This window comes from Lepus europaeus, chromosome 7 (assembly GCF_033115175.1).
Source record: "Lepus europaeus isolate LE1 chromosome 7, mLepTim1.pri, whole genome shotgun sequence".
Classification (NCBI taxonomy): domain Eukaryota; kingdom Metazoa; phylum Chordata; class Mammalia; order Lagomorpha; family Leporidae; genus Lepus; species Lepus europaeus.
Genome location: NC_084833.1, coordinates 6,730,428 through 6,868,514, shown reverse-complemented (window position 1 = coordinate 6,868,514; position 138,087 = coordinate 6,730,428). Strand labels below are relative to the sequence as shown.

The following is a 138,087-nucleotide window of genomic DNA, read 5'->3' as shown; positions in this document are numbered from 1 at the left end:
CTGATTGGCAAAGAAAGAGAGGGAGAGCAAGAGAGAGGGAGACAGACAGACAGACAGACAGACAGCTGTTGGCTGCCTTACTTCTCAGATGCCCACAACAGCTGGGACTGGGCCAGGCCAAACCCACAAGCCCGGAACGGGAAGGAGTCCAGTCTCGGGTGTGGGTGGCAGGGACCCGAGTCCTGAGCCGTCCCGGCTGCCATCCCGGATGTACGTGAGCGGGCAGCGGGCGCTGGAACCCAGGTCCTCGGATACGGGGCACCAGGGTCTTCACCGATGTGCCGGGCGCTCGCTCCACAACCCGTGTTTGTGACCACCAGGCTGCACTGTCCTGGGAGAGCAAGGCCAACAGCAGGGGCTCCCAGAAGCTTCCAGAAGGAGGAGCTGCCTGCGGGGGGGGGGCCCTCTCCAGGCCTCTCCGTGTCCCCCCACAGGTTGGGGCGGAAGCCCATGCTCACCTGGGGCTGCCTGCAGGTGGCTGCGAGCGGCACGGCCACCATCTTTGCTCCGAACTTCCCGGTCTATTGCGGCCTCCGGTTCCTGAGCGCTTTCGGGCTGGCTGGCCTCATCCTGGTCTTGATGACACTGAGTGAGTGCCAGGTGGGCCCCTGCCTGGGCTGGGGTGGGGGTGGCGGCAGGGGCGGGGCCCTCACTTGGCCCCTCCCTGCCTTGCAGCCGTGGAGTGGACCACGACCAGCAGGCGGGCCGTCACCATGACGATCCTGGGATGCACCTTCAGCACCGGCCAGATGGCCCTGGGCGGCCTGGCCGTCGCCCTGCGGGACTGGCGCACCCTCCAGCTGGCCCTGTCCGTGCCGCTGTTTGCTGCCGCTCTGATGTCCTGGTCTGTGCTACCCGGGGCGTCTTCCCATGGGACGGCTAGGGTGGGAGGCCGTCCCCTCACTCCCGTCGCCCTGGCTGGCCCCAGGGCCCCGAGATGATGCAGAGCGAGCCTGTTAGCCGAGCCCCACAGCTCCCAGCCAGCCCGACTGGCTGTCACTGGCCAGCCCTACAGCGTGTGATTTTTTTTTTTTTTTATTTGAAAGGCAGAGTTACAGAGAGAGAGAGAGAGAGAGAGAGAGAGAGAGGTCTTCCATCCTCTGGTTCACTCCCCAAACAGCTGCAATGGCCACAGCTGTACCCATCCAAAGCCAGGAGCCAGGAGCTTCATCCGGGTCTCCCATGCAGGTGAAGGGGCCCAAGCACTTGGGCCATTCCCCCACTGCTTTCCCAGGCACATTAGCAGGGAGCTGGATGCGAAGTGGAGCAGCCGAGATTTGAACAGGTACCCCATATGGGATGCTGGCTCTGTGGGCAGTGGCTTTATCCGCTACGCCACAGCACCAGCCCCTCGAATGGTGATTTTAAAGCAAATATCTAACTAGACACTGGAAAGTCAGACCGTATCTGAAAACAAGCGAGAATGAAGAAAATCAATATTTTATCTTCTCTTAAAAAACTGGAAGTTCCAGGGCTCCAGTCGAGTGGCAGCTGCTTCCCCGGCCCCTGGGCTGAGGCTGTGGCCCTGGGCTCTCCCGCACACCCCAGCGGCCCCCCGACCCGTTGCCCTGCTGCACAGCCCCGCGCGTCGGCGTGCGTGAGCGCCGAGCTTGGGTGTGAAAGCATCAGCAGCTGCAAACCCCCGAGGTCCGGAGACGCCTCCTTGAGCGGGGACCGGGGAGAGCGGGCCGAGGAGTCAGCACAGACCGTGGCCCCCTAAGTTCTCTTGTGTCCTGAGCCGGAGCCCAGCGGACCTGGGCTGGGACAGCTCCAGGCAGGAGCGTGGCGAATCGACAGGCACACGTCTTCTGCTGTGTCCTGGGCCCCTGCCCTAGGCCGGGAGACCCGACAGCCCCCAAACAAGAAGCCCCTGACCACGAGGAGGTCACAGCACATAACCAGCACGGAGGAAGGCCGAGCCGGGATGACCCTTCCTGGGCCCCCCAGTCACCATGATCGGGCTCAGAAAGGCCAGCGCCCCTGCCCGAGGTTGCCCTGGCCCAGCTGTGATGTCTTAAAGGGGCTTAACAAAAAACCCCAAACTCAGAACCGGGTGGCCTTTCTGTCACAGAACGACCCCAGCCCCACTGGAGTAGCAGGCGGCTCTTGGGACACCCATGGCCGGGCAGCCCGTGCCCTGCAGGCAGGTGTCCAGCAGCCCGAGAGGCTAGAGAGGGGGGCATGGGAAGAAGTTGGCTTGCAGCTGGATTGCGAGTCTGCCAGCCTGGCTGGAGCTGCACAGAGGGATGGCGCACATGGAGGGTCCCCTGCCCACCACCTCCCCGCCACGGACTGCGGGGAGTGCCCCGTGTGCACCACGATGGCACAGACCCAGCCCAGCCCCTGCTCTTTCCCAGGTGGCTGCCCGAGTCTGCCCGGTGGCTGATCATTACGGGCAAACCAGACCGAGCACTTCGCGAGCTCACCAAGGTGGCGAGAATCAATGGGCACAAGGAAGCCAAAAAGACACTGACCATGGAGGTGAGACACTGCCCTCTGTGCCTCGGAGTGTGACTTGACCCAGGAAGGCCAGCCCAGAGGTACTGTCAGGGAGAACACTGCCAGCCACCCCACGGCCAACCCCGTCACCACCATCACCACCACCATCATCACCACCACCACCACCATCACCACCACCACCACCATCACCACCACCATCATCACCACCATCACCACCACCATCATCACCATCACCATCACCACCACCATCACCTCCATCACCATCATCACCACCACCATCAGCATCACCACCACCATCACCAGCACCACCACCACCAGCACCACCACCATCATCACCAGCATCACCACCACCATCATCACCATCACCACCACCACCATCACCATCACCACCACCATCACCACCATCACCACCATCACCATCACCACCACCACCACCATCATCACCACCACCACCATCACCAGCACCACCACCACCAGCACCACCACCATCATCACCAGCATCACCACCACCATCATCACCATCACCACCACCACCATCACCACCACCATCACCACCATCACCACCATCACCATCACCACCACCATCACCACCACCACCACCATCATCACCACCACCACCATCACCACCACCACCTCCATCATCACCATCACCTCCATCACCATCATCACCATCACCTCCATTACCACCATCACCATCACCTCCATCACCATCACCACCATCACCATCACCTCCATCACCACCAGCACCAGCACCACCATCACCACCACCACCATCACCATCACCATGATCACTTCCATCACCATCTCCACCAGCACCATCACCACCACCATCACCTCCATCACCACGATCACCTCCATCACCAGCACCACCACCACCATCACCACCACCCCACCACCATCACCACCACCACCTCCATCACCACCATCATCACCATCACCTCCATTACCACCATCATCATCACCTCCATTACCACCATCACCACCATCACCATCACCTCCATCACCACCAGCACCAGCACCACCACCACCACCATCACCTCCATCACCACGATCACCTCCATCACCACCACCACCACCACCATCACCACCACCCCACCACCATCACCACCACCACCTCCATCACCACCATCATCACCATCACCTCCATTACCACCATCATCATCACCTCCATTACCACCATCACCACCACCTCCATCACCACCAGCACCAGCACCAGCACCACCAGCACCAGCACCACCACCACCACCATCATCACCACCACCACCACCATCACCACCATCACCACCACCACCATCACCTCCACCATCACCACCACCACCACCATCACCACCAGCACCATCACCATCACCACCATCACCTCCATCACCACCACCACCATCACCTCCACCACCATCACCTCCACCATCACCACCACCACCACCATCACCTCCATCACTATCACCTCCACCACCACCACCACCACCACCACCATCACCTCCACCACGATCACCTCCATCACCATCACCACCACCACCACCACCATCACCTCCATCACCACCACCACCACCAGCACCACCACCATCACCACCATCACCACCATCACCTCCATCACCATCACCTCCATCACCACCACCACCACCAGCACCACCAGCACCACCAGCACCATCACCTCCATCACCACCACTACCACCAGCATCACCAGCATCACCACCATCACCTCCATCACCACCAGCACCACCAGCACCACCAGCACCACTACCACCACCACCATCACCTCCACCATCACCACTACCACCAGCACCACCATCACCTCCATCACCACCACCACCAGCACCACCAGCACCACCAGCACCACCAGCACTGTGTCTCCCCAGGTAAGCAGACTCAGCCCACACTGCACACTCACCTCCTGGGACTGCTCGGTGCCCTGGGGCAAACAGGCCGCACTTACTTAAAGGCGGGCATTGGAGGAAGCAAGTGTCAGCAGAGGACTTGCTGCCGGGACCGGGGACACAGCCTGCGGAAGCCTCTGCACTGCCCCGCCCCCAGCCAGAGGCCTGGCCGGCACCCCCACCACTCCCCCCGCCCTGCCGGGCCATTCACCCGCCCGCTCCCTGTGCTCCTGTTCTCCCCGGAGGTGCTGCTGTCCAACATGGAGGAGATGGCCTCTGCGAAGGCCCACAGGTCTGTGCTGGACCTGTTCCGAGTGCCTGAGCTCCGCTGCAGGACCTGGACCCTGATGGCAGTGAAGTAGGCTGGCTGGGGCCTGGGTGGGGTGGGGGAGGGGGCACAGGGCTGGGGACCGGGGTGGGGGTGGGGATAAGGGACAGAGGGCCAGGGATGTGGACAGAGGAGGGATAGGGGGCCAGTCTGGGGACAGGGGCAGGGACTAGGGGACAGACCGGGGAAGGGGGTGGGGGTGGGGGACAGGGATGTGGACAGAGGAGGGACAGGGGGCCAGTCTGGGGACAGGGGCAGGGACTAGGGGACAGACTGGGGAAGGGGGTGGGGGGTGGGGGACAGGGATGGGGACAGAGGAGGGACAGGGAGACAGGCTGGGGACGGGAGTAGGGACGGGAGACCGGAGCTGCCGTTCCCGTTGGGTTTTGTTGCCATCCGTGGTTAACCCACTTGTTTCCATGGAAGGTTCTAGAACGTCCTTTGAGCCCGAGCCAAGTTGTTCCCCCACATGGCCCGTGAGAACTTCAGAACTTCAGGGTGGGGGGCCCGGACACAGACTGACAAGTAGAGACAGAGCTCTCCCACCTGCTGGCTTGTTCCTTCATGTCTACACAGCCAGGGCTGGGCCGGCTCAAAGCCAGGCGCTGGGAGCTCCACCCACCTCCCCCGGTAGTGCCAGGACCCCAAGTCCTCGGGCCCTCACCGGCGGCCTCCCAGGGCACCCCCGGCAGGGAGCTGCAGCTGTGGGCAGGGCTGGAACTGGAAGCCCAGCTCTGCCTGCTCCCTGGGGACCTCGAGGTAGGCCCGCCAGCCCAGACAAGCTCAGGGGACAGGCGATGCCACGGGGCAGGTGTTGGGGGCCCAGCTGCCCTGGGGACGGAGCCTGGCACCCGCTCTGTTCCCTAGCTTCACCCTGACCGTCTCCTACTACGGGCTGGTCCTGGACCTGCAGAGCCTGGGGAGCGACATCTTCCTGCTGCAGATCCTCTTCGGCGCCGTGGACTTCCTGGGCCGGGCTGCCACCGCCTTCTTCCTGAGGCTCCTGGGCCGCCGGGCGACCCTGGCCGCCTCCCACGCTCTGGCCGGCTCCTCCATCCTGGCCAACGCGCTGCTGCCGCGAGGTGAGGCCAAGGCCGGGAGGGCAGCCGGGCACACGTGTGTGGGCGTGCACAGGGCGCGCCTGGGCCTGCGTGTGGGTGTGCATGTGCGTGCAAACATGTGTGTGCGTTTTGACACAGGGGCACACATGTGTGCACGCAGGGAGGTGCGTGCGCGTCTCTTCTCGCCTGTCCCGCTGTCGGGCTCAGGAAGGCCCGGGATGCGCGTCCTGGGGCGGCGGAGGACAGGGGAGGGAGACGCCCGCAGGCGGAGCCCGGCGCGGGGCAAATCCCTGCCTTGGGGGTCTGTGGCCGCCCCGCGAGGGCGCAGGAAGGCGGAGCTGCCCAGGGAGCGGTCCAGGGGGAGTCCAGGCCCCCAGCGCCCCCGCGGTGGTCCTGCCGCAGCCTGGCTTCTCCGGGCCCTGTCCCTGCCGGCCTGGGTTCCTGCCCGGGGCCCGGCCCCTCACGCCCGCTTCCTCCGCCCAGACTGGCCGACGCTGCGCGTGGCGCTCGCCGTGCTGGGCAAGGGCTGCTTCGGGACGGACTTGACCTGCCTCTCCCTGTACAAGAACGAGCTGTTCCCCACCTCGCTGCGGTAGGCGGGGCCGCGCGGGCAGGGCGGGGCGCTGGGGGGTCGAGGGGTCGGGGGTCTGGAGCCAGGGGGACCTCTCCAGAGCAGCACAGGAGGCCCCCCGCCCCCGCCCCCTCGGGAACACCAGGACTGGGGCGACACCTCCTATGTGGCCAGGACCTCCCCTCCGGGCCCCGGGGAGCCGCCTGTCTCCGCACACCCCAAGGCTGCAGCAAACACGCAAGGCCACAGACGGGGAGATGTCGACCCGCAATTAGCCACGGAGGGTGGGGGGAGTTGAGGCTCAAGGGTAGGCGCTGACTGACCGGAGGGCCGGGCTGGGCCAATCCAAAGCCAGGAGCCAGGGCTTCTTCCGGGTCTCCTATGCAGGTGCAGGGGCCCAAGGACTCGGGCCATCTTCTACTGCTCTCCCAGGCCATAGCAGAGAGCTGGATCAGAAGCGGAGCAGCCGGGACTCAAACCGGCGCCCATATGGGATGCCGGCACTGCAGGCGGTGGCTTTACCCGCTACGCCACAGCGCCGGCAAATGTATATTGATTCATTTATATCCCATCAAAATCTAGACTGCTAGACTCTGGTGTCCTAATGACAGAGAGAAAGGGGTGGACCCTAGGCCCTGAAGGGCTATGTGGACAAATCTAGGTGGGCTGCATGGAGGAGGTGGCATTAAGGGAGGCCTTGAACAGGCAGCTCCCTCCCCCATCCCCGGGCACCCCAGTCGCAGCCCGACTGCCCCACGTGCTGACCCAGTGGCGGCCGTGACGGGGCCTGCACCCCCCTCGCCTGCAGGATGACCGCAGATGGCCTCCAGCAGTCGGTAAGCCGGCTCGGGGCCATGCTGGGCCCCCTGGTCAGGATGGCCCGCCAGGCCCTGCCGCTGCTGCCGCCGCTCTCCTACGGCCTGGCCCCCGTCGTCTCCAGCCTAGGAGTCCTGCTCTTCCTCCCCGAGACCCAGGGACTTCCGCTCCCCGACACCATCCAGGACCTGGAGGGCCAGTGAGTGACGGAGGCCACGTGGGGGGGGGAGGGGACGTGGGGGGGGAGGGGGAGGGGGGAAGCGTGGAGGGGGGAGAGGAAAGGGTGGAAGTGGAGGGGGAGGGGTGGGGTGCAGTGGGCACTGAAGCTCCACCCCCAGGCTCCCCGCTGACCCCAGCTCTGCCCCACACCCCCGAGTGCGGCCGCTCGGTCACAGGTCATTGCTGTCTCTTTGCACGTTCCAGGAGATCGGCCAAGGCCAGGGGCAGCAGGCGCGAGGTGGCCGTGATGGAAAGCACCTGGCTTTAGAATGGCCGCCTGCCGGAGCAGCTGGGTGGAAGCGGCGGAGACTCCCGGACCCCGCATGGCAGGGTGGGCGTGGCTCTGCTGCTCGCCCGACCTGTTCTCCCCCACCTTGCCCGGGTCCCGCAGGAGCCTGGGGCAGTGGGACACACCTGCCCGCGTGACCCTTCCCAGCCGGCCTCCCAGCTTCGCACCCCAACTCAGCCTGGGGCTCCAGGTTCACCCCACCCCCACGGAGCCCTCACCTCTAAGTGGGAGAGGCTGTGGGGTCTCCGATCTCTGCACAGGTCACGGTTCAATAAATGCAGCCTGCCCCAGGGTCACCAGGTACAGGTGTCCAGGTCGTGCCCACCCCAAAGGTGACTCCCAGCCCAGCGCACCCTGGCTGCCACCTCCCATCCAGTTCCGTGGGCCTCCTGCCCTGGCTGTGGGTGGCCGCACTCCTGGCCCCTAACACGGGCGAGACGAGGCTGTTGGCTGTTCAGTTGTCACCTGTATTCACTGCGCGAGGAGGACCACACTGGTACCCAAGCAGGGCCACTGGGGGCCGCACCCAGGGACAGAGTGGACACGGGGTGGGGGGGAGGCAGAGTTCCTGGCATCCGGAGGGCGGGGTGGCTCCCGAGGGAGCGCATGATTGACAGGTTTGCAGACGGCTGCAGACTGAAGCAAACAGGGCAGGGACAACAGAAACGGCACTCGGTCCCCTCTGAGCCCTCCCACCTGGCACACACCCACTCAGTGTCACCTCCTCGGAGCTCCAAGTCCACCTCCTTCTTTGCTTTGGGGGCCCGGCCGGTCCTTGCCACCATCGTACCTGGTCCCGGGCGTCCGGGCTGAACTCCACCCAGCAGCCCTAGTTCTCACCCGGAAGCACAATTCACAGCACAGTCCCGCCCTGCCTACACCCTCGGGATAGGGTCACGGACCCCCCCCCCCCCCGGGGGAGGCCCTGGGGAGCCCCCAGCCTTATCGCACAGTGATTTTTAAGATTTATTTATTTATTTGAAAGGCAGAGTTACAGAGAGGCAGGGGCAGAGAGAGAGGGAGAGAGAGAGAGGCAGAGAGAGAGAGGCAGAGACAGAGACAGAGACAGAGGAGGGCTTCCATCTGCTGGTTCACCCCCCAGATGGCCACAACGGCCAGAGCTGTGCAGGACAGGAACCAGCACCCGTATGGGATGCTGGCACTGCAGGCGGTGGCTTTACCCGCTACGCCACAGCACCGACACCAGACCACAATAGATGTTGAAGGATTCAGATCACACAGTGAATGTTCTCGGACCATCATGGAATTGGATTAGAAGTCGGAAACAGAGAGACTCATAGAAAACTTCTCTGGAGTAGACACCACATGTCTGCATGAGTCAAAAAAAAAAAAAAGAAAGAAAGAAATCATCGTGGGGTCAACGCTGTGGTGTCGTGGGTAAAGCCACCGCCTGCAGTGCCGGCATCCCATATGGGCACTGGGTTGAGTCCTGGCTGCCTAATTTCCAATCCAACTCTCTGCTACAGCCTGGGAAAGCAGTGGACGATGGCCCAAGTCCATGGGCCCCTGCACCTGTGTGGGAGACCCAGAAGAAGCTCCTGGCTCCTGGCTTCGGATCGGCCCAGCTCCAGCTGTTGTGGCCACTCAGGGAGTGAACCAGTGGATGGAAGACCTGTCTCTCTCTCTCTGTCTCTCTGCCTCTGCTTCTCTGTGACTCTGCCTTTCAAATAAATAAATAAATAAATCTTTAAAAATCACAAAGGAAAGCAGAAAATATTTGAATTAAATGAAAATGAAAACATGGTGTATCAACACTAAAGCAGTGACTAGAGGACATTTTATAGCCTTAGATTCTTTTTTAAAGTTTTATTTATTTCAAAGGCAGAATTACACAGAGAGAGGATGAGACAGAGAGAGAGAGAGAGAGAGAGGTCCTTCATCCAGTGGTTCATTCTCCAGTGGCCCCAGTGGCCAGGACTGAGCCAGGCTGAAGCCAGGAGCCAGGAACTCCATCTGGGTCTCCCACATGGTGCAGGGGTCCAAGCACTTGGGCCATCTTCCTCTGCTTTCCCAGGCGCGTTAGCAGGAAGCTGGATTGGAAGTGGAGCAGCAGGGGCTCGAACTGGCGCTCATGGGATGCCGGTGCTGCAGGAGGCAGCTCTACCCCCTGTACCACAAGGCTGGCCTGTGCCTTAGATCCTTCTATCAGAACAGAAGAACATCTCCAAGGACCTCATCTTCCATGGAAAGAAACTAAAGAAAGGAAAGAATTAACAGGAGAAATAGAAAAACAATAAAGAAAATCAACTCGAGGCCAGCGCCATGGCTCAACAGGCTAATCCTCCACCTAGCGGCGCCGGCACACCGGGTTCTAGTCCCAGTTGGGGCGCCGGATTCTGTCCCGGTTGCCCCTCTTCCAGGCCAGCTCTCTGCTGTGGCCCGGGAGTGCAGTGGAGGATGGCCCAAGTGCTTGGGCCCTGCACCTCATGGAAGACCAGGAGAAGCACCTGGCTCCTGCCTTCGGATCAGCGCGGTGCACCAGCCATGGCGGCCATTGGAGGGTGAACCAACGGCAAAGGAAGACCTTTCTCTCTGTCTCTCTCTCTCATTGTCCACTCTGCCTGTCAACAATAAGAAAAGAAGAGAAAAGAAAATCAACTCGACCTAAAGCTGATGGAGAAGATGGAGATTTCTAGAGAAGATAACCCATCAGCAGTGCAAGGAGACAGGAGGCACCACTACAGACCCCACAGACGCGCAGTTGGGGCTGAGGGCAGGGGCCAGTGGGATTTTACCGATACATCGGACACAAGTGTCCTGGGTGACTCAAACGGCCAAGCTCATGGAAGAGAGTGGGTGGGACCCTAAATGTCTGCACAGATTCTAGAAACGGAACATATGGCTCCCAACCCCCCCACAGGGAAAACTCCGGGCTCACACGGCTGCACCAGTGAATCCCGCCAAATGTTTGAGCAGGAAATGAAAACAATTCTACACAAAACTGTCCAGAACATTGAAAAAGAGGCACCACTCCCCTCACGCATCCCACAAAGCCAGCCTCCTCCCAAAACCAGAGCCAGAAAAAAATTACAAGCAAGGAACACAAAAGCCAGCATGGACATAGAGAAATCCTGCTGAATACCACAATCTACTTAGTAAAGGGCAATGCATTGTGACAGGTGGACTTCGTCCCCAGCGGTTTAACATCTGAAAGTCAAGGTTGCCAAGCTCGGTTATTAACCAGACAGAAAAGGGACGAAGGTCTGTTCATCCTACTACATGCAGAAAGACAAAGTCGGAGCACAGGGAGCTTCCTCTGCCCAGGCGGGGTCTCCTGTCACCCTACTTGACGGTGGGAGATTGGACGCTTTCCCCCCGGGGATGGGAGCGAGGCTGGACGTCCGCTCTCTCCACCTCCAGTCATCCCGGGTTCTCACTGGAGCAAGAAGGCACCGCAGGGTGTTTACGAAGGTGACAGAAGCGTCTGGGTAGAATCCCCTAGGGGACACACTGGGCCAACGCCTGAACATCTCGTCTGTGTACAAATGACTACCCCCAAATTGGGCATTTTTATACAATCTCATTTACCAGCAGTGTGGGAGAGGGGGAGGGGACACCTAGGAGCAGCTCACACCAAGTCAACCCAACGCACACCAGATCAACCCGACTCACTCCAATCCAAAAATTAACTTTCTGTCCTAGATCTAAGAGCTGATATGATAAAATTTTTAGAAGAAAATTCTAGGAACCTCGGGTTTGGCGAAGATTTTTTACAAAGGACACCAAATAGGGAGCATGACAAAAACCTGTTCGAGGGGACTTCAAAAAATCCAGAGTTTTGCTGTCGGAAAGACACTGTTACAAAAACGGAAGAGCAGGCTGCAGCTTGGGGTGCCTGGGTGGGCCCGGCTCTGCCTCCACTTCCCATCCAGCTGCCCGCAATGCTCCTGGGAGGAGGGCTCGAGGGCGGGGTCCCTGCCACTCACACGGGAGACCCAGGTGGAGCCGCCGCCTGCACCACCTGCCGGCTTGAGCCTGGACCAGGCCCGGCTGTGGCGGCCATCGGGGGAGTGAACCAGTGGATGGAGGATCTCTGTCACTCTGCCTCTCTCTGCCTGTCACTCTGCCTTTCAAATAAATAAATTAAATCTTGAAAAGAAACGGGAGCGGACTCCAAGCAGAGCTCCGTGCACAGATGTTCACGGCAGCTCCGTCTGCAGCCGCCCAGGCCCGGGAGCGACCCAAATGTGGGTCACCAGATGACTGCACGAACCCGCTTTGGGACAGAATTTGTGGAAAATTCTAGAGCCCGCACAGGGGTCCGTAGGGACAGAAAGCAGGGCGAGGTCTGCCAGGGGAGACGAGGGAGGTGATGACTCTGCCCCCACTCCTGGTTACCAGGATGGCTTCATGGGGGACACGTGCGCCCCAAACCCAGGAAGCTGCTCGCTTAGGGACATTCAGGAAAACCTAGGAGTGAGAAATCGCAGGGGCGGGGCTTGGCCTCGTGGCTAGGTTAGTGCTGGTTAGCAGCCCGGGGTGCCTGGGTTCAACGCCCAGCTCTCCCCCTGACCCCAGCCCCTGCTAATGCAGGCCCTGGGAGAGAGAGGTGAGGGTTCCGCTGGTTGGGTCCCTGCCACCTGCGTGGAGGACCTGGGTGGAGTTCCGGGCTCTGGCCTTTGGGCTGGCCCTGCCCCGGCCACCGCAGTCATCGGGGAAGGGACCTGCAGGGAGTCGCGCGCTCCAGGTCACTCTGGCTCTCTCTGCCGCTCAGACACACCAATACAGTTAGGAGCACAGGTGAGGAGTGCCGTCAACAAGGCCCCGTGAAGCCCAGCCTGGCTGCTGACCTGGAGCCTCGCGGGGCGTCCCCTCCTGTCCCCTCCCCTCTGAGGTCACCACTGTCCCGGATTCTCCTGAGTGCCTCACAGAGACTTCCAGGAGGGGACTTGGCCACCTCCACGGGAAACGAACACAATGGAAAACCCCACCTGGATCTCAAACAAAAAACTTGCACCAAAAAAAAGAGAGATTTATTTATTTATTTGAAAGAGTTACATAGAGAGGGAAGGAGAGGCAGAGAGAGAGAGGGAGGGGGGGTGGTCTTCCATCCAGTGGTTCACTCCCCAGCTGGCTGCAACGGCTGGAGCTGAACCAAACAGAAGCCAGGAGCCAGGAGCTTCTTCCAGGCCTCCCACAGGTGCAGGGACTGAAGGACTTGGGTCATCCTCCACTGCCTTCCCAGGCCATAGCAGAGAGCTGGATCGGAAGCGGAGCAGCCTGGCCTTGAATGGGCGCCCATGTGGGATGCCGGCACTGCAGGTGGCAGCTTAACCCACTACGCCACAGCGCCAGCCCCTGAGCATATTTTTTTTTTTTTTGACAGGCAGAGTGGACAGTGAAAGAGAGAAAGGTCTTCCTTTGCCGTTGGTTCACCCTCCAATGGCCGCCGCAGCTGGCGCACTGCGGCCAGCGCACCAACTGATCCGAAGACAGGAGCCAGGCGCTTCTCCTGGTCTCCCATGGGATACAAGGCCCAAGCATTTGTGCCATCCTCCACTGCACTCCCGGGCCACAGCAGAGAGCTGGCCTGGAAGAGGGGCAACCAGGACAGAATCCAGCGCCCTGACCGGGACTAGAACCCAGTGTGCCGGTGCCGCAGGCGGAGGATTAGCCTATTGAGCCGCGGCGCCGGCCCTGAGCATATATTTTAGTACTACTTTTCCAAGAGCTGTTCGCAATGCCCCCGGATGTCCCTGGACAGTAAGCTGCGTGGGTGGGGTCCCTGGGTCTCCTACGACCCCCTTCCTTCACCTCCGTCTGAGCGGCCGTGGCTCTGCGGGAGGCGGATGAGGGCCCACAGGTCAAGTGCTGCCTCCAGATGTAGCTCCTGGGGTGCAGGGACTGGAGGGGCCGGGCGCGTGGGGGAGGCTCCGAGGGAGGGGGGTGGGGAGAGGAGGGGGCGAGCAAAGAGTGGGGAGGGGGCAGACGAGGAAGCAGTGGGCTGCCCTGCGCTGGACCACTTGGGTCTGGCCGGGGACTTAGAGCGGGGCTGGCAGCTGGGCTGCGTGTGCCTTCCTGCCAGCCACGGTCAGCTGCTGGGGGGAGGGGGCAGGCATGGTGCACGTGCCGGCTTCTGTCAAAGCCCTCGGGAAACCTGGCAGACACCCCCCTCCCCCACATGCCTGGCGGTGCCTGCCCAGGCACCCGGATCTGATGGCTGACGAGGGCCCGGGGGCCGGTCTTCTACTGGAAACCCCCAGCCCCCCAGCTACGCGTGAGGGAGACGTCACACAACCCCAGAGCGAGGCCCTTTCTACCCAACACTGCCCACTGCTCCAGGTTGCGGGCTTGGCGCTGTGGTGCGGCAGGGGTTAACTGCCACTTGCAGAGCCGGCGCCCCCTCTCGGAGTGTGGCTTGAGCCCTGGCTGCTCCTCTCCCAATCCAGCTCCCAGCTCCCTGTTGATGCATTTGCGAAGGCATGGGTGATGGCAAGCACGCGGGCCCCTGCACCCGCGTGGGAGCCCCAGATGGAGCTCCTGGCTTCTGGCTTCAGCCTGGCCCAGCCCTGGCTGTTGCGGCCATTTGCAGAGTGACCAGCAGGTGGAAGATCTCTGTCTCTCTCTCTCTGTCTTTCCCTGACACTCTGTTTTTAAATCAATTAGGTAATTAAAATCTTTTTTTAAAAAGCCTGTCCAGTTTGTGATGAGGACAGATGGAGAGACTTCCACGGGCTCAAGGAGGCTTAGTGCAGAATTGCAGCGCCGTGCCCTAGGTTGAATCCGGGAAGCAAAAGACCACCGGGAAGATGCACGAAGTTTGAGTAAAGTCTGGTGTTCGCTAGTAGCAGTCTCCTGCAGGGGGCAGTGCAGGGCTCGGCCTCCTGGGGGCAGTGTAGGGCTCGATCTGCAGGGGTAGTACAAGGTTCAACCTCCAGGGGGCAGTGCAGAGTGCAATCCGGGACATTGCCAGTGGTGCTCCCTTAAAACCCAGCCTCTGGGCCGCCCCAAGCGTGTCAGACACGCGCCTCTTGCAGTCGTGCCGCGGGAGGACACCCTGGCCAGGGCACCTGGGGACGGGCCCGGCACAGCAGGTCACACCCACGCCAGCAGTGACCTGGTGGCCCCTGCACAGCAGAGGCGGGAAACCCAGGCCAAGTCCCGCCTCCCCCTGCACCTCTGGGTTCGTTCCTTGTGAGGCCCCCCACCCCTGGGTGTCCACACCCGGCCTCTGGATCCGCGGAGCCTGCTGCCCGGCCTGCGCAGTGCGGCCCTCGGCTCCCCGCCGCCCAGCACCACCAGCAGGCGGGAATGGTCCCCCGGGGTCCCCAGGGCTCTGCTGGGGCCTGGCTCAGTAGGGTGCAGGCGTTTGCCTTAGTGGCTCAGACGCTGTGCGGGGCGGGGCCCCCACCCCACATGGCAGTGCTCGGGATTGGTGCCACTTTGTGCTCAGCACACCCCCCACCCTGGAGGCAGCAGGTGGTAGGGTTTCTGCCCCCCCCCCACCTCCTCCCCTTGGTCCGGGTGAGGGGCGTGGCCGGCCCCAGGGGGGTGGCTGCTCTGGCCACCAGCCACTGTCAGCATCTGCAGGTCTTTTTTTTTTTTTTTTTTTTTTTGACAGGCAGAGTGGACAGTGAGAGAGAGATAGACAGAGAGAAAGGTCTTCCTTTGCCGTTGGTTCACCCTCCAATGGCCGCCATGGCTGGCGCACCGCGCTGATCCGAAGCCAGGAGCCAGGTGCTTCTCCTTGTCTCCCATGTGGGTGCAGGGCCCAAGCACTTGGGCCATCCTCCACTGCCTTCCCGGGCCACAGCAGAGAGCTGGCCTGGAAGAGGGGCAACCGGGACAGAATCCAGTGCCCCGACCGGGACTAGAACCCGGTGTGCCGGCACCACAGGCGGAGGATTAGCCTAGTGAGCCGCGGCACCGACCAGCATCTGTAGGTCTTAACCGCTGAGAACCGAATTCCTCTGGGGGCGGGGCGGGAGCAGCCCCAGCTGTGCCACAGAGGGTGACAGGCACCAGGGACACCAGGCCATGACAGCAAAAGCGGGGGCTGCCCGGGGAAGGCCCGGGGCCGTGGGCACAGTCGGGGACCGGCACGCATCAGGCAGGGTATGGCCTCTGCTTCCAGGCCTGGCTGCTGCACAGCCCAGGGCCGTGCGCCCGAGGGAGGACTGGGGCAGGTGGTGCACGAGCGCGCGTGTGTGCCCACACAGGTGCACCTGCGCATGCGCCGTGTGCATCTGTGTGCGTGGAGGCCAGTGACTGACAGCCATGCTTCCAGGATATGACCCGCCCCGGACAGAGTCCCTGCTGGGCGGCGAGGGGGTGGGTGGAGGCATCGGGAGAGCTGAGGCCACACCCACCCTCGCCTTCACCTCCAGACCTTCCTGGGTGTTGCCCGAATTGGGGGTGAGGGGGTGAGCGGCTCCCCTGGCACCTGCAACGCAGGGGCTCTTTCTAGAAAACCAAGGGTCTCTGCTGGAGCCGCCGGCGCATGGAAGCCACATGGGCAGATGGGGCCCATTTCCACCTCCATGGGTGCCGGCCTCACTGTGCAGCCTGTGGTTGGGTCCTGCATGGTCGGACCCCACGTCTAGCCCCGCTCCCCCAGAGCCTGGCTCAGGTTAAACTTCTGGGGGCTGCGGAGACAGCGCCATGGCTCACTTGGTTAATCCTCCGCCTGTGGCGCTGGCATCCCATGTGGGCACTGGTTCTAGTCCCGGCTGCTCCTCTTCCAATCCAGCTCGCTGCTGTGGTCTGGGAAAGCAGTAGAAGATGGTCCAAGTCCTTGGGCCCCTGCACCAGTGTGGGAGACCTGGAAGAAGCTCCTGGCTCCTGGCTTCAGACTGGCCCAGCTCCGGCCATTGAGGTCATCTGGGGAGTGAACCAGCGGATGGAAAACCTCTCTCTCTGTCTCTCCCTTATCACTTCTATCACACAGAGAGGGCGAGGGACTTCCCCAAGGCCACACAGCATAGGCGGAACAGGAATTGAAACCCAGGCAGCCTAACACCAGAGTCTGTGTGTATAACCACCAGGCCACACTGTCCTCTTGTCCTGGGAGCATGCGTGGGATTGTGGGATTGCAGTCTCAGTCCATGCACCTCCTCCAGGCACAGAAGCAGAGCAGAAGGCCGGCGCTCACAAGCCCGCCGTGTGTGTGCCAGGGAGATGGGAGAGATGGCCGAGAGCCATGTCCGGCCCTCTGGTCCCAGCCCTCACTCAGGCCCGCCCCTCTTAACCCGGGCTGCAGCTCCCAAGTCAGCTGGAGACCTGGGTCCCTAAGGAACCGGCTTGCAACATGGCCCAGTGACAACCCTGGGAGCGGCACTGGGCCAGACCCCAGGAAGGGGGTGTGGAGGCTGTGGGGCGGCCTTCACCCCCCGCCCTGACACCCCCGCTGGCCGCGGCCGGCTGCAGGCCAGACCCCGCCAGCATCCAGTACGGGCAAAGCTCAACCTGCTCGCGCCACTCCCCTCCTGAGAAGCCGGCCGGCCGCTGGTCCCCGTTCCTCCGTTGAATTTTAACATGAAATATCTTTTTGACACAGCCAGGAGAGCGAAGTCCCTTCCGAGCGGCCAGGCCAGGCTCCAGGAGCCGCAGGGCACAGGGGCGGGAGGGGAGCAGGGCCGGCCGGCCGCTCTCCTTGACCCACTTAGCGGGGCCCAGCAGCCCCTTGGGCCGGGGCTCACGGGAGGGGGCGCGGGGTCTGTGCTCAGCGTGGGCCTCTGGTCAGGGCAGCGCCCACGAGGGGGCCCATCAAACCCACAGGCGCATGCACCCCGCCCCAACCCTGGTCTCCATCTGAGCTGGCGCCCAGCCGACGGCCCCTCCCCCATCTGCCCGGCCACCGCCTGCCCCCAGGGCCCAGCTGAGTGCCCGGAATGACGACGGGGCAGGAAGAGGGTCCTGGTGACTCAGCGACCCTGGAGGCCGAGAGGGGCCTCGCGCCGGACAGCGGCAGCAGCGGGGACGAGGGCCGTGGAAAGGCTGTCCCCGGCTGGGGACACCTCTCTCTGGGCCTCTGGGTGACACAGACGTGCAACTAGCGTGGGGCCTGGGTCAAAAGGGGGGCCAGTAGCAGGGGGAGAGAGGGACACGTCCCGGGCAGGCACCAGGACGATGATTGATCTGGGGGTCCTTGGGGAGGTGCTGGGTCCAGAGGAACCCCCCTTGCCTGGGGCTGGGTTAGAGAGGACACGGGGGACCTCACTGCAGAGGACAGGGGGGCAGGATGTGAGGTACAGGCGCCCACAGGCGGCTCCCAGGGGCTCCCAGGCACCCGAGCCCCCAGACAAAGCTCGGCCGGGGTCCCGACTCGGCCTCAGAGCAACTGGTGGCCTGGGGTCAGCTTGCTGAGCCTGCTCCACGTGTGTAAGAGTGGGTGCAAGGGTGTGAGGGTGTGAGGGTGTACAGGTGGGTGTGAGGGTGTGAGGGTGTACAGGTGGGTGTGAGGGTGTCAGGGTGTACGGGTGGGTGTCAGGGTGTACGGGTGTGAGGCTGGGTCTCTAATGAGGAGGCCTGCTGGAAGGGTGCCGTGAGTGAGACAAGAAAAGGACTCTGGGGCCAGGTGCTGTGGCACAGAGGGTTAACGCCCTGGCCTGAAGCACCGGCATCCCATATGGGCGCTGGTTCGAGACCCAGCTGCTCCACTTCTGATCCAGCTATGGCCTGGGAAAGAAGATGGCCTAAATCCTTGGGCCCCTGTACCCGTGTGGGAGACCTGGAGGATCCTGGCTTTGGATCGGCGCAGCTCTGGCCATTGCGGCCAACTGGGGAGTGAACCATCGGACGGAAGACCTCTCTCTCTCTACCTCTCCTCTCTCTGTGTAACTCTGACTTTCAAATAAATGAATAAATCTTTAAAAAAAAAAAAAGAAAGAAAAGGACTCTGGTGGCCAACACACAGGGAAGACTCAGTGACCATCACCATCACCACCACCAAAATTACCATCATCACCACCACCACCACCACCTCTATCACTACCACCACCATCACCATCATTATCACCATCACCATTACCACCACCATCACCACCATCACCTCCATCACCATCACCATAATTATCACCATCACCATTACCACCACCTGCACCACCACCATCACCACCATCACCTCCATCACCTCCACCATCACCTCCACCATCACCACCACCATCACCACTACCACCACCTCCACCATCACCACCATCACCACCACCTCCACCACCACCATCACCTCCACCATCACTACCACCACCATCATCACCACCACCATCACCACCTCTATCACTACCACCACCATCATCACCATCATTATAACCACCACCACCATCACCACCATCACCACCACCTCCACCTCCACTATCACCACCACCTCCACCACCACCACCACCACCACCATCACCTCCACCATCACCACCTCCACCACCACCACCTTCACCATCACCACCATCACCATCACCACCACCTCTATCACCACCACCACCATCATAACCACCACCACCATCACCACCATCACCACCACCTCCACCTCCACCATCACCACCTCTATCACTACCACCACCATCACCACCACCATCATCACCATCACCACCTCCACCACCTCCCCACCTCCACACCTCCACCCCCCTCATCAGCACCCAGCCCTTCTCAGCTGCCCTGGGGGGCTCCGCGTTGTAGCCAGCCCAGCTCAGAGCAGGGACAGGTGGCAGTGACAGGAGCAGAGTCCACGCGGCCTTCAGAAAGCGGGTCCAGGCTTCGGGGAGGGTGAGGCAGCAGCACCCAGGCGAGCGGACAGCAGGGGCTCCGGGGAGGCAGCCGGAGCATGGGCGCCGCATGGGCGCCACACGGGCTGCGGCTCCCGCTGTGCTCGCCCGGAGGCTAGAGAGAGTGAGGACCCCCAAGGACCAGGCCGTCTTGTCCTCAAGGCGGGGGGCACTGCGCCCGCCCACAGCAAGGCTGGGCTCACTCCGAAGCTAAGGCCTGCCTCTGCCGGGGTCTGCGGGCCATGGCCTGTGCCCGGGACCTGGGGTTACGGAACCCGCAGCTACCTGCATGGGCGCCTGCAGAGGGCCGGGACCTGCCGCGGGCGCTCAGGGACCGGAGCGGAGGATGTGAGCGAGGGGTGGGTTTGGCCTGGGGGGATGGGCACAGGGCATTCAGGCAGGGGGGAGGGGCCCGGAGGGGGATGGGCAGAGGGCGTGTTCAAGAAGAGCTTGGCACCAGGCAAGCAGGCAGCAAAGGGGTAAGAGCGTTCCGGGGCGCTTGGGCTTCTCCTTGGAGTGCTGGGCAGCCAGCCCAGGCTCCAGCAAAGAGTGACCATCTGGAGGCTGGCAGAGTCCCCAAAAAGGCCCAACCCAGGCCTTCCTGCTGGGAGAACGGTTCCATCACAAAGAACCCAGCCCCCAGGGAGAGAGCTCAGGGGTGCAGAGCCCCGGCGGGCACCGAGCAAACCCTCCAGGCTCTAGGAGCTGCCTCCTCCAGCCGCCTGCCTGGATTCACAGCCTGGCTAGGGCACGGCTGTGCTGAGTCACCGGCAGTCAGCTCCCGCCTGCCCTTTTTCCTGGCTGGCCCGAGACCAGAGGCAGCTGCTGGCACCGCAGGGCATCACGGAACCGCAGAAAACCTGCTGCAGCTTCCGGCCAGAAAGACGCCCGCGGTGCATCCCAGGTCAAAAAAAAAAAAAAAAAAATCCACGCTGACCAACAGTGGCCACGCCCGCTGCCCACAACCTGCCGTCGCTGCAGAACGGGGTCTGGGTTCCAGCAGGCTGGCTGGGGCGGGCTGGTCTCCCTTCACCGGTTCCTCTCCTCCCATCCGTGACCTTCCTTCCTCCCAAAACCTCGTCTTCCACCCTCTGCTCACCCCACAGTCTTGGCCAGACTGACAACTGCCCGCCTCCCAGCTCCCCCTCGCCTGTAAAACCCTGCTCTGCCCACTTCCTGTCCCCCCTCCGAGACACCCCCCCCCGCGCAGTGGTCAGGACACACCTAGGCCTCCCCACTGGTCTCACTCACAACACCTGATCAGAGACCCCAGGGGCCACCCCTGGCCCCGCTTCCACTGCACCGGGGTCCTGTCCCCCTCCTAGAGCTGCGGCCAGGAGCTGCCTTCCCACCACGCCGGGACTAAGTTCTCAGCAGTGAGAGCGAACAGGCTCACAGCGCGGCACTTCCGCCCGAGGCAGGTGGACTCGCCACCCTCCCCCCTGGTTTTGCCTTCATGCACAGGGCACCGCGGCCTGGGCGGGTGCAGAGCCACAGGAGGGAAGAGGCCACGGTCCCAGATGCCTCTTGAGGGAGGGCTGTCAGCTGATGGTGATGGCGGGTGACAGCCATGTAGGATTTTGCACAAAAACCAAACGTGGAGGCCGGCATTGCGGCACAGGGGGTAAAGCCCCGCCTTCATGCCGGCATCCCGGCTGCTCCACTTCCGATCCAGCTCCCTGCTAATTCAGCTGGGAAAGCGTCGGAAGATGGCCCAAGACCTGGGGCCCTGCACCACGTGGGGACCTGGAAGAAGCTCCTGGCTCCTGGCTTTGGCCTGGCCCAGCTCGGTCATTCCAGCCATTTGGGGAGTGAACCAGCGGATAGAAGACCTCTCTCTCCCTCCCTCTCTCTCTCTTCTCTCTCTGGAATAAATAAATAAACGAATCTTTTAAGAAAGGAAATGACCATTAGTTGTGCTCGAGGTGCTAGCCCTCAGGGTCTGTGTATTCCGGCAGCCAGCTCCACACTGTCTATTCCAAGCCAAGCCCAGCGCCTGTCCAAGTCCCCACCACTCCCAGCCGCGCCCCAGCCCGCGGAGGAGCCGGCGCTGCCCGCACCCTAGCCGTGCCCGGACCCACGGGAGGCTTTCCCCTCCAGCTGTGGGGGCTTCAGGCCACCCTGGTTCTGTGCACCCCCTCCGCTTTGGCCTCCACGGCCGAGCCCCGGCTCTGGCCCTGCAAGGTCACTCCCAGGCGAGTGTGTCCCCTGCGTGCCCTGGTCATTCGCTCGTGGTCGCTCCTGGTGCCACCACCTGGACCCCTGACAGCCACGTCCCTCGGGAGCCAAAGGACTCCTGCTCCCCGCTGGCCTCTCCAGGCCCCGCCCCAGTGGATGGCTTGGGCTCCTCCCCTTGCCCCGCCCCCAGCCCAAGCGGCTCTCAGTGGAAGGAGCTCCCCCGACCCTGCCTGCCGCTCACGCGGGGTCCCCACCACTGCCTGCTCTTCTGCCCGCTCCCCACCCGGCCGCCACGGCGATCATTTGGCCTAGTGGTTAGGTCACCAGCTGGGACACCCACAGCCCACCTGGCCGTGCCTGGGTTCAGGCCCACCTTCGCTTCCTGCTGACGCGCACCCTGGGAGGCGGCAGTGTGGCTCGAGTAGTTGGGTTCCTGCCGCCCACGGGGGACACCTGGGCGTTCCCAGCTTCTGGCCGCACCCGGCATTTGGAGAGAGAGAGCTCAGCAGATGGGAGCTCTCTGTATCTCTCTTTGCCTCTCAAATAAATAAAGAAAAATTTAATTGCATCAAATAGGATGTGCTTCTCTCCCAACCCTAAAAGACTCTACAGGTTCTGGCCCGCAGAGGCTCTGCTGTCCCCGTCTCTCTGCCCCAGCCACGCCGGTCTCCTTACCAGCCCCTGAGCACACGTGAAGATTCCTACCCCAGGACCTTGGCTCATGCTCTTCCAGTGTCACCTCCACGAAGAAGCCGTCCCTGGCTGCCCCATAGCCCCCTGCCCCCGTTTGCTGCCTTGTTTTTCCTCATGGCGATCACGACTCCTGTAGCATCCGTACGTGTCTGCTTCCCACTTGCACATCTTCAGGCCATGACGCAAGGGCGTGGGATAAGGGCAGCGGAAGGTGCGTTGCCAACAAGCAGTAAGATCTTCCCCACAGAGGCTCGCCCTGCTGACGGAGCCTACTGGGTGTCCTCTAGGAGGAAGACGGAGATGAGCCATCCTCGAAACAGACACAGAAATTCGGAAACGAGAACAGGCCGTTACAGAAGAACCAAGTCCTGGTTTGCAAGTTATAAATTCTGAAATTAAAATGTCCTTGACTGGGGCCGGCGCTGTGGTGTAGCGGGTAAAGCCACGGCCTGCAGTGCCGGCATCCCATATGGGTGCCAGTTTGAGTCCCGGCTGCTCCTCTTCTGATCCAGCTCTCTGCTGTGGCCTGGGAAAGCAGTGGAGGATGGCCCAAGTGCTTGGGCCCCTGCACCCACGTGGGAGACCAGGAGAAGCTCCTGGCTCCTGGGCTTCAGATCAGCCCAGCTTTGGCTGTTGTGGCCATCTGGGGAGTGAACCAGCGGATGTAAGACTTTCTCCCTCTCTCTCTCTCTCTCTCTCTAACTCTGCCTCTCAAATACATAACTAAATATTTTTAAACAAAGACAGAGAGGAGATGGTCTGAAACGCAAGGATAGCAGAAATAAAATCTATGGCTGCCAAACCAAGAGACTAGAAAGACAGGACAAGGAAACTCAATAAATTCAGAAGGAAGCAAAGATTTAAAGGGACCACACGGTGGGCATGCGTGAGTCCACACACGGTGTGAGCGACCACAATAAATGTTAACAGGCCGGCGCCGTGGCTCAACAGGCTAATCCTCCGCCTTGCGGCGCCGGCACACCGGGTTCTAGTCCCGGTCGGGGCACCGATCCTGTCCCGGTTGCCCCTCTTCCAGGCCAGCTCTCTGCTGTGGCCAGGGAGTGCAGTGGAGGATGGCCCAAGTGTTTGGGCTCTGCACCCCATGGGAGACCAGGATAAGCACCTGGCTCCTGCCATCGGAACAGCGCGGTGCGCCGGCCGCAGCGCGCTACCGCGGCGGCCATTGGAGGGTGAACCAACGGCAAAAGGAAGATCTTTCTCTCTGTCTCTCTCTCACTGTCCACTCTGCCTGTCAATAAAATAAAAAAAAAATAAAAAAAAATAAATAAAAAAAAATAAAATAAATGTTAACAGGTTAAAATCGCTGGTCAAAACATCGCAGAAGGAAACACTACACATGTTCGGCAATTCAGGCCGATGGAGCCGAACATCCCCCTCCCCAAAGCACCCTGAATGAATTTATACCCGGAAGGAGACGGCGTGGCCACAGCCGGTGAGTCTGGGCCTCTAGAGTTTTGCTGTGGGGCTCGGGGGAGAGGTATGCCAGTTAATTTTATAGCCAGAGAAAGAACAGTTGTTTAAAAACCAACCACGCACTTCAGCAAGTCCTCACGGAGCCCCCGGCTGTGGTCTAAGTCGGCGTCAGAGTCCAAAGAGACTTGAGAAGGGAAATCAAACCAGCCAGACCGGACACCAGAGATGGGGTCCGCGGATGACGGGCAAGGGGGTCCCCCGGAGGAGGCACCTGCAGCGCGGGCCGGGTGTGTCCAGATGGAGGATGCTGGGTGCCTGGCTTCTAAGTAGGGTCGGGAAAAAATTACCTACCTATTTGAAAAGCAGTGACAGAGGTGGAGGGAGGGGAGAGAGAGAGGGAAAGAGAGGCTGGGGCGACGCAGGCCATGTGCACACACATGTCTATGCACACATGCATGGCACACGCACGTGCACACCGCACACGTGTACACACACACACACGTGCACGTCTGTCCTGAAGCACGAGGCTTTGCTCCCGCCAGAGCCTACAGGAGCCAGGCCGGCCCCCAGGCCCCGGCCCCGGCCCTCGGCCCGCACAGGGCGGGGGACTTCCTGAGCCATTGCGTCTCCACCCCCAGGGGCCCAGTTAAACTTTGACTGGGAAATGTTACTGAACACTGTGCGGTGTCGCCTGGTCACACTTTAATTCCAGCCGGGGGTGACTCGGGTCTCCAGGCTGCCCCGTGGGCAGATGTCAGGGGCCTCGGATCCCATCTGGAGCCGCCCCGAGTGAGGGATGCCTGCAGAGCGCCGGCCCGGAGCGAGCGAGGCCAGCGGCACCTGACATGCTCCCCGCTGCGGGACCACGGGGGCCGCAGTCCTGGCCAGCGCAGGGGCAGCAAGCAGGCGGCCTCGGCCCCTCAGCCCTGGGCCGACCTCTGTGAAGCGGGCCCTCCCCTGCCCCGGCGCGCCCCAGGCGGCCTCCATGGCATTTGCTGAGCTCCTGGACCGCGTGGGCAGCCTGGGCAGGTTCCAGGCACTGCAGATGATGGCTCTGGTGGTCCCCATCACGTGGCTCACGGCCCAGAACATGCTGGAGAACTTCTCGGGCGCTGTCCCCGGCCACCGCTGCTGGGTGCCCCTCCTGGACAACAGCACGGCCCAGGCCGGCGTCACCGGGGCCCCGCGGCCAGAGGCCCTCCTGGCCGTGGTCATCCCGCCGGGCCCCGACCGGCAGCCACACCAGTGCCGCCGCTTCCGCCAACCTCAGTGGCAGCTCCTGGACCCCAACGCCACGGCCGCCAACTGGAGCGAGGCAGCCACGGAGCCGTGCGTGGACGGCTGGGTCTATGACCGCAGCACCTTTGCCTCCACCATCGTGGCCGAGGTGAGGCCCCCCGCCAAGTCCTGGATCTGGGAGGTCGAAGCCATAGGTCACAGTGCTCTGGGCAGTCCTGGGAGGGCCCTGCTCCCCAGGGCCCCCTCTGCTTTGGGGCCAGCTCTCAGCCTCTCGCCAGCCACACGGCCCTCTCCTGTGATGGCTTCCAGGCTCCTGAGAGCGCTGGCGGCTCCTGACCCCGCAGCTGCCTGTGCGGGCTCCAGCCAGTCCCACCCGGCTTGGTGCTCCGCGACCCCACCCCGGGGCTCCCCCTGGCTGAAGCCCACCTGCCTCCCTGGAAGGGGGAGGGAAGCCACCTTTGGGGGAGGGCGCCGCTGGGATGGATTGGTTAGTGTGGGGGGCTGCTGGGCCCCCGAGAGGAGCTGACCCTTGGCCCATTGGGCAATAGGGGCCCTGAGGGGCCTAGGCCAGGGGACAGAGGATTCTCCTCCCAAGGCCGAGCCACACCCGGGGCTGCCCTCACTGTGTGCAGGGCCCTGCCCATGGCGCTGGAGGTGGCCAGGCCCCTGCCCACACCTGGTGGCTGCACCTCGGCCCCTCCCGCCGGGCTCTCACAGCTCCCTGAGCTCGGCTGCCCGCGCCTCTCCCGACAGTGGGACCTGGTGTGCGACTTCCGGGACCTGAGGCCCATGGCCCAGTCCATCTACCTCGCTGGGATCCTGGTGGGAGCTGCCGTGTGCGGCCACACCTCAGACAGGTGCGTGCCCCACCCCGCCCCGAGCAGGGAGGTCCCAGGCACTCCTAGGCGATGGCCCTGCTGGGCGGGGCCGGGGTGGGAACGGTGGGTGGGGCCATGTCCCGGACCCCTTTTCCGTTTTTTATTTTTCTTGATGTATTTTTATCTATTTGAAAGGCAGGGAGACAGGCAGACACCCGCCCTCCCTGGCCCATTCCCTAGATGCCTGCAAGGGCTGCGGCTGGGCCGGGCTACAGCCAGGAGCTGGGGATTCAATCCAGGTCTCCCACGTGGGTGGCAGGGACCCAAGTCCCTGAGCCATCACCCGCTGCCTCCCAGGGTGCACGTCGGCAGGGAGCCGGGCCGGCCGCGGAGCCAGGACAGGCGCCCAGGCGCCCAGGCGCCCAGCTAAGGGTGCGGCTTCCCGGCGGCTGCGCCCACCGCCCCCTGGAGCGCGCAGCCCCCGCAGCCCCTTCTGCAGCCTGCCCGCCCTCGCCCCGCCTGGGGGTCGCCCCGGACACCCGCCCGGCTCAGGGCCACGGTGGCCCCGGGCCTCCCGCGGGTGCCTGTGCGTGTGTGCCGCAGGTTCGGGCGCCGGCTGGTGCTGACGTGGAGCTACCTTCAGATGGCCGTGTCGGGCTCGGCCGCTGCCTTCGCGCCCAGCTTCCCCCTGTACTGCCTGTTCCGGTTCCTGGCCGCCTTCTCCGTGGCTGGCGTCATGATGAACACAGGCACCCTCCGTGGGTCCCCGCGCCCGCGCCCCGCCCCCGAGCCCCGCCCCCAGCCCCCCGCGCCCCAAGCCCCGCCCCCGTTCCCAGAGCCCCGCCTCCATGTTCCTTGCCCTGCCCCTGCCCCGTGCCCAGAGTCCCGCGCCCCGCCCCCAAGCCCCGTTCCCGCCCCATACTCCGCCCCCGCCCACCGCCCCGTGCCCAGAGCCCCGCGCCCCAAGCCCCGCCCCCATGTTCCTTGCCCCGCCCCCATGCCGCGAGGCCCCGTGCTCAGCCCTCTGTCCCCCCACCCCCCGCAGTGATGGAGTGGACGTCGACCAAGGCCCGGCCCCTCTTGATGACCCTCAACTCCCTGGGCTTCAGCATCGGCCAGGTGCTGACGGGCGCCGTGGCCTACGGCGTGCGCCACTGGTCGCTGCTGCAGCTGGCCGTGTCCGTGCCCTTCTTCTGCTGCTTCGCGTACTCCTGGTGGGTGCTGCGCCCCGCCCCCCGCAAAGGCGGAGACCCCCCACGCAGGGTGGCCGGGGAGACGCTGCCTTCCCTGGGGGCGCTGGGGGCCAGAGCGCCCAGCCTACCCCGACGGCTCAGGGGTCCAGCACGCTCGCTCTGCTCCGCCCGCGGGCCTCCTCTCCTGTGCTGGCCCCGTGCTGGCCCGGCCACTGTTCCCTTTGTGGTCTCTGTAATAGCTTCTCCTCCCTTCCCCACCCCGGCTGCCAGCCCAGGAACGTGAGAGCCCAGGGCCACCCCACCACATCTCCAGGGAGGACAAGGGCAGAGGGGCCGCCAGCTGTGGAAGGGGCGGCGGGATGACCCCCCCACGCCCACTGGCCTCGGCTGCCCCAAGCCGGACGGGCCCCCTGGTGGACGGGACAGGGGCGCTGAGGCGGGTGCAGGCCAGGTCCCTCCCACAGCCCCCTCACTGCAGGTGGCTGCCGGAGTCGGCCAGATGGCTCCTCACCACGGGCAGGCTGGACCGCGGCCTGCGGGAGCTGCAGAGGGTGGCCGCCATCAACGGGAAGACGGCAGCGGGGGGCGCACTGACCATGGAGGTGAGGCAGGGCCGGGCGCCCCCAGACCCTGTCCCCTCCACCGGAGGGTCTCGGGGAGGAGGGCCTGCCCCGTGCTTCCGGGCCAACAACGCCCCCGCCCCGCAGGTCTTGCTGTCAGCCACGCGGGAGGAGCTGAGTGGGGGCCCCGCGCCGGCCCGGCTGGGCACCCTGCTCCACACGCCGGGACTTCGCCTGAGGACCTGCATCTCCATGCTGTGCTGGTGACGCCCCGCCCCTGCCCCGCCCACCACCCCCCCCTGCCCAGGCTGAGAGTGCCCCAGCAAGAGGCCCACCTCCCCTGGATCTGTCAGGGTTCGGGGACGGGGACAGGGGACAGGGGACAGGGGATGGGGGGCAGGGAACGGGGAATCCCCCCAGGCCGGCAGAAGGAATCCCGGGCTTCGTGCTGGGTGGGTGGGCAGCCTGCAGGAGGGGGCAAGGGCAGGGCTAGCGGGCCTGGGAGCCACCGTCCGCCGGGCCCTCCCCGCCCCCCCCCCAGCCCTCTGGGGGAAGAGCGCCCCTCCCTCCCCGCTGACACCCCGTCCGCCCTCCCAGGTTTGCCTTTGGCTTCACCTTCTATGGGCTGGCGCTGGACCTGCAGGCCCTGGGCAGCAACGTCTTCCTGCTGCAGGTGCTCATCGGCGTGGTGGACGTGCCGGCCAAGGCCGGGGTCCTGCTGCTGCTGAGCCGCCTGGGCCGCCGGCCCTCGCAGGCCGCGTCCCTCGTGCTGCCCGGCCTCTGTGTCCTGGCCAACACGCTGGTGCCCCATGGTGAGCGGGCGCCAGGGCCAGGCCTCCGGGCAGCGCTCCGGGCTGGGGTGGGGCAGGATCAGGGGCCCCGACAGAGCAGGGGCTCCGGGGAGCGGTGGGGAGCAGAGCACTGGGCCGTGGGCGGCGGGGGCGGGGGACGCCCCGGGGCTGGCTCTAGGGGTCCCTAGCCACAGACCCGACACCCGCCCGGCTGACCCGTCTTCCCACAGAGATGGGGGCCGTGCGCTCAGTGCTGGCCGTGGTGGGGCTGGGGTCCTTGGGGGCCGCCTTCACCTGCATCAGCATCTATGGTGGCGAGCTCTTCCCCACGGTGCTCAGGTGAGGCAGGGCCCGGGCAGGGGGAACCCTGGCCTGGGGGCAGGCCACCTCCCTTCCACGTGGGCTCTGGGCTAGGTGGGGGTTGGGGGTCAAGGCTGTGGGTGGCGCAGTGACCCTCACAGGTGCATTTGCCCCGTCAGGATGACGGCCGTGGGCTTGGGCCAGATGGCAGCCCGCGGGGGAGCCATCCTGGGGCCCCTGGTGCGGCTCCTGGGCACCCACGGGTCCTCGCTGCCCCTGCTGGTGTACGGGACGGTGCCTGTGCTGAGCGGCCTGACGGCGCTGCTGCTGCCCGAGACGCGGGGCCTGCCGCTGCCCGACACCGTGCAGGACCTGCAGGGCCGGTGAGTGCAGCTCCGACCACTGCGCCTGCCGGGGACTCCCAGGACAGGGCGGCCCGGCCATGCACCCCGTGTCGGGAGAGTGGAGGTCCAGCTCACCCCAGGTCCACCTGCAGATGGCCCAGGGGGTTGTGAGCGGGGAGCCCCCAGACTGTGATGGCCATTGCTGGGGGTCCCGGGCCTCTACCACCAAAATCCCCAGACGGGGAGCCGGGGTCGTACCCCCAGGTCCTTAGGACAGGCACAGGCCAAAGGTCGCTCTGCACCCCAAGACACACCCATCCCTGTCTTCCCCAACAGAGTGGGGGCGAAGGCCACGGCCAGCACCGCGGGCTCGGCGGGGACCTCTGTCCTGAAATGCACGCGGCTCTAGCCCCCCGGCGCCATGGACTGCAGGAGGAGGCTGCTCCGCTCCCCTAGAGAAGTGGCCTCACCTTCCAGGGGCCCAGGACCACCCTCGGGCGTCTCCGGCGTCTCGGGTGTCTCGGGCGTCTTGTTCCCCTCCCGGGACTGCCCCTCTCTCATCATCCGCACCCCGGAAGGGGCAGTGGCCGGCTGCCATGCCTGGCCCGAACTCACCCCGGCCCCTGGCCCCTCCTGGCTGCAGGGAGGAGAGGGGCAAGCCCCTCCCCCTCACTGCCCCACCCACCACCTGTGCCAGCTTGGAGCTGATGCTTACAGGACAGGGCGACTCCTCAGCCCCCCGCCCCCCCCAGGCCCCCCCAGGCTCCCGGTGGCCTGGTCCGCCCCCTCGGGCCCCTCCCACCTTGTATGTGGCAAACTCCCCCCCCCTTCCAGGCCGGGCCAGCCCTGACCCCTCCCACCCTCCAGCCTGGGTGTCCCAAGGGTCAGGCTCCCAGGCAGAGCCTGGGGGGTTTGCTGGGACAACTGAGTAAAGACCAAGTACCAGTGACCGCCTTCCCCTCCTGGACTCCAGGGATGGGCTCCCGGCGGACGGAGCGGGGTGTGCGGGGTCTCCCGGCTGAACAGAGCGGGGTGTGTGGGGGCTCCCGGCGGATGGAGCGGGTGTGCGGGGGGCTCCTGGCCTGAGGGTCCAGGGATGGGCTCCTAGCAGGCGGAGCAGGGTGTGCGGGGTCTCCCGGTGGGCAGAGTGGGGTGTGCGGGGGCTCCCGGCCTGAGGGTGTGGGATGGCTGCTGCTAGTTCCCAGCCTCTGCGGGGCCCAGACACCACACTGGGTGCCCCAAAGCGTCATCTCATTCCGTCTTTCCCTGAGCCTGGGAGGCAGGTGTTGGCCCATTTTATAGATGGGATAAGTGAGGTTTAAATAAACTGCCCGCGGCACAGCGCTGGGAGGGAGCAGAGCCAGGGTACAAGCTCTGGCCACGACACCCCCAGCCTGCCCTCCAGCCTCACAGTCGGGGCCCACGGTGACACTCCCCCAGGGCAGTGACGAGATTCCCTGTCCCTCCGAATCAGCCAGGAACACGCAGGGCTCTCTGGCCCCGCCCGTGGGGAGCCACGGAGCTGCAGCAGGCGCTGGGCGGTACCCAGCAGGGCGCTCACAGCCAGGCCCCCCTGTGTCTGCCAGGGTCTGTACTGCTGCTCCCAGGGGCCTGGTAGAGGTGTGCATCCCGGTGCACGCACACACCAGTGACACGGCTGTGCGTGTCTGCACACGCACACAACATGCATGTGTACATGTGACATACATGTGCGTGCACACACCAGTGACATGCACACAGCTGTGCATGTCTGTACACACAACATACATGTGTACATGTGACGTGCATGTGCGTGCACACACCAGTAACATGCACACAGCTGTGCAGGCATGCACACACAACATACATGCACGTGTGCCTACAACATACATGTGCGTGCACCCACATCAGTGGCATGCACACACCTGTGTGGGCGTGCGCACATGCAACATGCATGTACTGCACACACGCACACACAGGAAGGTCAATGGGAAGACCCAGAACAGCTGTTGCCCCCTGGAGACAGGGAGCTTCCCTGGCCCGATTTCCTCAGCTGCAGCCGCTGGGCCTCTGCCTGGCCCTGTCCCGCGGCCATCTGCCCGCCGCCCAGCCGAGCCCCAGCCGTGCTCCGCCCCGTGCTCACATCCTCGGGGCCGAGGGGGTCAGCGCTGTCCCCTGCCCCCCCCCCCAGGCCCTGCCTGAGTCTTTGCAGGCCCCAGGGCCCATCAGCTGGCCGCGCACATCACCATCCAGGCACAGGCCAGGACCTGGGCGCTGGGGGCGGGGTCTTCACGGGGACACACCCTCTCAACGCCCACCACAGTGCGCCCAGAGCCGAGGGGCCCAGGGTGGGAGGAAGGGCCATGGCCACCCTGGCAGTCTCACCCACGTGGAGGTGGAGGCGTCAGGCTGGGGGGGCAGAGGAAGAGCGGGAAAAGACTCTGTCCCTCCCACTGCTGCCAGCCAGGCCGGCCGGCAGCTCACCCAGGACGACCTGCCGGGAGGGCCGGTGCCCCCCGCCCGGAGCCCCACGAGACCAGGCTGGGTCTTTAAGGTCACAGGGCATCAGTCACTTTTTAAATTATTTTTCTCTCCAATGGTGAAAATTGCGGTTTTTTTTTTTTTTAAGATTTATTTTATTTATTTGAAAGACAGAGTTACAGAGAGAGGTATAGACAAAGAGAGAGGTCTTCCATCTGCTGGTTCACTCCCCAGATGGCCGCAATGGCTGGAGCTACACCGATCCGAAGCCAGGAGCCAGGAGCTTCTTCAAAGTCTCCCACGCAGGTGCAGGGGCCCAAGCACTGGGACCATCTTCTGCTGCTTTCCCAGGCCACAGCAGAGAGCTGGGTCAGAAGTGGAGCAGCCGGGTCTCAAACCAGCGTCCATATGGGATGCCGGCGCTTCAGGCTGGGGCTTTAACCCGCTGTGCCACAGCACCGCCCCGGTTTTTTGTTTTGTTTTTAAGATTTATTTATTGGAGAGGCAGAGTTACAGACAGAAAGGTCTTCTATCTGCTGGTTCACTCCCCAAATGGCCATAATGGCTGGAACTGAGCCAATCCGAAGCCAGGAGCCAGGAGCCTCGTCTGGATCTCCCACGTGAGTGCGGGGACCCAAGCACTTGGGCCATCTTCTACTGCTATCCCAGGCCACAGCAGAGAGAGTGGGATTGGAAGAGGAGCAGGGGATCGCGCCGTGGCTCACTTGGTTAATCCTCCACCTGTGGCACCAGCATCCCATATGGGTGCCAGGTTCTAGTCCCAGTTGCTCCTCTTCCAGTCCAGCTCTCTGCTGTGGCCCGGGAAGGCAGTGGAGGATGGCCCAAGTGCTTGGGCCCTGCACCCGCATGGGAGACCAGGAGAAGCACCTGGCTCCTGGCTTTGGATCGGCACAGCTCCGGCCGTAGCGGCCATTTGGGGGGTGAACCAACGGAAGAAAGACCTTTCTGGCCGGTGCCAGGGCTCACTAGGCTAATCCTCTGCCTTGTGGCGCCGGCACACCGGGTCCTGGTCCCGGTCGGGGCGCCGGATTCTGTCCCGGTTGCCCCTCTTCCAGGCCAGCTCTCTGCTGTGGCCCAGGAAGGCAGTGGAGGATGGCCCAAGTCCTTGGGCCCCTGCACCCGCATGGGAGACCAGGAGAAGCACCTGGCACCTGCCTTTGGATCAGTGCAGCATGCCAGCCGCGGCGGCCATTGGAGGGTGAACCAATGGAAGGAAGACCTTTCTCTCTGTCTCTCTCTCTCACTGTCTAACTCTGCCTGTCAAAAAAAAAAATTTTTTTTTTTTAATTAAAAAAAAGAAGAAGAAGAAGAAGAGGAGCAGCTGGGACTTGAACCAGTGCCAGCACTGCAGGCAGTGGCTTTATCCGCTCCGCCACAGCGCTTCCCAAAGCCCCTGTCCTTGGTTCCCTGAGGGGGAACCTCCTAACCGCCCCGTGAAGACCACCCGTCAAGGAGCCAGGGTACCTGGGACTTCAGCCACCCCCAGACACTGTCTGGGGCTCTCCTGAGGTCACTGCCAGGCCAGCCAGGCCCTAAGAAGCCCAGCTCCGGCACACACACCAAGTTCAACACCAAAGGCACAGGCCGAGGCAGGCATTTGGGCTAGCGGTTAAGCCGCCACTTGGGACACCCACATCCCTGTTAGCGTGCCTGGGTTCGAATCCCGATTCCACGCTCCAGCTTCCTGCTAATGCACACCTTGGGAGGCAGAGGTAGCAGCCCAGACAGCTGGGCCCGGCCCCCACGTGAGACCTGGCCGGAGACCCCGGCTCCTGGCTTCAGCCTGGCTCAGCGCCTGCTGCTGTGGCGTCTGGGGTGTAACTGGATTGGGAGATCTCTCTTCTCTCCTCTCTCAGCTTTTCAAATAAAATTAGTTACAAAAAATTTCAGGGGCCAGTGTCGGCGCCGTGGCACAGCAGGTTAAAGCCCCAGCCTGCAGTGCCCAGCATCCCATATGGGCACCGGTTCAAGTCCTGGCTGCTCCACTTCTGACCCAGCTCCCTGCTAATGCTCCTGGGAAAGCAGCAGAAGATGGCCCAAGTCCTTGGGGCCCTGCACCCACGTGGGAGACCTGTAGGAAGCTCCCAGCTCCTGGCTTCGGATCAGCTCAGCTCCGGCAGCTGTGGCCATTTGTGGAATGAACCAGAGGACGGAAGACACCTCTCTCTGCGTGCCTCTACCTCTCTAACTCTATCTTTCAAATAAATAAAATAAACCATTAAAAAAAGTCAGGGGTCGATGTTGTGGCACAGCAGGCTAGGCCACCTGTGTTACGCTGGTGTCCCCTGTGGGCACTGGTTCAAGTCCCGGCTGCTCCACTTCCCATCCAGCTCCCTGCTGGTGCACCTGGGAATGCAGTGGAGGACGGCCCAAGTGCTTCGGCCCCTGCACCCACATGGGAGACCCGGATGGAATTCCTGGAGCTGGCTTCCGCTTGGCCCAGCCCCAGCTGTAGTGGCTGTTTGGGGGTGAACCAGCAGGTTGGTTTGTTTTTTCTGGTTAGTGGTGATGGGGGAAGAGGGGGAAGGGAACCCCCACCCCCACCGTCCCTCAGGCAGAGAGAGCGAGAGGAGCCCAGGCTGAGGCCGCCGTGAGCACGGACAGGCCGGGCTGCCCCATCTCAGGGCCCTTCCTGGACCCCCACAGGTCGGAGCTGACCTCCCCATGGCGCAGGGACAAGTAGGGCTGAGCCCGGGGTGAGGTGAGGTCAAGTCCATGGGAGCCCACACTGGATGGGACTCTGTGGGGAGGACCCTCGAGACATCCTAGGGAGCGCCGTGGGGAGGGGTGGGGGGAGACAAAAGCTTCCTCCAGGATGGAGGGAAGCAGGGGAGGGGGGCGGCGGCTCAGGTTAGTGCCTGCGCTGCCACCAGGAGACCGTCCCCTGATGGAGCAGGGGCTCCGGTGCCAGCTCGGCGTCCCAGCCTAAACCCGCACCAGGCTCGGCTGGAGCCACCTGGCCCGGAAGGAGCAGGGCAGCCAAGGGTGGGGCCAGCCGGGGTGGGGGTGGGGGGCAGCAGGCAGGCACAGAAGTTCAGGACCAGGGAAGAGGCCCCCGGTGACAGAAGTGCGACTGAGCGTCTCTAGCGAGTGACGCCCCCCAACTGCCATTCCCGGTCCAGGCCCACCCTCCATCCCGCCCTCCCGAGGACGTGCACCAGGGTCCCCGACGGCCGCTTCTCCTGAGCCTCTTCCTCGCTGCGGCGAAAGCCTTAGCAAATCCAAACCATCTCTTAACCCTGGGGGCCAAGGGCCTGGCAGGGCCCCCACAAAGCAGTCAACCCTGGGGTGCTTCCGCCTGCAGTCCCAGCCCTGCTCAACCAGGGTGGACTTGGAGGGCGGGGTCCTGGGCCCTGAGACGGCGCTGGACAAAGCCGGAGGCCGTCTGGACTCAGCCGTGGGCTAGCCGCTCAGGTTCTAGAGCCCAGGTCCAATCCACCTGGTGTCAGGGCCCGGTACCCGCAGGCCCGGGGAGGGGGCGGGGTGCTCTTCAGCCACCAAGGAGCAGACAAGGCCCCTGGGGTCACCAGCGAGCCACCAGCCAGGCTGCCCCTGCAGCCCAAAGCCGTGCTCATCCCAAAAGTCTGGGCGCCAGGGGGTCTCGCCAGCCCCCGTGAGCCTCCGTCTGGGCCCCCACCTGAGCCCAAAGCCAAGGAGGACCAGTGTCCCACGGCATCCGCCCGAACAAACCGCACGGGACTGTTAGAATTTGGAAAGTTTTTGTTTTCTTTTTCCCACACATTTCCGGGGTTGGGGTGTTTGCCAAGACTCAGACACATTTGTTAACAAAGAGAAAAAAAAATGTGGGGGAGCAGGGAGCCCGAGGGCGAGGGCTGAGCCCAGCAGTTCGAAGCCCCCGCCTCGCTCCCGCCCCTCCTAGTGCCCGCGCCCAGCAGGTGCCCGGCCGCTGCCCCTGGCTCTAGAGTATCTGCAATAAATATCTGTATTTGCCTCTCCCTCCCCCCGCCCCCACCCTGCCCCTCCAGCGGCTCCCCACCAATGCTGGGGCACACGGGGCTCGAGGGGGGCCCCAGGCCAGCGCCTCCCCCGGCGCCCTGGAGCGACCCCACTGCCTGCCCAAGGTGCCGCCCTCCCGCCCTTCTCCCATCGACTCTGGAAACCCAAAGGGAGCAAAGGGAGAAACCAGATACACCCCCCCCCCCAAAAAAAAAAAACAAAAAACAAAAAACTAGGTTAGGCGGTGGGGACCGAGGGAGGAAGAAGAGAAATGGAGAAACTGAACGGGAGGAGCGGACGCGATACAAAACCCCAGGCCTTCCCGCCCAACCCCACCCAAATAAAATTTCACCCCTTAAAAAAATAAATCAGCCCAGGGCCGCGAGCAGGGCCGCGGTGCACAGCGGGAGGGGGCCGGCGCGGGAGGGGGTTTCCTTTCCCTTTTTTTTTTCTTTTTTTCTTTTTTGCGTTTCCTCTCCAGGAGAGAGGCCTGAGGCAGCCAGGGCGAGGGTCCGCAGGCCGGGCCGGGGAGGCCGCACCCCGGGCCCGGGCGGCAGGTGCGCTCAGACGTAGTACTCCTTGTCTTTGTTCTTCTTGGTCTTGCTGGGCGTCTTGGGCGCGGCCGGCGCCTTCTCCTTGACCACGGCGCCGTTGCTCTGCGCCGAGTTGCTGATGTAGTTCCTGCTCTGGTCCACCTGGTAGGAGCCCTCGTCGCGGTTGCGGTACTTGTACATGGCGTAGAGCAGGATGAGGATGCACAGCGCCGCGGCCGCCACGATGCCCACCACCATGCCCGTGGTGCTGCTGGACTCCCGGATCACCTCCACGGCGCCCGGCGGGCCGCGCTCCCCGGGCCCCGTGGGGCTGGCTGTGGGCAGACGGGGGAGGCCAGGGGCTGAGGTCGCGCCGGGCCGCGGGGGAGGGGGCCGGCGCGGCTCGAAGGCGGTGGGGGCCCCGGGCCCCGGGGGCGGGTTCTCCAGCAGGGGCTGCAGCGGGTCTCGGTGGTTCATCTTGCCGGCCGGCAGGTTGGGGGCCGGCGCGGAGGGCGCCAGCAGCACCCCGGGGGCGCCCGTGGCCCCGTCTGTCCTGAGGTTGGGCCGGGGGGCGGGTTTGCGGGGGGACAGCAGGGTGGTGCGGTCCGTGACCAGGGGGAAGGTGGTGTAAAAGTCCTCGTCGTCCGTGGGGGGGAGGCTGGAGTCAAAGACCTCCCCGGAGGCGAAGCCCGAGGCCTCGATGGGCTCCTCGCAGTCGCTGTCGTCCCGCTCGGCCTGGCAGGGGCCCCCGGCGGGCGGGCGGCGCGCCGCGGGCGGGGGCAGGGTGTCCTGCGTGGCGCCCACGCCCGGGAGGAACGGGTAGAAGGTGGGGGGCGGGGGCACGAAGGGGGAGCGGGTGGCCACGGGAGGGGGGTCTAGGGAGTCCTCCGTGATAATGGGCAAAATTAACTCCCCTCCTAGAAGAGAGAGAGAAGAGAGAGGAGGGGGCGTCAGCGCGGGCCGCGGCGCGGGCGCCGGCCCCCACCTCCGCAGCCCGCGCCCCCCGCCCGCCCCGAGCCCAGCGCCGTCCGCGGCGGGGCGGCGGCTCGGGTGCCCTGGGCGCCCACGCCCGCGCTCGGCGGCTCCCTGGCTTCTGCTTTACTGATTTTTTCTTTTTTCTCATTTTTTTTTTTTTTTGGTTCGTTTGTCTTAAGAAAACCAAAAGGAACAAAAAGGAAAGGAAATTGAAAAGAAACAGAAAAAAAAAAAACTCTACGGCTTAAAGGCTTAAAAACAGATACAACAGCAGCATTTAAACAACCTAACAACAACAACTTTTAGGGCTTTTTTTTTCTAGATTTTTCTCTTTTTTTGCTTTTTTTTTTTTTTTGCTTTTGCTTTTTTTTTTAAAAAAGAAGATAGCATACCACGGAGTCAGGCAACTTACATCAACAAATAGGCCGTGTGATTTTAGCATGAAGAAAAAAATTACAAACAGAGCTGTGTAAGCGGGTTCTCCCGGGAAAAAATAAGAAAAAACAACTTTTCCGTACACCGTTTCCTGTCTGTTTGGCATCTCCCTCCCTCGCTCTTCTCTCTGGACATCCGCTCCTGCTGGACGCTCTCTCCTCCCTCTCCCCCTGGTCAGACACAGAGCTGGCCTCGCGCTGCAGGCTGGGCCGAGGTCTCTTACCACCACTGGGTGTCAGCGGGTCGGGCAGGGAGGGGCCGGGGACAGGCAGCCGGGCCGGAACTGCTAGGGGAGCACCCGGGCTGCGGAGGGGCTGCCCGTGGAGGGTCTTGGAGGCCAACGGGCTGTTGCCCCCCAGAGGGCCGATGTTGAGGGTGCGAGGGAAGGGGTCAGCACGCTGGAACAAGGCCTGCTGCAAGGGATTCTGGGAGGCCAGTGTAGAGGCAGGGAGGTGGGGAGGGGGGGTGAGGGAGGGAGGTGGGCAGGGCCACTTGGTTCCTGAGCTCAGCCTAACTCCCCAACTTCCTCTTCCTTCACCCTCCACCGCTGACCCCCACTGACTCCCACCTCCCCCTCCCCAGAACCCCCATGGGCCGCGAGGACCTGGCCAGGGCTTGACCCCTCTGGCCCTCTTATTGTTGTTAAAACAATAATAAAACAACGGAAAGAAGAAAGCAAAAAAAGAAAAGAAAATACATACACAGCCACCTGGGAGGGTAAAGTTGCTCAAACAGGGCCCAGGGGAACCGGTGGGGAGGGCCTTGTGGGGGAGGGTAGGTCTCCCCCTCTCTAGGGCTGATAACTGGGGTCCCTGGACAGAAACTACAATTCCCATCAGCCCTCAAAGGGTGAGAACTACAACTCCCAGGTAGCCTTTGGAGGGGCCTGGATCGAAACTCCCATCAGCCTCCTGGGCTTCCTCCCTAGCCAAAGTGCTGGCCCGGGTGAAAGGGAGCTGGCATTGGGCCCCAGGTGGCTGGTGGGAGAGCTCACTGGTCTTCAGGGGACCTCTGGGTCTGGTGGGGACTGGAGGTGTGCTCTTTGGCCCCCGCTTCCCGCACAGCCTAAGCCCCGCCCACACCTGAGAGCCTCTCCCTGGTCTCTACAGCGTGTGGACTTCACAGACCACGCCCACAAGCACCACCACCAGCCCCTCTGCCCATATTCAACCTCGGCCTCCAGTGCCGCCTGCCCCAGCACAGCCCCCTGCTGCGCCTCCACACCCCGGTGCCTCTGCTCCCCCCACCCACAGCCCTGGGCCCTCAGCCGTCAGACCCCCCCCACCCACAGCCCTGGGCCCTCAGCCGGCAGACCCCTCCGCTGGTCCTCAGATCCGTGTCCCTCCCGTGCGGCAGCGCCGTCCTCGCCAGGCCAGTGGGCCCTTGCCGCTTTGCTGAACCTCCCCCCACCCCGGCCCCGGGCAGGGGCTCACCGGCCTCCCCCAGGCTAGGCCACAAGTGACCACGGAGCGGAGCCCAGAGAAGCGTATTTTGTGAGGCTGGGACTGGCCCACCCTGCCTCCTCGGGGACGGAGACGCTGACACTGCCCCAGCTCGCCAGGTGTCCCTGGGAGGCCAGGGAAGGGTCGGGTCTCACGCGGAGCTGGGGACAGTCTGGCTCATCCCCCAGGCCTCCAGGGCCGCCTGCCTCACGGCGTGGACGCTAACCCAGAAGGCCACAGCCCTGCTTTGCCACTGAACTCTGTGTGACTCAGGTTCCTTCCAACCCCCGGGCCTCAGACTGCTCGTCTACCAAGCAGGTGTATTGGGCTCCCGGCCCAAGGCGAGGCCAAGCCCGGCTCCCGTGGGCCATCCGTCCTCGCAGGCGGGCCCGGCAAAGGATGTTTCCGCCCTCTGGTCCCTGGGGAAGGGGCCAGCAGCTGTCAGCCCTCAGAGAGGGGCTGGCTGTCCCTCAAATGGCGTCACCCTGGGCCCCGACACGCAGGGCTCCACCTGCTTGTCCCCTGGGAAGTCCCCACCACTGGCCCTCTCCCTGGCCTTGACCTATTATACACCTTTCCCTGCTGCTAGTCCACTCATGCTCTCGAGTCCAGCCAAACACCTCCTCTTCCAAGCAGGCCTCCGGGCACCACACCCCTATCCTGTCCTGGACTCACTGCCAGGAAAGGCCCAATGACCCAAGCCCCATCTGTCCATCTCCGAAGCACCCGGGGTGGGCCCAGGCCCCTGATCGACCCAGCCCCCTGCTCGGCCCAGCCCCCTGCTCGCTGTCAAACTTTGCCAAGGGAAGGCTAGAATCTGGGCAGGGGTGGGAACCCCTCAAGAGGCAGAGCAACTGAATGCTGAACCCGACCCCCCAGCATCCTAGGAGCCACCCCCGCCATCCCATCTTCCGCATTAGGCTGGGTCACGTTTGCTCCTGAAACCTGCAGGGTCAAGGCTTCCGCCAGCTGCCCGGGGCAGGCCAGCAGCCGAGTGCCAAGCCCCGGCCTGGGAGCCGACCGGAGGCCCTTGCTGGGGGCGCAGCCTGCTCTGGAGGGGCTGAGCAGCTCCGTGCCACCTGCTCACACCCAGCTGGGCAAGCGCATGTGCGCGCTCCGGGCCTCCAGCCACAGACAAGCCCTGCCCAGCCCGAGCCTCCACAACCATCTGCCCCCAACTCGCCGGTCCTTGGTACACACGGGCTCCCGGGTTCCCCTCGTGCCGCTGCCCCTGGCACCTGAGCTCTCCCAGGCCCCCATATCTGGGTTGTTCTTACAGCCCCAGCTCCCCCTGGGCTCTCTGGACCTCTGGCTGCCCAAAGCTTTGGCAGCACGTCTCTGAGGGCCCCTGCCCTCCCCCACATCCCCTACACCGCCTTTACTCTAGCTCGGTGACCCTTCTGGCGGCTCCTGGCGCCCACACCACTTCTTCCCCGGGTCCTGGACCCACTCCCTCTCTCCACCAGCTAACAGGCTATGGAGAACCCACAACAACCCACAGGCACCCTTCCTTCCCCCATGCTCACTCAACACGGCCTGGGCTCTAGGCAGTCACGTAACAGGCAACGTAGGGTGCGGGGCTTCCCTGGGTCATACCCTGGGAGTCTACACCAAGGGTGCGAACCGGGATGGTGCCCTTAGGAGTCATCGGAGTCTGGTAAGACCCCAGGCAGCCTCCGACCTCTCCCCCACGCCGGGCAGCTGCAGCACTGGGAAAATACTCGCAGGTGCACGCTCATCACGGGGCCACCCGCCCCTCACTCCTCTGCTTCTTGAGAGAGGGGCCTGCCATGCATGCCAGTCCCAGTTGCCAGAAAATTCCATTCTGACCGAGGCGCCAGCCCCTCCAGGCACCCCTCCCCGTCAGCTTTCCTTTGGGGATACTGAGGAGATGAGCCCATTCTGCCTTCGGGGCCCAGAAGTCCCCTGATTGGAAATTACCCATGAACCCCATTCCCACCCAAGCAAGATATGCTGCCCCCACGGTGTCGTCTAGGACATGGCTGACATGCTGTGGAGACTCCGTCTACCAGCCCTGGCGGCCCGTCCAGGCTGGCAGGGACAGACGGCGACAGGCCTACTGGACATGTGGCAGAGAAAGGCAACCCCTCGTCATGGAGACAGCCAGCAGGTGCAGCACCTCCGTACACACTGCATAGAGCTGTTCTCTCCTGGTGGACACGGCCCTGGGTGGGCAGAGGGCTGGCTGGAGCCCAGCCCTGACTCACCTGTTGAGCGGAAGACAACCTGTACCACCGTGGACGATGCCCCACCCACCCCGAAACACCAGCACAGGACAGTGGCCAGGCTGGACACAAGGAGGGACACCGGATGAGCACACAGGCGCGCCCACGCACGCCCTGAGGGTCTGTGTCTGTGCACCCGGGCACAGGTCCCTAAAGCACATGTGTGCGTGTGTATGTGTGTGTGCGCGAGACCTGACAGAGCTGAGCATGTGTGCCTTACGTCCGAACACACAGGTGCGTGTGGGCGGACCTCTGGCCTTGTGGGCACTGCAGCCCATGAGCCTGGGTCTGAGCGCCGCGTGCACTTGTGAACGTGTTCGTGGGCTGGAGAACTCGCGAGTGCGTGCACTGCACCCGTGTGGCTGTGCAGGGCTCGATGCGTTGAGTTTTTTTGTTTTTGTTTTTGTTTTTGTTTTGTTTTGTTTTTGACAGGCAGAGTTAGACAGTGAGAGAGAGAGAGACTGAGAGAAAGGTCTTCCTTCCGTTGGTTCACCCCCCAAATGGCCGCCACAGTGCTGCGCCGACCCAACCCGAAGCCAGGGGCCAGGTGCTTCTCCTGGTCTCCCATGGGGTGCAGGGCCCAAGCACTTGGGCCATCCTCCACTGCCTTCCCGGGCCACAGCAGAGAGCTGGCCTGGAAGAGGGGCAACCGGGACAGAACGGGCGCCCCAACCGGGACTAGAACCCGGTGTGCCGGCGCCGCAGGTGGAGGATTAGCCTAGTGAGCCGCGGCGCCGGCCGGTGTGTTGAGTTTTGACACCGCTGTGAAGCTGCAGCTGAGCGGGCGTTTCACCTGCTCACGGTGCTCGTGGTAGAGCCCTTGGGGAGCGGTGACAGTCGGATGAGAGGAGCCCTGAATCCTGGTGGCCTCGCAAGCGGAGGGAGAGACACAGCTACGCGCGTGCTCCTGTCTCCTTCCATGAGGTGCAGGGTGCCACCTTGGGACCTGGCCAGAGAGCAAGCCTCCCACTGTCGAGTGACACAGCCGGGGGGACGCCCGCGAGAGCCTGTGCTTTCCTGTTTGCAATTTCACCCTTCAAAACTGTGGGCCAGGTAAACCTTTTTTTTTTTTCTGTATAAAGCAGCCTGCCTCAGTTATTTTGTTGTAGCAATGAAAAACAGACTAATGCAATGCCCTTCTCTCCTCCTGGGCGGCTAGAGTACCTGTCCCAGCATCCCTTGCAGCTAGTGTGGCGGTGGACTGAGCGAGGGCACAGCTCCAGCAGCTCCCCGCGTGCCGCCCTCCATGCCGTTCTTCCTTGGAAACCATGACTGTAGATGGAGGAGCCCCAGTGGAAGCAGCGGGGTCCTACAGCACCCACTGGGGTACAGCACCCGGGCCGGAAGCACCTCGTGAGAAACTTCTCTTGGCTCAACCACTGAGAATCGGGGCTTGTCTGTTACAAAGCGAATGTCACCTTAACTGATAGAGACCCTGGCCCCTGAAATGGGTGTCGTGACAACCAAACCCGTGCACTCCCGTGACGATCCAAGGAGCCCAGCAAGACGGAGGCCCACGTGTCACAGTGAGGAGATGGCACGCACCGCGCGTGGTGACCTACAGGGCAGCAGTGACCATGCCGGCTTCTACTTCCTGCTCTGGCGACACGTTTAAAGAAAGGGGCAGGCAAGAAATGTCTGGCTTACGAGCAAAACTCCAGGGAGCAGACACAGACTAGACGTGTGGCTCCTGCAAAGGTCAGAAAAGCCACCACTTCCAAACCCCAAACCGTGAGAGAGAGAGACGGCTCCAAGAGGCTTTGAGGGACAGTGGTCGGCAAAGTTCTCGCCTGCACACGGACTCAGCCACGCGCAACGCTCAGCTGTAGCGTGTGGCCTGCCGTCCACTGTTTCCAATGTCCTCAAGCCAGTCACCACCGTGTGAAGAGAAAGGGTATTGGCAGTGGGCTCGAGACGTGTGCGGAAGAACTCGCTGTGGCTCCTGTGGCTGCTTGAGCCCTGGGCTATCTCTGGACCCTCAGGAGTAGGGTGACAATGCCACGGTGCCCCCCAAGGCGGCCGTATCCCCCAGTGCCCTCTCCACAGGTGGCCATGGAGGACAAGGGTTGGGAATGACCTCCCAGAGGGCAGCAGCGGGGTTTTGGGAACAAGCCTGCCTGAATTCGGGGAGAACGCAGTGCCTGTCTGCCTGCGTGCACAGGAGCCGTGTGCATCTGCGAATCTTCTCAGCTCTAGAAATGAGGAGCTGTGCGCATCACCCACCCTGCCCTGTTTCTAGCGGGAGGCGTCACCGCAGGGGTTGTCACCACCCTGCCACCACAGCCTGGCTGCAGTGGAGTGGCCGCCACCCCCTGGGAGACGAAGGTTCTAGCTGGGTTGTCTCTTGGGGTGGCGTGAGTGAGCCTGGGGTTGGGAGGAGGAGTGAAACAGATCCTTAGTGACCAGAAAGCCAGACTGGCACTAACTGGTCCCCAAGTCTGTCTGCTTCCTCCTCAGGGCACTGACAGGCACAGCAGCGGCCCTCCTGGTGGAGGAGCACCTGCCTCCCAGCCCATAGCAGCCTCGCCCTCGTGACCACGCTCAGCCTGCCCCCACCACCACTGGGGCAGGCGCACATGGTGCAAGGGGACCAGGCCCTGAGTCACCGCCTGCAGGAGAGCCGCCTGTCCACCAGGAGCGCCCGTTCCTGCCGCCCAAGAGCGAGAAGCGCGCGGCTGTGCGTCACAGCACAGATGGCGCGGGGTTTGTACAGCAGCGAGCGGTACCACGAGAGCGGCTGCGGGTCGGAGCTCATCTGTGCTTCCGCGCCCTGTGCGGCCCAGCCGGCGAGCTGGGCCTCGCTTCCGGTGAGGCACACACAGGGCCAGGGCCCGTGGCTGCTTCTCTGGGCCTGTGCACACGTGAGCTTTGTGAACCTGAGCATCTGTGCGTGGGGAGGGCTGGGAAGAGCTGTGTGCACCGTACATGTGTGTGCGCCCTGGGGGTCTGAGGACATCACCTATCACCTGTCGCTGAGAGCACGGATGTGGACCAAAGCAGGCTTGTGCGTGTGTGCGCACGGGTACTGCGTGTACCTCTGTGGCCTGAACACATGTACTTGCACTTCTACAGGCAGAGGCCTTTGTACGTGTGCAGGCTTCTGTACGCATGAAGCAACACGTATGTGTGCACAATGAGTGTGCGCCGGGGTGCCCACCGCCTGGGGGGCTCACCACACATCTGAGCACGAGTATGCATGGAAGTACGAGCCCCCGAGGGTCTCCTTTCACGGGAACAGAGCGGATGGTTCAGGCCTGCGTGCAGTGTGCGGACCCTGGGGGCCGGGAACACGGCCTGCACCTGAGTGCTCCCAATTCACCTGTGAGCCTCGTGCACAGGGCACCGCCCCTCGGCAGCTGTATGGGTGCACCTGCTGAGAGGGCGTGCGCAGCACAGTAACACACATACACCTCTGTGCACCTGGGCATGGACGTACACGTGTGTGCACAGCTGGATGGATCCGGGCAGCATGTGCACAGGCCTCATCTGAACCTGCACACGGGTCTCTATGGTTCTGAGCTATATGTGGGTAGCTGGAAGTCTGAACATGTGTGTAACACTCTGTGGACTGCATACATGAACACGGGGCTGGGCACAGGCGTGTGGTCGGGAGTCTGCAGACATGTCACAAAGCATGGGCCTCAGCATGCTTAGATCGATCGGACCATATGACATGTACATACAGGTCTGAGGACACGTGTGTGCTTCTGGACATGTGGCGTGTGTGAGGGTGCCTCGGGGGTCTGAGTGTGATATATACATAGCTCTGAGCAAAGCAAAAGCCTTGGCAGGTTTAAGATACATGGCAGGGCCAGCGCTGTGGTGCAGCGGGTTAACGCCCTGGCCTGAAGCGCTGGCATCCCATATGGGTGCCGGTTCGAGACCTGGGTGCTCCACTTCTGATCCAGCTCTCTGCTGTGGCCTGGGATAGCAGTGGAAGATGGCCCAAGTCTTTAGGCCCCTGCACCGACGTGGGAGACCCAGAAGAAGCTCCTGGCTCCTGGCTTCGGATCGGCACAGCTCTGGTTGTTGCAGCCAATTGGGGAGTGAACCAGCAGATGGAAGACCTCTCTCTCTCTCTCTCTCTCTCTCTCTGTGTAACTCTGACTTTCAAATAATAATAAAGAAATCTTTTAAAAAAAGACACACGGCACCTCAGTGTGCACCTTTGTTCGCTGAGCACATGTGCAAGTGTGAGCCCCCGGGGACTCGGCCGTGAGCACCAGCGAGTCTGGGTACCTCTGTGGGTGTTTCTGGAGCTCTGGGAACACACACGCAGGACTGCACGGCTCGGGACACCCGCGCCTGCCTTTGTGAGCGGAGCTCTGTACTTCCGTGGTCTCAACAAGCAGGGGTCGTGTATGGACTGCCAGGGACCTGGGCACACAGGAGACTCTGACCGGGTGTGAGTGGCGTGGGGGAGCAGAGGTGTGCATGAGGAAGCTTGCTGGTCAGTGCATGGGCGTGCATCTCTGTGTGTCTAACCTGTGGTGTGAGCTCTTCCTATGGATCTCCTGGGGTGCAAAGGCCGGCCCAGAATGCAGTGCGGGTCAGGCAGCTGGGACAACAGGGCGCCCCACAGCACATGTGTGTCCCCTGGAAGGTACTCCCACACAGAGGATGTAAGCAAGACCCTTCTTTGGCTGGGTTGCCAGCCTCAGGTGAAACAACCACACTGGATGATCCACGGGGGAGGCGAGGAGCTTGGGGCTTTTGGGGTGCCCAGGTGAGGTGAAAGGGTAGAAAGGTGCACAGAGCATCCCAGGCCCCCCACCTAGACCGGAAGTGAGGAGCCGGAAGCTGGAAGGGCTGCAGACACACTGAGATAGGCGCTGGGCAGCCGCTGTCGCCAGCCAAGCTGCCCCCACCTCTAATGCTGACCTTGGAGCCAAGGGGGAGCCTGGCTCTCCACGAGAGAGAAGCCTCCTTGCCCTGGGTCTCAGAGGGAGGCGCTGGGGGGCACAGCACGGTCTACACCAGCCTGGGGGGCCCTGGAGTCGCCCTGGTCCTTGCTGGCCTCCCTCAGGGTGAGATACAACTTCCGGTACGGCAGAGTGGCCTGGGTGTGGAAGTGCACACACGCGTGCCCGGGCCCGGGGAGCCCACAGGTGCTGACCGCCTGCGCCCGGGGCTCCCGTGGGCACTCCGCCCCTCCTCTAGATCTCGCTCTCCAAGCAGGGTGTCGGGCTGGCCCCAAGCCCTACCCTGGCAGCTCCTGTCTTTCCCTGCCCCCACCTCATGTTGGCACTCCTCTCCCAGGGGGAAGACCCAGACGTCGGTGAACTCACAGAGCTCCGACTAGGGGGCAGCTGCTTCTTACCCTCCCACCCCAACACATGCTGCCAGCACACATACTCAGTGTCCCACCCAGGGCCCTGAGCAGACCCTGAGCCATGGCTGGGAGGCTGAAACCTCAGGAGACAGAGTGTGGCTGGGGCCCAGTGTGCACTGCATCTCCCTGTGTGGTGACCATCCCGCCCGAGACAGCCCTCTTAGGACCCAGGGAGAACAGAGACGCCCTCTGCCACCAAGAGCTGCCATTGCAGACTGCATGGGCAGGGGCACAGGCGGCAGGACCTGGCAGTGCCCCCTCCTCACGACCCTCACCATCCCTTGTCCCGTGTCCCCACCCAGGGCTCTCGTGAGCCATTCGTCACAGCCACTTTGTGCAGGCCTGTGCGCTGGGCGTCCATGCTGCCAGAGGCCCAGAGCCTCTCGGAGCAACGGTGAGGTTGGGTGTGCATCATGAGAGGAGTAGCTCCTGGCAGAGGAGCAGAGCGCACAGGCCCGGCTCCGGGAGGGGGCACTTCCCAGCCCAGCAGCTGGCGGCTCCCCCCCCCGCCCTTGGGCACAGGGAGACACAGAGGGCAACTGGGCTGCCCTTGGGCTTTGAATCTGAACCTCTGCCTGCCCCAGGGCTCCACGGCTGCACACAGGCCCTGTTCCCTTCTCGCTCCACCCACACTCCTTCCACTTGGTTTGACTGTCTCTTCTGGCGCTGAGGCCCCCCGGGTTAGATTCACAGGAGGAGGGCACACTGCCCACCTCCTCACCCCCTCCCCGGCCTTGGCCCAGTCCCCAGCCCGATGACACCAGCAGCCCAGGTGTGACCACCGCGCAGTCACGGAGGAGGCTCTGGGAAGCCGAGAGAGAGCTGGGCAGCCTCTCTGCTCCCACAGGCTCCTCTGGAAGCCACCAAGGCCCCTGCTCCCCATGGAGAAATCTGGCCACACCCACTCGCTGCCTCCCAGCCAGCCCCACCCTCCCTCAGCTCCTCTCCGCTCTGCCAACTTGCCCAAAGAGCAGCCCAGCACCCGGTATCCACTGCTCCACTCCAGCCCCCACCATTGCAGCCAGCCCCACAGCCACGCCTCCAGGGAGCCCCCATGACCCTCCCACCAGTCCTGCTCTCCTCCTGCAGAGGCTCCCCCACCGGAATCTAAGTCAGGCCCCAGGCGGCCCAGGAGACTTCCAGTCTGGCCCGGGAGGCACCTACAACCCTGCACATCGCTGGGCACAGAGCTGCTGTGCGCTTACTGCGCGCTTGGGCCAGCAGGCCGGCAAGTGTCCACCCTGGGAACCCTTCAGACCAGAGCACCAGACCCCTCCCTGGGACATGAGGAGGGCTCAGGATCCAGGATCCACTGTGACTGAGAGCACCCAGCCTCGGGCACTGATGGGAGTTGTAGTTCTGGACCCAAGAGCTGATGGGAGTTGTAGTTCCCCATCCTCAACCCAAGGACTCATGGGAGCTGCAGCTACTCAACTTTCTAAGGAAAAGTCTCCCCCTTTCTCTCCCAGCACCCCGTAGTTGTCAACCCCAGGACCCCAGGCTAAGGACCTCTCTACCTCTGAGGGGTGGGGCACCAAAAGGCACCTCGCCAGAGGGCACTGGCAGGACCTCTGGGTGGGGAAGTTTGGGTGGGAGAGGGGACTGTCAGGGAAAGCTAAGGCCTGGCATAGGCCCTGGGGCTTGGGCCAGGTGACAGGGGGAGTCGCCCCCCTCCCAGCAGCGTCGCAGTGGGTCCAGTGGGTCCCGGGGCGGGGGAGGGGGGAAAGGCACTCACCAGTGCTGGGCTCGCACTCCTCCAGGTCCTCGTCATCACTCGGACACTCGGCCGAGGCCACCAGGAGGTCGTCTGTGTTCTGGAGAGCGTGAGGAGGGGGTGGGGAAAGACAGGGTTCCAGGTGGGTCAGCAGACCCACGGCCACCTGCGTTAGGGCTAGGGTTGGGGTTAGGCACGGGTACCCGCCCTGGGCTGAGGCCGGCAGCCCTGCTCCGAGCCCAGCCCCCCGTCACGTGCTGGGTGACCTTGGAGCTCCATCTCCCTGCACACAAAGGGACACTTGGCAGCGTCCGCCCTGCAGGCCCCGCAGCTCCTGAGGACCAGTGAGAAAGCACATTCGTGCTTCGTGTGTCTGGGAGGCAAGGGGATCTGCACGCCGGGCCTTGGACCCTGGCTGCAGGATTCCACCAAGGAGACCCAGAATGCCTTGGGCCAGCAGGGGTGGAGGGTGGAGGGGTCTCCTGGCTCCCCCTTCACCACCTCATCATCTCTCACCTCTCTCCCAACCCCCTTCCCAGAGCCCCGAGAGACAGAGACCGGGCTGCACACAATAATTAGGGCTGCTGTTGCCATGACAACGGGAGTCGACTTTGTCAGCGTTTTCTCTCCTGATTGCTAAGAAAGAGAATTCCCAAGGTGAGTGAGTGTGAGGGGCAGGGGGTGCGCAGGGGGTGTTAGGGCAGAGACCCAAGAAGGGAACGTCCAGTCCAGGGGAAGGGGCTGAGGGACTGTGGGGCGGGGAGGACAGGGCCAGTCCGGAGGTCAAGGATGGGCAGATGAGGCCTCGCCCCTGCCTTTCTTCACACCTGCTCGTCAGACGCCGCCCCAGGGCAGGGAGGGGCCCGGAGGACCGGCCTGCCCCTCTGGTGAACACGTGGCTGCTTCTCCCCAGCCGTGACCCCAGGGCGCCCCTTCCACCTGGACAAACTGCCCATCTCCCTCCTCTGAGGCTGGGGGCCCCCACAACCTAGAGGGCACTGGGCATGGGGGGCCCAGGCCTTGCTCTGGGGGCTCCCCGCACCCCAGGGCCAGATCCCCAGGCACTCCAACCCCGTCTTCTTGGGAGTGAAGACAGAGAGGAGGAGGTACGGGCTCATCTCTCTCACATGGGTGAGCCTCGGCGGCCCAGCTCCAGGCTCTCTGCACAGGGTGGAGGGGCCGCCCCTTGGCTAAAGGGAGAAGCTGAAGGTGGGGACACATCTTGTGGCCACCCAGATCTCTCCCTCACGCTGGGCGGGCTGCAGTCCCATTAGGCCTATAGGCCTGACGACCACAGGCAGTGAGGAAGGGCATGGGGATGAAGGCAGTGTGGGCGCAGGGCGGCGAAGCAAGGCCAGGGGTGGCAGGTGTGGGCCCCCCTGAGCCAGCGGTTAAGGTAGGCATTGGCGGTATCACCCACCAGCGCCTGGCCTGGGCTACCCCAGACCACACAAGGGCCCTGGCTCTCCTGGCCTCCCCCACCCCGGCGGAGACTCACTCCCTGGGCGTGGCCTGACCCAGGGAGCTCCTGAGCACTGGGGGTGGGGGTGGGGGTAAAGCACAGGAAATTGTCTGCACCGACACCCCCTCCTCGGACCCGCGGGCACAGAGGAGGGCCCTGCGCCCCCAGAGCAGTGCAAGCTCGAGCTCACAGGGAGGACCGTGAAGGCCGTGAAGGCCAGGGCCTTCCCCACGCAGGGACTCCAGCAAACACGGAACGCTGCCCCTGGCCACCCGCCGGTGACCGCATCGATCAGCTTCAACCTCAGACAACACCCTCTAGATGCCCACACGACACAGGGCGCGGCTAAGATCAGGGACGGGGGCACAGGGGGCCCCTTCTGCCCTCACCCTTACTTAGGCGGGGTGGTCTGCCCTGGTCCAGCTGGGGCGCCAAACTCCCCTCCACCCTAGCAATGATCCCACACTAGCCCTGGTTACCAGAGCAAAGGGTGACCCCACCCACCTCACTGAAACCATCGCCGTGACAACAAGGTTGGGGCCAGCAGCCTCCAGGGTCCCGTCAGACCTTGGACCCGCTTGGACCCACCCCTGGGCGCCACGGCCCCCACCCCTACCGCTTGTCCACTGGCCTGAGGGGCCTCACCTGGGTGGTGCTGTCCCTCAGCGTGGGGGAGCGGCCCCGGCGCGTGGTGGTGGTGGCCATGGTGGTGGTGGTCTCCATGATGGTGGTGGCCATGTCGGCCAGCAGGGTGGTGGCCGTGGTCTCCGCACTGAGCAGCACGGACGGCCCCTCCCCCACCAGGCGCAGGTGACCCTCGGTCCGCACATTGGGGTCGCTCTCGGCGGCCAGCGCCAGCACCTTGAGCCCATTGTAGTAGAGGCCAGACACCTGGCCCTGGAAGGGGCGGCCCTGGTCCCGGCCCCCGATCTTGATGGCGGCCTGGCTGTTGAAGATGGTCAGCTGGCGGCCTGAGGGGAAGGGGCGGGGCGACAGACAGGGAGGGCAGGTGGGGAGGGGCAACCAGGAAGGGATGGGGAGAATGGAGGGAAGCCGAGGGGGGAAACAGATGGAAGAGGAGACCAGCAAGTATTGGGGGAGGGGCAAGGCAAGGGAGGGGCAGACAACCAGAGGGAAAGTCCTTGTCAGCCACGGCCCCTAGCCCAGCCAGGTGGGGCCCCCGGCAGGCAGGGGTCCCCAAGGCAACACGGGCTGGGAAAGGGAGCCCAGGCACCCCCTTTCCCCCCCAGATTGCACATGCCTTCTTCACTTTGCCCCTCCCCCTCCAGGGCCAGCATCACCCCTCCTTCCTCTTCATGTCACCCCCGTCTTCGCCCTCTGCCTCCCCAAACATCCCACTCCAGTGAGCATGGAGCCACGGAGAGCAGCAGACAGAGGAGACAAAGAGGCAGACAGAGGGGGCTGCTGCTCCGGCCAAGGTGGGGCCGGCAGGTGAGCGCAGGCAAGCAGGCGAGAGGAGGGTGAACAGGATGTGGCCCCCAACGGGGTGGGGGGGCTCCAGGCCCTCTGAACCCTGGCCCTCCTCCCCTGCCAAGGCCCAGCCACCGCCTGGAGCCCGCCCCTGGAGAGCAGAGCCCGCCAGAAATGGAAAATGTTAAAGGGACCTCGCTTCGCTCGCTGACAGCCATAAAAATCCGCTCCAGCTCCAGTCTCGCTTGGCACTCGGCATTCCCACCTGCGTGGGGCTTGGCGGTTCCGTTCGTTTTCAGTGGATCTGGGGGTCGGTTTAACCCTCTGAGTTTGTTGTTTTGGTTTGGATTTTAGCAAAGAGATTTATTATGTTTAAGTTTAGATTTAGCTTTGGTTTTGGTGTTGCGTTTTTTGTTGTTGTTGGGGGAGGGGAGGGCAGAGGGATGACTACGTTGCCCCCTCCTCCCCCGGACCTTCAGCTGCTGGTGCTGGGGGTTTAAGACCTGGCTTAGCCCTTGTTAGCCTCTGGTTAGTGCCTCGTTAAAGCTCTGGTTTAGCGTTAGGTCCTGTGAGCCCTGCCCCACACCTGGGCTGAGGACAGTCCCCCTTGGGAAACCCTGTTCGGGGACTCAGCTTCTCAGGGTGGCCCGGCCTCGGGGACACCCGGCCTCCGGCCGACGAGGGCCACTGCTGTGTCTCCTCAGCCCCCTGGCCCAGCCTGCACTACCCTAACACACACACACGCACCTCCAAGAGAGGGAGACAGGACTCGGCACCTCCCAGCTCATGTCACCGTAAACCTCTTTACGGCGAAGCGTCTTGTGGGACCGTTTGACAGGACGTGCTTTGCAACGGGAAAATGGATCCCTTCCATAAACACTTAGCGAGCACCTACTGACGGTGAGGTACAGCTGTCCCTCGTCACCCACGGGGGGATCCCAGGACCCCCCACAGGTCACAACAGCTGCAGGTGCACCCTTATGTAGGGTGGCAAAAAAAAATCTTGTCTCGGTTCAGTACAGATGCAAATTTCTTGCAAGTGTTTTTGATTTGAGGTCAGTTGGATCTGCGGGTGCGTGTGGAACCTGCAGACAGAGGAAGCAGCTGGATCCCCTCCAAGAACTCCCAGACCTTGTTCTCCAACACCTCCCTGCTCCCTCCTTCCTCTCATCCTGGAGACGTGCCTGTGACGTGGGCTGAGCGAGGGTGACTATCCCTGCCTCCCCACCAAGGCCACAGAGAAAGTGGGTCCTCCTTCCACACTCCCAGAAGCCTCCTCTGTCGGCTAGAGAACGCAGACCTGCCACTGGGGAAGGAGAGTCTGAGGTCCCCCCCATCTGGACCCCGAGTCCCACCCCCCCCACCAGGGCCTGCCCAGCTCTCCCGACCCCTGGGGTCACAAGGTGTCCCGTCCTCAGCCCAGGCTGCTCCCTTGGCCTCTCTGATTCCGGGAGAGGGAGGTGGGTATCGGAGAGGAAGCCACATGAGGTGTCACAAACGTGGTCCCCCGTGGCCCCTGCCCCTGCCTCCACCTGCCATGAACTCCTCAAAGGGTTAAAGTTCACCCCGCTGGAGAGGGCAGCCCAGTGTGGCTGGGGCTGTAGGTTTTAGCGATGTCTGTTACAGTCCCTTTAACTTTGTGTGCTGCTTTGGATTTATCACACCTGGTTATCAACATGTTTAGGCCCCCCCTCGTGTGTGGGGGGGCTGACGTTACATCAGGGGTTTTATTGGGGGTAGGCCCCAGTGGACATTTAAAATCACAGTTATCAGCTGGTTAGGTGGAGGTTTAACAGTTCTACTTCCCCCCTAGAGTTTAGCCTTAGAGGTACAGAGCTCGCCCCCCTCCAAAGGGGATGGGATGACTTTGCCCTTGGCCCCCAAACTCCCTTGTTGGCAAGAAGCCTTCTCCCTCTCACCCAGCAGCACCGCACCCACCGCCTGCGGGCCCCAAGGGGCGCCCCCTCTGTCTTCCTGAGCAGGCCCAGACATCCCTCCCGGACGACCACCTCCTGTCCTGAACCCCTCAGCCTCTTCTCAGCCTGCCCTTCTAAGGGGCCTCTGGACCACTGCGGGCCCGTCCCAGAGATCGGGGTCCCAGAGGCACGCTTTCCTCGGGGGTCTTTCCTGTAGGGTCTCAGGCCCCCACTCCGCCCCTCCTCCCCAGGTGGCCGCAGTGAGGCCTTGCCAACCCCCTGCAGGTCTCGGCATCAGCTCTCCCTGCTCCCCAGGGCCTCCTGCCCCTAAGTGTCCCATGGCCCTTTAAGGAAACTTCCATGGGACCCTCAGGCAGAGAGCGCTTCCCCTAGCCTGCTTGTGGTGGTCGCCCTTCTCCCATTCTAGGTTCAGAAAAAGACCCCAAAACCCCGCCCTGGCCCCAGGTCACCACCCTGAAATTCCCAGTCCGTTGGCTCCTGGGGGGAAGGGGCGCCCTGGCCAGACAATCGGACAATGGTCCCTGCCAGGGGTGGGTGCCGGCGAAGGCACCGAGAGGGAAAGAGAGCTCTGCACCTTTAAGATAGTGTTTTTAAAGTTAATTAATTAATTAATTCTGGTTAATTACCTTTGTCGAGCAGCCACTCATCTACTACTCGACCAAGCCGGTAGGGGATTCTCTGTCTAGCAATCGCCAGGCGTTCGTTATCAAAGTTTCCTTGGAAAAGTTTAGAAAGACAGTAGGTTTCTCAGGCGGTGAAGTTCAAAGTGGTTAGAAAAGTAATTATGCATTTCTCAGGAGATCAGAATAAGCAGCGACATCCAACGGAAAGGGGGGGGACGTGAGACAGAAAAGCTGGGTCCCTCTGCCCGGGGTGGGGGGCCCTCCCTGGGCTCCGCCGCGGGAGCCTGCCCCACCCTGGGGCCGGAGCAACCCAAAGAAAAGGAGGGAAAAAGGAGGAAGGAAAGGACACAAAGAAAAGGCAGCTGGAGGATGGAGGTCAAAGGTTAAACAGGTTTATCACTGGTAGAGGCCCCGCGTCCTCCCCCATCCCGAAACGGGGCACTGGGGCGGGGCGGGGCATTTAGCAGGTTTAAGTTGGGGGCAGCAGGCATCGCGGCCCAGCTGGCTACTGCGTTTAGAGGGTGGTTTAGACGTGGGAGGGGCAGGTTAAGCGGGGGTTTATGCGGCATTTAGGAGGGGGTCGCCCGGCACGCGCATTTAACAGTGAGATTTAAACCACGTTCCCAAGCCATCACAACCCCCTTGGTCTCAGTGGTCGACTCCCAGCTGCCCCCTCCTCCCCCACCTCACTCCATTCCTGCCCCCCCACCCCATCCTAACCCTCATTCGGCTCCTGAACCCAACCCTGCTGTCCCTGCAAGGCGGGACCTCAGCAGTGTGGCGCCTGGTGATGGAGCCCCGCCCACCAGCCCTCTCACCTCCGCCCTGAGCGGCCAGCCCTCCTCTGCTGCCTGCCAGGGGTCCTGCAGTTCTGCAGCCTCAGCAACCCTCCCTCCCTCTCCTGCCCCGCCAGCCCCTGCCCCTTCTCCAACCTCCTCTGCACCTGCGCACGGGGATATGTGGCTGCCCACCTCTGCCTCTCTCAGCCCCCAGGCTCCAGCCCCTGGAGACAGGGAGGACGTGCGCGCGTGTGTGTGTGTGTGTGCACCTCTGTGGAAACGGGCTTGTCGGTACCTGGGCCTACCTGTGTGCTCCCCCCACCCCTCCCCGTGGGCTGTGGGCAAACCCGAAGAGCAGCAGTGGAAGGGAAAGCGATTTCCTTTGGGAATCTGGCTGCTCCTCCTATACAAACCACTACCATGCTGTTCAGTGCGCCTGTGGGGCCGGGGGCTTCCCCTCCCACCTCCACCCCGCCGCTCACCTGTGCAGAGGTCTGGACCTGGGCCTGCCTGTGTGCACCTCCCATGAACACGCACGCATGTCCGTGTGTGCACAGGTGGTGCCTACAAGGCTGAGACTCTGCCTCCCCAAAGATTCAGGACCCTCCTGTTTAAGTGGAAAATGGGTCATTCAAATGCGCATGTCCTGAGAGGAAGAGGAGGGTGGAAGAGGGAGGGAGGCCCAGCAGGTGAAACCACGCACAGAAGCCCAGCGGCCTCCTCTGCTTCCCGTGGGTAACTCCCTGGACTCCCCCCCACCATCCCCCACCTTTCAGGGGGTGAAAACGGACAGAGAGGCTCCGAGATGACTCATCGGAGGGCACACGCCTTGTCGCTAGGAGATTCAGGATTCAAAACCCAGGTCCTGTGGACTTGGAGCCCAGGGGCTGGGTCTCTGCACCCCGTAAGGGTCAGACCGGCAGCAGTCTCTGGGCCCCCGCACACGGCTGACCTGGCCACTGGTGTTGCCCAGGGTCGGCCCCCACTGTGCACACAGGCAGCCCCCAGGCCTCCCTGGCAGGCAAGGGGCAGCCAGAAGCCTTTCCCCACCCGTGGCCACGGGCTCCTGAGCTAAGAACAGGTGTGACCCCTCCACCTCCGGCCTGCTTGGGCTCCATGGGGTGAAGCTCCAGATCCAGGCCCTGGCTTGACATGTGGGGGGTCCTTCGTGTGCCCCCCAGTCTCAGCCCTGCCCAGCACAGGCCCACGTCACCACTGCTACAAGGATAGCCCTGGTACGTGCTCTGATGCCCACAGAGCCATCACACCCACACAGCCCGGGCTGTCAGTGTCAGCTCATAGTGGCGGGGGAGGGGGGCTTTGTGTGGGAGGGGTGCTGTGTCTGCCTGGGGCTCCACTATAGGCTGGCATCTCTCTGGAGGGCTGTTTTCCTCACGCGTCTGATGTCTGGGGTCGGCCTGTGTGTGTATCTGCCTAGGGGGTTGTATGGGCCTCTTTATCTCCAGGGGCTACCCCAAAACTCTAGGGTGCAAGCCTGCACGACTGGGCGCCATGAGCCTCCCTGGCCTCTTTATTCTGCCCTAGGTAAGCCCAGGAGGGTCTGTGCACTGTCCGGCCCGCACGCAGCGTGGTCAGCATGGGGCCGCTTCTCTCCCTGTGCCCCACTGTCTCCAGCGTCGCCCAGCAGCTATCCCAGCACCCCGTGTCTGCGGCTCCCCCCTTCCTCTCCCTGGCGAGGCTCCGTCCCCCCCTTCTCTCATTGGCAGCATCTCCACGAATCTCCGTGCCTCCGTCTCTGCACAGGCCTTGGGGGCCCCTCCTCCGGTGCCCTCTCACTCTGGGGCTGTCTCTGCCTCCTGTCTCCCCCTGTCCTCGTCCCAGCCCCTTCCCTGTGCTCCTCGGCCACCACAGCTGTCACTCTGCTGAGCTGGATGTGTTTGCGTTCCCGGGGCTGTGCAGCCCCGCTGTGTCCTGGAGGCCTGGAGCGGGGCCTGGTGCCCCGAGGGCGAGGCCGGTCTCCTCACTCCCCGCTCTCCCTGCCCCTCACCGCCTCCCCACTCCCCGAGACACTGGGCTTCCTCTTTCCCTGGGTGTCCCCGGCTGCTTCTCTCCCCGTATCGAGCTCCCCGATCTGCACACCGGCCCTTGACTGCTCTTTGAAGACCTTGGTTCTGTCCTTGGGAACAGCACCTGCCTCCTTGCCAAAATGCTACTTCTGAGTTTTCTCTCCTGTTGAAAATCCCTCCCCATTTCCGCCCGTCCTTCGCTTCTGAGCTCATCTCGTTCTCAGTCGCTTCACTCCCCTGCCTCTCCCCTCCCTCTTCTCTTCGCACCCCAAACTACTCACTGGCCTTGCCACCAGCCTCGCACCTCCTCCAGGCCCGCCCCGCCAGTACCTTGGTTCTGAGCCACGCCTCCGCTCTGGCCCCGCCCCCAGAAGCCTCGCCTTCCCCGTGGCCCCGCCCCACAGCAGGTAGCCTGTCCACTTAGCCCGCCCCCACTGCAGACGGCGCGCTCGGGTCCAAGTCCACCCGCCCGGTCCAAGAGCCTGCGCCGCCTACCTACCTGCCGGGTACCGCTCGTTGACCGGCCAGCTGTCCACCTGCAGGGTGGCATTGCCGCCACTTCGAGTGAAGCGCACCACGTGGTATTTCCCGTCGCTCACGATGGCGTTGGGCTCGTCAATGGTAATGTCGTCCGTGCCCACGTTAAAGATCACCCCCACGGTGCCCTGGTCCTGGGGATGGGGGTACAGGTCAGCCATGGGGAGGCAACAGCCATTCAGTCATTCCTGGAATGACGCCTGTGTCCCACAGCGTCACCTCGGCTTTCCAGGTCTCATCCGCACACGGTGGATGGGCTCGCCCCGCCCCCATGTGCAGGCCAGAGAGTGGGGGCTCAGAGGCTGGGCGCAGCCACCGCGGGTGCAGAGCTGGGCCCAGGGCCCCCTCTACCAACCACTGTCACTGGCCTGTTGGTTTGTCTGGAATATCCACACATGTTTATGGGGCACCTGTGCTGAGCAAGGACCACTGAGCCCAGACAGAGGTCATGGGGACCAGGCAGAGGGGCACAGAGCCCCCTCAGGGAGGACCCACAGGGGAGTCCCCAGAAGCCAGCCTCCCCCCAGGCCCGAGCCTCCAGCCTTCCCTCCCCTGCATGGCCGGCACTGGGCACCCTCACGGGCTGTGCACATGGGGGTGGCCCCTCTGCAGCCATGGTCCTGGACTGTTGTGTGTTTGGGGTTGACGGCACGGGAAGAGATGAGGAACAAGACTTAAGGAGAGGGGTGCATGGGGTGTCCCAGTGTGGGATGGGGCTGAGGGCTGGGGAGGGGCAAGAAGAGGACAGACGGAGCAAGGTCTGCAAGGAGAGGGAAGAGCCGTGGTGAGCGCCAGGACTCGAGCCCGGGGGGGCTCTGCAGAAGCTGCCCAGGGTCCAGGCCAGGCAGAGTTTTGCCCGCGATGCTGGAGTGAGAGGCAGAACTTGGCCAAACCCCCAAAATACCCCAGGGCCTGAGGGGGCTGCCTGCTCGTGCGCTCGGTGCCCGCTCACAGCCCCCGAGGAAGCTCACAGGGCCCCTTCATCGAGGAGGGAACTGGACTGCACACTCCCTGGGCCCCAGCCCATCACAGAAACACTGCTCTCCTGGCGCCTTCCAGAAGGACTGCCCCAGCCCAGCCTGGTCAGGAGGAACCACTGGCTGCCACCTCCTGCATGGAACAGAGCCAAGAGGCTTGGTGGCACTGGAGGTGGGGGCAGGGGTGGCTCACCTGCCGGCCAAGGCTTAGGGGTTGCCGGGGGGGGGGGGGGGCAGGCTGAGCAGCTGGGAGGCACGCTGGGAGGCCACGCCCTATCGCTCTGTACTTGTGAGGCTCAGCTGTCCGCCTCCTAGCGCCTGGGACAGCCACACACACACCTCTGCAGGCACACATCCATGCAAGTGCGCACACACACACACAGCCTTTCACGCATGTGCAGTGCACAGGGAAACTGAGGCCAGGCTTGGCTGGAGGAGGATTAGCAAGCCCCACCTACCCACCACCCACAGACTGACAACATCCCCAGGGAGACGGCTCGTCACTGCTCCCCACACACGCGAGAGAACAGCCGAGCCTTCTCGTTACTATTGTTAGTAATAATATCACCCAGAATAGCATCAGTCCCTTGGGTGCCTCTGAAGGTTTCTTCCCCGCGAGACTCTGCCCGGGGCAGGGATCGCGGTCAAGGGGGCCGTGCGGTCTGGAAGGCGGGCCAGCAGAGGGCTGGCTGTGCTGGCCGTGGGGGCCGTGGGAGCTGGGAGGCAGGACCCCTAGTTTCCTAGGTGGCAGCCAAGCTCGGAGTGGTGCACTCCGGGGGAGAGGCAGCTCCCCAGAGCCGCTCCCGATGTGAAGTCAGTTGTCACTTCTGTTAAAGTCATTAATTCCTAATTCCCCAATTACCTCATTAGGCGGCGGTGGGGAGAACGCGGCCGCTCCTACAGCAAATAATTATGGGAGTCAAAATTAATTTGGCAAAGTGGAGCGACGCTTTATTAGAAACGTCAAATTGCTTTTCTCTTATTTTGCTGCCGCCTCCCCGCTCTCTGAGAGCTGCTAATGACGCTGTGGTGAGAGCTGGTGTGTCACCAGGGGAAGGGGGACTTGGGGACTGCCCCTAAAAGGATCCAGCCCGTCTGCTGCCCTCAGAGCTGGCCTCTCCCATGCCTCCCCACCCTAGGGCCAGGCTTTGCCCCCTCCCCGCCACCCCCACCCAACAGCACCCAACAGGTACTTCTACCTGCACAGCCCTGAACCAGGCGAGGCCTGTGAACAACTGAGGGCAGGGTAAAGGGACCCCCTGACCGCCTGCCCTTTCTCCCCATGTCACAGCCCAGAGGCCAGCCACTGTGGGGGTGGCCATTCACAGAGGACCATGACACTCACACGGCGGGCTTCCCACAGGCAGGCCAGCAGCCCGGGAGGCCAGGCCCTAAGTGCTTCCTTCGGACCTGGCCACAGGCCAGGCCTCTTCTGGGCCCACCCCCCTCCCTCCCACACACACACAAGAGAACTGAGGCTCGAGAGCTGCAGGTGCACAGAGACAGCCAGGAAGTGGCAGAGCTGGGACTCCAACCCAAAGCCACGCATGGCCTCACAGGCAGTGTAAGGAGAGAGAGACAGAGGCCCTCACTGGCAGACAAGGACGCGGGGACGCACAGTCACACGGACAGGTGACAAACCATAGCAAGCAGCGCTCCGCGGGGACATGCAAATGTACAGCCACCCACTCAGAGAGCACAAGCCGCTCTCCATCAGCCACGGCCCGGCTGCACAAGCACCTTGCACCCAGCCCTACACGGTCACCCAAATCCAGGCGTCTCCCAGGCCGCCAGGCACAGCTGTAGACACTGTCTGTTTCAGTCACGCACGGGCTCAGACCTTGCAGGCCTTGCTCGGCATCTCTCCTGCTACCATCTTGCCTCTGTGCCCCTTCTGCATGGCCTCTAGTGGCCCATGCCCGTCAGCAGCTGCTCTGCCCACAGGACACCTCCCTTCCTTCTGGCCCGGGCACCTGGGATGCTGACAAGTGGTTGTGGGGGGAGGGGCCGGCAGCCACGTTCCCAAGCAGACAGGGAAGGGTTGGCTCCCAGCTCTACAGCCCTCTGCCTTGGCTTCCTCTCCTGTCCCAACCCTGCCCTTCACCAAGCCCAGGGCCCCCAACACAGGTCTTTCCAGCACCCAGAGCCTGACCAGCCTGCCCCACTCTCACAGTCAGGGGGCCTGGACAGGGCCAGCACGTGGATGCAGCCAGGGACACGAGGCAGCTGTAAGGCCCATCGATGTGGACATGGAGACTGAGGTCGGAGAACCTGAGACGTGGGGAGAGGGCAGGCAAAAGGCCAAGAGCAGGAATGAAACAGATCAAGGCCAGAGGTCACAGGGGAGAGTGTGGGGCAGGACTGGGGGTGGGGCGCAGGCCAGGAACCAACAGGGATGGCCTGGAGACGAGAACGAGGCAGGATGAACAACTGCGGTAAAGAGCTGTGGACGCGGGGCTGGCGCTGTGGCGTAGCAGGTAAAGCCGCCGCCTGTGGTGCCGGCATCCCTTATGGGGGCCTGTTTGAGTCCCGGCTGCTCCTCTTCCCATCCAGCTCTCTGCTATGGCCTGGGGAAGCAGTGGAAGATGGCCCAGGTCCTTGCACCCATATGGGAAGACCCGGAATAAGCTCCTGGCTCCTGGCTTTGGATCAGCATGGCTCTGGCCATTGTGGCCAATTGAGGAGTGAACCAGCGGATAGAAGACCTCTCTCTCTCTCTCTCTCTCCTTCTCTCTGTGTGTAATTCTGACTTTCAAATAAATTAATTAATCTTTTTAAAAAAAGAGCTGTGCACATGAGGGAGATGCAGAGGGGGGCACTGGGAAGAACAGGGGTGCAGGAGGGGAGCAGGCGGTGGGGGGCTAAGTCAACGGAGGGTGTGTGTGTGCCTGGGCAGAGCCAGGTGGCACCTGAGGCAGGAAAACGATGTGGGGTGGGCTGAGGGGATGCGTGTCAGAGAGGCCACAGGGGAGGCCGGGTAAGGAGTCTGCCGGGGGGGTGGGGTGGGCAGCATTCACAACAGAGGTCAGGGCAGGACAGCGGCAGGGGCAGGATCTGGGGACAAGGCGAAGACGCGGGGGTGGGGGCAGGAAGGCAGGGGAAGGGGCCAGGAAGAGGGGCTGCCCTAGGTGGCCTCTGCGTGAGCAGGCAGCAGCCTGGGACAACCGCAAATGTGGGGCCGTCTCCGAAGGCCACAGGAGAACAGCCTGGAAGGCCCCCAGGGGGCCCCTGACCGTGTTTGGGGTCTGCAGACACAGGTGTCTCGGAGAGCAAGAAGCGGGTGCTGTTTGCACCAGCTGGGTGGCTCTGGGAGCTTGGTGAGTAACCGGGAGGGTCGGCTCTCAGAGGCAGAACTTGCAGGCAGCTCCAGGGATGGGGAACAGAGGTTGTGAGGACCCCCATTGAGGAGGGGCCCCCCTTGCAGTGAGAGACGCAGCAGTTCTGGGGTGGGGAAGGCCGGGGCCCCGGGTCCTTACAATGTGCAGCTGCAGGTAGTCCCCTAGGCCGGAGGCGCTGTCCACCCGCACCAGCACGGCGCTTCGCTGGTGGGTGCTGAAGCCCACGGCCAGGCGGTCCATCCTCGTGCTGGGTCTGTCATTGGGGGGCCACGTGTAGGTGATGAGTGCTCCCCCCTTCCCAAAGATGTACGTGGTCCCAGCTGCAGAGAGAAGGAAAGGAGAGGGAAACGGCGTCAGGAGGGCCAGCCCGGTGGGACCGCTGGGCTGTGACACCGGGCGGCAGCTGTGGGGCCTCCTGCTGTGATGCGCACAGCAGCCCCCAGCCCTGCAGCCCCAGGGAAGAGTTGGCAGGCGGGCACCTGGGCGAGAGCTGCGCACGCGCACAGACAGATGTAGCTGCCTCACCTAGAATCCTAGCTTTAATTACAGCCACACTGAGGGTAACAGAGAGTGACAGAGACAGAGAGAGCGCACGCCCAGAGAGAGGCTGCGAAGAGGCAGGGAAGAGGAGTGCCAGGGAAGGAGGGGGCCTGGTCCTGACCAGCGCGATTTCCCCAGGCTGCCCGAGGTGGCAGATTCAAGGCGTGTGCTTCCTTGGTGCCAGAGCTGAGCAAGCACGAAAGCAAAAAAAAAAAAAAAAAACAGCCCCGGGCGATGGCGGGAAGATGAGCAGGGCTGTGGGCAGCTCTGAGTCATGGCCCATCACTGGTACCTCGCCAGCATCACCCCCACCCCAGCCCCTTCCCAAGCCCCTGGGAACGCTCCCAGTTTTCCCAAGACTCCCTGCCTCTACCCCCAGCAGGGGGCTGTGTGGCTCCCAAGGCAGAGGGGTCCCGAACCCTGTCTGAAAAGGAAGAGCAGGCAGAGGGGTGAGGAGGCAGAGACATACGGATGGAGAAAGCCAGAGAGGGGAGTAGGTGAGAGAGCTGGGAGAGTGGGAGCCCTCCCCCACCCCACCCTCTCTCCCCTTCTCCCTCTCCTCCTCGCCATGCGCCATCCGGCTGCCGGGGGCGGGTGTGAGGTCCCTAACGATCTCAGCCCCAAAATAAACCCCATTAGTCGCCATGTTCCCTCCTGCGGCTGACTGAGCTCCCTGGGGGTGGGGGTGGGGGTGGGGGCTGGTCACCCAGTTTCCAGGAAGGGAGCCTTGTCTGTCTGGGAGCCTGGAGGACCAGGACGCTGGGGCCTGCAGACAGGGGAAGGGAGAGCAACCTTGCACTCTTTAGAACATAAATGGAACAGAAGAGATTCAAAAAATAATTAAATAATTAGCCACTGACAACTCCGCTCCAAGCACTCTGGAGGGAGAGGGGTCTAAGGAAAGACCTAGCTGGAGATGGGGGTGAGTGGGGAGGGAGGCAGATGGGGTCGAGAGCAAAAGCCTGGAGTAGATTGGAAAGGAAGTCTGGGCCTGGGGCTGGGAGAGCAGTGGGAGTCCTGGGATGGGGTCCGGGAGCCTGGGGGCAGGGCCTCCAAGGAGCAAGGCTGTTCAGCCAATATGGCAGCCTCTCAGTAAACAAGAAGCTGGGTCCCCTCATGCCTCAAGGCCTCTCATCTCCAGAGCTGCCTTGTGGTTGGGGCATCAGGGGCAAAGGGGCTCCATCCTAGGTCACCCCTGGGCCCCCGAAGGCGTCGAGGGCCTCTCAGTTTCTTGGCGGGAAGCACCATCTGCAGGCCCATGGAGGAGCTGGGGAGACAGAGAATGCTGGGACCTGGGTCTGGAGAGCCAGTGAGGCCAGCAGGAGCCATGCATCCCCTCAGAGGTCACCAGAACATGTCTCCACGCCCTCCCCCCCAGACGAGGCCAGGTGACACATGAGCCCCTGGGGCAGGGCAGGCAGGAGAGAGCCATCTGGTATCTGGTTAACTGACATCTCACCTCTGCCCGTGCCCAGGAAGGGACCCCCAGCTCCTTCCAGACCCAAATGTCCCTTCTTCCTGGGGGTCTTGGAGGCACAGCGGTGAGGGGGGTGCCCTCAGAATGGGCCCCAAGTTTAGGATGGAGAGGTGGCTGGAGGCGGGGTACACAGCGAACCCCACGCCTACCCCAGGCAGGACACCTGTCTAGAAAGGGCAGGGCCTGTAGTCTCCACTCCCAACGCCGCAGCACTCCAGAAAACCGGCTGTTTCCATGGCAACCGTAATACCCAGGGTCCTTTCTCCTCTCTGTACTCACAAGCTGCACGTCTGAATCTGAATCGGGGTGGGGTGGGGGGAGCTGAGACGCTGACCCTCCTCCACTCACCCTCCCACGCCCGGGCTGCAGCCTCTTCACCCGGGGCCGCAGGGCCTCCCCAGCACAGGAGGCCTCCACTGGGCTCCCACGTCCCCTCAGACCAAGGAAGGGAAGAAGCTGCCTCCACCCGGAGCCGGATCCGAGCCCCCAGGTCCGGGGGGAGGAGGCCCTTCCCCCGGGCTTTCCCACCCCGACCCCCGCCAGCTCAGCACCATGGACAGAGCCCGCCTGCGCCCGGAGCGCTGGCGGAGCAGGCGGGCCTCGCCCCCACTGGGCTGCGAGGCGGGCGGGATCAGGGCGCGCGCCCACCGCCCAAGCCCCAGGACGCCAGCCACGTCCCCAGTGACGCACAGCCGACCCCACACCCACACGCCGGCGACGCCGCTGCCGGCTGCACACAAAGACCCAGCGTGGAGAGGCGGACCCCCGACAGGCGACGCCGCAGCCGCAGCCGGAAACATGGCGGTAAGCGCACAAAGACAGGCCGCGGCAGGCGCCGCCAGGGCAGCGCTGGCCCCGCGCGGGACGGGGCGCACGCGTCCCCGCCCCCGAGGCCCACGCAGCCTGCCTCGCCCACCCCCGCCCCAGCCTCCCCAGGGACTGATTGCCCAGCCGAGGTCTGGCACCGCAGCCAGTTTATTAAGGCCCGAGGGTGTTTATGACGGGGGCGGGGGGGGGGGGAGACTTCTCGGTAGAGGTGAAGGATGAACGGTTTGTTGGGTGGGGTGGCACTGATCACCCTGGGGAGACGTTTCTCTCCCCAGCACCTCGGCTCCTGCCCTGGGTGCCCAGGGAAGGGCTGGGCAGAGGAGGCGGGGCTTCCCCCAGGCCCCTCCCACATACCCCTACCCCCAACCCCAGCTCCCGGGGCGCATCCCCCGTCTCCCCCTGGCAGGAAAGGCAGGGGCCAGCCTCTGAGCGACCCGGAGCCTGGGATGCGGTCCCCCATCTAGAGCTGACAGACTCCAGAAAAGGAGGTGTAGACCAACTCCCTTTACCTCCCCAGGACAACGCTGGTGAGCTGGAGGCCTGCACCCCCAAAGCCCAAGACCAGGGAGCCTCTGGCCAGCCTCAAGATGCCACAGGCCCAGGGTTGGCACCTCCTGCCCACACCCAGCTTCTCAGTGCCTTCCAGCCTCAGAAATTCACTGACCCAGTAAAACACTCTAGGGGATCAAGAACCTTCCACACAGTCCCCACACACCTGTATTCAGAACAAACAACCATGAACCATGGTTGGCTAACCCAGACTCAAACAACAAAATCAACCAAGGCAGGAAAAAAAAAAAGGCAGCGACACTGGGGCTTTAGCCACATGTAGAGACCCCCTGGCTGTGTCCCCATGGCACCAGAAACCTTGCAGAAGACCTGGAACGGCGAGAAAAAACGTCGTGTTGGTGCTCCTGGGCAAGCCAGATATTTCCACAAGGATCTCCACCACCGCAGGGGGACAGTGCCACAGACCCACGCCCCTGCACTCGGCTCTCTCTTGGTCCAGAACCCAAGAACATAGCCCTCCATTTTTAAAACCATTCTTGACCATCAACCAAGCAGTCCAGAATCCAAGTTCTCAGGCTCATAACACCAGGATCAAAATAAATGCCGTCTTCCTTGCCGGCTGGTGTGATGAATCCGAAACTCCTGGGAGCTACTGACTTAGAACTCAACCGGGGTTGAACCCTCCTTTCCTGGCTCCTGAGTGCCAGAAATGAAGACTGGGGACTGTGAGATCCTCAAGGACTTTGATACCAGAACTGGGGGATCAAGGACCATCAGACTGTCACCCTCCATCCATTTCTGGGACCCAGAGGTGCTTTCCTCCCTTTCATGCCCAGAAGTGTCGGTGGGATCTGGGGAGTGGGTAGGGACGTTCTGTGACAGGAAGGGCTGGGGAGGGGTGGAGGGGAACTGAGAGGAGTGAAGGGGGGAGGGGAGCAGAGAGAGCCAAGGAGACCTCAAAAGGAGGAAGTGGAGAAGCAGGTGCAGGAGAAGGGGGGCTCAGGGAGGAAGCCTGGCCTGTCCCTCCAGCCAAGCACAGGTCCCAAGAGGAGCCGGTCCTCTGGCCAGCCCCACAGTCAAGGTGGGCAGAGCTGATGGGTCAGCCGTGACAGGCGGCCTCCGCCCCACGCTGCCTTTCCTTGGCCCTTTCTCCTTCCCCCCTTCTCTGGCTCCCGCCCCACCTTGGGCCACCTGCCAGCGCTGTTCTGCCTGAGACACTGGGCAGCCCTGGCCCTTTCTCCTTCGCCCAGCACAGGAGTGGCCGTCTTGGAGGCAGTCTCAGCACCCACCTCCCACAGGTTCCCGTGCCCTCCCCGCTCAGCGCGGTGACTCTCTGTGCCCCTGTGGCATCAGAGGCCAGGACAAAACCCCTCTGGAAGATCCGGATCCGTGAGACGCTGAAACGGCCAGAAAAGCCTTGGTCTGGGTTCTTTCCCTTTGCCCGACTCTCACGTCTTCACTGGGCCTTCCTGGGGTGCCCCAGCTCCTGGCCCTCCTTCCAGCTCGCTCAGGATCCCTGGGGCCAGATCCTCTCTGCTTTGCCATCCTATTCCGCCTCCTCTCCCACCCCTCCAAACCTCACCTCGCTATCCAGGAGGACCATGCCTATCTGTGTGCCTTGGGAAGCAAGCCAGGGCCTCCTGGGAGGCGGAGGGGCAAGGAAAGGGGGCAGGAAGGCACAGTGGGCCAGGCAGCACCTGCAAGGGTCAGCACATCCATGTCAGGAGTGCGGTGGGACTGTGGGGAAGAGAACAGACGTGGGGAGCGCTGCAGGGGAGGGGGGCGGTGGGGTAGAGAGTAGATGAGGGAACCTGTGTTAGGGGGAAGAAAGAGGAAGGGAATGAGGGAAGAGTTTGAGGGACTGCTCCTGGGGGACCGGATGGAAAGGAGGTAGAGGCATGGAAAAAAGGAGACACAGAGCGAGGAGGAAAGGGAAGTAGACCACAAAGGAGCTGGGAGATTGGAGGTGATAGGAGCACAGAGTTGGGAAGCCAGGATGACGGAGGCAGAGTGGTGATGGGGAGGCGGGGAGGGGCAGAAATGCAGGGGGAGAGGGGCACGGGCAGGAAATGGTGGGGATGTGAGGTAGACGGTGATGGAAGAACAAAAGCAGAGTAAAAAAAAAAAAATGAGAGGCAATGGACAGGTAGAAACAGAAAGTGCAGAGGGTAGCGGGCCAGGAAGGGACAGACGGACAGGAACCGGAGGCCACATGGCCACAGCGTGAGACCTGAGGCCAGTGCTGTGGTGAGATGGGAGCAGGGAGGTGCCTGCGTGCCCCGATGGGAGGGGAGGATTCAGAGACACAGAAGGTGAGGGTGCAGGACCTGGATGCGGTGGGTGGAGGTGCAGAGATGGGTGCTGATGGAGGCTGGGACAGGGCCAAAGACAAAATGGAGGAGGTGCGAGGCCGGGGGGGTAAGGAGGTGCATCCCACAGGAGGCGAGAGGGGCACAGAGGTGGAAGTGATGGGGCAGCCTGGGAAAGTGAAGGCGCAGGGAAGGGAGGGTAGGCTAAAGTGGGAGGCAGCAGATCCTCTGGGATGGGAGGTGCGCGGAGCCCTGAGATGAGAGGTGAGAAGCGCCAACGTGGAATGCAATACAACGTGAGGCGGGACAGACACGGGAGGGAAGGGGAGGGCAGGGCAAGGAAGGGGGGTGCCCAGGGCGGGGAGGCAGCACGTGGAGAGTCTTGGGGTCTGAGCGATAAAGTAGAGAGGGGACAGAGTGCTGGAGTGAGAAGCGACAGAAGTCAGAAATGGAAGGCCAGGGGTCCGTGGCAGAAGGTTCTGAGGGCCCAGACACGGGGCTGGTGAGGGCCCTGGGAACGCACAGGGGAAGCCCCGCGGGTACAGGGGTGCAGGTGGCTGAGATGAGCAGGTGTGGGGGGAGAAGTGGAGAGGAGGGGACAGAGGGCAGGAGAACACGGGACAGGGGTGTGAGCCGACTGCTTGGCGGGGCCAGAGGCCAGGGATGGAACAAGAGGGGAAGGTTTGAGGGCAGGGGGAGACAGACAGCAGGCGGCGAGAGAGGGAGAGAGGGGACTTGTGGCGGTAGCGAGGACAGATGGGACAGCGGTGGGAGGGGCTGCAGGGGGTGACAGACCAGCCGAGGGAAGGTGAGGGTGAGGCAAGTCAGACAGATGGGGACAGCTAAGGGGCAGCGAGGGGCTTGGCCGCGAGGGTCAAAGATGGGAGGAGGGAGGACACACAGGCAGGCGGTGGGGCTGCGGGAACAGGAGGCGGTGGGCACAAGGTGAGACAGGGAAGCAAAGTGAAGACATGGTGGGGGGGAGGGGAAGGTAGAGTTATGGAGGCCAGGGTGGGGCTGAGACGGTGGGGACCCGAGACAGACACGAGGTGAGGGGGCTCCTGCCCGCCAAGCGGAGGGGCCGGGCGGGGCGCGCCCAGCCGGGTGCGGCCCGCGGGGGCCGGGGTCCCGCACATCGGAGGCCCGCGGCCCAGCCGTCGCGGCGCCACTTACCGTGCCCGCCGCGGGTGAGGAAGGGCATGCGGTTGATGGCGATGGGCACGGTGCCGTGTTTGCTGTGGAAGTGGTGGACGTGGTGGGTTGTGCTGAGGCTGGAGGAGACCCGCGCCCCCTCGGCCGCCCCCAGCAGCAGCAGCAGCAGCAGTAGCAGCGGCGGCGGCGGCAGCAGCGGCGGCGGCGGCCCGGCCAGGGCGGGGGGGCGGCGCGGGCACCCCCCCGGCCCGCTCCCCCCGGGGGGCATTTCGGCCCGGGGGCGGCCGCCTCACAGCCCCATGGCCGGGGGCGGGGACGCGGGGCCGTGTAGCCCCGCGAAGCCCCCCTCCGGCTCCTAGCTCCGGGAGGGGGGGTAAGGGTGACGAGAAGGAAAAACCGGAGCCCAAGCCTCGGTCCGGAGCCCACGAAATCAACTGGATCCCGCCGGGAAATCCGGGGTCCGCGGAGCGGCAACGCCAAGGTGCAGGACGCCGGGGTCCATCGCGAGGAGCTAGGGGTCTCCCCGCATCCCGGCGGGGTCGGAGCGGCGCGCAGGGCCGTCAGAAACCCGGGGGAGCGCCCGGGGGAGGGGGCATGGTGCCGGGTGGAGAGGGAGGGGGCAGCGGGGGAATCCTGCGGAAAAACGGAGCCGGGCGGGGAGGGGGTGCGGGCTGGAGGAGGGGAGAGGGACCGAGCCCGGCTCCCCGGAGAGCGGGAGACCGACGGAGACCAGGGCCGGCCGCGCCGCGCTGCCGCTGCCGCCCGTCCGAGGCCCGGGGAAAGGAGGGAGCGGCCGGGGGAGGGGGCGGGGGAAGGGGGAAGGGTAGCAAATCCGGGTGAGGGGGGACGAAGGGAGAGGAGGGGAGAGGAGAGGAGGGGAGCGGGGATGAGCCGAGGGAAGGCGCGAGCCTGCGAGATTCCGGCGGAGAGATGGAGGCAGCCGAGTGTTGCTGCAGAGGCTGGGAGGGCTGGAAGGGAGAGGGAGGGAGGCAGAGAGCCCGGGAGGGAGGGAAGGAGGGGAGAGGAGAGGCGAGGGAGGGGGAACGCGGGAGGAGGAGGGGGCAGGGCGGAGGGACCCGAGCGCCTCCCGAGCTGCGGGCGGCGCTGGGCAGCTCCGCCGCGCGGCACCTGGCCGGCCCGCTCAGCGCTCGCCTCGCCTCTGCGCGCGCCCGCCCCTCCCCCGCGCTCGGGCGCGCGCTCTCCTCCAGCTCCCCCCGCCCCCCCCAAGGGGCCCTGCTGAATAATTGAACGGGACTGAGGCTAGCAAGGGAGGCCGCTCTCTTCCTCCTCTTCCCCTCCCCTCCCCCACCTAGACGAACCCCAATACTGCTCGCCGGTCCTGCGTGCAGAGATGAGGCCACCGCCAGCTCCGCACGCACCCCTCGGAACGCACGTGCGCGCTGGGATGTGGCCGAGACCGTGTAGGGAGACGCCCATGTGCCTACACGGCACCGCTGTGGGAGGCACACAGCTCAAACACATATGTGCACGCATGTGCTCATAGACATTGGCACACCAAATCACATGCTCACAGAGGCACACGTGTGGTTGCACACAAACACGCTTGATCACAGGTGATGAAGGGCCAAGGCCAACACACACAGATATCCCTGTCTCCCCAAGTTCACCCTTAAAACAGGGTCACCCACAAACAATGCACCAGAGCCCCCAGAGACACTCCACACACACACGCTCGCACACGCACGCACACGCACACACATGCACACGCACACGCACACACAGTCTCCACTTCATTGGTGCTCCCTACCCTCTGCCCCCACCCAGTCTTTCCTCCCCACTCTCACTGCCCCACCCTGTCCCTGTGTCTCCCTCCACAGGGTTCTCCACAACCCCTGTCCACCGAGTGTCCCACTTAGGACAAAACCCTTCCTGGGCCACTTATGCACAGCTGAGGACACCACGTCTCCTTCAAGTTGCCCCCCAGTTGGGACATGCCCCCCAAACTTTTGGGGGCCTCTAGGAAGCACTTGTCGTGGCCCCCAAAGCAAGCGCAAGGGGCCTCCCTTCCCCCTGCCCCACAGTCAACCTCCTCAGGAGAGGTGTGGCAGGGAGGGAGCTCAGAAGACGGTGTAGCAGGGTAGGAGAGGTGGGGAGGGCAGGAAGCCAAAGGGACAGTCAGGTGAGAAAGGGGAGGGGTGGGAGGGCGGGGGAGGAGCCCCGGTGCCGGCCCAGACAAATGCCGTCAGGACCTGGGACAGCTCCCTCCACAGCTGGGGCCACCTCTGGTGCTGGACGCCAGGGCCAGACGCCCCAGCCCTTCAAACGTGAAGCAAGGGGGGCCTAGGTGACCCCCAAGAGGAGGCCTGGGGCCTCGTGAAGGAGAGACGCGAGGCTGGGGCTCCCCGAGCCGTGCCCTCCCGCCCGCTCCCTCCCGTTCCTGCGCCCCGGGCCCTGGCATATAGACTGGCAGAGCTCTGAGCAGGCAGAAAATGTATGGTCCCAGAGGGAGAGGGGAGGAGCTGCCAGCGAGAGGCAAGGAAGGGAAGCCGCCTGGAGGCCAATCAATAGCAGTGAGTGGGGACTGGATTGAGGGGGGTGGGGGGAGATGCTGGGGGGGTGGCTAGAGGGTGAAAAGGAAGGGAGAGACAGAAGTGTGGAGAGATCAATAGAGGCTGCGAGACGGCGATGGGGCCGCGGTGGTGCAGAGCTGACCGCCCGGACAGGCAGCAGGCAGTCTCTGGAAGGCAGGAGGGCAGCAGGAAGTGCCCATCCTGGGGCCCCACCCCTTCCCCCATCACTTCACAGCCTCCACCGTCCTCCGAGGCAGAGACAGCCCCCGCCACAGGCTTAGAGGAACATGGAGGCCAGTGATGGAGACACGGAGACCCTATGCCAGGGAAGGCCACTCCGAGGCCCAGGTGACCGCCCTCAGAGAGCCCCAAACACCCAGACAAGCCAGGCAGGGGCGCGGTCCCAGGAGAGGAGCAGGAGCAGCTCACCCAGGCCCGCGGGGCTCCCAGGTTGCACCTACCTTGTCTTTAGCTCCACCGCTTGGCTCAGGCTCTGCCTGAGGACCAGCACTTGGGGATGGTGACACTTGGCAAGGCCAGCCCTGCTCCCCAGCCCCCATTCTCCCTGCCTGGAGCCCAGAGGGGCTGCTTCAGCCCTGCTGAAGAGTGACGCAGCTCCCCAGACACCCCCTCCCCACCTCCTGTGCCCCTTCCCCGAAGGCCCCAGCGTGTGGCAGGTGAGTAGTGACGAGGGGCGGCTGTGCGCCTCGATTCCCTCCATGGTGGCCACCACCCCGCCCCGGAACTCAGTGAGGAGCAGGGAGTAACAGGGTCCTTCTAGCCGCACCCTCTAGGGCTCGGAGCAAGTCCCGCCTCTGCCTGGGGCCAGTTTCCTCATTGTCTGCACGCCACTGTCTTCTCCAGCATCAAGGCTTTGTAAAGGGTCAGCGGCCAAGCTTGCCAGTCAGTGTCCTCACCGGATGAGCATAAAGCTGAGCGGCCCACGGCCCCAGCTGCCGTGGGAGGCTCGGAAGGCACACTGGGCAGCAGACCCCACAAGGAAAACCCGGGGTCAGGGCGCTGGTGCCCAACAGCCAGCCATGCCTGAAAATAGCAAGGAAGGGCTGGGGGGCCCAGGCTGGGCGTGTTCTCAAAGGGAAGCAGCACCCACCAAGAGCTCTGGTTCCCGCCCGGCTGACACAGGGCCAGCAAGGCGGGAAGGAGACAAGAGCCTGGCCCAGGCTCTGATCCCAGAGCTCTGCTAAGAGCTACCTCCAGAAGTCCACGGCTGTAGTGTGTGTGCGCGCGTGCGCGTGTGTGTGCACGTGTGTGCGTGTGCGTGTGTGCGTGTGTGTGTCTTTCCCAGGCAGCTGACCTCTGCTCAGCGCCATTATCGCCGGGAAATGCCAAAGCCCACCCTGCCCGCAAGCAGAAGGCCGCCTCTCCCCGCGCCTGCCCCAGCTGCTGGCCCCCAAGCACCAGGGAGCAGAAACTGCTGCAGAGCTGCCCTCTCTGGGGAGGGCCTCCAACAAGACGCAAGCTGGCAGGCATGCGCCCCGACAGGGAGGGCAGACCAAGCGAGGACGCCCAGGAGTGCCCTTGCGGCTCAAGGGGACAACCTGCAGCTGGGATTCTTCAGGGAGAAACAGGGAACAGCAGGCCCACGTCCAGAGAACCCAGGTGTCGGCAGCCTGGCCCCCTGGGGATCCCGGAGCCTGTCCCTGCCGTGTGGGCCTGCTGTGGCTCCCACCGAAGGCTTCTCTGGGCACCAGAGTGAGGGGGATGCAGGTGAATAAGAGCCCCCTCCATGTGCCAGAGGACATGCTGGGGCCGGCGCTGTGGCGTAGCGGGTAAAGCCGTCGCCTGCAGTGCCGGCATCCCATATGGGCACCGGTTCAAGTCCCGGCTGCTCCACTTCCGATCCAGCTCTCTGCTGTGGCCTGGGAAAGCAGTAGAAGATGGCCCAAGTGTTTGGGCCCCTGCACCCACATGGAAGACCTGGAAGAAATTCCTGTCTCCCAGCTTCGGATTGGCACAGCTCTGACCATTGCGGCCAATAGGGGAGTGAATCAGCAGATAGATGACCTCTCTCTCTCTCTCTCTCTCTCTCTCTCTCTCTCTCTGCCTCTCCTTCTCTCTGTGTATAATTCTGACTTCCAAATAAACAAATCTTAAAAAAAAAAAAGTGCATGCATGACGCGTGGGCCACTGCCAAGATCACACAGGACAGCAGCCAGTTCACTGCCCCGAGGCTGGCACTGCTGGCTGCGGGTGAAGGGAGCCGGGTCCCACCTGCTCAGAACACGGGGAGGCCATCGGCGGACTCTGAGAGGGGGTGGCAGCCAGCCGCACCCCTGGGGGCTCTCGTGGCAAGGGAGGGGAAGGAAGTGACAAGCACAGCTCCCGGGCCCTCGGAGACACACCCCCAACTCCAGTCCTATGGCTGGGAGTGGGCCTGGACCCCGCCCCTCCCCGGCCGCCCAGCCCCCGCCCTGCACTCACGGTCGTTGCAGACGGGGCCTCCATAGGAAGTCATGGTGCAGTCGCAGGTGAAGCCGTCCCACTGCTGCAGGCAGACGCCCTGGTTGGCACAGGAGTCTTCGGTGCAGGTGGTGCTGGGGCCTGGGAGGAACAGGAGGAAGAAACACCCCGGGCTCAGCCAAGCCCTCTCCCTCCCCGGGAGGTGCGGAAGCTCCGGGCGGGCAGGCAGAGAGGTCTTGCTCTCAGCAGTGGCCGGCAGGAAGGGCTAAGTGCTGGGGGGGAGGGGTGCAGCAGGAATGGAGGGCGCAAGCCAGGGTGGGGAGCCACCGAGAGGCGAGTGACGCTTCACCCGCCCGTGCCCCTGCTGCCGGGTCGTGGGGACGGGCTCCCACGAGGCCTGAGGACAGCCTTCTGCCCACCTAGCTCTTCCACCCCCACTCACCGTCACAGCCCCTCTCCACCTGCCCGATGCGGTGCAGGGCGTCCGCGATGAGGTCTGGGAGGCGCCCGTTGAGGTCCACCGAGGCCAGGCAGCCCTGAAAGCCATCCCGGGAGGCCACCAGCTTGGGCAGGTTGCTAAACATGTTCTTGCTCAGACCGCCAATGTACAACTCCCCTGCAAAGGGTGTGGGGTCAGCGCCCAGGCATTGCCATCCCCATTCCCCACCCAGGACCAGGGCACCGGGCCTGCAGGCCCTCCCACCCAGCCCGCTCAGACCTGAGGTGTCCCCACCCCCACCTCTGCCTGCTTTCCTCTCCACTTCGCCATCTGTCTACGCCCCTCCCAGAGCAGCCCAGATGCCTGGGGGGTGGGGGGGGCAGCTGCAGGAGCCTGCTCGCCCCCACACGCTTTGATTCCAGTTCCGGCCGTAATCAGGGCCTTTCAGAGCCGCACAGCCCCACCCCCTCCACCCCCGCTCCTTCCCTCCTCAAGTCTCCCATTCTCAGAACTTCCCAGGCCTCTCCGAATTCCGGTTCTCTCCTAGGACCTAAGCCTGGCTCTCTAGAACTTAGCCTAGGGGACTCTGGGAAGAAATTCACTTCGGGGACCCCCTGATCCCCCACATGGAATCCAACACCCTGGAAGCCTTGGCCGGCGCGCAACACAGCTTCAGCCAAGACACCAATCTGCTGCCTTGACCACCTGCTCAAACCCAGCAGCGCCAGAGCAGCCAAGGTAACCCCTGGGCGTGCTGTCCATTCAGATTCACTGTGACACGTCGCCCCCTCCTGGGAGCAAAGAGGATGTGCAGCGCCGTGCCCAGAGATTCCCATGACCCTGTGAAGTCAGTGGTCTCCCAGAACCGTTCCCACGCTCTGAACGTCCCAGTCACACTGACACCAGGGGGCGCTATGGAGCTGGGAGGCGGTGTGGCAGGTACGAGGGGGTGGCTCCCGGGGAGGCCTTGGCTGGCTCTGAGGATGCTTGCCCGCCCTGCTCCAGCCACCAACCACCAACCCCCACTGCCCAGCCACCCCTCTGGGCACAAGCCACGAGTTCTTCAATGGTTGCTGAAGATGCCTGGGGAACGCGGGGCCCTGAGCACACCAGGGAAGCCTGGGTCCTACAAGAGTCCAGCTACAGGACACTGGGGGCCCAGCTCCGGCCATCGCTCAGCCTCATCACCTTCCCCACCCAGGGCTGTGTCTGCAGGGGCACTGAGCTCCCTGTTCTCTCTCCAGTCCTCGACCAACGCAGGCTTCTCAGCCGTGGAGACCGAGAGGTCCCTGGAAAGCCTGGAGCACCTCTCCTGGCTCTAGAAAAATGCCACTGAGCACCCAGGAGGCACATCCTGCGACCAACGTCCTGGGTTAGGAGGTGGACACACGGGAGGGCCAATGGGAGCGCTGGCAGAAAGCTGTCGAGCCGGACGCGGTGGAGAGAGGGCAAGAGGGCCGGGGACTAGGGGCAGGGCGCGCGGGCCAGGGCCAGGCCTCCTGCAGAGGCCCCCGCCCCACCTTTGAGATCGAGGTTTCGGGCGCCGTTGGAGTGCTGTGTGACCGTGCGGGAGTCGATCTTGAGGGTGTGCACGTTGCCCGGGTCCCTGGACACCACCACGTTGTGCCACTGGTTGTCATTGACTGGCTTGTCTGAGTTCCCCTTCATCAAGGACGGGCCATTGCCCAGGTCAAACACATAGTGGATGTACCTGCCCAATGGTAGGGAGGGGACACGAGGTCAGGGAGGGGCAGCGTGGGGAGGGGGCCTGGGGGAAGAAGGGACTGCGAGGGAGACCCCAGAGGAAGGGGACCCCCCAGCCAACAGCAAGAAGGCTGTGGTGTGAGGGCCTGTCTCAGGGAGGAGGGGCAGAGGGCCACCTGGTGGTGACACAGGCTCTGGGGGGGGGGGGGGCAGCAGGGGCCCCTGGAGGCATGGACTGAGTTGTTCTGGGGTAGGACTCAGAGAGAGCCGGAGGCTGGCTACAGCTGGGGAGTGCGCAGCCAGCAGTGTGGCGCTGTGGCTGATGGAGGAACAGCCTCCGGGTGGGCGGTTGGGAACCTGGAACTTGACCTGTGGCCTGTGGCCTGGGGGACCCTGTGGCCTGTGGCCTGGGGGACCCTGTGGCCAGGGAGCTGCCTCGGGGTCAGCAGGGGAGGGGTTGCCTCCCGCCAGCCGCACGGTATGCCCAGCCCCTCACCCCTTGACCAGCTCAATGACAATGAAGTCATTGCCGTTGCCTGAGTTGAACAGCAGGAGCCCGTCGGGGGCCGTGGTCTTGAACTGGAAGAAGAGGTGCATGGAGGCATAGGCCTGGAGCGTGGCGAGCGCCAAGTAGCTGCTGCGACTCTTGAAGGTCACGGGGTCGGCCACGATGGCGCGCAGCCCGAAGCGAGCGTTGAGCTCACAGTAGGTGATGTCGCCGTCCTTGCACTGGTCCATGTAGGGCTGGCCGTTGAACACCAGCCCGCTCAGGTGCCCGATGAAGTTGGAGGGCACCACGGAGATGAATCGCCGCTCCGTCATGATGCCCGTCTCTATGTTGTGGAACTCCAGCCGCGTGTGGGCTCCCGCCATCTGCCCTGCTCGGGACGGGAGGCCCAGTGAGAGGGCTGGGCCTCAGCTTCCCGGCAGCCTGCCGCCACACCACAGCCACGTGGGAGCGACGTGACCTCAGCTGGTCCGGCAGCAAGCACAGTGCCCGGGGGAGCTGCACTCCAGGGTTGCGAGGCCCAGGGAACTCTGCCCACGGCGGGGGAGAGACGGTCCCTACTGTCCAGGCCCCATAACACACCACCCGGGGGGCGGGGGGAGAAATGACAGGAGCAGCTCCCAGCATGCCGCCCTACACGGGAGCCCGGCAGCGGTCGCCAAGAAGAACCGGCCCTGCGGCCCAGACCACCTACCCTCCACGGGCACGCCCAGACCACCTACCCTCCACGGTCACGTTGTCCACAGACAGCTGCAGGCTCTTGCCACGCCGTACCACCCTCACCGTGTGCCACTCGTTGTCATTGAGCTTGTGCCCCGCAAACAGCGTCTCGGGGCCTTTCCCTGCAGCACCAAGGGGGGAGTGAGCATGGCGCCTGTGCACCTGCACAGCCCGTGCGCGCACATACACGCTCAAGGCCTCACCTCACACCTGGAACGCACGCACACTCAGAGCTTTTAACACGCACGCCCCGCCCCAGCCACAAGCCCAGACACACTCAGTGACTTCAGAGGGAGCCTTGTGCAAAGCAGATGAAGTGAACGGTGCCCCTGGAGCTGTGCCCTGAGGCCCTGTACACACTCACACCTACAACCCAGATGTCCCACTCCCCCAACCTCCAGGGCCTCTCACGACCTGCTCCCTGTGTCACCAGCCACTAAATTCCCGGCGTCTCAGCACGGACCCAAAGCTCTCGAAGACTCACAGTCTGACCCACGTACCCAAGTGGAGCTGTGTGCCCATAGCTTCCTCCCCAACCTGGACAACCCAGCTCTCCCACTGCACCCGCCCGGGTTACCGCACACATGGCCAGGCAGCCACACGCACACAGCCGGAGAGGGCAGTGCTGTTTCTAGGAATTATGGCCAGGATCATCAGGTGTCCAGGACTGGGGCCGACTCCGCTCATCAGGCAGCACTGGCCCTTGCACACTTCCAGGTCATCCCCAAGCCCCTGGCGGCCACTTCAGCCAGGGCCGGGGGTGCTGGCCTTCAAGGACACCCACCATACCTCACGTGTAAGGCAAGAGACTCGGCAAACGCAGGGTCTCTGCCTGTGCCCGCCCTCAGCCACACCACGTGGCAGCATGAGCCGGCAGCACCGGGATGCCTGGACTGCTCCGTCTGACTCCTGCCGAGAGCCTGCACGGTCACCTGGGGAGGACTCCCCAGCCCACAGGGAGCAGAGGGGCTCAACTCTCAGGCCCTTCCGCCCCCACTGTCTTTCCCGCGTGCCTTGCTTGCCCCCTGGTGGCCATGTCTAGAGACGCAGCGGCAAATCTCCGCGCCGGTCTCAGGCTTGGGCTGCAAGGTGACTAAGACAGAGGGACGGCCGGGGAAGCTGCCATCCAGCCCCAATCTCGTCTTCTCCCCACCATCCTGCTGACGTGGGCCACAAGGTGTCCTGGTCGTCCTTCTCCCAGAACCCAGGGAGCAGCCTGACCACGGACCCTCCTCCTGCTCCCCGTTTCTGCCTCATTCCATCCATTCCACCCTCCACAGCCCCCACCCCCACCGCATCCCTCCACCCGCAGCCCAACCCCACACACACCAGTGATGAAGACGTCTCCTCCCACCCTGCCCTAAACCCAGGAGCCAGCATCCCAGTCCCCGGGGCTCTGCAGAAGACGCAAGCCACTTACTGGGTGCGCAGCCGACGCGCAGGCAGTCTGGGGGGGCCACGGGGCGGGCAGAGGGGGAGGGGAGACAAAAAGGTAAAACAAGTTTTTTTTTTTACATCCTTCACAGGGAGGGGTGTCTGCAGGCGGGGATTCCCCCCGGGACCACCTTCTGGGGACCACGCGTGTCCAGGTGCCCTCTCCCATTCCTCAGGCGGACCCCAGTCCCTCCTGCCCCCAAGAGGGCTCCAAGCCTCCCGAGAGCCAGCAGGCAGGGCAACCCGGTGACAGGAGGACTTGCGACCCCCTTCTTGGAAGGGCCCAGGCCTCTGGTGTCTGGGGGAGATGGGCACCTTGGGAGTCCCAGCCGCACAGGGGATCGCTGGGGGCTGAGGGCTTGGCCAACCCCCCATCTCTCCAGTCTCAGGAAAGAGATGAGTGAGGAGGGCCAGGGTCCCTGCATCCCCTGCTCTGGGAGGACTCCCGCTCAGAGCCCAGGTGGGACGTGTCACTCCCGTGCCCCTCTGCGCTCCGAGCTAAACGGAGGGGTCCGCCCCAGAGTCCCCTTCCCGAGGCCATACCCTCCCAAAGCCCCAGGGGCTTGGCACCGCCCCTGCAGGAACCTTCCTTCACGCCTCCCTATCCTGGGGGTGCCCGGCTCCCACTGGGGACTGGGGTGGTCCTTCCCCGCGAAGAGGACCTCGAATCGCTCTGCTCGCCGAGGGAGAAGTCGAGGCCTCACAGCTGGGGACACAGTGCCCCAAATATGACTTCTTTGGGGGACACAAAACAAGTTCAGGAGCAGGCAGGCCCCGAAAGCAAACGCTCCTGCCCCTGTCCTGGCATCGCCGTCCTCCAGCTTCGAGGCAGGGCGGGGTGCACGGCAGAAAGCACATGACCCCGTGCCGCCTGCAGCGCGAGGCCCGGAGCACAGGTGGGAGTCAGCCAGCCCTCGCAGAGGGAACAGAGCACTACGTCCTGTGACGTTCAGGTTTAAGGCCTGAGGGAGCCAGCGCTGCCCCGTCAGACTCCAGCTCCACCCACGGGAGCGGGCCCTGCATCGAGAGGCAGGGGAGGGGAAGCCTCAGACCTGACGTGACTGGGTGGCCTTGGGTGACGCACTTCCCCCTCTGGGAGCCGAGGGGCAGGAGCAGGATCCCCATCAAGGAACAGGCGAGCGGGTTTGCCCTGGGCTGGCCCCTGCCACTCAGAGAGGGCGCACTGTCGGCTCTTGGTGAACAACGCATCCGGGCTCCCAGAATAGGCCGTGCCCCTGTGTCCCATGGGAGTGGGGCAGTGCCTGGCGTCCCCCGGGCCCCTGAAGGTTCCTGCAGTGGAGGTGAACAGATGCCCCTGCGGCTGTGGGGGTCACGGGCCTCTCGGGCATACAGCTGAGCTCCACACGCGTTGTCAACCGCAGCAGAAGAGTGGAGGGAGCAGCCGGAACCTGGGGCCACAGCCTGGCACCAAGGGAGCCGCGGAGGAGGCAGAGGAAGGTCCAAGGCAGGCACGGGAGGAAGTGAGAAGTCCCAGGGGGTGGGAGCAGGCAGAGAGTAGAGAGAGAAAAGAGGGGGGAACAGGGCAGCGGAGGGAGGGAGAGAGGCTGGGCAGAGGGAGCGGTGCCAGGCCCTGGAGACAGGCTCGGGGGGCTCTCTCAGGGCCAGCAGAGTCTTCACCCATGAAGGGTCCAAAAAAGAAAAAAGGGGGCTGGAAGGGCAGGCCGACCCTCGCCAGCGGGGGAGCACCAGGCAAAGCGGGTCCGTCTGTCCGGAGAAGAGGTGAGAGCGCCAGGCCCCCCCCCACAGCGACCCCGCCCTCAGAAGTCCCCTGCTCCAGTGGAGAGGAGAGGGAGCAGAAGACAGCCAGCCTCTTCGGCATGCACTCACCCAAGCAGAGCCCAAGAAGGCTCACCAGTAACCAGCGACCGCGCCTCAGCTGCAGAGAACGGACGGCAAGGACCCGGTGCGGCCCGGTGCGGCCCGGTGCGGCCCGACAGCCCAGGGTCCCAGTGTGAATGTGATGGCAGAGGCAAGGGGAGCGAGCAGCACGGAGAGGAACTCGGGGGAGACGCTTCCTCTCCCCGCGGAGGGCACATGGTGGCCCAGGGTCCGAGGCAGGCAGCCTTGGGGGCCTGCTGGCCACATCTGGTCTGGGAGGTGGCACCAGGGAGTGGCAGCCTCGCTCCGGGGGCGGCCTGTGTTCAGGCCAGGCTCCCCTGCAGCCCGGCCTTGGACGGAGCTCCGGAGCTACTACAGACCAGCCCCTAGTAAGAAGCAACACATATCCCAGCCCCTGGGGACTAACGGGCTTTGGGATGTAATGTGTCTTTTTTTTTTTTTTTTTTTTTGGACAGGCAGAGTGGACAGTGAGAGAGAGAGAGAAAGAGACAGAGAGACAGAGACAGAGAGAAAGGTCTTCCTTTTACCGTTGGTTCACCCTCCAATGGCCGCTATGGCTGGCGCACTGCGGCCGACACACCACGCTGATCAGAAGCCAGGAACCAGGTGCTTCCCCTGGTCTCCCATGCAGGTGCAAGGCCCAAGGACTTGGGCCATCCTCCACTGCACTCCCGGGCCAGAGCAGAGAGCTGGACTGGAAGAGGAGTAACCAGGACAGAATCCAGCACCCCGACCGAGACTAGAACCTGGTGTGCCGGCGCCGCAGGCAGAGGATTAGCCTATTGAGCCGCGGCACCGGCCTGTAATGTGTCTTTAGTCTGACTGGAAACGCCAGCCAGCGCTGGGCACTGGCCAGGTCAGAGCGCCTGGACTCGAGATGAGCTGTAGTTCCAGCCCAGGTTTCTGCAGTACAGACCCTGAGAGGTCGTGGTGACGGCCCAAGTCATTAACTGGGTTCTTGCTGCCCCAGCCCGTGGGAGACAACTGAATTGAGTTCAGCCCCCTGCCTGCCTGGGGCGGTTGTGGGCACTTGGGGAATGAACCGACAGACAGCAACTCTGTCTCTCAGAAATACGTGAGAGTAGGAACGAGAGTTCAGCTTGCTCTGCATGGCTCACAAGGGCGGAACTCGTGAGGATTCGGGGCCAAGTGGAACTCCAGAAAGGCAGGGTGACACCAAGGCACAACGGGCTAATGACCAGAACAGCCATCCTAGTGCCACCCTGGCACTGAAGGCCTGGGGACCGAGGTGGAGGGTCTCCCGTGGCGGGGTGGCACCCAGGGGATTCACGAATGGTGAACGGGAAAGGCTGGGAGGGCACAGTCGGTTCCTCTGATTCCTCCGGCTGTGCCCACCTCTGGAGGCTGGCACTGAGCACCCCCTCCCAGCCGTGCCACCAAGCGGTTCCTGGCAGCCTCACGTCCTCCCCCGGGAGCCTCGCGAGCTACAAGGCTGCCTCCTGTCACTGCAGCCTCCCTCCCTCCAGGGGAGACCCAGGCTTCTTCCCTGAGGTCCCCAGCAGCAAGTGCAGTCCAGGCCGGGGGCCCTGGTGTTGCTGCCCGTCTGCGAGGCCGGCAGGCTGGGGCGGCAAGGAGGACAGGGGTCAGAACGGGGCTCCCAAGGTGGGGCCAGACTCGGTGATGCTGTGTGGACGCCCCCAGGCCTGGCTCCAAGCTTGGGTCCCTATCCCAGGACAGTTTCTCTTTAGAGAAGGCTGCAAGGGTCTCTCTGAGTGTGTGCCTTACATCTATAAGCTGTCTTCACCCCCATCATACAATTTGAGCCTCAAAACCACCACGGAAATCAGACCAAGTGAGGACTCTTAGCTCCATTTCACAGATAAGAAAACAGAGGCTCAGAGAGGGGAAACGACTCAGGCAGCATTGACAGCAGAGCTGGAGCCCAGGTCTTCCTATGCCGTCCCACGGCTGGGTGGGGCCCCCTGTGTGTCCCCGGCACTTGCAGTGGCCACACATCAGTGGCATCTGCAGACAGATGTGTCACATCTGGTCACAGCCACGCCAGACGGCATCTCAGCACCTCCGCTTCCGCGGTGGGGGCGGGGCCGGGCCAGGGGTGAGAGTGCGGGCGGGCGGTCCTGCCGACGTCAGTCTTGGAGGCCACCTTGTCCTCGGACTCCCGAGGGCTTGCGTGCACTGCCAGGGAGGGCAGATCCAGGAGCGAAAGGTTGCCAGGGCCCACCAGAACACACGTAGGTGTCCCAGACACTGGCTCCTGTTTACGCTAAAGAACTCCAAGCTTCTCCCTGGGCCAGTGGACAGTGCAAGGGGCAGCTGGCTTCCCTGCAAATCGGACTCCCCACGTTTTCCTGCTGCGCGTCTGTGTGCTTGGCCCCAGGCAAAGGAGCAGGGGACGCACGTTGGGTACCCAGGCCTGGCAGTCGGAGCACAGGGCCACTCCTGGGGCCTTGGGCTCGTGCCTTCCTCCTGGGACAATTCCAGAGGGGCAGGGTGTCACACAGACCTGAGGAGCGTCAGCCGAAGGGGCTGCCGCGCTGTCACCCAGCACCCTGGTCACAGCAGAGCTGCAGGGAACCCCTCCAACTGGCTCTGAGGATCCAGCCGTCTGCAGAGCCCCAGGTCCACCCACCACCACCACCCCCGGGCAAGTGCTTGTCAGAAGAGCTAACGGCCAGGTGCCCAAAAAGAGAAAAGGAAAGGACAAGGCACAAATACAATGGCCGTTCCAAAAACTTGTGGGAAATGCGTAGTATGAAAACCTACGCATGGGAGCCGGTGCTGTGGCATAGCAGGTTGAGCCACCACCTGCAGCGCCGGCATCCCATATGGGCGCTGGTTCAAGACCCAGCTGTTCCACTTCTGATCCAGCTCTCTGCCATGGCCTGGGAAAGCAGTAGATGGCCCAAGGGCTTGGGCCCCTGCACCCACTTGGGAAACTGGTAAAAAGCTCCTGGCTCCTGGCTTCGTATCAGCACAGCTCTGACCATTGTGGCCATTTGGGGAGTGAACCAGCAGATGGAAGACCTCTCTCTCTCTCTCTCTCTGCAACTGCCTTTCAAATAAATAAATAAATCTTTTTTTAAAAAAAAAAAAAAAGCTAATTGTTAAAAATCTACTTGATTAGCTAAGTTCAAAAAAAAAAAAAAAAAGAAAACCTACGTATGCATTTCAAAAATTTTTACACCAAAATGAACTTATCTTGTCATGGTTTTCCACAGACTTTTTGAAGTACTCTCATAATTCTATTTATGCAGAAACCTTTTCAAGGTCCCTTGGACGTTAATGAGGCCCCAAAAGGCCAGACTGTCCCAGACACGGCCTGGACAGCAGCGCGAGGGTGAGACGGCTGGCGAAGACTCGAACGCTCAGAGCTCGGCATTCTTGCATCGGGGTACTGTCATCCACTCACAGGGCCTCACTCCTCTTCTAGACCAGGACACGCAGCAAGGCCCCAGTGGCCGGAGGGCGCCTCCCACGGCAGGTGTCTGGGTGCTCATTTCCAAAAAGTTCTCCCAGACGCCGCTGAGGCAGACGAGTTGGGCCCCAGCTCGGGGCAGCTCAGGGCCTCTCCCTCCCAGGGCCCCCTGGGCGGAGAGCTACACAGGGCAGGGCCTTGCTGACCACTGCTGTCGCCCCTGGTCGGGACACGCCTGACACTTCCAAGGTGTTCCACAGAGCGACACGTCAGCTCTGTGGACAGTGGAATTAAAATGTAAACTTGGTTTAGTGCAAAAACAAATTTTTTTGACAGGCAGAGTTAGACAGTGAGAGAGAGAGAGACAGAGAGAAAGGTCTTCCTTTGCCGTTGGTTCACCCTCCAATGGCCGCCACGGCCGATGCACTGCGGCCAGCGCACCGTGCCGATCCAAAGCCAGAAGCCAGGTGCTTCTCCTGGTCTCCCATGCGGGTGCAGGGCCCAAGCACTTGGGCCATCCTCCACTGCACTCCCTGGCCACAGCAGAGAGCTGGCCTGGAAGAGGGGCAACTGGGACAGAATCCGGCGCTCTGACCAGGACTAGAACCCGGGGTGCCGGCGCTGCAGGCAAAGGATTAGCCTAGTGAGCCGCAGCACTGGCCCAAAAACAAATTTGAAATTCATTGCATGTTTTTTTTGTAATACACATTTCCCACGAATACTTTTTAAAAATTTGTTTATTTATTTGAGAGGTAGTGAGAGACAGAGAGCGAGAGAGAGAGTGAGAGAGAGAGCGAGAGAGCACTCCTGTCCACTGATTCATTCCCCGAATGGCTGCAATGGCAGGGACCGGGCAAAGCCACTGGCTGGGGTACCTGAGCCATCCCTGCTGCGCCTGGAGTCTGCACTGGCGGGGAGCTGCGCCTGGAGCCAGAAGCCAGGGCAGGACAGGGAACCCAGGCACCCCAATGTGGAGTGGGCGTTTTAACCCCGATGCTGAGTGCCCACTCCTTCCACGAACTTTCTGAAGACCCCTCGTATGCGTGGATTTTAACTTTTTTTTTTTTTTTTTACCAAAGTAAACGTATCATTTAATTCCATTCCCCACAAACGTGTTGAAGTACCCTCATCTTAGCTGAGTGAGTGAGCCTGCTATTTCTTTTTGCCCTGACCATGAGAGCTGAAGGCCATGGAGAGAGCCAAAGGGCCACACGGCTCAGTGCAGGGGGGTACCCCGGGGACTGTGAGGTGCCAAGACCTGCTCACCCACGGGCGCAGGCGGAGGTGGTCAGCAACGTCCTGTTGAGGGCCGCGGCCGGAAGCAGCTCCACCTCCAGCTCTTTTGGAGGTAGTGGGAAAAGCAATGCACTTCCAGGTCAATGACCTAGGTTTGTCTGGCTCCTACCCTGGCCACCGGTTGCTTTGGGAAGTTGGACAAGTCAGTACTCAGATATGAAGTCCATCATCTGTAGAATGGGCATATCGGGGCCAGCGCTGTGGTGCGGCAGGTCAACTGCTGCCTGTAATACCAGCATCCCATTTGGGCGCCAGTTTGAGTGACAGCTGCCCCACTTCCAATCCAGCTCCCTGGCAATGCACCTGGGAGGGCCATGGAAGGCGGCCGGAGTGCTTGGGCACCTGCCATCCACGTGGGAGACCCACATGCAGTTCCAGGCTCCTGGCTTCAGCCTGGCCCAGTTCTAGTGGTTGTGGCCATTTGGGAAGTGAGCCAGCACATGGAAGATCTCTGTCCCTCCCTCTCTCTATATATAAGTCCACCTTTCAAATAAATAAATAAATCTTTAAAACTGGGATAGTAACACTGGTGACTGATGTCTACACAGGGCAGCGCTGGGGACACGGCACGTTCCTCTGTGCCCGGTGTGCACCTGTACTCGTGAGCACAGACGGCCCTTCAGGCAGAGCAGCTCAGGGCTCAGCTCTTCCACATCCCCACCTCTGCCGCTGCACGGAGCTCAAGTGCAGGACCCAGGAGCCATCAGCAAGCGCTTCTCGAATGCACGGGCCAATGGATGAGCAGCGTCATTGCGTGTGTGGGCGGGACAGACACTGCAGACTCCCGACTGTCACCCCCAGACACCCTGGACCGTACTCCCCACCCCACTCAAGTGTTGCCAGGCGTGGAGAACCTCAGGGGCTCTGACCCAGGCCGGCTCCTCCCCACCTCCAAACTCTGCTGAGGGCACCTCTTGTGCTGGCGCCCCCACCGACTTCTCCGGACAGAGGGGGGTGTGGGTCACAGACAGGGCCAGGGGAGGGGCCAGGAGGCCCAGGGCAGGGTGGTTACCGAGGTTGACCGTGAGCTTCATCTGCCCCCCGTCCAGCTCGAGGCGCAGGGTGTCGGCAGACTCCCTGGAGGTGGTGGCCATCATGAGTCCGTAGGCCCGCTGGGACATGAAACGCAGGGACACGTCCTCCGCCTCTGTGTGCATGGCGTTCGGCAGCATGATCTTCATGTACATGGAGCCGTCGTAGCTCAGGACCGTGGCCTCTGCCCCAGGAGAAGCGGGGACAGGAGAAGACCAGTGGGAGGAGAGAGAAGCCCAGAGAATCACAAGGCTGACAAGCCCAGGGCTGGCCTATGGGGGCGTCGTCAGGAGGAAGGAGCACAGAGAAGGAGGGGGGGGGTGCCCTGAGGAGGAGGGCACTGGGGCGGGGGCGGGGGGGGGGGAGACCAGCCTCACCTCTCTCGCAGACACGCCCCAGAAAGCCGGTCCCGATGCAGTCACAGACGAACCGGTTCCAGCCCTCTCGGCAGACGCCTCCGTTGCGACACGGGGCGGATGCGCACTGCTTCAGCGTCTCCCGGGAGCAGAAGGGGGCGACACCCACGGCCCCCTGCGCCTCAGCCAGGCCCCGGAGGTCTCGGCTCCGGCCATCTATGAAGAGGTCCCGCACGCATCCTACGTAGCCGGCCCGGAGTGCTGCTGTCCACACCTCCGGGGGCAGGGGCAGGTCCACCCGCCCCCCTTCAGGGAGGCCGCCCAGGTACAGCTCGCTGTCCAGGTCCAGAACCTCACTCTCCCCCGTGGCCAAGAACGGCGTGCTGCGGCTGTTCACCGAGATGGAGCCTGTGGACGAAGGCAGGGTGGGCCTTAGGCGGAAGCAGGGTGGAGAGAGGCCTTGACCGCCAAGGAGACCCCCAGTCTCAGCAGGGCGCCCAGCCCCACTCCCCTGCCGCAGAAACTGTCTGACCAGGTCCCCAAGTGGAGGCGCTCCTATGAGCCCCCCAGCCCAGTCACTGTGTGCTGTGGGCCTCGGTGTGCACCCTTCCCCTCCACCTCACCCCAAAAGCTTGGGCCCCTTAGAGGCCGGCTTGTTCCCCCAGGTCATTCCCACCAGTAGCCCCAAGAACCGGAACTGGAGGTCGAGAACCTGCAGGGCTGAAGGTTCGAATCCAGAGACCCGCCCAGGCAGCCAGGCCTCAGACCACTCCCCACCGTCGGCCTGACTGCCCCCAGCCTGCAGCCCGCCCTGTGTCCAGTGGACTAGACAGACAGGCAGGTCAGCTCTGGGCCTGTGAGGCAGACTGGTGCCCAGGAGAGGGGGCCCGCCAGGGAGCTCGGAGCTGGAAGTGTTCTTTGGAAGGATGACGCTACAGTTTGAAAATGGTTTGCTCTTGGGCCGGCGCCGTGGCTCAGTAGGCTAATCCTCCGCCTTGTGGCACCGGCACACCAGGTTCTAGTCCCAGTCGGGGCGCCAGATTCTGTCCCGGTTGCCCCTCTTCCAGGCCAGCTCTCTGCTGTGGCCCAGGAGTGCAGTGGAGGATGGCCCAAGTGCTTGGGCCCTGCACCTGCATGGGAGACCAGGAGAAGCACCTGGCTCCTGCCTTCGGATCAGCGCGGTGCGCCGGCCGCAGTACGCTGGCCGTGGCGGCCATTGGAGGGTGAACCAACGGCAAAAGCAAGACCTTTCTCTCTGTCTCTCTCTCTCACTGTCCACTCTGCCTGTCAAAAAATTTTAAAAGAAAGAAAGAAAGAAAGAAAGAAAGAAAGAAAGAAAGAAAGAAAGAAAGAAAGAAAGAAAACAGTTTGCTCCCACCACGCCCCCTCCTCGGAAATTCACGTGGAAATTTGAGTGCCCTGTGGCAGTGCGGGAGGTGGGCCCTCGGAGAGACGCTTCAGCTGTTAGAAGAGATGAACGCCTTCACTCGCGAGGGCAGGTGCCTACAGTGCTGGCCCCTCCCGCCTTGCCACTGTGCAGGACACAGCGTGAGGCCCTCTCCAGTCGCTGCCGCCTTGCACTTCCCAGCCCCCGGAACCCTGAGCCAAACGGGCGTCTTTCCTCTGTGAGTCACCCAGTCTCGGGCGTTCTGGTCCAGCGACAGAGCAGCCTGACACAGGTGACCGCCTTAGAGCAACGACCAGGCTGAGGTGGGCACCTGGCAGCTTTCGCTGAGCTCTTAGGCTGCAGAAACCACATGTTAGGAAGTTTGCTCTGGGGCCGGCGCTGTGGCATAGCAGGCTAAGTCTCTGCCTATGGCACCAGAATCCCATATGGGCGCCGAGTCGTGTCCCAGCTGCTCCTATTCCGATCCAGCTCTCTGCTGTGGCCTGGGAAAGCAGTAGAAGATGGCCCAAGTGTTTGGGTCCCTGCACCTGCATGGGAGACCTTGACGAAGTTCCTGGCTCCTGGCTTCGGATCTGTGCAGCTCTGGCTGTTGTGGCCACCTGGGGAGTGCACCAGTGGATGGAAGACCTCTCTCTCTCTCTCTCTGTCTCTCTCTCTCTCTCTGTAACTCTCTCAAATAAATAAATAATATCTTTTTTTAAAAAAAGCCTGCCTGTCATAGTTGGGTTAAACCAGTGCACATTAAGCCGCCGCTTGCATCCATACTAGACTGCCTATTCCAGCCTTGGCGACCCCGGCTTCTAATCCAGCTCCCTGCTGACGCGCCTGGGAAGACAACAGAGGAGGCCCAAGTGCATGGCAGGCCCGGATGCAGCTCCTGGCTCCTGGCCCTGGATGCTGCAGGGACTCATACCTGCCACATTTGCTGCCACCCAGGGCGCTACTAGGAGGAAGCTGGAATCAGAAGGGAATCCAGGACCCAAACCCAGGCACTCAGAAAGGGGATGTGGGAGCCCAAAGCAGCTTAACCACAGAGCCGAACACCCACCCCTGGGTCCCCTTTTATTAACACAGCCCCTCGCTGGTTCTCTGACAAACCCACTTCCCAGGGCTGGGGGCCCAGGCCCCCAAACACAGCCTGTCTGATCACCCACACCTGTTTACGGCCAGAGTGCCTGACGCCTGCTCCATAACTACCAGATGGTGGTGTGGAATGAGAAGGAAGGGAGGAGGGAAGGAAGAGGTGGGACAGGAGGATGTGACGAGAGTCAGTGGGCGCAGGCCTCGCTCCAGCGCCACTCTAAGACACGGAAAAGGGGCCATGCAAACATCCGCCAATGAAGAACGGATGCACACGTGTGTATCCATGATAATGGAGCGCTGCTCAGCTTCCAAAACGGAAGGACAGGGGCCAGCGCTGTGGCATAGCGGGCAAAGCCTCCGCCTGCAGTACGGCATCCTGTATGCGCGCTGGTTCAAGTCCCCGCTGCTCCACTTCCGATCCAGCTCTCTGCTATCATGCCTGGGAAAGCAGCAGAGGAGGCCCAAGTGTGTGGGCCCCTGTGCCCTTGTGGGAGACCTGGATGAAGCTCCTGGCTCCCAACTTCAGCCTGGCCCAGCCCCAGCTGTTGCAGCCATTTGGGGAATGAACCAGCAGATGGAAGACTTCTCTCTCCCTCTCTCTCTCTCTCTCTCTCTGTAACTCTGCCTTTCAAATAAATAAACCTTAGAAAATATGGAAGGAAATTCTGACCCATGCTACCACATGGGTGAGCCTTGATAGCACTAGGCCAAGTGCAGTGCCAGACACAAAGGGACAAATGCTATGATTCCACTCATGTGAGGCCAGATTCACAGGAAGTAGGATGGTGGGCACCGGGATTGGGGGGCGACAGGGAGTGTTCGGTGGGGACGGAATCTCCGTGGGGACAGACGGTTGTAATGGCCACACAGCATAAATGTGCTTAATGCCCCAGAACTGCACATTTCTAAATGGTTCAGATGGTAAATTTTGTACTATGTATAATTTCCCACAACTTTGTTTTTTCAAGGAGAGACAGGGACAAGCATTTGGTGCAGTGCCCAAGATGCCACAGGAGATACCTGTACCCAGTATCAGAGTGTCTGGTTCAAGTCCCAGCTCTACTTCTTTTTTTTTTATTTTATTTTATTTATTCATTTGACAGGTAGAGTTACAGACAGTGAGAGAGAGAGACAGAGAGAAAGGTCTTCCTTCCATTGGCCAGAACTGCGCCGATCCTAAGCCAGGAGCCAGGACCTTCTTCCGAGTCTCCCATGCGGGTGCAAGGGCCCAAGCACTTGGACCATCCTCCACTGCTATCCCAGGCCACAGCAGAGAGCCAGATTGGAAGAGGAGCAGCCGGGACTAGAATCGGCGCCCATATGGGATGCCGGTGCCGCAGGCAGAGGATTAACCTAGTGCACCACGGCGCTGGCCCCCAGCTCTACTTCTGATCCAGCTTCCTGCTAATGTACCTGGGAGGCAGCAGGTGATGGCCCAAGTCCTTGGGCCCCTGTCACCCATGTGGGAGCCTCAGGTTGGGTTCAGGACTTCTGGCTTCGGCCAGGTCCATCCCTGGATGTTGTGGACATCTGAGGAGTAAACCAGCAGATGGATAAGCTCGCTCGCTCTCTCTCTCTCTCTCTCTCTTTTTCTCTCTCCTCTGTCTTTTAAGTGCAAATAAAAGGTAAAATTTATAAATAAATAAGGGGGGACCAGGGGAGAGGCCTAAGAAGACTTTGCTGAACCAGTTGCCGAGTCTGGGTCCATGTGCACGCATGAACACGGGCTGTCAGCAACACTGGGATCTGGTCAGCACGAGGCCCAGCTAGACCTGGTGTCTGGGCTCCAGGGATCGGTGCCAGGCCAACAGCTCCAGGCCCTGATGGCGCCAGGGAGCAGATCTGGCATGCTCTACAAGGCCTGGGGCAGGGTGGGCGTGGGGAGACACTGGTCACCTATGTGGGAGGCCAAGGGCTCCGCGAAGACCCACTGCTGCTGGCACGAGACGCAGCCTGGGGGTCAAACCATTGTGTCACAGAAAGCCTGCATTTCTGTGTCACAGAAAGGCAGCATTTCTCAGAGGCAGGGAGCCATGGCAGCCCCCTCCTCCCTGTGTGCAGGGGAACGGCCACGCCAGCCAGGCTCACGGGTGACAGCCGGGGGAGCACGAAAATTCAGCTGACGTTGATAAGCGCTTAAAATGGATAACGCGTCAGTTCTCATTTATATCAATTCCCTCTTTCTTGGGTAATTCTCTCATGTCCAGCAAGACGGGGAAGAGTCAAGAGCAGAGAGTGAGCAAGCAGAAAGCAAGACGTGGACGGGACACCAGGGCTGAAAAGGACAGGTAGAGGAGAGGGTGGCTGGAAGCGACAGGAGGTTCAAGAAACAGCACCTGCGGCCGGCGCCGCGGCTCACTAGGCTAATCCTCCGCCTTGCGGCGCCGGCACACCGGGTTCTAGTCCCGGTCGGGGCACCAATCCTGTCCCGGTTGCAACTCTTCCAGTCCAGCTCTCTGCTGTGGCCAGGGAGTGCAGTGGAGGATGGCCCAAGTGCTTGGGCCCTGCACCCCATGGGAGACCAGGAGAAGCACCTGGCTCCTGGCTTCGCCGGCCGCAGCGCGCCTACCGCGGCGGCCATTGGAGGGTGAACCAACGGCAAAGGAAGACCTTTCTCTCTGTCTCTCTCTCTCACTGTCCACTCTGCCTGTCAAAAAAAAAAAAAAGAAACTGCACCTGCCGGCCCCGGCAACCTTCCCCCTGCCGCTGGATTCCTAGGGCCCTCGCTGCACCCACTCCGTCACCAGAACAGGGGGTCTGGGGCAGCACAGAGGGTCTGCTCATGTCTCTGTTGTGCACGTGTCCTGTCCAGCGCCTTTGATAGGCGCTCAGTAAATATTTGTTGAGTGGATCAATAAAAGGAGGTTTCATGGCTTGAGGTGGGAGGGAGGCATGCTGGGGAGATATTTTCCTAAAGGGGACTGGGACATCTACTCTGTTAGGCCCTGTGCTAATGCTTCTACTTTCTACTCTTTTTAAAAGAAAAAGAAAAATGTATTTTATTTGAAAGAAAGAGTTACAGAGGGAGAGAAGAGGGAGGGAGGAGGGAGAGGGAGAGGAAGAGATCTTCGTCTGCTGATTCTCTCCCCCAAATGACCACAAGGACCCGGGCTGGAACTCCATCCGGGTCCCCCACATGAGTAGCAGGGGCCCAAGGACTTGGGCCATCTTCTGCTGCTTTCGCAGGAGCTGAAGTCAGAAGTGGAGCTTCTGGGACTCGAACCAGCACTCCTAGGGGATGCTGGCATCACGGGCAGCAGCTTCGCCCACTGCACCACGACACCTGCGCCTACTTTTTCCTTGTAAAGTTCTCTGTGTACTCACTCCTCTCCCACATAAGGAAACTGAGGCCCGCACGCAGCAGTGGGGAGAGCTGAGGTGTGAACCCAGGTCTGACGACACCAAAGGCTGTGCCCTTCCTGCCAGTGCACGGTGACGGGAGTGACAGAGGGAGGCCCAGGGTGGGGAGAACACAGGAAATGGTGTGGAACAGCAGGGCGAGAGCCGGCTAGGACAGCATGGCGGGCAGAGAGGATCGACAGGGGAGACGGGAAGGCTGCACAGGCCTCCTGACCTTTGCGCCCGTCCCTCTGGAAGTCCACGTGGCACCACTCGCCGTCGTTGACCTTGCGGCTGGAGGCCCGCAGCTTGATGCCCCCAGAGCCCATGTCCAGCAGAAGGTAGAGGTAGCCGTCTAACAGCTCCATGGCGAAGTAGTCGGCCCGCTGGGCAGCGCTGTGGCTTCCGGTCCCGGCCCCGGGCCGCCGGCCCTGGCTAAAGAGCAACAGCCCATTGGGCTCGGTGGTGCGGAAGTCCAGGGAGATGGAGCCAGTGCGCTTTGCGCTCCAGCGGGGCAGCGCCACGAAGGCCTCGGGGCTCTCAAAGGTCACGGGGTCCAGGGCAGCCACGTCCTCACAGCGGAAGGACAGATCCCCCTGCAGCTTCATCTTGGGGTCGCCTTCCTTTGCTAGGCGGGACAGTTCCAGCTTGAAGTCATTGTTCTTATAGACCACCTGCGGGGAGGGGACGGCAGAGACCAAGAAGCAAAAGCTGGCCACTCGTGCCCAGCAGCACCGTGCCTGCCCGGTGCCCCCAGACCACAGCCTGAGCCTCTGCGCCAGAGCTCCACCCCAGCACGGCCCCGCCCCGCGTGTCCCCTCTGTCCCTCCCGCCGGCCAGCACTAGCACGCCAGCTCACCCTGGGGGCTCTCGGTGCCCCGTGAAGCGCAGTGCGCGCTACTAACGAGGCAGGCAATCAACTGCTGTGACTTTTTTTTTAATTGACACAGCATTCTCGCTTCCACTGTCATCTGCTTCTCACAACAAGCTTAAGCCCATCCGTCGATAAAGGAAACCACGCAACAGACGGGCGGCCTGGCCAAGGTCACAGAGCTGGAGAGCCCAAGACGCGGGTCTTTCCTCTGCACCACGGCTGCCTCCAAGGGCCCTCTGAGAGGATGGGGCAGCGGAGAGGCGGCCACAGGACCAAAGAGAGGACGGGGGGGAAGGCTGTGGGCCGACTGAGTCGGGGGGCCTCGGCTCAACCATGGACTCAGAACAGAGGACCCAGGCAGCTGCACCCAGACGTTTCCAGGGCTGACCCCGGCCCCCGACGAGCCCCACTCACGTCCTTGAGGCAGCCCATGAAGTTGTTGCTGACGGGCGAACCCGGCAGGTCAGCCGTGTTGGGGCTGCCCCCGATGTAGAAGAAGTCGTCCGAGCCCAGCATGGTGTAGTCCTCCTGTGTGTAGCCTGTGGTGGTCAGGATCCCGTCCACCGAGATGGTGACCTGCCCAGCCCAGGGAGGGAGGGGGAGAGACAGGAGACAACCGGCATCAACCCCCTGGGAAGAGTCGCAGGCCAGGCGAGGGAGGGGCCGGGGGGCAGCAGGGGCGGGGCCCCCATTTTTATGTCTGCTTGTCTCCGGAGGAACAGTGGGGCGAGGAGGGAAGGAGGAAGTCGAGGCAGCACAAGATTTGATGGCTCCAGGTGGGTGAGGAGCCTGAGGGGACGTGGGGAGCTCCCGACGAGAGGCACCGAGAAGCAGCTCCCGGAGTGGGACTCCAGACAGGACCCCAGTCACAGGGCCCCTGGCTCTTCTCCCCCGGGGTACACTCTGGCCACACAGATTTCAGAGCCCCTTTCAGACAGGGGGAGCGGAGAGCACGGACACCCCCCCCCCCAGATCCTGTTGGCTTAGACTCACCTGCAGCCCTCCCAGCCCGGGGTAGGGGGGACGGGGGACAGCGGAGGGAGGGCCGAGACTCAGATACTCCCGGGAAGTCTTGCACTTCCCACCACCGCCAGCCAAGGCTCCAGGGGCTCCCACTTCTCTAGGCCCCTGCCCAAGTCTCTGCACTTCCCAGGCCTGTGTACTCAGGGTCAGCTCTCGCATCCACAGGAGCAGGCAGCCCTCTGCCTATCCCCTGCCCTTCTTCATATTCTAGTCTTCTCCGCCAACATCACTAGTGTCACTCTAATGGGTCAGGGCCAGGGAACAGGGCTCAAGCCAGTGAGAGCACAAGACAGGTAGGAGTAGGGCAGTGCCTGGTGTCCCAAGGAGGCAACAGGGGCTCAACGGTGGCCAGGCAAAGGCAGAAATAACCAATAACCTTGGGGGACACGGCAGGCACAGGACACTCTGGCTCCCGAAACGTCAAAGCCCACCTGGCCGCCGACACTGTAGCCACAGGGCTTGAGACAAGGGGGCTCACAGCCAGAGGCTGAGCACCACCAGCCCCCAACTAGGAGGCTGTGGATTAGCAGGGCCGGATGGGACAAAGCAGACCACTGCAGCGGCCACCAGGGTGCCAGCTCATGGTTGGCCCCACCCTGTGCTTCCAGGGGCCACAGAGCAGCCGCCTTCTGCACCCCCATGCACACTTTAGCACCTCCCTTATCAGCAAAGTCTGGGGACTGGGCCTTCCAGTTAGAGCCCATGTCCCCCCACACCAGTCCATATACACATGTCCCCAGCCATCTTCCAGCAACTGTCTCCAAGGCTCCAGGAACTCTGAAAGGACAGGGACAGCGTCCTGTGCTCCCCTGCACTTGGCTGGAGCCTCCTGGGGGGGGGGGGGGGTCTGAGCAGAGGAGGGCTCAGGAGCCACCTCCTGGGAACCATCAAACCTTGTGCCGGCGATCTAGGCTCGTGGAGGGAAGGCAAGGGGTGTCTGTGGGAGGGGCGGTCTGAAAGCTTGTGAGCCTTCTGGGGCAGGGCCTGGTCATCACCGTTTACTTCTTCTTCCCTCTACCCCACCCAAGGGTGAGGAGAATAGGGGTCTGGGTGGAGAAGGGAAGGGGCAGAGTATTAGTCACAAAAACATGCAAGAGCGATTAGACAGGGAAGAGGAGTGGGGGACAAAGGGCTGGGATAGGACAGGGAGGGGTGACAGAGTGAAGGGGCCTCCCTGGCACAAATCTGGCTCTACCCTGACCCCCACCTCCACTCCGAGCTGTTCTGAGAGACTGGGAATTGGGCTAATTAGATCCGGAGCCTCAGTCTGCTCACCCCGACCCGAGGGTCAGCGCCTTAGGGCAGGCGCCGGCCTGACACGTCCCTGTAACCCTAGTAATCCCAGCCCTGTCCTGGGGGGGTCACAGCACACGGTCCTGACAGGTCAGTGGCAGGTCGCTTCTGACCTGTGTCCGCATCTCTAAAGCTAAGATCCTTGGGAGCCTGTGACTGTGAGGGAGGTCCCCCCAGGTCCCTGCTTCTGTGTCGGGGGAGGGTATTCCTGACCCCAGAGCTCCCCAGGGAGAGAATCTCTTCTGGCCTCGGCTCCCTGAGCCCCTCTGCTGGGTCCTCCTACCCTGGCCTTGAGCACCAGCCTCTGGCCACCTCCTTCTCCCTAGCAGCTCTCTTCATCCCATTCCCCGGGCCACCGTCTCCCTCCCCTGGATGTCCCGGCGTTAAAAGGACCTGGCTCGGGCTGATCAGAGGGGCCCAGGAACACCTTTCCGGATCCCCCTCCAGGCTGGGCACAAATCTCACCTTGCCACCCCCTCCCCGTGGCTGGCCCCTACTGGAAAAGAGCTAGCTAAGTGCTCTCTCATGGCCCAGGGGTGGGGGGACCGGGAAGCAGGAGGCAGGGAACTTGAGGAGGTACACAGGGGAAGGGGATCAGCCAGGTGGGGGCTGGGGTCCCGGGAGAAAGACAGGCAGGAGTGGAAAAGAAGGGGGTGGGGGGTAGAGGAAGGGCTCTGGGCAAGGCAGGGAGGAAGATGGATTAGTAAACCCACTGTTCCCTCAGACAGATCAAAGTCCAGACACAAAAATGCAGGTTCGTTAGTAAAAGCAGGAAACAGGGAATTGTTACCCGGGTCCCCCTCCACCCCAGGGGTTCGGGATGCCCCTGCCCCCCAACCCCCCCCCCAACACAGCTTCTGGAAGGGGTGGGGCCTGCGGGGGAGGAGGAGGGAAGGGGCGTGCCACACAGAACAGCCACTGCAGCTGGGACCCATGCGAGTTAGAGGAGCGGGGCGGGGGGCAGGCCCAGCAGAGCAGGCCAGCGAAGGCAGCTACAGGCGGGAAGGCATGCAGGGCAGGGGACGTTGGGGGGAGCAGAGATGGAAGCAAAAAAGCCGTGGAGGTGCAGGAAGGAGTAACTTCCTTCTGGCTGAGGAGAGAGGAGAGGCCTCTAGGCCGGAGACACTTCCGGGGGAGGGACATCCGACCTGACCTTCCTCTACAGGGGCCGCCCCACTCACACCACTGCCCACTCACCACCAGTCACCAACTGCAGACACACCTGTGCACACACCACCTCCTGCAGACGGCAGTAGGGGGCGCCCTGGCTGTCTCCTGCCCGAGCCACATCAGCGGGACCATGGCTAGGACCCCGAGACACAGCAGAGGGTCTACACCCAACCAGCACCCATCACCCCACTCACCACAGACAAGTCAGGCAGAGTGGACTGAGGAGGCCAAAGAGAATGAGCTAAAACCTCTGCCTGGGAAGACAGAAGGAGGCCAGGGGCAGCAGGAGACCCCACCTGGCACCCACTGCACTCGCCAAGCTGCAAAAGGCTGGGGGGGAGGGGGCGGGCAGCCTGCAGAGACCGGGGGTGGGGGAGACCTTAGCCCTCTTGCCTCGCCCCTCCCTGGACTCTGCTCCCTTCCTTAGGTGGGCAGGGTAGGACGTGGAGTTAGACCATGGGCAGGCTGCTGCCCAGAAGCAGGGACCAAGTGAGAAGGGAAAGACCCTTCGGCCACGGCCCAGGGCCTCTCCCGGTAGCCGCAGTAGTCAGTCACCGGCCTCCCCATCCTGAGGACAGGACTGCGGCAGGTGTCCGCAACTATGGGGGATGGACGGTGAAAGCAAAGCCACGTGATGGCCTTTTTTTCCCCCTGTGAGAGTCCATTGCTGCCATCCAATTCTTGAAGGGCTCCCGGAGGCTGATGTGGTTGAGAGCAATTAGCCCAAGAAAAGGGTCCCGAGAGTCCCCTGGGAGTGGGTGAGGGGGGATCAGGGGCAGATGACAGGCAAGGAAGGGTCCCCAGGCTACAGGTCTGCTCTGGGTCTGGCCTAGCCACTCGTGGGCGTAGGGGAGAGAAGCTAAGGAGAGAAACAGCTGGAAAGACACTCCAAGAAGACGAACCCCATCGGCAGTTACGGCCCCACCACAAATCCTGAGATCTGGATTTCATGAAGTTTGGGAGCAAAGGGGGAGACGTCAGACGGGAAGTCCTGACTGCCACTCAGCCTCTGCCGTTTTCTGGAACAATCTCGTCTGCAGAGGGATTTAGCAACCGCGGCCTCTCCCATGTCTCCAGGCTTGCTCTGAGCATCAGTGGGGGTGAAGCAGGAAGGCAAAACTCCTCCACCAGGGCTGGGAGAGCCAGGCGAGCTGCTTCCTCCAGGAACTGGGAACAGGCTAGCTGCCATCTGCAATCCAGGTACCCGACATGTCTAAATGACATTCAGGGCGTCAAAGCCACTGCAAGCCCCCAGGGCATGTGCAGAGCTCACTGTTGTTTGCACAAGCAACCTTCCATCAGCCTGATCACTTCAACCCAAATCCCTCAACTGGTTGGCCTTTCCTGGTCTGTTATCAGCCCTCTCCACCATGGAGAAGCGCTCAAGTAACAGCAGAACAAACCCTGTGAGTGAGCTGGCAAAAACAAATAAAAAGTGGCCGGCGCCGTGGCTTAACAGGCTAATCCTCCGCCTTGCGGCGCCGGCACACCGGGTTCTAGTCCCAGTCGGGGCGCCGGATTCTGTCCCGGTTGCCCCTCTTCCAGGCCAGCTCTCTGCTCTGGCCCGGGAGTGCAGTGGAGGATGGCCCAAGTGCTTGGGCCCTGCACCCCATGGGAGACCAGGAGAAGCACCTGGCTCCTGGCTTCGGATCAGCGAGATGTGCCGGCCGCAGCGGCCATTGGAGGGTGAACCAACGGCAAAAAGGAAGACCTCTCTGTCTCTCTCTCTCTCTCTCTCACTGTCCACTCTGCCTGTCAAAAAAATAAAAATAAAAATAAAAAGCTAAAGGGAACCCATCTGAGGGAGGCTCGGGGAATCAGGACGCCTGGAAACCCAGCTCTGCCCCCAGCCTCGTCTGAGAGAGAAAAACCTTAGCACAGGTTTTTGTGAGGCCCCCAAGCGGCACCTGCACCTATGCACCACTCGGCCTTGGTCACTCAGGGAAGTGTGGGTTTTAGAGACAGAATTCAGCAGGCACCTGCTCGTCCAGGCTGAAACCAGACAGGGTCATTGGCCTCCAGGTCAACTTACCCAAGTCACCCGTACCCCCTACCTGTTCTCGGTCCAATTCCTGAGGCTTTCTGAGGTTTCACGCGGTTATTTTGGGACCGAAGCTTAACAAGAGATGGTAATAGGATCTCTAGTGGGAACCGAGGCGCTGTAGCCTCCAGGGTTTGCTAGGGGAAGAGAGTCGCTTCTTTACGTAACATCCCTGCCCTGGAGACACTGGGTTAATCGGTTAACGTGTTACAAAGCTTCGTGAAACTATCATTTGCTTTACGGAATACAAACGTTTCCCGCGTTGTTGCCTTCTTTTTTTTTTTTTTTTTTTTTTACAGGCAGAGTGGACGGTGAGAGAGAGACAGAGAGAAAGGTCTTCCTTTTTGCCGTTGGTTCACCCTCCAATGGCCACTGCGGCCAGCGCTTCTCACTGATCCGAAGCCAGGAGCCAGGTGCCTCTCCTGGTCTCCCATGGGGTGCAGGGCCCAAGCACTTGGGCCATCCTCCACTGCACTCCCTGGCCACAGCAGAGAGCTGGCCTGGAAGAGGGGCAACCGGGACAGAATCCGGCACCCCAACCGGGACTAGAACCCGGGGTGCTGGCGCCGCAGGCGGAGGATTAGCCTGTTAAGCCACGGCGCCGGCCGCATTGCCTTCTTTTTTTTATTTATTTATTTATTTTTTTTATTTTTGACAGGCAGAGTGGACAGTGAGAGAGAGAGAGAGACAGAGAGACAGGTCTTCCTTTTGCCGTTGGTTCACCCTCCAATGGCCACCGCGGTAGCACGCTGCGGCCGGCGCACCGCGCTGTTCCGATGGCAGGAGCCAGGTGCTTATCCTGGTCTCCCATGGGGTGCAGAGCCCAAACACTTGGGCCATCCTCCACTGCACTCCCTGGCCACAGCAGAGAGCTGGCCTGGAAGAGGGGCAACCGGGATAGGATCGGTGCCCCGACCGGGACTAGAACCCGGTGTGCCGGCGCCGCAAGGCGGAGGATTAGCCTGTTGAGCCACGGCGCCGGCTGCATTGCCTTCTTGATCTTTACTCACCCCGGGTTTATTCTCAGCCCAGGTGGTAGATGGGGAGAACAGAGCTTTTATGCCCTCTGCCCCCGTGGTCAATTTTTATCCCAACTGAGACTGGAGGAAGGTCTGCGGGGTCCTGATTCTAGGATGCCACTGCTCAGACACTTGGTGTGTGCCCCATGGCTAGACCGTGCCTCCTGTCTGTCCCCAGAGTCACAGCATGGCTATCCAGAGGAGAGAAGCTCCAAATGGCCAGCTCCGGGCAGGTACTCAGTGGCCTGGCCGGTGCAGGGCAGGTGGCCGCTAACCCCTAAAAGCAGCAATAGGAGGAAGAGGGCCTGTGTAGTGCCGCTGCTGGGACCACCACGAGGCTCTGTTTGAACACTGGAAGGACCCGGAGTGGCCACACGAGCATTACACTGGGGAGGGCCAGCACTGGCCTTGGCCTTGGCCCTGGGCACCAGTCTGTGTGGAAACAGGGCAACTTAGGGCCTGCAAAAGTGTCAGGAAATGCCAGGTGTGGCCTCAGGGGTCCAGTCTCCTGGGCAAGTAGGGGCCACTTAGGCTGGGAGCCCTCCACAGTCAGAACGAGCCAGGAAGCTGCCCTGAGAAGTGCCGGCTCCAGCACGTCCGTCTCCGGGGTCCGCGGCCTGGCGCTCCACCACCCTGCATCATTAATAGGCCATGACTAACCGGCTGCTGCTGCAGAGGTGGGCCCAGGCAGGCGTGAGGGAATCCCAGGGGATGGCGCACAGCGGGGCCTACGGGCCCACGCTCCCAGGAGAACCAGGAGCACGGGAGCAGCCTCTGCTCCTCCTCCCCGCTTCCTGCCCATCACGGCAGCTAGACTGCCAGGCCGGCCCCCACAGCCCATCGCCATCTGGAGTCCCCGCACAGTCACGCAGCGCCCAGCTGACACTCGCATGCAGACCTGTGGCGTCACCAGCAGAGTCTCCCAAACACGGTGCAGCTTCCCGCTAACACCCCCTAAATGGCGCAGCAACATTTACACACAGTCACACCCACATCCGACACACACCAGCTGCCTCACACAGACGCCCACACCGACACTCACCGGGACGGAGCCCAACCCAAACAGAGGAGTGTGGAGACGAGGACCGCCAACGCCACCCCCACCCCGGCGTCCCCCCTGCCGGGCCTCCTCCTCGCCCCTCAGCAGGGAAGGAAAGCGAACCCTGGCAGAGGCCATGCAGGAGGCACAGGGCACAGGGTGGAGAGGGCGGGGAGGGAGGAAGACAGTGTGAAACACAGTGTTAGTCAGAGCAGCAGAGCCGTGGGGGACTGGACGCTATCCCTGGTCGGAGAGAAGACCATTCATGCCATGCAAAATGTGGGGGCACGGAACCGGAAACCCTCAAGGCTGAGATGAGAGGGAGGGGACATGGCCTTCCCACTGGCAGCCAGCACGGGGCGGCCCCAAACCGAACAGGTGACCAGAGCGATGTCTGGACTGGTCCCACCCAGCTCCGCGTTTCCCGTCCCACCCTGGGGAAACCTGCCCAGCTGGCTGCCACTGGAGGGCGCTCCCATCCCCCTGCCCCAGCCTGCAGGGCCCGTCCGAAGCTGACAGTGAGCAGAGCACAGCGTGTCATGGGATGGTGTTTTCCATGGATTTTCAGGAGACCAAGAAAGAAACTAAACCAAAGAGGAAAAAAAAAAACAAGAGAGGGGGATAAAATAAAGCAATCGAAATAAGCAGCCTGGCGGCGGGGCTGGTGTAACCAGAGCCGGTGAGCTCGGGGCCTGCCCCCAGGTCTCTCTGGCCAGGAATCTGGATTCAGAAGTCAGGAACGGGGCAGGGACAGGCCGAATTCTTTGATTTCCGTTTGTCTTTTGGATTTGAGTTTGGGCCAAAAAAGAAAGAAAAGGGAAGGAGGGAAACTAAAAAAAGAGAGAGAGAAGCAAAACCTACAGATTGTCCAGGACGCAGGGAAAACAGAAAACCAGAGAGCAAAACAACCGAAAACCAAATGGGGAGAGGCAACAAAAGTGGGAGAATCGAACAGGTAAAAAACCCACGGCAAACCAAACGGTAAGACAATTAGAGTGATATCTACCAGATAATGCAGTTTGTTTACCATAGCGTGTCCAATGCCTGCGTGCTTCACCGGAGATATGGGGGGAGGGGGGGAGGGGTGTCCAAAAAAAAAAAACAAAACACAACAGAGACAACAACAAAAGAACAGAACGGAAAGAAAAGAAAAATAAAATGACCAACTGTGAAACTCAAGGAAGGAGGAAAAATATATATCCATATATATTTGGTTGTTCGTTCAGACCCTCCCACCTTAGGTTCAGCAGAAGTATTTTTGTTTAAAAAGAAATTAAATTACAATGGGAGGGAGAAAGAAACCACACACACACATTAAATCCCTTCTTCTCCCTCCCCCTCCCCCACGCCTCCTCTGGACCCCGCTCCCCTCCCCCATCCCCTCCCCGGAGAAGAGCAGTCCGCAGAGGAGGGGACAGTTAGAGACCTCGGTTAGTAGAGGAGAAAACACCAAGAAAGCAAGGACTTAAAGATGGCCGACATTCCGCAGATGAGACAGGAAGGTTAGTTGGGTTTTTCACTCATACCTTGCCCCACCTGTCCCTGACCATCCCTCGGTCCCCTGGGTCATAAGCGTGTTAGTAACACACACAGAGTCGCCAACGGGATTTTCCAACAGAGGGTGACAGAGGGGAGGCAGGAGGTTAAGAAGCAGACCTGGGTATGCGGTATTAGTAAGTCCTGTCGGCTGAAATGTTAGGGGTGGGGGAGGGGGGACAGGGCAGTGAGAAGGCATGGGCCGTTGACTCCGGTCATGGACGGATGGGTTTGTTGGCTAACTGGTCAAACAGATGGCTTTCCAGAGAACTGGCTTCGGAGTGAGTTGACGCTGGCCAACTGGCTGACCAGTGGCCATGTCAGGTTAATGGGTTAACTGGTTGGCAATGGGCTAGCTGGCTTCAGGCTGGGAGAAGGGTGGGCAATGCCCCTCAAGAGCCAAAGAACTGGCAAGAATCAGAGGCAGTCTCATCTGGAGGCAAACGGAGGGGTTCCCAGGGAGCCTAGGAGGGGACGTGGCGTCTGCTGTTCTTGAGGGAGGAAGATGGGCAAACAGAGCCAGGGAGTCACAGGAGGAGAAGGGCGGTGCCCCCCCCCCCCTACTCCTCTTGAGTGAGACTCCGCCAGAACAGGGGAAGGAGACCCTGCCCTCCAGGGCTGGCGGAGGCGGAGGGTTCGCACTTCATGTTACATGGAATCACCCCAAGCCCTCCCCCTCCCCCACCCACCCACCGATGACTCCTCCTGCCCACCCACCCACCCACCTCGGCTTTTTCAGAACCCACATTTCCCAAAAAGTGCTCCAAGGTTCTTCGGTCGCCCCCACTCTCTTATCCTCTTGTGAGCAGCTGGCCCTCCGAGAGTTCATTTCCTGCCACCAGTCCACCAGCCCTGGAATCCCTTACAAGGCTGTCCCAAAAACCCAGCCTTTGAACACCCCCAAACCCCCGGACCCCCGCTTCCCACAACCAGCACCAGAAACTCACTTCTCCTACACCCATAAAAGAGAACACACAGACCCATCTACCTCTGGGATCTCCCTCCTCGCTAAGCTTTTCCTACCCCTGTCTCTGGAGTCCCCACCCCACTGTGCTTCTACGTCATTTTCTCTTCTCATCGCCAAAGACCGCAGCAGCAGCCACCATGACCCCGGCCTTCGGGGAGGCGATGGCAAAGGGACCGAGGCCGCCTTCTCTAAAAGGGTCAGAGATGCAGGGGCACAACTTCTTGATGTCCTTTGAACACTAAGCTGCACACCCAAGGCTGTGGTCGTGAGGAGGTGAGGTCTGCTAGGGACAGATCCATTAGTTACAGAGTTATTATAACCAGTGGGCACAGAACTAATTCAGCAAGACAATTAATAAGGGCCCTGTATAATTAAGAACAACAGAATTCAATATTTAGCAGCTGGAAGAAGTGCTGAACAACCGATATTAATTATTGGTGATGCAGAAGCAGCTTACATAGGAGGGGACGCGCCTAAGTGCAGGTGCAGGGGGATGGTGTGTGATCAGAGCTTGGCACTGCTGGCGAGCAAGACGGTAAAGGACAGAAGACGCAAACCAGTCGGAACAAGGAAGAGCTAACAGCTTCAGGGCAGCCAGGCCAGTTGTGTCCTGGAGGGTGAGAGTTGCCTGGTGCCCCTGCAGCAGTCCGGGTAGACAGGGAAAAAGGCATCGAGGGTGAAAACCCAGTCACTTGCAAAGAATTGAAGAAAACGAAAGTGTTCAGCTTTCATGGAGACAGTTCCACTTTAACAAGCAGAATAGCAAATTAAGAGCCAAGATCGGGAGGGAAGAAACACGAGTTCAAAGTCTGGCCCTTCCACTAATTTGCTTACAGACTCAGGTTTCCTCTGAAAAGGCTGGGGTTCAGGTAGATGACACGGGGTCCCCAGGGTGTAGGGCCTGAGGTCTACAGTAATCATGCTCAAGGTCAGTCGTGGTCAGGTTCTAGATCGGAGCTTCTCCTGGAACCACAGCACCGAGGGGGACACCTGGAAGCCCCCACCTTTCAAAGGCCGGGATCTGGAGAGCTGAGGCTTCACGCACGCGCGACGACGGCTTTGCCCCACTCACGGGGACAGTGAAAGGGCCCGTGCAGCCCAGCAGCACCGACGACGACGCCTGAGAGTGAAGAGGGCATGGCAGCCACAGGGGAGAGGTCGGTGGGTCATCAGGAGACAAACTGCCTGGCCAAGGCTCTCTGGACACAGCTGCCGCCCGTCTCCACCAGACTCCTGGTGCAGCCCCGGCCCTCAACAAAGCCAGTAGGAGACGAAGCGCACTAGTGATGCAGATCTGGAGTGAGGGCGCAAGAGACACTCAGGATAAAGACGGAGAACAGCCAACCGGGAACCCACTCTGCACAGAGCGAGGAGGGACCCGGGCCTCAGAGATCCGAGCAGAACGCTCCGATGGATTTGAGACTTGGGGACATCCAATGACAGAGCCACAGACGGACTTCGGCTTCCTCCACATTCCCACCAGTGACAGCAGGCGGGCCCTCCCTGCGAGGCTTCGGATCAGACAGGCTTCTGATCCCACCACTTCCCGACTGGGAAACCTGGAGCGAGTTCTTTAACCTTCCATAGTGCAGCTTCCAACTCAATCAAATGGGAACAATACCTCCTACCTCACAGGTAGGATACAAGAGAGATGAGTCCCTTGAACTCAGGGACAAGTGGGGGATGGGAGGTACCACGATGCAGTCTGGGAAACGCTGCGGCAGGGGATGGGGCCCGGAGGAAATCAGAGGGAAGGGAGAGGCTGTCTTCTGGTCTCGTTAAATGAACTGGGGTTGTCCCAGGAGGATGAGAGGCAGTTAAATGCTCACGGGAAGGAGCTGGGTCTGCGACCTTGGGACGTGGGTCTTCACCTACAAAAATCTCATCAACTGCCATTGAGAAAGAGAGCAAACGAATCGCAACACCTGCCAGACAGGCGGCTAAGCCCACTCAGTGGTAGCTGGTATGAAGCGCTCAGTGCGCGGACGCCCTGGACACAGAGATGGGGAAGGAACACAGAACTGACTCCACGCGCAGCGTGTGACACCAGCACTGGAATACGAGATCCAATAGACCCAAAGGACTTGGCGAAGGGAACCTGACTGCGGGAATGAATCAGGGCAGACTTTATGAAGAATGTGGGCCCAAAGGATTGGAAAAAAACACAGCTAATATTCATGAAGGCAGCAGCTCTCCAGGGCTCCTATCCTGCCAGCCACTGCGCTAAGTGCCTTAAGACAGTACCTGTTCGTCATCCAAGGCTCATCTCACTTTGTCAGTGAGGAGCTGAAGGGAGTGGGGCGGGGGAGGGGGCTGTATAGCTCCCTTAATGTCATTCAACCAATGTAGTGGAAGAGCTGGGATTTGAATTCAGCACATGTGACTCAAATTCCAGGCTAGGATTTCATGAGAGAAGGAGAACTGTGGGCAGAAAGGGAGGAGCTAAGGAAGTCCAGGTAGATGGCCATGGGAAACAGCACCACCGGCCTAAGACAGAGTGGGGGCCCTGCCAGGAGGGGGTGTTCAGAGCAGAAATCGGGGGGAGAGGAACCCTAGATTTCTGATGGATTCCATCCTCGGGGGAGTCTATCCTTGCGGATCCAATTCTTGGCTGACGGTCCTTAGAGATTTGTCCATCATTGAGGACTACATCCTTGGGGGATTTATCTGTGACTGCACCCATGAGGATTCCAGCCTTGGGGCAACCCAGCCCCGAGGCCCAGGGGAGCTCCTGAACGTCTGTCCTGGGAAGAGGCGTTCATCCAAGCTCGGCAAGGAGCGCCACGGATATTTTGGTCGCCAGCTTGTCTTCCAAATTTGGGGCTGGCTAATGATGAAATGGGTTTGCACATTCAGCCTGCGTGGTGGTGGGAGGCGGTTGGGAGGCATACTGGGTATGGGAGGAGAGAGTGGGCCCAGGAGTAAAAATAGGCCTCAGGGAATCCTCCGAATAGTCACTGCTGCCAAAATTCCTCAAGACACGGCTGGTCACAACGCTCTCGAGAGCTGGGTTTGAGGGAGAGAGCAAGGCGCTGTCTCAGGCCGCTTCTGGTCCTCACTGTGCTCTAAGACCCTCGAGGCCGGCGCCGCGCTCACTAGGCTAATCCTCCGCCTGCGGCACCGGCACACCGGGTTCTAGTCCCAGTTGGGGCGCCGGATTCTGTCCTGGTTGCCCCTCTTCCAGGCCAGCTCTCTGCTGTGGCCTGGGAGTGCAGTGAAGGATGGCCCAAGTGCTTGGGCCCTGCACCCGCATGGAAGACCAGGAGAAGCACCTGGCTCCTGGCTTTGGATCGGCGCGGCGTAGCGGCCATTTGGGGGGTGAACCAACGGAAAAAGGAAGACTTTTCTCTCTGTCTCTCTCTCTCACTGTCAACTCTGCCTGTAAAAAAAAATGTTTACGGTTGCCCCTCTTCCAGGCCAGCTCTCTGCTGTGGCCAGGGAGTGCAGTGGAGGATGGCCCAAGTGTTTGGGCCCTGCACCCCATGGGAGACCAGGAGAAGCACCTGGCTCCTGCCATCGGAACAGCGCGGTGCGCCGGCCGCAGCGCGCTACCGCGGCGGCCATTAGAGGGTGAACCAACGGCAAAGGAAGACCTTTCTCTCTGTCTTTCTCTCTCTCTCACTGTCCACTCTGCCTGTCAAAAAAAAAAAAAAAAATGTTTAGAGGGGCCGGCGCAGTGATGTAGTGGGTAAAGTTGCTGCTTGAAGCACCAGCATCCCATATGGGCGATGATTCGAGTCCTGGCTGCTCCACTTCCGATTCAGCTCTCTGCTATGGCCTGGGATAGTAGTAGAAGATGGCCCAAGTCCTTGGGCCCCTGCACCCATGTGGGAGACCTGGAATAAGCTCCCGGCTCCTGATAGGCCCAGCTCTGGCCATTGTGGCCAGTTGGGGAGTGAACCAGCAGATGGAAGACCTCTCTCTCTCTGCCTCTCCTTCTCTCTGTGTGTAACTGTGACTTTCAAGTAAAAATAAATAAATCTTTTAAAAAATAAAATAAAAGATTGATTTAAAAAATGTTTAGGGGCCAGTGCTGTGGCATAGCGGGTAAAGCCGCTGCCTTAAGTGCTGGCATCCTGGCTGCTCCACTTCTGATCCAGCTCTCTGCCATGGCCTGGGAAAGCAGAAGATGGCCCAAGTTCCTGGGCCCCTGCACCCGCATAGGAGACCCAGAAGAGGCTCCTGGCTCCTGGCTCTGGATAAGTGCAGCTCTGGCTGTTGTGGCCAATTGGCAGGTGAACCAATGGATGGAAGACACCCCCCACCCCGCCTCTCCTTCTCTCTCTGTGTAACTCTGACTTTCAAATAAATAAATAATGTTTAAAGCTGAAGTCCTGGGTGGAATGGGGTATGAACGCACCATGTACTTTTGGCCAAACAACACACACATGGATGGGGACCCTGGGCCTGCAGCTGCTAGCCAAAGGCAACACCAGGTGACAGCCCTAGGGTTAGCAAGCAAACGAGACGCACCAAAGGCAACGCCTCTGCCTCCCACTAAGATGTAGGAGGCACCTGAAATACCACAAAGCGCGAGGGGCACGCAGACGTGCTCAGAGTGCCAGGGCAGGACGCCCTCTGACCAGGGCAGGAGAGGCTGCGACGTGCGCACGGCGTGGGTCCGCAAGCGTGTCGCTCCACAGGCTGCGGGAGCATGAAGAACAGGCACAGCATAGGAACCCAGCCACAGCAGGGAGCATCAGGCTCCCAGGAGAGCAGCAGGCGGCGTCCACCTTGTCACGGGGGGGGGGGGGGGGGGGAGTCGTCTCCCCCTTGTCACAGCGGGGGTGGGGGTGGGGGTGGGGGTGGGGGTGGGAGTCGTCCCCCCCTTGTCACAGCGGGGGATGGGGTGGGGGTGGGGGGAGTCGTCCCCCCCTTGTCACAGCGGGGGGGGGGGTGGGGGGTGGGGGGAGTCGTCCCCTTGTCACAGCGGGGGGGGTGGGGGTGGGGGGAGTCGTCCCCCCCTTGTCACAGCGGGGGGGGTGGGGGTGGGGGGAGTCGTCCCCCCTTGTCACAGCGGGGGATGGGGTGGGGGTGGGGGGAGTCGTCCCCCCCTTGTCACAGCGGGGGGGGGGTGGGGGGTGGGGGGAGTCGTCCCCTTGTCACAGCGGGGGGGGTGGGGGTGGGGGGAGTCGTCCCCCCCTTGTCACAGCGGGGGGGGTGGGGGTGGGGGGAGTCGTCCCCCCCTTGTCACAGCGGGGGATGGGGTGGGGGTGGGGGGAGTCGTCCCCCCCTTGTCACAGCGGGGGGGGGGTGGGAGTCGTCCCCCCCTGTCACAGCGGGGGGGGTGGGGGTGGGTGGTGGGAGTCGTCCCCCCCTTGTCACAGCGGGGGATGGGGTGGGGGGTGGTGGGAGTCGTCCCCCCCTTGTCACAGCGGGGGGGGGGTGGGAGTCGTCCCCCCCTTGTCACAGCGGGGGGGGTGGGGGGGGTGGGAGTCGTCCCCCCCTCGTCACAGCGGGGGGGGATGGGGGTGGTGGGAGTCGTCCCCCCTTGTCACAGCGGGGGGGTGGGGGTGGTGGGAGTCGTCCCCCCCTTGTCACAGCGGGGGGGGTGGGGGGTGGGAGTCGTCCCCCCCTTGTCACAGCGGGGGGGGGATGGGGGTGGGGGGAGTCGTTCCCCCCTTGTCACAGCGGGGGGGGTGGGGGTGGGGGGAGTCGTCCCCCCCTTGTCACAGCGGGGGATGGGGTGGGGGGTGGTGGGAGTCGTCCCCCCCTTGTCACAGCGGGGGGGTGGGGGGTGGGAGTCGTCCCCCCCTCGTCACAGCGGGGGGGGGGTGGGGGTGGTGGGAGTCGTCCCCCCCTTGTCACAGCGGGGGATGGGGTGGGGGTGGGAGTCGTCCCCCCCTTGTCACAGCGGGGGATGGGGTGAGAGGTGGTGGGAGTCATCTCCCCCTTGTCACAGCGGGGGGGGGTGGGGGTGTGGGGGGAGTCGTCTCCCCCTTGTCACAGCGGGGGATGGGGTGAGGGGTGGGGGGAGTTGTCCCCCCTTGTCACAGGGGGGTGGGGGGTGGGAGTCGTCTCCCCCTTGTCACAGCGGGGGATGGGGTGGGGGTGTGGGGGGAGTCGTCCCCCCCTCGTCACAGCGGGGGGCATCAGAGGAGGCGGAATCCCCCCCAGAGAGTCACTCAGTGGCGTTCACTAAGAACAGGTGACGAGTGGGAGCGCAGCCAGAACCCTGAGTCGGTGGGGAACCTTTCCGCGGGGGGGAGGACGAAGAGGCAGTGATGGAAGTTTAGCCAACGCCCAACCAAGATCAAGAAGTCCAGAGAGCAAAACGAACGAGAAGTGGCCGTAAAGCAGCAGGCAGGGCCGCTCCACTTTCTGGGTACCGTTACCCCTTGGGAGCTGGGGCTGGGACAGCCTCCCTGCTGAAGCTGTGAAGTGTGGACCGGAGAGAAAACAGAACCAGCGACGCCTGAGCACAGGGCCCTGGAGCGAGGGCGCAGAAGCGGGGGCGGGGGAGACAGGGACCCCCCCCCCAGGATGCACAGCGGCCTCTCCTGCTAGAAGGGCCAGGTTGGACCCTGCCTGAGGGTGGAAAACAAGTCGTAGCGCTTCTGTCCATCAAAGCCCAGCCACGGACATGGCCGCCCTGCGCCCCGTGAGAGGGGAAGAGGACCGGCCACTCCTGAGAGGACCTGTCCAGTGGGTAACTGAGGAGCAGGTGCAGAGGGGCAAGAAGGGGCCTGTCCTGTGTGCAGGGCTGCTGTGGCCTGGCTGAGGTCCGTGTGCTGACACTTGGTCCTCAGTGTGGCGGTACTGAGGCGGTGGGACCTTAGGTGAAGAGGTGACGAGGTGACGGGGCACCAGCTCAGCAGGGATGAATGCTGGTGTGGAGCGAGCGAGTTCTCGCAGAGCAGCATGGGCTTGGCCCCTTCTGCACCAGCCGTGTCCCTGTCCACATCTCCGCCGTGTAGTGGTGCAGACAGGGGCCCCTCGCGGAGGCCAAGCCAGGATGGCCACCCAATCTCGGATCTGCAGCCTCCAAGACTGGGAGCGAAATAAACCTCCTCTCCCTATAAAGCATCCCGGCCTCAGGCGTTCCGTTACAGTCACAGAAGGCAAAGACAGGAGGCCAACTCGGGAGTCATCTCTGAGCACCTGCTCGGGCTGGCCTAGGAGCCAGACGGCGGAAGAAACAAACCCCGGGCAGCTGAGAGCCTGGCCCCTGGGAAGGCTTGTCCAGAGAGGAAGCAGGGCCAGGCGCCGTCTCAGGTCCTGCACTCCCTCAGCCACCTGGGCCTCCACCTCATTCTCAGCCCATCCCTGCCCCCGCCCCGGACAAACCTCCGCTGCGGGCAGACCCCAGCTTGCTCGACACACAATGCAGGCCTCCATGCCCGCCTGGCTGCCATAGTGTCAGGACACCCACACCTGCTCTACCAGGCCGAAGTCTGCCCACCTGGGGGACCCCTGCCCACCCTACAGCACCTTGGCCCCCCCATTCAAGGCTAGCTCTCTCCTCCTGCAGCCTGAAGCACGCTCCCATCGGACCACGTGGTTTCTGAGCCCCTCCCCCTTGAAACCCAGCTGCTCCCGTCAGTCTGAGCCCAGTCCTTCCACAGCTCTCAGGCTCCTGCCCAGGGGCAGCTCTGCAGCCTCCTCCCAGCTCGGCTCTCTGGTCATGGAGGTGTCTGCAGCCCGCCAGGCCACTGCCACTGCACCCCAGGACCCTTACGGCACCCAGCGCTGCTCCTCTCCAGAACCAGGCCTCACTGTCCAACCTGATCCTCCCACCTCACACACCAGGCAGCCGGCTCTCCCCCACGCCCATTCTGCCCCAGATGTGGCTGACCCCTGCCCTCCTGGCTCCCCCTACCTGGCGCAGGTTTCGGGTGACCCGGACGTCATGCCAGGCGTTGTCGTTGAACTTGCCATTGACGGGTTCCACGAGGGCCTCGAAGGCGCCCGAGCCCAGGTTGATGACCAGCCAGACGGCCCCGGACTTGAGGGACAGGTTGACGTAGTCGGCCGACTTGCCCGTGTGCAGCATGAGCCCGTTGCGCTGCAGGGTGCGGAAGGCCAGCGTGATCTCGTCGGTGCTGCTCTGGATCGGGTTGTGGGACAGGTCGTAGCAGAAGAACTCGTTGCCCTTAAAAGTCGCCACAAACTCCTCCTTGCCTGGACGCCGCGATTCGGGGAAACGGGAGAAGGCTGAGCGGGCACAGCAAGGCAGAGCCTCCCACTCCCCTCCAGCACCCCAGGCACCCCCTCCCGCCACCAGGAGCCCTGCGTCCCAACTCCACACTCCACTCCCCGTCCCCTCCCTCGAGCCGTGAACCCTCCGCCCTGGACGCTGCCATCTTTGCTGTCCAAAGCCAGCTCCCCCAGGTCCATTCCAAACCAGGAGGCTGCAAAGGGCTCCCACGCTGACAGCGGCAGTTAAGCCGGCCGCAGGGCCAGGCAGCAGGCTGCCTTCAGTCTCCTCCCTCTTGGCCACTCCCCCTGACACAGGGATGTGGAAGAGAAACAAGAGGCTCTCCCTGACCTCTCCCGGGAGTTCCTCCCCAAGGCTGGAGCACCCAGGGTCTCCCGAGTGCAGCCCACCTCCCTTCCTGCCCGTTCTTTGGTGACAGCCATTCTCAGTGCCTGGGGAAAGTTCCAGACTGCACCATACGGGGCGGACGCATGGCCAGGCGATGCAGGGGACAGGGATGTGCGCTGGGAGCTGCGGGCCGCTGGATGGAACCCACACGGGCGGCCACCGTGCCAGCTGTCACCCCACCCCCAGGTTTCCACTCCAACCTGAGCAGGATGCCCGTGAGGGGTCCCCAGGGCTGAGTGTGTGACCACGTGTGTCAGGGCAGGCGGCAGAGGTAAGGGTATAGGGGCAAGCCTGGCTCTCACACATGTACATTTGTGTATGCATGTGTGTGCTCACATGTACACGGATGCTCATGGACAGACAGGCGATCAGTGAGTGGCCCCCTCCACTGGCATGATTTAAGTAGAAGCAAAAACTACTGGGAGAGCCTTCAGGCTTGCTAGCTTTATACGTGGCTGACCAATCAGAGGACAATGACTTTGGTGCCAGAGCACAGCGGAGGGAAGAGAACTGAACCCAGAATCAGGAGCGACCAGAGCACCTGGACCACGGCCATGGCGCACTTCTCTTCGCCTGTGAACGGTGACACCGCAGCTGGTCCTGTCACCTCCCGGGACGGATGGAAGGCAAGCAGAACTGTCTGCAAGGGGCTTATGCAGACTGAGCTGCCCAAGCACAGAGATTCTCCACAGACGTCCCCAGGGCCCAGGAGAGCGCGGACACCAGGTAGGGTGCGCGCAGGGTCGCCAGGAGGCAGCTGGCCTCCGCAGGGGAAGGGCTCAGCAGCAGCGCCGTGTGTGGACGCGGTGGTCTCTGGGGGCAGATTCCGCAGACCCCTCCCCTTCGCACACAGCCTGCAGCTCGTCCTCCGTGCAGCCTGCCCTCACTGCCTGTGGATGCCAAGGCACCAGCTGCCGCCCCAGCGCCTGGCACAGCCATCACTGCAGCTGGCAAGGCCCGGTGTCCAGAGGCCACAGGGCGGCGAGGATGGTGGAGGCCTGGGCCACACTGGGACAGCCTGGATCTCCCCCTCTGTCTCCCTTGGGCGCCAGGCAGAAGCAAAGGTGAGGGACCCGGCAGAGACAGGACAGGGAGGGCGGGTAGAGAAGGAGGAAGACAGAGCATCTGGGACGGAGGGGAAATGGAGGTGGCTCAGGGCTGTGAGAGGGCAAGAGGTGGTGAGGGAGGCTACACGGATAAAGAAAAGGAGCAAGTCCTGAGGGTACAGGCAAGGGTGATGGGAAGAGGGCCAGCAAGGAAAGGGGACAGGAACCTCCGGGGAACAAAAGCCAAAGCTTTCTGGGGCCTTCCTGTTTCCATAGCAACCAGGCCAGCTGCCCAGGCACCAGCAGAGCCAGGGGCTCAAGGACCAGGAAAGGGAAAGCGTTTGACCTTGGGCTTGCCACATGTACCACTCCCTCCCCGAAGCAGGCCCCACCTCCCTCTCCCTCACCTTCACCGCAGTCAGAGGAAATATCATTACAGAGGGGCCAACAGAAGGCGAGGAAAGAATAAGGCAGCCACGTGAAAAAGTGATTGGGACCGAACAAAAGAGGCCAGAATAAAGGAGAGAGGCGGGTCTAGGTCGGACGGCAGCTGCCAAGGCAAAGCAGCGAAATGAGGCCACGGCTGGACTCCTTGGCTCTGCCTCAGTCTCCCGGGAGAGGAGGCACAGCCAGCCACGCTGCAGCCGGAGCTCACGGGCTCCAGGTCCCCTTGCTGCCAAGGACTTGGGGGAGCCCAGAGACGGGAAGAGGCATTGAGCAGCCAAAGCAAGTCCAACAGGCTGTGAGGGAAGGGGCAGAAGAGAGATGAGCAAGAGTGGAATAGAAAACCCGGGGATGGTGAGCAGGACGCACAAAACAGCAGAATGCCGGGGGCCGGGGCCTCCCTTTACAACAACCTCTCACAAACAGGATCTGGGACGAGCAAGCCTTGAGGCACCAGGGGGCGCTCTCCCCCACCGCACCTGACCGCAAGGAGGGGAACCCCCACTGGCAGCTTCAAGTGCAGCTCCTGGCACCGGAAGGGGGTTAGGGCTGCTGCGTGTTTGCCTCCCACACTGGGCGAGCCGGTGGCCCCACAGGTGTCCTTGGTGACACTGAGTGTGGCTAGAAAGGAGCTGCCATGGTCCGGGTTTCTAAGTACCATGAAGGGGCGGGGTGGGGGGTGGGGGGCCAGAGCAGCTGCCTCTTCCCTGCCCAGCTCAGAGGCCTCCTCTGGGAAGGTCTCCAGCCCCCTCGGCCCCTCCCGACTCTCAAGCACTACAGCTGTCTGTTCTGCTCGTTTGGCACTTACTGCCTAGTAACATCTTGTACTGCTCCCTGGAGAGGAAGTGTGATGTGCGAGAGAAGACCTGGGCGCTGGCGCTGTCTCTGCCACCAGCTTTGTGACCTTGGCCAAGACACGGCAGCTCTGAGCCCCAGCTTCCTCTGGAAAAAGGCACGAATCACCAGCCTACCTCGCAGGTTGCTGGGGCCGGGCAGGAAGAGACAGAATGGGCGCAGCTTCCGCAGCCGAAAGCCATGCCACGGATAATCGACTCCTGTGCTGGGATGTGACTTTCTGTGTGTGTGCCGCCCGCAATGAATACATTAACTCCTCTGGACAAAGCTGCACTTTTCACAGCTTTGCATGGACCACGCTCTACTGGAATTATTTGTTAGAACGTCAGCGAGTCCCTTGGGAACAGAGCCCATTCACTCATTTGAAGTAAGTTTGCTGAACACGCGCCTATGCATGTGCAGAGTCCCAGGGAACACAGATGGAAGTACCCAGGGCCTGTCCTCCGGGAGCCCCGTCTGCTGGGGCAGCCGAACAGGTAGAGGGAGAGAAGCGTAGGAGGAGCCTTCCAATGCGGGCAGAGACAGAGGGAACACCAGGAAATGTCCAGTCCGACTGGGGAGTTCAGGGGGACGTCCCGTGCCGACAGCCCAGCTGCTTTCTCACGACAGCGGAAAGAGATGCCGAGGAGTTGGGGGAGGGGCAAGGATGGCCTCCATCCAGGCAGGGGAAGGGTGGGAACTAAGGAACGGAGAGGAGACACAGAAGCCCCACTGCAGTGCCTCCGCCGGGTTCTGACACGGACCTATAAACTTCTCAGGGGAGATTTTCCCAACAGAGACAGAAAGGAGTTAATACCTAGAGCCCCGGGCCGGGCTCACAGCCGCGCTGGCCTCCAGCCTCGTGGGCTTGGCCAGCGTCAGCTTCCCCATCAGCAGAAGCAGAGCAAGGATCCTGAGCACAGAGGGCGGTGACGGTTCGTCTAGGTGACGTGTGTGACACACAGAGAGACACGCCAGTTCTCCCTGTTTCAGGAACTTAGCGGCTTCCAGAGTTTGACGGTTAAGCAGGGGGCCGCGCTGCCCATGGCTCCGACAGAGAGAGGAACACACACTTCCTAGGGAGGGGTCTGAACAACTGCCACAGAAAAGGACATCCATGTCCTAGAGCGGGGTCATCAGGACGACCCCACTTTGGGAAAGAAGTGGAGGTTTGTGGCAGGTGATGGGGCGCTCAGAACGGCACTGGGGTGCAGGCCTACGAGTTCCCACAGGGCTCACAGCGGGTACCAGGGGATGTCGCCTTGGCTTCCCCCAGGAGGTGCAGGTAGCCTGCATGGGATGAGGGCTGGGCTCTCTGGGGACCATGGGGTCACTGACCTTTTGTCGGCTGGTGTACATCGCCGGCTCCTCCTCTCCCGGCCCCCCCCTCGGAGAACAGTAAGGACCCTACTGGAGAAGCAGAATTGGGGAGTCAGGCACAGGGGGCTACCAGCCAGTCCCACCCAAGCCTTGGGGTGAGGGCGGGCTCCCTGCAGACTGGAGGTGCTGCTTGGAGGTGCAGGTGGGGAGGGGCTCTGAGGATGCCCCTGCCTTCAGGATCCCTAGGGAAGGAGCCAGCTGACAAACCAAGGACCTGCAGACTCACAGCCACTGACCTCTACCCTTTGCCTGGGGTCAGGAGACCGGGTAGGGGAATGGCGGGCTCACTGTAGAGGCCGTAGGAGGTGAACAGGCCTGTCTTGAGAACCCGGAGGCCTGGATGCCCGCTTCCGATCTCTCCCATCCTCCTCCCCACTTGGCATCCCGGCTCATGCCCTTCCGGCTAGGCCAGAGTTCATGCTGTTCAACTCCTTCCAAAGCCTGACACGGGCGCCCTTCTTCCAAGTGCCCCCCATTCACACGGCAAAGCTGTGCCTGTCCTGGAGGCTCTCGCTCGCGGTGCACCTGCTTCCCCACTGCAGTGTGAGCTCGGGACGTCACCCTTGGCCACTCTCTCCCAGTGAGACCGCGGGGCTTCCCCAGGACTTCCCATGGTTCCTTTGTGCCCACAGAAGGGAGGCCCTGGCTAGCTGGGGCGCAGCGGGGAAGGGGGCAGGCCCTTCCCCGGGGGTTATTGCCCACTCGCCACTCCCTGCCTCCTCGCCAGCCGGGCTTCCCTCCACAGGCTGCCCTGCAGGCCCTGCTGTCGTGCCGGAGTTCCGGGCCGGGCTGGCTCCCCACCCACCCTGCCAGCTCCAGATCCATGAGGTGGCTTCAGGACGAGGGGAGCTTGGCGATGCAGGGGAAGTCCCTGTCTGAGCTCTTTTTCCAGCCTCGATCCCAAATCCCCAGAATAACAAACCCCCTGATCTTTCTGGAGGGTGGGGAAAGCTTTTTAGGGTCCTTTGAGAGCCACAGCCAGCAGCCCCAGAACCAGGCAGTGGGCGGCAAGGAGGAAGCGGGGGAACCAGCTAGGGCTTCTCCTCCCAGCTGCCCCCTGATACCTGCTCTTTCCCCATGTGTCTCGCCAGAATTCCACATCCCTGCCAGAACTCCAGGCTCCTGCCTCCCCAGGCCCAAACACACCCCAAACTTGACACCTGGGTGAGTCTTTCCCCTTAGCCCAGTCTCTGTTCTGTAGGCTAAGGACCCCACCTGGCCCAACAGAGGGCTGCTCTGGGCAGGTGCCCCCGTGCCCAAGGGTCTGGAAGGCCAAACCCCCGAGCTCAGAGAGCTCCATGACTGGTGGGGGCTGGGAGAGGCCCAGCTGGAGGTCCTGGGTTCAGCCTCCAGACTGGCCTATGAGGGCCTTTCAAGTGGGCAGGGACTCGGTGGAAAGGAGGCTCAAGCGAAGTGGCTCGTCCTAACCGTGCCACCAGCGGGGCTGTGCGACCCCTCTCAAGTCACTCATCTCTCTGGTCCTCCCCTGCCAAACAGATGACCAGAGACGTTCAGAAGTCACAGGGAAGGGACACTGGGACGCTGGGGGAGGGGAGGGGTCCCACACCTCCACTGCCCTCTTCACCCCCACGAGGGACAGAGGGGGCCTGCCACCGCAGCGGCGGGGGGATTGAGGCTGCCTCAAATCCTTGCTCCAGCCCAGCCTTTCTCTTTACACTGGGGTTCGCAGAAAAGAATGATTAGAATGAGTGGAAGGAAAAAAAAAAAAAAACACCACCATGAGAAAGGAAAAAAAAAAAAAAAAAGCAAGACACACTGCCAGGAAAACGCAAAGGTGACTGGAGACAACGGCGGGACGGCAGGAGTTCAAACATCTCTTGATGTCAGAAACCAAGGTGAGATGAAGGCGGGCGGACGGGCGGGCGGGCGGGGAGGGAGCCACAGACAAGGGCAAGCCCCACCCCCACCCAGCATCCCCAACAAAATAAAGAGATGGCAGAGGAAGGGGGCGGGGAAGGCAGGAAGGGGGCAGGACAGGGGCAGGAGGCACAGGGAGAAGAACGGCACAATCCAGGCGCAGGTTGGGGGCGATCCAATCCAATCCAAACCAAACCAAAACTTCAAACCATACCTTCGCTGTTTAACGTCAGGTGAGCCGGACCTTGGAAAGGGGAAGGAGAGAAAGAAAGAAAGGGGAAAAAAAAAAAAGAAGAAAAAAGAAAGAAAAAGGGAAAGAAACAAAGAAAACACGAGTCATCAAAATCAGCCAGAGAGGAGGGAGAAAAAAGCTCATGCTGCCACAATTTAAAAACCTTTTTTAACTTGTGACAGACATCGGGGGAGAGCCCCCAGCCCAGAAGCTGAGGGGAGGGGCCCGATGCGAAAACAGAGGGTGTAGGGTACGAAAGGGGGGGCAGAGAGAGAGAGAGAGAGAGGGAGAGAGAGAAGGGGGCTCAGAGCAGGTGAGAGGGAACAGGCGGAACTGGAGGGGGGGGGCGGGAGTCGCTGCAAAGGGGAGAGGGGATTTTTGGTTTCTTTTTTTTTCTTCTTGCCGGGAAAAAAAAAAGGAAAAGGAGGAGAAGCATGAGGCTGGGAAGGTTGCTTTTTCCTTTTTCTTTTTTTCTTTTTTTTTTTTCTTCCGGGAGGCGGAGAGAAAAAAAAACAGTCAACGAGAAAAAACGATTCAGATGGAGGAGAAAATAAAACACGACACAGAAATCAAAGCCACCTGGAGAGAGAGAGAGTGTCCTGTTAGCGTGGGGCTGAGCGGGCAAGGGGGCCTTCAACCCCACCCCGGCCCCCGGCCCATCACCCCGTGAGCCTGGCGGAGAAAGGGGTGTGAGGAAACCTGGGCCTAGAAGGGACCCTCCCCAAGGTGGGTTTGAAAAGACCCTGTCCCAGCGAGCCCCTCCCGAAAGCCTCTGTCTGCTGGGTTGTAAGAGGGAACTGGAGAGGGCGGGGTCCAGGGACCCCCAAGAGAGGGGTGTGGATTCTTCCACAGGGGGACTAGGAGGCCTGGGGCAGTGCTGTCATAGGCGGCCAGCTCTCAGCGCAAAACACCACATCCAGAAGTGACTCTGCAGACCCCCGTTCTCTGGCCAGCACCTCTCTGAGAGGTCCCAAGGGCTGAATTTTGAGATCAAAATCAGCTGGGATTTCCATCCAGGATCCCCTTGGCCTCATAGGCCCTGACCGGAGGCAGGCAATCCCTCCCCCCAACCCCCAGCCTTAGCGGGAGCAAATCTGGCCTAGTGGATCAGTACCCCCAGTCCCCACACCTTCCCACAGGGCCCAGCCAGACAGGATGGCAGCACCAGGCCTCCAAGACGAGCTGAGACCCTGGCCCCGCCAAACCCTAGTCTGCCCTCACCGCCCTCTGGTGGCAGCTGGCCAGGAGAGTAGGGAGGGAACAGCCATGTGCTACCGCTGGGTGCTGCGGCTGCGGCGTGAGATGTGGGCCCTAGGGGGAGAACGTGGGGCCAGGATGGAAGTGCCAAGGTTAAAGAGCTTCGAGCGTCTCTGGGGCGGCGGCGAGGGCCGGAGCTCCTGGGTCCCTGAAGGAAATGCTATGAGGTGGCCAGGAAGGATAAGGGCCTGGACCCTGGGGACGACATGGCCAGATGGCTCATGGTGCCTCCCCTCCCCATCTCTTTGGGGTGGCACTGGGTTCTCCCCACCTGTGGGATGAGGCCACAGATGCGGGGGGCAGCCTCAGGACTGCTCCTGGGAGGACACAGGCTTTGTCCACACAGAGGCAGGGACCCAGGCATCCGCAGTGGCCTCATATTCCTTGCTCTGCACACCCCTCACCCTGCCAGCAGCATCTTCTTCCGAAGCTCATGAACCCAGCCCCAGAGCCGCAAGCCCTCGCCCCACTCTTCCTGTGAGAAGCAGCCTCGGGACCGGTGCTGTGGCAGAGCAGGTTAAGTCACTGCCTGCGATGCCAGAATCCCATGCCGGTTCAAGTCCCGGCTGCTCCACTTCCAATCCAGCTCCCTGTTAATGCACCTAGGAAAGCAGTGGAAGATGGCCCAAGCGCTTGGGCCCCTGTACCCATGTGGGAGACCAGGAAGACGCTCCTGGCTCTGGCACAGGCCTGGCCATTGCAGCTATGTGGGGAGTGAACCAGCAGATGGAAGATCTCTGTCTCTCCCTCCTCCCCCTGTCTCTTTGTAACTCGGCCTTTCAAATAAATAAATCTTACAGAAAAAAAAAAAAAAAAAAAAAGGAGGGGAGCAGCCTTGCCCTGAGATTCCCACCCTTGGAAACTCAGGCCTCTGCTGGTTCCCAGCTCAGGATCCAGGTGGCCCTGTGAGCCGGTTCTCTGTGGCTCCGGCTGCTGGGGGCAACCAGAGCTCTCCCCTGCAGACCCTGCCGCTGCCCAGCTCCTGCCAGCCTCGTTAGCATGCGGCAGGCTCCCTCTGTCACCACGGCAACCAGCTGCTGGCTCCCTCAGGCGTGACAGCACCAGCCATCTTGGTGAGGGGAGGCCAGTTCCCTTCCTGTCTACCCCTGGCTCAGCCCCAGCTGGCCGGAGGGCTCTGCCTAAAGCCTGTTTCCTCCCCCGCCCCTGCCAAAGCCTGCCGGCTCCTTCTGGCCCCTGGCCCCGCTGGGGTTTTCCGCTCCCCACGTCCACCTGTGGCTTCCACCCCCCCACACCACCACCGGAGAAGAGGCTGGCGGTGATGGATGGCTCTGCCACGGGCCTCTCCTAGGGCACCTTATCTGGCTGTTTCTGAGTTTCCTCTCTGCTACAAGAGGCTGGGAGGAAAGAGGAGGTACCCGGCAGGGGCTCTGGAGCAGGATGTCTGGGTTCCGGGAGAAACTAGGGCTCGGGCACGCTGCCACCACGAGGAGGGGCGGGCAGAGTGGTGGCAGGCACAGGGCTCCCAGGTTCCTGGCGGGGGACTGCAGCGCCACATGGGAGGCCCTCAGACCACCACCCCCCCCCCCGAGAAACCACCACCTGCCAAACTCGCCTCCCCCCTGCCAGCCTCATCCATGACTCCCCAGAGAGAACCACCCCAGGAAGGAGAGGGACAGTCCTGGGGAACACTGCAGGCACACGGACATGGAGACACAGAGAGGGGTCACACTCCTAGGTGTGTGTACACACACACCCCACCCAGCCTCGGGTGCACACCCTGCACAGCCACACGGTGCTACACCCCAGCCTGCCAACCATCACACCACCCAGAGACGGTGGCACCCACAGGTCGCAGTCCCCAGTCCTGAAACCTCCCTTCTCCTCCCGGTCTGGGGCTCCCTCTTCCCTCCCCTCCCTTCTGAGAGCCTTCCTCACTGCAGCCCTCCGCCCAGCCCGCCACTCGCCCGGGCCCTCACTCCCGTCTCTGCTCCCTCCTTCCTCCCCCCAGCCTCTCTCCTCCCCCTTTCTTCCCTCTCTCTCTTCCTCCCTCCATTTCTCCCTTTGTTGGGGAGGAGACATGACATCAAGAGCAAGTAAAAGTCACATCAGCACTAAATCTTATCTCTAGCCCTCAGAAGGCCTCATCCACCCAGACAAGCAGTCTCTCCCTCTCTCTCTCTCTCTCCCTCTCTCTCTCTCTTTCTGGTAAACACTGACACAGAGAGATGCAAACACAGATGCAGACACACAAAGACATGACACACAGAGAGGTGGGCCCCGCCACAGAAGACACAAAACCCTGGCATATGCACACAGGCACATACTCATAACATGTGGGGGCGGGGTCATATGGACACGTTCGCACGCACACGCACACGCACACGCACATGCACACACAGGTGCCTGCCTGAGGGACCAGGGGATCTGAGGTCCCCTAAGGAGAAGAGACGTCCAGGGAGAGACAAGCCAGACTGTACACACCAAGGAAAATGGGTCCCAGCCCACCCTCAGGCCAGGAGCCCTGGCTGCCTTCTTTCCCAGAGCTCCCTGCACCCCTAGCACTCTCCTAGGCTCCCTCCGGGCAGTCCCAGGCCCCGGAACCTTCCACTCCCACCTCCCCCGGAGAGGAGAAGTGGGCGGGTTGCTGGCTGGGATGCCACCTCGCCTGGGGCCCACCTGCTGTCTTCTCCAGCCGTGAGACCATCAGCCCAGCCTTAATGCCGGGACCACCCGACAGGGTCCTCGCTCTCCCTGACCTTGGTCCACCCACCCCAGAGGATGAAAAGAATCCGAGGAAAAGCCCAAGCTTAGGGAAAGGTTCAGAGGATGACAGAAACTCAGAGTGCCCGGGAAAGACAGACAGAGAGAGGTCCAAGGACACAACCCCGGGAAAGAGAGGTGACGATGAAAGAGAGAAGGCAAACAGAACAGAAGATAGGGAAGCAATGGCCAGAGAGGCTCACTCCCGCCCTCTCCCTGGGCCTGGCTGATGGAAGAGGCAGGCCCCTGCCTTCCTCTGCACTGCGGGACAGGGCCAGGCCCAGCGCTGAGGGCAGAGGAGGAGCCGCCTCTACCCCACACGCCCGGACCCGGACGGCCCCCCCCCCGCCTACGCTCTCCACCACTCCAGTCTGCTGCCTAGCGCTAGAGCAGAGGTGACGGGACCACCCCCTCCCCAGACTCCCCATCCCTCCACCACCAGAGCAGCAGGTCCTCTCCAAGCACAACACGGCGCTGGCAGCCTACCCTCCCCCGCCGCCCCCAGCATGGCCTAAGCTGGGGAAGGGGTGCAAAACCCTGACCTCTGGACACTTCAGACTCCTGAGGGCCCATTCGTCCACCCCTGTGCCCTCTCTCTCCCCTGAGGTCCCCCTTCCTTCCTTCTCCTAAAGGAAGAAAAAACGCCAGTGGGCGGGGTCGCATGACACGGACAAGTGAAAGGACCTGCTCTTACCTGGCAGCACCCTGACCACGCCTACAGAGGGGCCCTGGGCAAGAGGTGGGGCCCAGGCAGCCTTCCCCCAGGAGCCCCAGATGTGGATGGGAGAGGGGGCCCTTGGGTAGCGATGACACCCCCTTCCTGGGACCCCCCCCCATGGCGACAGAGCTGCTCCCCTGGTGACTGACAGGCTTCACTCACCTTCCATGGGGTGCTCCTCTACCGTCAGCAAGGTTCGGAGAAGGAGGGAGGCAGAGAGAGAAGAGAAGGGAGCACCGTTAGCAAGGCCGCCGCAGAAAAGGGGTCCGAAGCCCCCAAGCCCACCCAGGCCCTCACATGAGCCGTCCAACCCAGAGGACCCAAGACTCAGGGCACAGCACTGCTGGGGAGGAGACGGCCGGTCCCACACGGTGCACCCAACCTCCAGGTTACATTTGTGGAAACCGAGGCCCCGGCGCAGGGAAGGGACCACTCAAGGTCACCGGGAGAATCGGAGGCAGGGCCAGGAGAGGCAGTCACGCTTCCCACTCCCCCAGGCACGCTCCTCGCCTGCATCCCGTCCGTCTGGCAGGCAGATGGGGACAGGCTCACAGCAGACGCTGCCTCGCAGGGCTCGCCCGAGACACACGCACGCGCTCGCTGACACACTGACACACATAGTTCATCAGCAGTGCAGCACGCAGTCTGTCGCAGAACTCACACCTGACGCCCGTGCACGCGAGGACCCGAGCCCCGCAGGCGGGGTCCCCAGCACCCAGCAGAGAAGAGGCTCAGAAAGGCCGGTTCTGCCGCAGCGTGCTGTGTGACGTCCATCCCTGCCATCAACCTTTCTGTGCGCCTCACCCCTCTCCCGCAAAACAAGAGGCGAGGACCAGAGAGCTTCTGAGGCCTCTCTGGCTCTGGGATTCCAGGACAAATGACTTCTGATCAGCTGGGCAAGGCAAGGGGCCCCCAGGCTGGACGGCCACTTCAGTGGCAGGGGCTACATGAGCCCACCCCTGGTCATGCCATGCCACATGGGCAGTCCGGACTCCCCGATTAGGGACCTGCCCGGGCCCGGCTGGGACCACCAGGGGATGAGAGGCAGCAGGAGGAAGGGAGGTGGGAGGTGCTGCCTTCAACTAAGCCACAACCCTTCAAGCAGGCTGGCTCTGATGTGCTTTGTAAGAGGACCAAGGCAGCCCCAGCTCCAAACACCTGCACCATGGCCACCTCCTGGGAGCGTTCAGATGCAGCTTCACACAGAGGAAGCACAACTTCCAAGCCCAGACCCAGTGGGGGAGACACGCACACGCAGACCGCACACGGGCACACCCACTGTCTCCTACTCCAATCCCATTTTGTGTTATTTGTTCCTGGGGGTAAAGAGTGATACCCTAAAACCAAACATTGTCATTTATCATAGCTTATACCCCCCCATAATACAGACACAAATACACAGGTGCAAACCGCACTCACATCTATGCTAGATGCACCCCCCCAACACTCTCTCCAGTGGCTAAAGGCACACACCCTATCTAACAGAGCTACCTAACTATCCACCTGCCACCTGCCCATCTATCCACCTGCCCACTTGCACGTCTACCTATCATCTGTTTACTCCCAGTTCCTAAACCTACACGCACACGCCTTTACACGTCTCCACACATCGCAAACATACTCTGTACACACAGAGCTCTTCAGCCTCACAGCTGCATCCCCCAAAGCTTGTGTACACAACGACTTTCTTAGATAAACCGAATCACTGTGCACTTACAAGGGGAGCTGGGAAGTCAGAGGACCCCTCGGGCAAACCCTGGAGTTGTGGCGAGCCCGGCTGTGTCAGCATTTCTCTGGTCCCAGGGGAACCCAAACCTCGTCAGTAAGCACAGCTCTCTCACCAGCACCCGTGCAGACCGGAGGCACAGGGCTTTCCACAGAATCCAACATGGCAGCCATTTCCAAGAGTTCCCACCTGCCAGACGTGTGTGTCCTGCTGTGCCCAGGGAGGGGAAACCAGCAAGCCGACAGCAGCCAGAGACCCATCCCCCTCCTCCTCAGCCGTGCTCTGCTGTCCGCTGATCCACCTGCGGCCCTCGCCGGCCATCGTGGGTCCCTGCAGGCTCGTCCCCTGCCTGCCACACTCTGCTTGCTTCTCCCCGCTCTCCGCACACCACTCACTGTCATGGCTTAAGGACTCCCAGATCTGTGTTTGCAGCCCTGACCTCTTCCCCAGTCGTCGGTCCTGCATCCCCGCCTGCCTGATCTGCGGGTTCTCAGGTATCCTAACTCTGCGACGCTTGAATCCCACCACTGAGGCCACGCTCCAGCCCTCCCCCGCATCAAGCGCTCATCTCTATGGGGTCAGCAAAGGCCCTGCTTTCGACCAACACTTCCTGAGCTGCCCATGCTGCCAGGCTGAAGATGTCATTGCGATCCTCAGCCATGCGGCCAGTAGCCTCTGGTGGGGCCCCAGCCCGTCCCTGCGCAGCTGTCCTGGCCCAGGGACAGGATGCACCTCCCTAAGCACTGCTGTGATAACACAGAATGTGCAGAACTTTTTGGCTCAAACCTCTCTTCTGCACGCTCACCCTCAGTACCCATCTGCGTTGGAAGCAGCTCTTCCTGAGCGTCGCACAGACCCCTCACCCTCAGCACGTCCAGGCTGGGGCCCTTCTGCCCTCGGCCCTCTCCTCCCGCCTGTGTGCCCTCGTCTGGGCACGCACCCAGAAAACAGACTTGCTCTTTTCCCAGACCTGTCACCAGACGCTAGGGGTTTTACCTTCAAAAACACTGAAAACCAAAACTAAACGCTTAGACCCCCTTTCACCTCCCCATCCCTGCCAGCTCAGCCCCTGGGCCAAGCCCTCATCAGTCCCTCTCCTGGGAGCATCCGTAAGCCTCCGGGCTTTCAGCCTGCAGTTCAGCCCCCGCAGCGAGGTGGTCCAACCGAGTCGTCGCCTGGCCGCAAGCTCTGCACAGCTCCGAGTGCCTGCGGGGTCAAGTCCAGCTGAAGTGTCACCGTGCCGCCCTCCGACCTCCCTTCCTGCAACAGCCCAGGCTCCAGCCGCACCCAGGTCCTTCCCATTTTCCCCATAGGCCATGTGTCCACATTCTAGGCCCTGGGCCTCAATGCTCTTCCCACCCACAGCTGAGAAAGCCAGCGCTTCCCCGAGACCGGCACCGCCCGCCACTGCGTCCTGAACTCAGCAGAGCCAGACATCTCCTCTGTGCCAGCTCCAGACATGTCCATGCTATCACTGTCTCCCTGATCGAATCTATGCTGCAATTGCATTTCCATGTCTGCTTCCTGACTGGGCTGTGAACATTTCCAAGAGCAAGAACAGTGTCTCGTTCATCTCTCTACATCCAGCTGCTCACACGTTCCTGGCCCAGAAAAAGATACTGCCGGGGTCGGTGCTGTGGCCTGGCAGGTAAAGCTGCCGCCTGCAGTGCCGGCATCCCATATGGGCGCCGGTTCAAGACCCTGCTGCTCCACTTCTGATCCAGCTCTCTGCTATGGACTGGGAAAGCAGTAGAAGATGGCCCAAGGCCGGCGCCGCGGCTCACTAGGCTAATCCTCCGCCTTGCGGCGCCGGCACACCGGGTTCTAGTCCCGGTCGGGGCACCGATCCTGTCCCAGTTGCCCCTCTTCCAGGCCAGCTCTCTGCTGTGGCCAGGGAGTGCAGTGGAGGATGGCCCAAGTGCTTGGGCCCTGCACCCCATGGGAGACCAGGAGAAGCACCTGGCTCCTGCCATCGGATCAGCGCGGTGCGCCAGCCGCAGCGCACCTACCGCAGCGGCCATTGGAGGGTGAACCAACAGCAAAGGAAGACCTTTCTCTCTGTCTCTCTCTCACTGTCCACTCTGCCTGTCAAAAAAAAAAAAAGAAGAAGAAGATGGCCCAAGTGCTTGAGCCCCTGCACCCATGTGAGAGACCTGAGAGGAGCTCCTGGCTCCTGGCTTTGGATCAGCGCATCTCTGGCCATTGCAGCCATTTGGGAAATGAACCAGTGGATGGAAGATTGATCTCTCACTGGCACCGCGGCTCACTAGGCTAATCCTCCACCTGCGGCGCCGGCACCCTGGGTTCTAGTCCCGGTTGGGGGCACCGGATTCTATCCCGGTTGCCCCTCTTTCAGTCCAGCTCTCTACTGTGGCCCGGAGGGCAGTGGAGGATGGCCCAAGTGCTTGGGCCCTGCACCCGCATGGGAGACCAGAAGAAGCACCTGGCTCCTGGCTTTGGATCAGCGCGGTGTGCCGGCCGCTGTGCCGGCTGCAGCAGCCACTGGGGGGTGAACCAATGGCAAAGGAAGACCTTTCTCTCTGTCTCTCTCTCACTGTCCACTCTGCCTGTCCAAAAAAAAAAAAAAAAAGATTGACCTCTCTCTCTGCCTCTCTTTAACTCTGCCTTTCAAATAAATCTTTAAAATAAAAAAGGTACCCTGTGTTTGGTAAGTGAATAATGAAACAATGTTTCCCAAGTACTAAGCACTTAAAGTGTGCCTGCTTCTGTATGCACATCATCCCTTCCGCTCTCCACTGCCACCTTGTCAATGGAGAGTACCACTGCCCCCTGGCAGAGGTGAGGAGAGCAAGACTCCGGGCGTGGAAGACAGGCGAGAGCGCTTAGCCCAGCGACGAAGACGCCTGCACGCCACACAGCGCCTGGGTTTGACACCGCGCTCCGCCCAGATTCCACCTTTCTACCAGCGCAAACCCCCAGAGGCAGCAGTGGTGGCTCACGTCGTTGGGCCCCTGCCGCCCATGTGGGGAACCTGGATTGTTCCTGGCTCCTGGCTCCGGCCCTGGCCCCAGCCATTGTGGGCACCTGGGGAGCAAACCAGCAGATAGGAGCTCTGTCTCTCCACCTTGCAAATTAAAAAAAAAAAAAAATAGAAGGAACTTGTCCAAGGTTACCCACTGGTGAGGAACAGGGTCAGAACACAAACCCAGGCACCAGCGTTGTGGTGCAGCAGGTTAAGCTGCAGCCAAAGACGCAGGCTCCCCGATGAGCACCACTCTGCAATGCCTGCTCCACTTCTGATCTGACGCCCTGCTAATGCACCTGGGAAGGCATTAGCCCCAGATGGCGCTGCTGGCTCCTGGCTTCAACTTGGCCCAGCCCCAGCCATAGTGGCCATTTGAGGAGTGAGCCAGTGAATCGAAGTTTCTCTCTCTCTCTCTCTCTCTCTCTCCCTCCCTCCCTCCCTCTCCCTCTGTACTCTGCCTTTCAAATACATAAAATAAATCTTTTTTAAAATATTAACCCAAATCTGTGTTTTTTTTTTAAAAAAAAGATTATTTATTTGAAGGACAGAGTTATAGAAAGAGGTAGAGCCACAGAGAGAGAGAGGTCTTCCATCAGCTGGTTCACTCCCCAAATGATCGCAATGGCCAGAGCTGAGCCAATCCGAAGCCAGGAGCCAGGAGATTCTTCCAGATTTCCCACGCAGGAGCAGGGGCCCAAGGACTTGGACTATCCTCTACTGCTTTCCCAGGCCATAGCAGAGAGCTGGATCAGAAGTGGGGCAGCTGGGACTTGAACTGGCACCCATACGGGATGCCGGCACTGCAGGTGGCAGCTTTACCCATTATATTACAGTGCTGGCCCCGTCTCTGTCTTTTAAACTTCTAGTACACTACATTTTTTGTCTGAAAGTCAAGATCTCTAGAAGCTTCTAGAACTCTAAGCTATAGTTATGATTTTTTAAAAATTTTTATTTATCTATTTAAAAGTCAGAGTTATACAGAGAGGAAGAGACAGGGACAGAGAGAAGTCTTCCATCTACTAGTTCATTCCCCAAGTAGCCACAATAGCCAGGGCTGAGCCAGACCAAAGCCAGGAGCCAGGAGTTTCATCTGGGTCTTCCACGTGGGTGGTAGGAGCCCAAGTCCTTGGGCCATCTTCCACTGCTTTTCCCGGGCCATTAGCAGAGAGCTGGGTCAGAAGTGGAGCAGCCAGGACATAAACTGGCACCCATCAGGATACTGGCGCCACGGGCAGCAGCTTTACCTGCTACACCACAACGCCAGTCCCTGTAGTTCTGATTTATCTCCCAGAAAGCACCACACCGTGCCTGGACCCACTCAACTCAAATCCCCTATACTACCCTGCTAGCCTGCCCTGTCTTTTCCACTGCTGTAGCTATAAGACATCTTTTAGGATCTAGCCAAGTCCCACCTTCTCCTGAAGCCGACCCTGACCACTAGGGTTAATGACCATAGTAACGTTTATTAATCGCTTAGAATAGTGGCCTGGCGCATTTGTAAGGGAGTCTATACATAAGTCATTCAGTCTTCACAATGTTGCCGCCTCCATTTTACAGAGCCGGCCACTGAAGAACAATGTAATAAGGCCATTGCCAAGTTCACACAGCTAGCCATCAGCTAAGCTTGAACCCAAAGCTGGACAGCCAATCATCTCTCTCTCTCTTTTTTTTTTTTTTTTTTTTTTTTTTTGGACAGGCAGAGTGGACAGTGAGAGAGAGAGAGGACAGAGAGAAAAACTTCCTTTGCCGCTGTTCACCCTCCAATGGCCGCTGCGGCCGGCACACTGCGCTGATCCGAAGCCAGGAGCCAGGTGCTTCTCCTGGTCTCCCATGGGGTGCAGGGCCCAAGCACTTGGGCCATCCTCCACTGCCTTCCTGGGCCACAGCAGAGAGCTGGCCTGGAAGAGGGCAACCGGGACAGGATCTGGCGCCCCGACCGGGACTAGAACCCGGTGTGCAGGCGCTGCTAGCGGAGGATTAGCCTGTTGAGCCACGGCGCCAGCCAATTATCTCTTTTTTAAAAAATATCTGTGGCCAGTGCAGTGAGTTGAGCCACTGCTTGTAACACCGGCATCCTGTACCTAAGTGCCGGTTCTCATGCCAGCTGCTCTGCTTCAATCCAGCTCCCTGGGAAGGCAGCAGGCGATGGCCCAAGTGCTTGGGCACCTGCACCCGTGTGGGGAACCAGGACGGAGTTTCTGGATGATGGCTTCAGCCTGGCCCAAACCTGGCTATTACAACCGTTTATGGCGTGAACCAGCAGATAGAAGGCATCTCTGTATTCTTCTCCCTCTCTCTGTTGATCTGCCTTTCAAATAAATAAAGCTTTTTTAAATCGGGCTTATTATATATTTGAGAGATCAACTAATAGACAGACTGACAAAGAGAGCTTCCAATTACTTTTTCATCCTCAAATGCCCACAGTGGGGACGGGGGGGGTGGTTTGGGGGCCAAAGCAAGGAACGGGGAGCCCAACCCAGTCTCCCACCTGTGCGCAGGAACCCAGCTGCTGGAGCCACCACTGCTGCCTCCCAGGGTTTGCAGCAGCAGGGAGCGGGGGTCCAGGGGCTGGAGCCAGCGTGGGATGCAGACGTCCGAACACAAGGCTGAACGCACCGCAGCCCATGCTCTGAGCCGTTCCGCTGTCTGTCCTCGGGGCGCCCCGCTCTTCTCTGGGCGCTCAGAGCAGCCCCGCCCACCCTCTGGAGCAGTTGACCCCATTCTGCCTGGAGCTGCTTCCACCCGCAGAAACCGTCAGGGCCACCGGCACTGGACGTCACGGCTGACAGGGTGACTCACACCCACGACCTCATTTACTCAACGTTCGCACACCTGGGTCCTCACTGTCCCCGCGAGAGGGCAGGGGTGGTGTCATAGAGGCTCTCATCTTGCCCAGCATGAACTCAAGATTCCAACAAGGCGGCGCCGAAGGCCAGAGCGAAAGGAGATGGGGGTGCTTCTAAGGAGCCGAAACAAACGGCTAGCACCCCAGCATCAAAACTTCTGTTTTCTCAAAGGACAGCCTTTTAGGCTCCACCAGTCACTCACCGTCAGCGACACATAATTCTAATGTTGGCAACGCTGCTCTCCAAGTTCACAAAAACCAACACAGAGAGAGGAGGTGTCCGTTGCTCCCTGACATCTCCTCCTAAGGGCGGAGATAGAAAACTAGCAAAAGCTGACATGAGGACTCAAAAGTAGAGCAGGCGGGCATCACTCCAGGCAGGGATAAAGGAATCGGAGCCATCAGCAGAAGGTCAGCTTCCCTTGCAGAGACTGCCCGGGGACACAGCGAGGATGAATCGTCCCGTGAAAAGAATCCCCGCCAGAGACGTGCTGCTGTGCCAAAGGGGTGGCCCCCCAGCCCCAGGAGGACCCTGGTGACCACAGGGCCTCTGAAAGACGGAGATCCCCCTGTCCCGTTTTCATTGCCCTCTCTGGGCTGGGACCGCTGACCAACAAACCTCTACACGGCTGGCTAAAGGAACTAGCTGTGGCCCGGAACTGAGGGTGGTACTGGTTTCTCATGAAACATTCCCCCCAAGTGGCCCCAGTGGCCAAACTCGGGCAATCAGCAGACGCGGCTCTCCTCCCTGGAGCAGTGCAGGGCCCGCCAGGGAGCTGAGCGGAGTCGCCGCAGGCTCGGATCCAGCTCTTGTCTCTGAGCCTCACTCTGACCTTCTACAACACGGAAAGTTCCCTCCTGCGGTCATCCCAGGCACTGAGAGGAACAGCCAAGGCACCAGCAAAAGCCCAGGGGTGCAAGTTCCCCCCTCTTCTCCCTCGACCACGTGGTCCGGTTCCTGAGTTATGATGCTCTTCCTTCTCCTGCAGCTGTCCCTCTAAGGTCTTGTACTTCATTCTGCTCATCTCTGGCTGCTTCGTCTGACCCAGAGCCTCAAATGCACATGGCTCCCGGGGCTCCATCTGCAGCCTCTGCCCCCCCCCCCCCCGAAGCTCTGATCTCACATTCCCAATGCCCTGGACATCGCCGTCTAGGAATGCCCAGGGGCCACTGCTCAATCCCATCCTCCATCCCCACTTCCCCTTCTCTCACCCCTTTGCAATCCTTCCAACCACACAAACCTGACACGCCACCATCTTTGCCTTCCCCTCCCACCCACCCCACCCCAGCGTCCCACAGCTCCCAGCTCGGCAATGGGTCCCTGCATTCACTTCGGCTGCGGCCTCAGCTGCCACCACTGTTCCCTGCTGCTCTCCACGACAAAGCTCAAGGCCTTGCTATCTCGTGCTTGACTCGTCTCCCACCACCTCAGTTTCCTCCCTATAAACCTTACACACTCACCTCCCAGCTTCCTAAACGCACAGCTCTTACCTTCTCCAAGAACCTGCTCAAAATTCTTTCGTGGCTCCGTTGCCAGCACACCGTAACCAATCAGCATCCACCAAATGTCGGCTGAGAAATTTCAGCTAAATCTCCGAGACCTGGCCTCAAATTGCTTCTCCTGCGCTCGTGCCTCCACCTCTCGGTGGCCTTGGGCAGATCTGACACGCATCTCCCCCTCCCCCACCTTCGTTCTTACCGGCGCCTTTGCCGGGAGTGACCTCTCCCAAACCACACTGACCAATGTTTAAGGCCATACTAAATAGCACGACCTTCCTAGACCCACTACGGATCCCCCAAATTGGTAAACTCTCCCCTTCTGGGGCTGGTGTTGTGGTATAGCCTAGCTGCCACCTGTGATGCTGGCACCCAATATGGGCGCCAGATAGAGTCTTGACTGCACCACTTCTGATCCAGCTCTCTGCTGTGGCCTGGGAAGGCAGCAGAGGGTGGCCCAAGTGTTTGGGCTCTTGTACCTATGTGGGAGGCCCAGATGGAGCTCCTGGCTCCTGGCCGTTGCACCCATTTGGGGAGTGAGCCAGTGGATAGAAGACCTCTCTCTCTCTCTCTAGCTCTCCTTCTCTCCCCAACTCTGCCTTTCAAACAAATAAAATAAATCTTTGGAGAAAAAAAAAATATCTCTGCTTCCTTGAAACCCCAATAGCACTTTGCATGTGATAATAACTAACACTCACCACTCAGATGGACCAGACACTCAGTAAATTCTCACAACCAACTGACCAGATAAGCAGGTTGTCCTCGTTATATAAGAAAGGAAAACAAGTCTAAAGGCTACGCGCTCACCCGACGTAAAGGTCTGGTGAGCAGTGAAGACAGGTTAAAGCCACAGCGGTCTGTGTGGGTCCCTAACCTGCACTGCCTGCTGCATCCCGGGCAGAGTGCACCCTCCACCCTGTTGTTTGTGCAGCCACAGCCTGAGTGTCCCAGCTCTGAAATGGCTGGGATCAGAAGTGCTTCAGACTTTTTGTGCGTTTATTTTATGGACTTTGGAATATTTGCATATTCATAATGAGATTACTTTGTGGCTGGGACTCAAATTTCAACACAGAAATCATTTGTGTGCCATATACACCTTACACATACAGCCTGAAAGTAACTTGAACCAGGGGCCGGCGTTGTGGCTCACTTGGCTAATCCTCCGCCTGCAGCGCCGGTATCCCATATGGGCGCCGGGTTCTAGTCCCGGCTGCTCCTCTTCCAGTTCAGCTCTCTGCTGTGGCACAGGAGGGCTGTGGAGGATGGCCCAAGTGCTTGGGCCTCTGCACCTGCGTGGGAAACCAGGAAAAAGCACCTGGCTCCTGGCTTCGGATCGGCACAGCACTGGCCATAGCGGCCATTTGGGGAGTGAAGCAACGGAAGGAAGACCTTTCTCTCTCTCTCTCTCTCTCTCTCTCTCTCTCTCTCTCTCACTGTCTATAACTCTACCTGTCGAATAAATAAATAAAAACCTTTAAAAAAAAAAAGAAAGTAACTTACCCCCAAATTTTGGGGGTACCTGAGTTTTGACTGCAACCTATTGCAGTCGGTCAGGTGGGGACTCTTTTCCTTGTGGCATCAGACTTTGGAGCATTTTGGGTTTTCCTAGTAGGGCTGCCCGGCCTGTGTTTAGTGAACATTCTTTGTGCCAGATGCCATTCAAAGCGCATCACATGAATTAGCTAATTTAATTCTCACAGCAACTCGACTATTATCCCATTTTACAGATAAGGGAGCCAGGGGAGAGACAGCTACGTCTATGGTGGCTGCTCCGGCAGACTGGGGCAGAATCGGTGCTCTCAACCACACACTGGTGTGTGCTTCCTCAGGGAAACAGTCAACTCCCGCACAGTCTACCCCGCCCCTCAGTCCCCTGGAGCCCCCAAAACAGCCTGTCACTGGGGACGCCTTGACGACCACCTGCTGAATCAGATCACCAACAAAGTCTCAGAACACACGTGAGCCGTGCGTTCTACACGCGTGGCCGCCCGTTTCCTATATCTCTCCTGAGCAAAGTATGCACCTGGCGCTCTGTCCCAGGCGTCTAGATCCTGACTCCACGCAAGGTGTCCCCCCCCCAACACCCGCACACCCCTCCTTTCATCCCTCTCCAGTCCCTTCTGCACACACGGGTGACACGAGACGGCGCTGACATGCAAAGCCTGGTCTACACTACCAGCGCTGGGGTCGAGAACCAGCAGTGGGTACACAGACCCTCAGCCACTCACACTCAGCTCTGTCTTCGGTGAGTGTGGCCAGGCCCCGCCCCCAGAGGAAAAACGCAATTTCCAAGCATGGAGGTTCTCAGTCAGTGGGCGAGCCCAGACTCCAGGAGGCATGGATTCCCAAGGATCCACAAATCCACACGCACGTCAGACTTCTGAAAGCAGATTGATAAGTCTTGCTCATAAAACTAAAGCAATTTTTCCTAATGTATATTTTATTATCCACATGGCAAATACAATATCAAAGTCATCTAAAAGCTTTTCTGAATTCATAGGAGCGTTGAGTCATCTATTTTCACAAAAATAGATATAAAAATAATAACTAACTACGACTTGGAAGGGGTACTGTGAACTAGCGACTTCAAAAAAAAGTCCTCAAATTCAGAAAACGTTGGAAACCACTCAAACAGACAATAACGAAGTGACCATAAACTCCAGGGAAGCTGGAGAACTCCGACTCCTGCTACACCTGTCTTCCCCTCCCCACCCCAGTCACAGTGGCGCTCACGCCTCTCCCCCTCGGCTGGATGAGAATGCACTAGAAGTATAATGAGCACGAGACATCACAAAAGCCGCCTGGGAAATGAACAAATGCAGGGAGGAGGGGTGGTCAGTGGGGCTGCTGCCTGCCTGTCATCCCCAGATGCCAGCTGTACCCACGACCCCCATGGCCACCCACAACATACCTCCAAAAATACACACACACACGTCCTTTCACATCCAGACACAGCCTACCTCAAGCCCTTACTCCCTCAAGTACTTATTAATATCTTCATTCATTCCACAAATCTTTATCAAACACCCACTAAGCACCTGGTACTATATTAGGCACGAGGAATACAGAACTGAATAAAGACACATCCCTGGCTTTTATCACAAAGCACCACTCTCTCAATGGATCACACACACACACACAACCCTGCCCCTATCAGCTGTCTTCAATGAGTGTGTGTCTTACTTCTCTTTCTTATGAGTCTGAGTTACACACACACACACACACACACACAGCCCCGTGGGTCAGATACATACACACAGCCAGATCTCAGAGCTCCTAACGTTTAACCGGAGGGCGGGTGTTTAGCCTAGTGGCTGAGATGCGACTTGGAACACCTACATCCAATACTGGGGTGTGAGTCTCAACTCCACGCCCAATTCCAGCTTCCTGCTACCGCAGACCTGGAGGCAGCAGGTGATGGCCAGACTAGCTGGATTTCTAGCACCCACACGGGAGACCTGCTTTGAGTCCCAGGCTCCCAGATCGGGCTCCAGCCCAACGCTGGCTGTTGTGGACATCTAGGGGACAAATCAACAGATGGGGTTGGGGAGGGGGGTAGAGATCTCTGCCTTTCAAATAAATAGCATTAATTATTTTTTAAAAAGCTATCTGACGCACATCTGGCACACCTATATGATATACCCAACCATCCCTTTCACTCATAATTACTCAAACACATCTTACACACACAACCACACAACCCGCATTCCGAAGCACACACTTCTCCGGGTCACCGGGTGACGCTAGCCAGTGAATGCCTTCTCGGGGAATGTATACAAGGACTCTGGCTGATCCGGGTGTCTGACTGCATTTTTCATACACCCAGGCTCGATTCAGCCACCAGTGAGACCGTGACCAGGTACTGTCATAGCTCAATTCTCCCCTCCATCAAATTAAGAGGCTGGTTCATACGGCCTGCTTAGAAAGGTTTGCTGGGGAGGGGGTCCTAGGAACCGGCGAATCGGGTTAAGGTCCTGGGGAGGTTCTTCAGACTCCAGGAGTCTTGCTGACGTCTCGACTCCTTCCCACAGCACAAGAGGCGCGGCTCCAGGGAGCACACACCGACGCGTGTGAGCCACTCGCTCTCCCAGCTCCGCTGCTTCTACTCCAACACGGCTGTGCTGACCCCCATCCACACATCAATTCCACACCGCGGGCTGCGCCGGCCGCCTGCAGCGACACGGACACCGATCTCGCAGTTTAGGGAGCACCTGAACCCCTCGGAGAAAACGCGAGAAGGTGTTGGAAGAGCTTCACACACACAGTTCCTAGAGAGATTCGCAGCCTTGTACTAAGGGCCCCCCAGAAGCCATCCGAAACCCGCCCTCACGCACGGGTTCGTCTTCCACAACCTACAACAAGCGATCAGAACCCTCTCCGAAGCCCAGCTTCCCCCCCCCCCCCCGGGGCCACACACGCGCCGGTGCACAGAGCCCCCACAGACTCGGCCACGGGGAGCGCAGACACGCGCGCTCCCAGGGCTCCGGGGAGCGGCGGGGCCAACCGCCCCACGCTGAAGGGGACCCCCCCCAAGAGCCCAGCCAGCCCCAGGGGAGCCTCCCCACCCCCACCAAACCCACAGCCCAGCCCCAGCAAGACGCCGTCCCGCCGCCACTCATCCTGGCCAGGACCGCGGCCCGGAGCCCCTCGCCGTGGGGCTGCTCGGGACCCGGCCCGGCGCGGTGACCCCACCCCAGCCCGCGGCGGCCGCGGTCCCGACGTCTGCAGTTCAAGCCTCCACTCGCAGTCTCTCACCCGGCAGAGACCACCAGCCCTTCCCGCCCCGCCCCAAAACCGCCAAGCCCCAGACAGGAGCCTGAGAAGCCGCCCAGCCTCCGTCTCCCTCACTTCCCCGGCACTCTCAGAGGCTCTGAGGGTTCTGGGGGGGAAAAGGAGACACTCGCCTCCCGCCCTCCTGGCGGGTGCAGCCCCCGTCTCGCAAGCCCCAGGCCCCCTTACCCGCCCCGGCAGCGCGTGCCGAGCCCTCCCCACGCCCACCGCCCTCGCGCCTTGGGCCCCCATCCGCCATCCGCCGGCGCTCAAGGCCCCACTTCCCGCCCTTGACCGGCGGGCGCTCGCCGACCGCGGCTCCCGCCCACCTCTACCCGCCCCCTTCAAGCCCCGCCCACGGCCCCGCCCACAGTCTCCTAGGACGACTTCACACTGGCTCCGCCGTGCAGGCCACACCCACAGGGCCCCTCAGGCCCCGCCCACACTATATCACAGGATCCGCCCCACAGGCCCTACCCACTGCCTCCCACAGGCGCCTCACACGCCCGACCCTCGCCCCTCACAAGCCCCTGTGGGACGGGCTACCCAGCCCCCCGACCACCGCAGGCCACCACAGGACTCTGGCCACGCCCCCGGCCACGCCTCCGGTGGCCGACCCGCCCTCCTGCGCGGACCCGCGCGCTCCCAGGTCCTCCAGCCACCGCCCCCGCGGCCCCCCAGCCCTCCCGGCCGCGGCGGCGCCCGGGGCTCACCTTCGTTGCAGAACTTGCCGCCGAAGCCCGTGTGGCTGCAGTCGCAGCCCACCTCGCCGGGCGCCAGCACGGTACACAGGCCGCCGTTGGCGCAGGGGTTGCGTGCGGGCGCGCACAGCGGGTCGGCGGCGGCACCGCGCAGGCCCTGGCTGCCCAGCAGCGCGGGGGGCCGCTCGCCCAGCTTCAGGTTGGCCAACAGGCCGCGGAAGGGCGGCTCGTACTTGACGGTGCTGAGCGTGAGCGCCGAGAGGCGCACGTCTGGCGGGATGCCGCCCACGAACAGGTCGCTGGCCACCTGCATCTCGCGCCGCTTGGAACGCACCTCGGCGGCGCGGGCCTCGCCGTCCACCGCCAGCGCCGTGCGGCGCGCGTCGCGGGTCAGCAGCACCATGTGCCAGCGGTCGTCGGCCACCGGCGTGTCCAGCTGCAGCGTGGCCGGCTCGGCGCACGAAAGCGTGAAGCGCAGCCGCAGCCGCCCGTCCACCAGCAGCAGCTCCAGGAAGTCGCAGTCGCCGCCGTCGTCCAGGTAGAGCAGCAGCGCGCGCGTGGCGTTCGTGCGCACACTGAAGCTGAGCTCGCCGCTGCTCGCCGCGCCCGCCCAGCGCGCGTAGCGAGCCCACTGCCCGGGGCCGCCGCCGAACTCCAGGCCGTCCAGCGGGTCCGCCGTCAGCACCAGGAGCAGCGGCAGCAGCAGCGGCAACCGTGGCGGCCGCCACCGGCCCCCGGGCGCCATGCCTCCGGCGGCCCCGGCCCCGCCCGGCCCCCGGCCCCGCTCAGGCTTCAGAGCCGCGGGCACATGGGGCGGGGAGGGGGCCGGGCGCCCCCCGCGCGGAGCGGGGCTCCCTCGCCGGTTCACAGTGCCATGGGCCTGGCCGAGGGGCAAAGCGCGCAGAGGCCCCGGTGCCGGCTTCCCCTGGGCGGGGACTGCGGCGGCGCCCCTCTCCCGCCGCGGGCTCCGATGGATGTGGAGGGGCTGCCTGCGGGGAAACAGAGGGAAAGGGGTTAATGAGCGGGCTCCAAGGAGGGCGGCCGGCGGCGTCTGGCTCCCCGTGCAACCAGCGGGCGCCCAGCTGTTTCCCTCTTGAACCTAAGGGGTCCGCCCTGACCTGGACAGGATCTCCAAGCAGGAGACACCACCATGGACCTGGGAGCCCAGCACCGGGGGGAGAGAGGGCACTTTCTGGGGGCGTGATTGGTCCGGGATATGGCCAGCCGAGGAAGTGACCCCTGGGAGTCCAGTAGAAGCCAGCCCAGCTGCCCTCACCCTGCCCCTTTCAAAGGAACTGGGCGTCAGGACCACGGCCAGCTCCCCGAGGGCCCCGCCTAGGAACTCCGCCCCAGCTGGAGACCCCCGCGCTTCCCGGAGCCGGTGAGCCGGTGCGCAGCTCCCACCTCCGGCTACAACTCTCCCTCCCTCATCAGTTCTTGATGCTGGATAATGAAGTTGCTAAATAATTCATTGGGATTAATTAAATGCCAATTCACCAATGGTATCACACAGTAACCGGGCTGGGAAGGGGGCAAGAGAGAACAGCCAGCCAGGACCCAGGTATCCGCGTCCCCAGATGTCGCCAGCCAACCGTGTGAGGGCGCAGGCACCCGAGCTCATGTTTCCGCTCGCCCTCAAAGCACACTCGCCCTTTCCTGGGCCCAGCCCAGGTCTTGCCACCCTGAGTCTCAGTCTCTAGCGTCAGGACCGGCCCCATTACCTGGGTTCTCTTCACAGCTCAGCTCCTCCTGGCCCCCCACCCAGGGCTAGGGGATCCACCAGGAGGCAGGCAAGCTCATTTGCATAAAATTGCCTTTCTGAAATGATTACCCTTGTAACTGGCTGTCAGAGAGCAATTTATACCCCACGCCAGGGAGGGGAATTTGCATCTCGTTAAACTCCAAGTCGTAATTATTTATATCCAACAACCCTCCTGAATATTGCATTGATTTTATTTTGGGGAGGGAGAGAGGGAAAGAGGTGGGGAGAAGCCTGGGAGAGAACCAGGGAGGGGCCAGAGTTTAGGAAGAGATGGAGAAAGATTGAGGAGGGGGAGAAGAGGAGGAAGGGAGGAAGTGCGTGCATCCGGGCAGAG

At 61.8% G+C, this 138,087-nt stretch overlaps 3 protein-coding genes across 16 annotated transcripts in view; 2 read left to right on the top strand and 1 right to left on the bottom strand.

The window, feature by feature from the left end:
- SLC22A11 (solute carrier family 22 member 11) overlaps positions 1 to 7,594 on the top strand; it is a 10,816-nt gene extending 3,222 nt beyond the window's left edge. Inside the window, exons 3-10 of one of the 2 annotated variants that reach the window (XM_062197793.1) lie at positions 435 to 589; positions 676 to 844; positions 2,358 to 2,481; positions 4,577 to 4,689; positions 5,527 to 5,741; positions 6,204 to 6,312; positions 7,100 to 7,306; positions 7,531 to 7,594. In XM_062197793.1, the coding sequence (XP_062053777.1) occupies positions 435 to 589; positions 676 to 844; positions 2,358 to 2,481; positions 4,577 to 4,689; positions 5,527 to 5,741; positions 6,204 to 6,312; positions 7,100 to 7,306; positions 7,531 to 7,594 (1,156 nt within the window). The remainder of the gene's footprint in view (positions 1 to 434; positions 590 to 675; positions 845 to 2,357; positions 2,482 to 4,576; positions 4,690 to 5,526; positions 5,742 to 6,203; positions 6,313 to 7,099; positions 7,307 to 7,530) is intronic. The other variant, XM_062197794.1, reaches the window with a different exon arrangement.
- Positions 7,595 to 24,619: 17,025 nt separating this feature from the next.
- On the top strand, positions 24,620 to 29,288 carry SLC22A12 (solute carrier family 22 member 12). Its single transcript, XM_062196399.1, has 10 exons — positions 24,620 to 25,021; positions 25,627 to 25,730; positions 26,295 to 26,449; positions 26,737 to 26,905; positions 27,363 to 27,486; positions 27,592 to 27,707; positions 28,042 to 28,256; positions 28,466 to 28,574; positions 28,715 to 28,918; positions 29,216 to 29,288. The coding sequence occupies exons 1-10, from the start codon at positions 24,620 to 24,622 to the stop codon at positions 29,286 to 29,288; spliced, it is 1,671 nt and encodes a 556-aa protein (XP_062052383.1).
- Positions 29,289 to 35,880: 6,592 nt separating this feature from the next.
- On the bottom strand, positions 35,881 to 136,736 carry NRXN2 (neurexin 2). 13 transcript variants are annotated; one of them, XM_062197779.1, is made up of 22 exons: positions 136,004 to 136,736; positions 121,629 to 121,646; positions 116,753 to 116,782; positions 114,619 to 114,690; positions 110,231 to 110,532; positions 100,915 to 100,959; positions 92,738 to 92,899; positions 91,685 to 92,123; positions 85,641 to 86,027; positions 85,244 to 85,447; positions 77,665 to 77,691; positions 76,247 to 76,366; positions 75,513 to 75,894; positions 74,833 to 75,023; positions 73,316 to 73,489; positions 72,895 to 73,014; positions 61,244 to 61,425; positions 56,753 to 56,924; positions 53,451 to 53,540; positions 50,102 to 50,427; positions 48,016 to 48,094; positions 35,881 to 36,767 (listed from the first exon to the last, which is right to left on the bottom strand). In XM_062197779.1, the coding sequence occupies exons 1-22, from the start codon at positions 136,734 to 136,736 to the stop codon at positions 35,881 to 35,883; spliced, it is 5,142 nt and encodes a 1,713-aa protein (XP_062053763.1). The 13 variants fall into 13 exon arrangements, with proteins under 13 accessions (XP_062053763.1, XP_062053765.1, XP_062053767.1 ...); XM_062197781.1 differs by having other exon boundaries at positions 35,881 to 36,185; XM_062197783.1 differs by having other exon boundaries at positions 35,881 to 36,185; positions 100,936 to 100,959.
- Between the last annotated feature and the right edge of the window lie 1,351 nt (positions 136,737 to 138,087).

Excerpts from the sequence above, each read along its gene's own strand:
- SLC22A12 (XM_062196399.1), top strand. The coding sequence starts at position 24,620 with ATGGCATTTGCTGAGCTCCTGGACCGCGTGGGCAGCCTGGGCAGGTTC. Across the intron at positions 25,022-25,626 it reads CCTCCACCATCGTGGCCGAG|TGGGACCTGGTGTGCGACTT; the intron begins GTGAGGCCCCCC and ends CTCTCCCGACAG. Across the intron at positions 25,731-26,294 it reads TGCGGCCACACCTCAGACAG|GTTCGGGCGCCGGCTGGTGC; the intron begins GTGCGTGCCCCA and ends TGTGTGCCGCAG.
- NRXN2 (XM_062197779.1), bottom strand. The coding sequence starts at position 136,736 with ATGGCGCCCGGGGGCCGGTGGCGGCCGCCACGGTTGCCGCTGCTGCTG. Across the intron at positions 92,124-92,737 it reads TCATGGGCTGCCTCAAGGAC|GTGGTCTATAAGAACAATGA; the intron begins GTGAGTGGGGCT and ends CCCTCCCCGCAG. Across the intron at positions 36,768-48,015 it reads GGAGTGCGAGCCCAGCACTG|GAGGGGAGTTAATTTTGCCC; the intron begins GTGAGTGCCTTT and ends TCTCTCTTCTAG.